The following is a 127,001-nucleotide window of genomic DNA, read 5'->3' as shown; positions in this document are numbered from 1 at the left end:
TCGTCCTCAAATTTTCACTGCACATCTTAATAAGAACATATCTTCTAATGTTCTTATGTTGCTTCCCTAACTTATTCTTTCTTGTCATCATCAGAAACTTACTTTTCAATCCTTTAGTTTTCCAACTATCTTTTTCGTTTATACATTCATCTTCTGTTGCTTATCATATAAACAATAACCAGTAATACCAATCCATTGTTGTCTTTTCTCTCATTCGATTATGCATTTTTCCTTTGACATTTCTAAAATTCCATATAATGTCACTCATCACGTTGACAGTAACATCCATCTCATCACTCTATATCATAAATCCATCTATTTCTTCATAACTCTCTAATTACCTTATAACCATATCAAACTTGTATTTCGTCATCATTTGACCAAAACACAACTTTAAATCTTCTTCAATTGTGATTAAACATATACTTTAAGGAGTCAAACAATATTTTCACATCACCTTGCACACTTTTCGTGTTTCTATATCGAACTTATCATTTACACTTCCATACAAATCCTCACTTCATTCACTATATCGCATTTACGTAATCAAAATATACAACTATATCCAATACAATTTCATCACAAAATCTTGTTAGTCAACGCTAACTCTTTCATTCTAAAGTACAAATCCTTATCATCTCCACACTCTTTCTTATACACAATACTATCCCTTTGTTTCAAATTCATAACTCTGATTTCATTCATATAATGTTACTTATCCTGTAGACAGTAACATCAATTCTTATCACTCAAAATCAAAGATCAATCAATTGATTTCATTCCTCATTTCTAATTAATTCTCCACAATCCAAACTTTTACTCATTCTTTCATCCTTGTCTGTATTACGATACACATAATCTCTTCATATAACCTTACATACTTTTATTACTTCTAATCAAACTTATAATCTGCACTTCCTTATAACCCTTTATCATATTTAATCATTTAAACACCATCTTTTCATTTCTTTATCCATTTATCCTTTTATTATCAAAATCTTCTTATATACAAATCATATCTTTCCTTCCATGTTCACATACTCTTGTCTTATCACTTATTTTTATCTCTGTGTAACCATCTTCATTGCATCCTCATAACTTTGATATCCCTGTTTCTTCTACCGATCTTTATACTTTATTATCTCTTGTATTTGTATTTTCTTCTTTAAAGCCACTTTTTAAAACATACCAATGCTTATCTCTTTGCCTACATCATATCGGTATGATCAAGATACATAACCACATCCACATCCAGATTCATATCATATTTGATTAACTCCACTTTATCTTTCCTCCAATCTTATAACTCTAGAACCTTTACTCTGACAGCTAGATAATAACTTTTGTTCAATCTAGGGCACAAGCCCTATTATACCAATCATATAAATCCTTTCCAATCTAAATTATCTCAAAATTCGCTTACTCAAATTATCAATTTCACCTCTATTCTCATACATCCTGAAATTTCTTTTGCTCAAACTCAACATTCTGACTTCCTGTGTCCAATAATCTGATCATCGATATACACATTCTCAAACTCTTCTTATCAATCCTCAGCTTTACTCAAATATACAAATTCTTACTTCATTTTCCTTTACTATACCATATTATTATGATCCAAATATGCAACTGTATCCAGATCCATTTCAAATTTGGTTATCATATCCTGACAATATCTTATAATCTTATTATTCCAGTACATTTTTATCACATACTCTAGTTAGCCAACGCTAACTCTTTCCATCTTAACTGCAAACCCTTATCATAAACATACTCTTGTTTATGCGCAATACTATCACTTCGTTTCAAACTCATAAGCTCTGACTTTATACATCTTATACACTTGTCACTGATGCACTTATCCTTGAGTTCTTCTATACGTACTCACCACGTCATTAGATCTTTTTAACATTCTTATGGTGACACCTGTTCACCATATTCTATCTTATCCACATAATAACAAAACTACTCTATATCGTGTTTCCGATTCAAAACAATGAAAACTTTCTATCATTATTCAGATATGATTTCAGCTTTCTGAAATCAACTTTTGATCTTACTAGGCATTTCCTGAGGTGTCCGCTCTTCATCCTGCCTGGCCAGGGCAGGTGAATAGCTATCACAATCAGGAATATCACCTTTCACTTACTTCGAAATTATCACGATCGGATTTCTACTGTATTAAACTATTCTTATTCTATTAGCAAAACAACATACTCCTTACACTATCAGATCAGAAATTTTTCACTCTATGTTGGCATGTACACCTTTTATGACACTTTAGACTTCGGTTTATGCCGAGAATCGGCTAAACCTTAGCTCTGATACCATTAAATGTAACACCCCCAACCCGTATCCGACCCGGATACGAGTCCGAAGTGTCACATTGACTTTTCAAACATTTATTCGTATAAAATAGTGAGTAATTTAAAAACTTTAATAACATTTAACTTATTCAAAACGTTTACAAAATATATCAGAGTTCATACAATTTATATCTTTAGACTACATGCCAACTACACTCTATATACAGTACATATATTTTCTGATCTGACATTTGGTAAGGAGAACTGACCTGTATTGCTCCGCATTACTCTTTACTCTTCTCGAAACCTACGTGTGAAACAATCACACGCTAAGTCTATGACTTAGTGAGGCATAAAAACTTATAATGCACTTTATAACATATATCAATACATGCATGTTATGCTCTATCATGTTATACCAAATTACATGCTTTCTTCGTATCATATAAAATCATATCAGATTAATTACAGTAAATACATACATACACATAACTCATCATTAACAGTTTATCATGTAATCACATACTTTTATGCTTAACATTTTTAATCAAACACTATACACACACAACATCATATCATTTCTATAACATTTATCATACCACTAACATATATTTGTTTATCTCTTGATTAGCCCATGTACATATGTGAGAACTATAGATATGTGAGTTTATGGAGGTTGTGCACTAATGCTGTCACCACATCTCATATAAATGCACCGAAGTGCCACATAGAATTGCACCGTAGTGCCGCGTAGAATTGCACCGTAGTGCCATATAATAATGTCCATAAGGACCACATATCATTCCTTAAGAATCATATACATATACTAGGGATCAAGTATGTGTCTCACCAGACTTCACACATGTTCCAAAGAATACATATATGTCCCGAAGGACCACATATCATTCCTTAAGAATCATATACATATGTCAAGGATCAAGTATGTGTCTCACCAGACTTCACACATGTTCCAAAGAATACATATATGTCCCGAAGGACAACATAGACCCCCGACTCTTGGCATGCCAATTATACCTCTAGCTCTCATGACACATAACATGGGCATTGTCATTTATAACAGTTCACTTCACTTATTCATATCATTTCCTTTCTGTCACGTACCACATGTACGTGTAATCATTGATCTTACAATCACATATTTCTTATAGTCACTTGGCTTATTTCATTTCACATTGGCTTGTCTCATAGCACATATCACACATGCATATAATCATGTAACATATATAATAACCTATATCCATTTCATGTATCCATGCATATATCAAAATCATAAATCAAATAACATTGTATTATTATTACATACTTTGTTCCATAGCCATATATTTACAAACCTTATACTTACCTAATTTACTATATTTCACACATAGTCACATAATCACGTAATTTACTTACGCATAGATCATTTTCATACCTAAATCATATGACACCCAATTCTTACTCATAAAGTTACATGTTATATTCATATAATATATTATCTATAAGTAAATACTTATCTTATGGTTTGGTATCATCATTTATACTCAATTCCCTTCACTAATATATTATTCGCATATTACTCTATAGTCTAATCTTATTTAACTCATCACCTTTCTCATGTAGTCATATAAATCTATTATATTAATTCTTATAATTGATCACTTATACTATTAACATGTATAGTCACTTATCATATAACCTATTTCACATTCCCATGCAATCATATAGACCATTCATATTAATTCCTATACTTATCACAATACATGTATTCACACAATCATTTAACACATATTGTAATATATATCACATATACCCAAATCAAACATATGCCTATGATCATAAATTAATGCATTATAATATAGGAAATAGACTCGTCGCAAGTCTTATTTCCATTAAACATCATAAACTAACTTGTATGCACTCACCTGGCCTCACTAGTCCATTCCAATCTCTTATCTTCCCTTTTTATCGATCTTACTTGTCAATGATTATGGAACTCGTTTAGGCTCTGAATCTACATAATTATACATTTTAAGACAATTATTAGATACCTACACCTTGTAATTTGATACTAGCAACTTAAACGAACTTATTAAACCAATATTTACAATTTTCCTTTAGGGGGAATCGGTTCCCTCCTGTGGGGGTATCGGTTCCCCCATGACATTCTGGAAATTTTATTCGCTTGAAGGGGTATCGATTCCCCTTGAATGGGTACCGATTCCCCTAGCCCCAGAATTACATTTTCAGCACGAAAAATACTTCATTTCAACTTAAACACTTCCTATTTCAACCTCTTTTATATACTAAATTCAAACACACATACTTAAACCCATTTGTACTCATTTATCCCATCTTAATTCTCAAAAACCTTTCCTCTTATGAAATTCAATAATCATACTCAAATTTTAACATGTTCTAAATTCCTTTATATCACTCCAAATCTCTTAATTTAACTATTGACAAGTCAAATTTAACTTTAAATTCTACTTATCAATTCTTTTCCAAAAATTTCATATAAAAACTCCAAATCTTTAATCTCCCTTAACCCCTCCATTCTTTGATTTTACCGTAACCCAAGCTTTCCTTAAGTTTATCCATCAACTAAAGATCAAAACCAAACTTAAAATTCAAATAATAATCAACTAATAAAACTCTCACCTTTGCCTTGCTCTCCCACGTATGAAGAAGAAGAAAGGAGAAGAGAACTCTGGATGTTTCTCATTCCCACGTTTATATCACCTTTAAAAGAAAGATAAAAATATTTCTGGTCAAATGACCATTTAACCCTTAATTTTCTTTAATAATTACTAAATAACCTTCATCATATATTTCCAATAATCATTAAATTATTTCATTCTTATACGTTAATCACCAAATTCTGAAACTTTTCAATTTAGTCACTAACCCGTTATTGCGGATGTTACAACTCTCCCCTCCTTATAAGAAAATTCGTCCTCAAATTTTCACTGCACATCTTAATAAGAACATATCTTCTAATGTTCTTATGTTGCTTCCCTAACTTATTCTTTCTTGTCATCATCAGAAACTTACTTTTCAATCCTTTAGTTTTCCAACTATCTTTTTCGTTTATACATTCATCTTCTGTTGCTTATCATATAAACAATAACCAGTAATACCAATCCATTGTTGTCTTTTATCTCATTCGATTATGCATTTTTCCTTTGACATTTCTAAAATTCCATATAATGTCACTCATCACATTGACAGTAACATCCATCTCATCACTCTATATCATAAATCCATCTATTTCTTCATAACTCTCTAATTACCTTATAACCATACCAAACTTGTATTTCGTCATCATTTGACCAAAACACAACTTTAAATCTTCTTCAATTGTGATTAAACATATACTTTAAGGAGTCAAACAATATTTTCACATCACCTTGCACACTTTTCGTGTTTCTATATCGAACTTATCATTTACACTTCCATACAAATCCTCACTTCATTCACTATATCGCATTTACGTAATCAAATTATACAACTATATCCAATACAATTTCATCACAAAATCTTGTTAGTCAACGCTAACTCTTTCATTCTAAAGTACAAATCCTTATCATCTCCACACTCTTTCTTATACACAATACTATCCCTTTGTTTCAAATTCATAACTCTGATTTCATTCATATAATGTTACTTATCCTGTAGACAGTAACATCAATTCTTATCACTCAAAATCAAAGATCAATCAATTGATTTCTTTCCTCATTTTCTAATTAATTCTCCACAATCCAAACTTTTACTCATTCTTTCATCATTGTCTATATTACGATACACATAATCTCTTCATATAACCTTACATACTTTTATTACTTCTAATCAAACTTATAATCTGCACTTCCTTATAACCCTTTATCATATTTAATCATTTAAACACCATCTTTTCATTTCTTTATCCATTTATCCTTTTATTATCAAAATCTTCTTATATACAAATCATATCTTTCCTTCTATGTTCACATACTCTTGTCTTATCACTTATTTTTATCTCTGTGTAACCATCTTCATTGCATCCTCATAACTTTGATATCCCTGTTTCTTCTACCGATCTTTATACTTTATTATCTCTTGTATTTGTATTTTCTTCTTTAAAGCCACTTTTTAAAACATACCAACGCTTAGCTCTTTGCCTACATCATATCGGTATGATCAAGATACATAACCACATCCAGATTCATATCATATTTGATTAACTCCACTTTATCTTTCCTCCAATCTTATAACTCTAGTACCTTTACTCTGACAGCTAGTTAATAACTTTTGTTCAATCTAGGGCACAAGCCCTATTATACCAATCATATAAATCCTTTCCAATCTAAATTATCTCAAAATTCGCTTACTCAACTTATCAATTTCACCTCTATTCTCATACATCCTGAAATTTCTTTTGCTCAAACTCAACATTCTGACTTCCTGTGTCCTATAATCTGATCATCGATATCACATTCTCAAACTCTTCTTATCAATCCTCAGCTTTACTCAAATATACAAATTCTTACTTCATTTTCCTTTACTATACCATATTACTATGATCCAAATATGCAACTGTATCCAGATCCATTTCAAATTTGGTTATCATATCCTGACAATATCTTATAATCTTATAATTCCAGTACATTTTTATCACATACTCTAGTTAGCCAACGCTAACTCTTTCCATCTTAACTGCAAACCCTTATCATAAACATACTCTTGTTTATGCGCAATACTATCACTTCGTTTCAAACTCATAAGCTCTGACTTTATACATCTTATACACTTGTCACTGATGCACTTATCCTTGAGTTCTTCTATACGTACTCACCACGTCATTAGATCTTTTTAACATTCTTATGGTGACACCTGTTCACCATATTCTATCTTATCCACATAATAACAAAACTACTCTATATCATGTTTCCGATTCAAAACAATGAAAACTTTCTATCATTATTCAGATATGATTTCAGCTTTCTGAAATCAACTTTTGATCTTACTAGGCATTTCCTGAGGTGTCCGCTCTTCATCCTGCCTGGCCAGGGCAGGTGAATAGCTATCATAATCAGGAATATCACCTTTCACTTACTTCGAAATTATCACGATCGGATTTCTACTGTATTAAACTATTCTTATTCTATTAGCAAAACAACATACTCCTTACACTATCAGATCAGAAATTTTTCACTCTATGTTGGCATGTACACCTTTTATGATACTTTAGACTTCGGTTTATGCCGAGAATCGGCTAAACCTTAGCTCTGATACCATTAAATGTAACACCCCCAACCCGTATCCGACCCGGATACGAGTCTGAAGTGTCACATTGACTTTTCAAACATTTATTCGTATAAAATAGTGAGTAATTTAAAAACTTTAATAACATTTAACTTATTCAAAACGTTTACAAAATATATCAGAGTTCATACAATTTATATCTTTAGACTACATGCCAACTACACTCTATATACAGTACATATATTTTCTGATCTGACATTTGGTAAGGAGAACTGACCTGTCTTGCTCGCATTACTCTTTACTCTTCTCGAAACCTACGTGTGAAACAATCACACGCTAAGTCTATGACTTAGTGAGGCATAAAAACTTATAATGCACTTTATAACATATATCAATACATGCATGTTCTGTTCTATCATGTTATACCAAATTACATGCTTTCTTAGTATCATATAAAATCATATCAGATTAATTACAGTAAAACATACATACACATAACTCATCATTAACAGTTTATCATGTAATCACATACTTTTATGCTTAACCTTTTCAATCAAACACTATACACACACAACATCATATCATTTCTATAACATTTATCATACCACTAACATATATTTGTTTATATCTCTTGATTAGCCCATGTACATATGTGAGAACTATAGATATGTGAGTTTATGGAGGTTATGCACTAATGCTGTCACCACATCTCATATAAATGCACCGAAGTGCCACATAGAATTGCACCGTAGTGCCGCGTAGAATTGCACCGTAGTGCCATATAATAATGTCCATAAGGACCACATATCATTCCTTAAGAATCATATACATATATTAGGGATCAAGTATGTGTCTCACCAGACTTCACACATGTTCCAAAGAATACATATATGTCCCGAAGGACCACATATCATTCCTTAAGAATCATATACATATGTCAAGGATCAAGTATGTGTCTCACCAGACTTCACACATGTTCCAAAGAATACATATATGTCCCGAAAGACAACATAGACCCTCGACTCTTGGCATGCCAATTATACCCCTAGCTCTCATGACACATAACATGGGCATTGTCATTTATAACAGTTCACTTCACTTATTCATATCATTTCCTTTCTGTCACGTACCACATGTACGTGTAATCATTGATCTTACAATCACATATTTCATATAGTCACTTGGCTTATTTCATTTCACATTGGCATGTCTCATAGCACATATCACACATGCATATAATCATGTAACATATATAATAACCTATATCCATTTCATGTATCCATGCACATATCAAAATCATAAATCAAATAACATTGTATTATTATTACATACTTTGTTCCATAGCCATATATTTACATACCTTATACGTACCTAATTTACTCTATTTCACACACAGTCACATAATCACGTAATTTACTTACGCATAGATCATTTTCATACCTAAATCATATAACACCCAATTCTTCCTCATAAAGTTACACGTTATATTCATATAATATCATATTATCCTCATAAAGTTACACGTTATATTCATATATTCATATAATATCACATTCCCATGCAATCATATAGACCATTCATATTAATTCCTATACTTATCACAATACATGTATTCACACAATCATTTAACACATATTGTAATATATATCACATATACCCAAATCAAACATATGCCTATGATCATAAATTAATGCATTATAATATAGGAAATAGACTCGTCGCAAGTCTTATTTCCATTAAACATCATAAACTAACTTGTATGCACTCACCTGGCCTCACTAGTCCATTCCAATCTCTTATCTTCCCTTTTTATCGATCTTACTTGTCAATGATTATGGAACTCGTTTAGGCTCTGAATCTACATAATTATACATTTTAAGACAATTATTAGATACCTACACCTTGTAATTTGATACTAGCAACTTAAACGAACTTATTAAACCAATATTTACAATTTTCCTTTAGGGGGAATCGGTTCCCTCCTGTGGGGGTATCGGTTCCCCCATGACATTCTGGAAATTTATTCGCTTGAAGGGGTATCGGTTCCCCTTGAATGGGTACCGATTCCCCTAGCCCAGAATTACATTTTCAGCACGAAAAATACTTCATTTCAACTTAAACACTTCCTATTTCAACCTCTTTTATATACTAAATTCAAACACACATAATTAAACCCATTTGTACTCATTTATCCCATCTTAATTCTCAAAAACCTTTCATCTTATGAAATTCAATAATCATACTCAAATTTCAACATGTTCTAAATTCCTTTATATCACTCCAAATCTCTTAATTTAACTATTGACAAGTCAAATTAACTTCAAATTCTACTTATCAATTCTTTTCCAAATTTCATATAAAAACTCCAAATCTTTAATCTCCCTTAACCCCTCCATTCTTTGATTTTACCGTAACCCAAGCTTTCCTTAAGTTTATCCATCAACTAAAGATCAAAACCAAACTTAAAATTCAAATAATAATCAACTAATAAAACTCTCACATTTGCCTTGCTCTCCCACGTATGAAGAAGAAGAAAGGAGAAGAGAACTCTAGATGTTTCTCATTTCCCACGTTTATATCACCTTTAAAAGAAAGATAAAAATCTTTCTGGTCAAATGACCATTTAACCCTTAATTTCCTTTAATAATTACTAAATAACCTTCATCATATATTTCTAATAATCATTAAATTATTTCATTCTTATACGTTAATCACCAAATTCTGAAACTTTTCAATTTAGTCACTAACCCAGTATTGCGGATGTTACACACATAGTATTGGAAACACTATTGGGAATGGTATTTAAGGCTTGGCTTTCCCATTTCCTTGTTGAGTGATAGAGAACAAGGGGAACTCTCGCGCGCCGCCGCCGTCCGTCTCGTCTCGGGTCGGGTCGGGTCGTGGTCGTGGTCGTGGTCGTGGTCGTGGTCGTGGTCGTGGTCGTGGTTATGGTAATACGTGTCTTCGACACGTCCGCGCGAATACTATATTTTTAGAGAAAATTCTTAAGAAACAAATGCAATACCACCATTCGTTGCGATTTTGGACTATCACAACGAATTTGGAATAAATCGCAACGCGAACTTCGACTATCGCAACGAATTTGGAATAAATCGTAATGCAAACTTGGACTATCGCAATACGAATATGTAAATCGCAATGCGATAGTCGAATTTGGAATAAATTGCAACGCGAACTTCGACTATCGCAATGCGAACTTGGACTATCGCAATGCGAACTTCGACTATCGCATTGCGATTTACATATTCGCATTGCGATAGTCCAAGTTCGCATTGCGATAGTCGAAGTTCGCGTTGCGAATCTGGAAATGATTTGCGATACCGAAGATCGCGTTGCGATTATCGATCGCATTGCGATTTAGTTGGTCATTTTGGCAAATCCAAAAAAGTTGGTTAAAATCGTATTATAAGACATTTTTTGTCACTGAGGTTATTTTCTCTTAAAATAATTATTGAAACATATCAAAACTTTACAATTAATCAATAACACCTAAATCTAATCACTTACTAGCTTTTCAAATACATCATATTGTTTACAACCATTTCATGATATTTATATCATAATATTCAGTATTTCAATAATTATTTAGTGATTAATCATTAATCCTCATTAATTGATTATTGTTCATGAATTTAATGGTCTGTATAGCTAGCATTTACTTTATAATCTTAATTTCTTGTATGAAAGAAATCATTGGATTTTATTTATTTTCTTAAATAAAAATCTAACTCTATCATGAAATTATGTTTGTTGGTTGCCAAATGCCTTGAACTTACCTAATATTTACTATAATTGCCAAGAATGGCAGTTCCATATCTGAATGAGAAACCTACCTAATACATAATTGGACATTTAAGTTTGGTAATGAGAAGGTTTATTTAGTAATTATAAAAATGTAATTAATCACATACCCTTCAAAAGGTATCATATTCAAATCGCTTAATATAAAAATAAGTGTCCGAGCTATGTCCAGATCAAACCCTTGTTGACCTTTCGTCATAATATGCCACTGTTTGTTGGGGAGAAGCATTCAAAGGTTCGTCATATACCATCACTGTTTTTCGTTAATTTCAACGTCCACAAGCCACACCGCCACCACCATTAAAACCACCGTGCAATTCCGATCAAAACACAAACGTTTGACGATGACAATGATGGTCGGATATGGCCGTCGACCGTTTGAGTTAGAAAATTGAAATTCATAGTTAGAGTTTACATTTTTTTTAATTATCAATGTATAAAATATTTTTTTTAATAAATTAAGAACCAGTTTCCAGGTTATATCGTACTCGATTTTTACTTGTACGAAATACGAATGGACACGATTGGCAGGTTTCTGGGCTTGCATGAAAGCCCATAAAAAAGAATCTGATTTGGGGTTTGGGCTTATATTCCTTTCTCTTTTCCCTTGTTGAAGCTCCGAATCCACTCTCTCTCAGCTCTGAATCGTTTACCGTAATTACCATCAGCAATGGCGACATCTATCGCAGCTCGCTTCTCCAGAAAAGCCGCGGCCTCGGCCTTCTCTGGCTGCCGTAATGTCATCGCTTCCCGTAGTTTCGCCACGGAGGCGGCCAAAACGATATCGCCATCGTCGGATCGAGTGAAGTGGGACTACAGGGGTCAAAGAAAGATCATCCCTCTTGGCCAGTGGGTCCCTAAGGTAGCTGTCGATGCTTATGTTGCTCCCAACGTTGTCTTGGCCGGTCAAGTAACCGTCTACGACGGAGCCTCCGTGTGGAATGGCTGCGTCCTGCGTGGCGATCTCAACAAGATCACCGTTGGGTTCTGTTCTAATGTCCGGGAACGCTGCGTCATTCACGCAACCTTGGTCCTCGCCGACCGGTAATCCATTCAATTCTTATACTTGTAGATTTTTGAAACATTTGGTGAAAGAAATTTTAGGGTTTAGGGCTTCTTGGGCTTGTTTATGATCAAATTTAGCTTGAATTAGATTGGATTTTAGTGTTAATTTAAAATTGCAACGAGATCAAGAAGTTAAGGATATAATTAATTGAGATTTGTACATTATATTTTAATATATTCAATGAAGCTGAAAATGAGAGAATTGGTAGGCGGAATATCGGTGTTATAGCTGCTAGAATTAGGAGTGGTTACCGCTCGATGAAACACCAAGTATAATATGAAAAAGAAGGGTAAAAGAAATGTGATCTATAATGCTGCTTTCGTAGTTGCTAAGAATGTATATCAAGGCGTAAAAGTTTCTTTTCTTTTCAGAGAGACAAAAAAGTGATTGCAACAGTGATCACTCTTAGCCATAAACATGGTTCTTGGTCCATGTTCTTCATAGTGCAGCGTGAGGCCTATAGTAGCTACTGTGGGTTTTAGTTGTTTCGTAGCTTAGGATCATCTAAGGTTATCTTATTTATATAAAAGCAAGGACACCCTCACTCTTTTGATTCAATTTGGGATCCCCTTTCAGAAATATGGAGTTTTAAATAATTGATTATGAATCTGTCTGAAAACATAGTTATGTACAGGGTAATGCTCCTGCCTCCTGGAATTACTGCCCGAACAGCAGAAATGTAGTTTTTCAGATCCCCAACATGGTCTAATGGCTTTCATAAATGTACAGAACTATCACATTTAAAGGGATACTCTCAGTGCTCTTTCTCTTTTGCACTGATATGATTGTGTGATTTGCTTGGATATAGTTATATGGTGCATGGGTGCAAAGACAGGTAAAATTATTTTAAAGAATGGATAATTTTTGCAAGCCAATCTCTAACATAACAACAATCTTGTCTTCTGGATTTTCATTTTATCTCTTGTTGCGGATAGAGGTCATTTAATTGGTGAGAAAAGGCCTTGTGTGACCCTAACAGATTCCCGGAAACCTTAGAAATCCCTAACTTGCAGTAGCAATCAATGATCTAAGCAAAGAACATTTCTCAGAGTTCCTTCCGTACTTAACAACATATTTAGAAGTTGAGAAGTTAAAGAAGTCTCTTGGAATAAACATTTGATGATTCCCTTTCATTTTATTTTCCCGTAATACGGCTTCCCCGAGTTTTCCTTGGAAGGCAATCAGGCTTGTAAACGAACCGAACGCACACGAACGGAGGTATGTTCATGTTCGTCATTTAATAAATAAATGAACATAAACGAACACGAACATAAACGAACAAAATTTTATTGTTCATGTTCGTTTATTAAGGAATATAACTTGTTCTGTTCGTTCATTTAATAATAACGAACATAAACGCGCACGAACATAAACGCGCACGAACATAAACGAGCACGAAGATAAATGAACACGAACATAAACGAACATAAACGTTAGAGACCCTACCTAGGGGTGTAAACAAGCCGAGTCAAGCTCGAGTATTGCTGAGCTCGAACTCGAAAACTTTCAAAGTCAGCTCGACTCGACTTGAAAACTCGCGAGCTTAAAATTATCAGCTCGACTTGAACTCGAAATATAATATTGAAACTCGACTCGAACTCAAAAATGCTCGAACTAAAAAAAAATTAAGAGCTCGATTAAAACTCGAGACTCGAGCTCGATTCAAGCTCGATTCAAGCTCGACATTGCCCAGGCGCAAAGATGCTTAAACCTATTCTCCCCTATCTTTTATATAAGTTACCAACCTCGAGCTGCTTGTTTGCTACTGATGTGGGATTGCATAACGTTCCTCCACTTTCTTTCTTCCTATCTCCTTCAACAACAGTCGAGAGAACACAGATTGTGTTTCATGTGATTGCCGACCTTAATCCTTAGGATCAAACAAACATGTCCTTGCTTCGTGTTATGTAGAAGTTAAAAATTGGGAGATGAGAGAAGTAGGTTGGCTAAACTTCCATATCCGGATGGTGCACAAAATTTGTTTGATGAAACGGTTAAAGAACTTCTCAACCTATGGAATAAGGCCTTACCATTATTGGGTTCTTGAGTTCAAAGTAAGCTGACTTGAGTTGCTGGTTGATCACTATTTATTTGTAAATTTGAATACTCCATTTTAAATGAAATAAAAGAAGATTATTTGACTAAAGAAACGATGCTTAATACTTAACATCCCTTCCGGAATCCATCACCTTTGGAATTGGTTTCGAAAGCAACCGGTTTCTGGGACTCTTTACTCATCGTAACCAGTTGGTGGCTCAGTCACAGGGTTCCGACGCAGTGGATGTTGACGGTGCTGGGTATGCAGCTTATGTATCGTTCAAAAGAATTAAACCATGTTAATATTGTTGGGTGTAACATCCTTAATACCTGGTTAGTGACCAAATTGTAATATTTCAGAATTGGTGATTAAAGTGGAATAGTTGAAAAGTTCAGTTAATTATTTGAAAATATTACCTTGAAGATGCTAGTAATTATAAAGGTATTAAAGGGCAAAAGGGTCATTGACCAAGAGATGATAAAATAATGATATATATATATGGATAAGCATGAGAGATTTTTCCAGAAATCTTCTCTCTTTTTCTTCTTCATCTTCTTCTTCCTCCCGTGAAAGCTCCAAGGCAAAGGTAAGATTCCTTTAGTTGATTATTTGTTAATTTTAAGAGTGGGTTTTGATCCTTAGGTATATTTAAGTTTATGGAAGCTTAAGTTGTCCTAAAATCAAAAGATGAAGAAGTTATTAAAGATAAAAAAATGAGTTTTTAAAGGAAATGTTAGAAAAGAGTTAATAAGTGAATTCTGAGAAGGAATTTAACTTGTTATCAATAAAAATAAGAGATTTATGAAGTTAGAAAGGATTTAACAAAGTTGAAAATTTAGTAAGATTCTTAATTTTAAGAATCATGATGAGATATAGAAGATAAATATGGTTTATATGGATATAAGTTGGTTTAAGTAATGGTAGTTGAGTTTAAGGACATGATAGAGGCTTAAATAGAAGAATTGAAGGAAGAGTTGAATAATTTCGTGCTTAAAATGAATTTCTAGGTTGTGTGCATCGATGCATATTCAATGTGCATCGATGCACTCTCAAATAAACAAACATCGAATGTATTTATGCACCGAGCACAAGTAGTGCATCGATGCATCGTTAGGGAATGCATCGATACACTGTGCAGTGCATCGATGCATACCTTCATTAAAAGATGAAATTGACTTTTCTCTTAGCCGAAGGAGTGATAGTTTCGAATATATCAATTAGTATACTGATAAGTATAAATGTATAATTATGTAGATATGAATGAAAGCTGTTCCGGAACAAACTAAGGATTAGGATTGATTCGAAGCAAACGAGGCCAGTTGAGTGCATACAAGTTAGTTATGATGTTTAATGGAAATAAGACTTGCGACGAGACTATTTCCTATTATAATGTATGAATTTATGATCATATGTATGTTTGATTTGAGTATATATATAAATTACAGTAGGTGTAAATGATTTGTGTGAATACATGTAGTGTGATCAGTTATAGGATCTAATATGAATGATCTATATGATTGCATGGGAAGTGAAATAAGTTATATGATGGATGATCATACATGTTACAGGGTATATGTGATTAATTATGAGAATCAATATAATATATTTATGACTACATGAGATGGGTGATGAGTTAAATAAGACCAGACTATAGAGTAATATGAGAATATTTAAGAGAATAATATATAAATCAGAAGATAATAAATTAAGAGACTTTATGAAAATGGTATATATATAAATTAGGGGACATGAACATAACGATGATACGAACCTATAGGATAAACACTATAGGAAAAAGTGATATGCTTAAAAGAAAACTATGATATAGAAGTTATAAAATGAAGAACTATAAAACCTTATGAGAAGGTTACAGGAGCTATATAGAACTAAATTAAATGGATAGAATAATTCATAATTAAATAACGTGAGATAAGTGATAAGGGTTATATGTTATTGTACATGTTAGTATAATAAATCATATAAGCTGATACAAAGGGAAAATGAGATAAAGATAAATAGCTTTTACCTATAGGATTGATATAAGATTATATACCGGTGTGATAACATGTACAAGGGAACTAAGCTCTATGATATGGATTCATGTGAGTATAAGTAACATGATTGCATAAATATATATATATATATATATATATATAATATATATATATTTATATGATTTGGTATATGCCATTTGATTCTTGGGTATACATGTAGATAATATGTGGATATAAGTTATGCAAAAGTGATCTATGTGACTAGATGTATATGAAATCTAAGTGATATGACTTATAGGTATTTCTATTATAATGTTACATGATATGTATGTTAAATGAATTATGTGATGGTATAATAAATGATATGAATTATATAGGCGAAAACATGTATATGTTATGAGATAAGACATATGACTATGAGTTATGTGATACGTGATATGTGAAAGTGAATTACATGTTTATGTGAATATTTGAAATGAAATAAATGATAATGCCCATGTTATGTGTCATGAGAGTTAGGGGTATAGTTGGCATGCTAAGAGTCGAGGGTCTACGCGGTCTTTCGGGACATATGTATATTTTTTGGAACATTTATGAGGTCTTTGAGACACATACTTGGTCCTTGGTATATGTATATGATTCTTAAGGAATTTCTATGTGGTTCTTATGGACATTATATGGCACTACGGTGCATTTCTACGCGGCACTTCGGTGCATTTATACGAGCTGTGGTGACAACATTAATGCACAACCTCTATAGACTTACATATCTATAGTTCTCACAAGTGTACCATGGGCTAATCAAAGAGATAACATGAATACAATATATATATATAATGTATGTGCTTTTGGTTACAGGAATTATGATTTATGGGTGTTTCTTGGTGAAATGATATATGTGTGATATAGGGATGGCAACTCAACCCGAATTCGACGGGTTCCGACCCGACCCGACCCGATCGGGTCGGATTTTTTTTAAAAAAATTCGGGTTCGGGTTGGGTCGGGTCGGGTTTTTTTTAAATGTACTGTTCGGGTCGGGTCGGGTCGGGTTTAGGGTGAAAAAAATCCGACCCGACCCGAAAATATATAATTTTATCCTATATTTAGAGATAATTACAATAATGTCCCTCCATATATAATTTTTTTCAATTAAGTCATTGTTTCATTGAATAAATTTTTTTTATTATTTCGGGTCGGGTCGGGTTTCTAAGTCATATTCGGGTCGGGTCGGGTCGGGTGAAACCTTAATTTCGTCGGGTCGGGTCGGGTCACGGGTGAAAAACCCTTTCTTCTCGGGTCGGGTCGGGTGGCCCAAAAACCCGACCCGACCCGACCCATTGCCATCCCTAGTGTGATATGATATACATATATGATAAGTACAAGATCATGTGATAAATAATTGGATGATAATGATAGAAATAGTTAAATAATATATATGATAATGCTAAGAAAGTAGATGATGATATATGTACATGAGTGTATTTGTTATATAAAAAGGTGTGTGATTTTGTATGAAATTGTTATATGATTTTGTATGATAAGTTAGTATTAAATGTTCATGTGGTTTGTTATATGGAATGTTTTATGATTTCTATTATATGTTTTATTTGTCTCACTAAGTCATCGACTTAGCGTTTTATTGTTTCACACGTTGGTTCGAAAAATATAGAGAGCATGGGGAGCAAGACAGGTCAATATCTCCTTTACAAAGTTCAAATCAAAATATATGTATTTGACATGTAAATAAAAATTTGAATTCGATATACTCGAATTGCTTTTTGTAAAATCATATGATACTAATTTATGTAAATTAGTCAATTGTATTTAGTAAAAGTTTTAAAAAGTATTCACTATTTTGTTCAAGTAAAGGTTTTGAAAAGTCAATGTGACATCTCGGACTCGTAGTCGGGTCAGGTACGGGTTGTGGTGTTACATTGGGTTTTCCTAATAAAATTGAGTTAATTATGGAGGTGGTCATCAAAATATCAGATTAATTAATATTTTTAAGATACTTACAAATTGGTCATCAAAATTGATTTAAGAAGATTGGGTTAAACATAAATGAATGAACATAAACGAACATAACTGAACGAATATAAATGAACATAACTGATCGAACATAACCGAACGTTTACGAACGTAAATGAACGAACGAGATTTATGTTCATGTTCGTTCATTTAATTAAACGAACACAAAATCTTGTTCATGTTCGTTCATTTAATAAATAAACGTACATAAATAAACTTCCCGTCGCACGGTTCATGAACGGTTCGTTGAACGTTCAGTTCATTTACAGGCCTAAAGGCAATAAGCAGCCAAACAAGAATCTTTTCTGTTGTTTATCCATGCATTCCATCATTAAAAAAGACCACTGTAGCTGCGTGTGTCCAGTGAAATGGAAATAGTTTGCAAGTGAATTAATATCTTTTTTCTGTGTTTACCACTTTAATTGTTTACTTCACTGTGGTTTGCCCCTTGTGATGACTATGATGGCATTTATAAAGTTTCCAGTATCTTTCACATTATTATTATTCAAGTGGTGTCAATTCCAGGGTATTATTGACAGAAAAAACACATTTTTTTGGATTTTTGGGTGATTTTGACAGAAAAAAAAAAACATATTCAAGTAACAAATAGGCATAGACTAGCAAAATACATGAATTATTCTTTGTTTTGTTATATTATATCATAATCAATTTACATTTCTTCATTTCATTGGTTTGTTGGATATTGCTTTGTAAAGCTTATTATCATTTTCGAATGACATTATCATCATTACTTTCAACAACTCTGTTAGATTCCATTGTACCAGAAATTCATTTTGATTTTGGAAATTTAAATCCAGGCAAGGTGTGGTAAATTCTAAGTATTTTGTATTTTATCAAATCATATGAACACAAATGAATAATTTTCCAACTTTTTCTTTATCAAATAAAACTGGTATTTTATTAAAATGAAGTTCTTGAACCAATACCTGATACTGATATCAAATTTTAACAACCAATTAAGTTGTGGCATGTGACACTTCATAATATTAATATTTTAATTAATGGATCTTATATCAACAATTAATTGACTGTTAATATAAGTATCATTTTGAGAACATTTCTATAAATCCAATATTAATTTGAGACAATATTTACGTACCATTTTTTAAAAAAAAACATCAATTTCAAACAGTCAATTGCAGAATAAACCAATATTAAACATATTATGATATTCTAGGATTTGGTGCATTATGAAAGAATGAAAAAAACACATATTTCAGCTTGGACTGTCATAGATCGAGGCCCAATTTTACAAATAAACTAATCTTGAATCGAGTTAATGGCCGAAACCCACAAACAAGCAATCAATTTTCTCCGCTCGCGCTGACTCAAACATAGAGAGAATCAAAGCTTGGCCGCCCGTTCATTCTTCTTAATATTACGCTTTCAAAAGCTTCAAACTTGCTTTGTTTTCCAAGCTTGATTCTGGGTTCTAGGGTTTGTATTACTCTACTTATTCTGAGTTTTGTGTGTTTTTTTTCCTTGGCATTCAAATTTTAAAGGTTGATATGAACGGGGAGGAGTTGACAGAGCAGGAGACTGCTCTTTATGATCGACAAATTAGGGTTTGGGGTGCTGATGCTCAAAGAAGGTAATTTTATTCTATTTTATTTTATTTTATTATTAATTTTCGATCATATGAGTATTTTTGTTTGTTTTAGATTGAGCAAATCTCATATACTAGTTTATGGAATGAAAGGGACTGTTGCTGAGGTACGGTGTCTTCACCTTTTTTAGAATATGAGTTCTATTCACTTTAGTAAGGTTTCAAATGCTAAATTAGCTCAATGAAGCTCATTTATCTAGCCAAATTAAACTCCAAATTTGATTAGTTATACTTGTTTTCATGTCCAATTTGGGGTATTCCGTACTATTTAAAAGAATAACTCGATTAGGCTCTCGAGCTGCTTGAGTCAAGCAGCAGGTTACTTGAATTCGGCTTACTTAAGGTGCTCAAGCACGATAATGAACAAGCTGAATCAAAGTTCTGTTTCAAGGCTATCTCGAGTTGCACGTGAACTCAAGTGTCTCATTCACAGCCTAATTGTCACAAATATAGGTCTTTTGTTATTGCATTATTTTGTGTTTTCTATTTAATAATTAATATATGTTTAAACTTGTGGGTGTGGGTAGTTTTGCAAGAACATTGTACTGGCAGGAGTTGGTAGTGTGACATTGATGGATGACCATGCAGTTACCGACTCAGCTTTGTCCGCAAATTTTTTGATACTGCCTGATGAAAATCTGTCCCATGGGAAAACTCTTGCTGAGGCCTGTTGTGATTCTTTGAAAGAATTCAACCCCATGGTTCATGTTTCTGTAGAAAAAGGTTAGGTTTTTTCCCCTTTTTTCTTGGCCATCTGCTTTGTGGTTTTGTTTATCTTATGGTTCATAAACTTTGTGCATTTTGGTTAGCCGTAGAGTGACATCTCCTTCTTTTGTGGGGCTTGCAGGTGACATATCAACATTCGGTGTTGAATTCTTCGAAAAGTTCGATGCTGTGGTCATAAGTTGCTGCTCTCTTGCAAAAAAAGTATTAGCTAATATAATTCCCGATGCATCTTAGTGCCTGTAGATGATATGTCTTTGATATGTGCCAAGCTTATTTTGGTGCCTAACTGACACCTTCAATTGCAGAAATTGATCAATCAGAAGTGCCGGAAGTTACCCAAGCGTATATCATTTTATACCGTGGACTGTAGAGGCTCTTGCGGTGAAATATTTGTTGATTTAAAGAACTATAAATATTCAAAGGTGATAAATATCACTCATTTAACTAGTGCTAATTCTTTACTAACCATTGCACATCAATTTGCATTCTGCATCTTGTACAGCATACACGAACTCGTTGTAGAAACTGAAAGGACAGAGAATAGTTCTGGATTCATGAATTAGAAATGCAATTGTTGGTGCTAATCTTGTGGATTTCTGTGGGAATTTCTATTGAACTTGGTTTTTGTCATGAATTGTTTCTTGTGCTTCTCATATATTTTCTGCTTGTTAGTTGGTTTAACACTAAATTGTGCCATATGATTTGTATGATGAGCATTTAATACGGTTAAGTACCCTATTTTTTCTGACCGAATGTGTAAGCTTGTATTCTTGCTTTTATTTCTTTTGACAGAAAAAGCTCGAGGAAACCATTGAATGCCAACTAGAATACCCGAGCTTTGAGGTATGTGATAGACTTGTTCTAAACAATGATTAGAACCATAGAACATAATGTGCAATGCTGTCCTCAATGTCGTGAACTTAGCATGTAATAATATGCCATCTTAAATGTGTGCATTTCATTAATATATTCTGTTAAGTACAATCCGTTCTACTGCAGGATGCCATTGCAGCCCCTTGGAAAGCACTTCCGAAGAGAGTGTCAAAGCTTTACTTTGGTATGAGAGGTATGCTAAATATAATTTTTTGCTTTCTGGGCAAGAAATAGGGGAAAACAAATCAAAATCAAGTAGTATTCGGATCGGATGAGTAGTTTACTACGATGATTGCAGGCAAACCTAGGTTTCCCTTTCACTCATGCTTGCTTGCCTCTTGATGAACCATTTTAACGTGCCTATAGTCATACAATGGATCACATAGTTGCCTCTCTTCTTACAGTGATAGAGCAATTCGAAGATATTGAAGGTCGTAATGCAGGACAAACATCAATCGCTGATCTTCCTGGTGTTCTGAAGCTCAGAAAGGAACTTTGTGAAACAAATGTATGGTACCGGGCATTTTGTCATCATCATTATCTAGCAGCGTGGCATATATTCATACTTGCATTATAAAAATTTATTGCAGTCAGTGAACGAGTCTCAGGTACCCGATGCACTCCTAGAAAGACTGCTAATAGGTACAAGTGAGTTCCCTCCAGTTTGTGCCGTCATTGGAGGAATCCTTGGACAGGTTTGATTTTTGCCCTTTTTATTCTCCCTCTATCAATCAAAAGACCGAAACTATCAATTACGACTCTAACTGTATTAACTCTATGCAATTGACCTTTCAATGATGTAGGAGGTGATCAAAGCAATATCAGGCAAAGGGGATCCTCTCAAGAATTTCTTCTTCTTCGATGCCATGGATGGGAAAGGCTTGATTGAGGACATATCAAAGCCTCGACACAGCTAGCCGAGCCACTTCGATCGGAGTGGGTACACAAATTGTAACTTAATCTTGTAACTTTTCAGCCTCCACCCGCCAACATTCATCAACTGATATTGTTTCCTAAAACTGAAACTCCGGAAAACTCGAAACTTTTGACCTTACTTAATGGACTTTGGACGAAGGTTAAGGCTTTAGGGCGTCTAATCTATAATTATATTGCCGAAATTTGCTTATGTTGCTTCGACACTCGTATCTTGGACATATGGATATGATCTTTTAAGATTCTATTTAACGACAATATTAGCATATACTTGTATTTTACATATAATGAAATTATATGTAAAAATCAGTGGAAATACCGTAGCTAAAGACAGAAAAAGAGGATTAACCGAAATCTCACTATTTGCTAAAGAAAACTTAAAAGAATTAGTTTCACTATTTACTAAAGAAAACTTAAAAGAGAATTAGTTCTCTCCTAGCATGTTGTGTTTAGAATGGATAACACAACAGACATTGAAGCCATAAAGTTATTACAAAAAATGACTGACATGGAAATTGAGGACCACCCAAACAATATAATTGAAGGAATAAATTGCTCGTGAGACAACTGGAAATCACCATTATTGTCACTGCTATCTTTACACTTGGACAAATTGAGACCATTAATTTGGATAACATGCAAGAAGAATAAAAATTATCAGAGCCTTAAAGTGAAGGAAAACAGTAATAAATAAAAGTACAAAACGTGCCACCACAAGGATTTTTTTTCTTTTTATCAAAAAAAAGTATTGACATATATCAAGAAGATTGTTTATCTCCTTTATTATTAAAAAAATATTTTTAGGATAAATCGATCTCTGTATATGTTAGACCTCAATAACAATTCTTAAGATTCAGTTGTTTTTTGAAATAAAGTTTTTGAAAGTATAATAAGAGATTTTTCAAAAATTTTCTTTTGATTAATGATATGATTTTTTCCATATCCCATTAATCAAATTATATATTTTTGTTTCTAAACCAGGATTATAAAAACCTTTTTTTATTTTTGACTGTTGTGGTTTCTACATTGTTTCAACCTTTTTTTTATAATTTCAGCATAGCTTTCTTGATATACTGAATTTGGATCTTATGATTACTGTAGTTGGCTTACTGAAAGAGTCATCGAAAATTGTTGTACAACTCCTTTTGGATAGGAAATATAATATCCTTGGTTAGGATAATATATTAGAGGAGGATGTACTAACACAAATCTTTGGTTAGGATTTTGTTGTCTCAAAATCCCTTTATTGGGTGGGTTTTTTTAAATGGTTGTTCATTCTCCTACTATTTCTAGAAGTCTTTTTCTTCTATCCATTAGACATGCTAAGAAAATCAACAATAACATTGTTAATGCCTTTATATAAAACTTCAAAATTAAATGTACATAATTCATTATAACATCTGATTTTTCTTGGTATTTTCTCCATTTTTTATTGGTGAGAAATTATTTAACTGTTTGGTTGTAAGTTTTTATTAATAATTACTCATGTGCTAAATAAATAAGAAATTTTTGTATACTTTTTTATGGCTAACAATTCTTTTTAAAAAATTACATAATTAATTTCATTCGATTTAAATTTATTTGATACATATCCACATATTAATTATTGATTATCCATTGCTTTGGCTTTTAAAACACATCCCAATGTTTTTATGAGGCATCTGTTTCTAATATTAATTCATCACCTTGTTTAGGTAGATAAATTTTTGGAACATCTATTATTTCATATTTTAATTTTCTAACTATTTCCAAATCTTGATTAGTCTAGGAAAAGGGTACATCATTTTTTTAATTTATCGTATAACGTACCTATTTTTTAAGATAATTATGGAAAGAAGTTTCTTCCATAATTAACTATTCCTAAAAATTGTTGAAGTTGTTTTTTATCTTCAATATTCTTAGGAAGTTCTTTTATTTTAATTATAATATAAATGTAACACCTTTGACCCGTATACGTCTCGATATATGAGACAAAGATGTCATATCAACTCATAAACTCTTACTGAATTGAAATTTAAATAAAAATTTGTTTCATTTTAAAACACTTTTATTTTAATTTTAAAATCGATTTTATGATTATCTCAACTTATAAATAATTTATTTGTTGTAGGAAAATAAATTCATTTGTTGATCATTAATTTTAGCAAACCATGTCTTTTCGTGAAATCTTTTTAAAACATAATATAATATGTTCTTTTTATGCATAAATACTAATAAAACTAAACTAATTAAATAAATTAAAATAGTTATCGCTACTATTAAGACTATTTAAAATAACTACGATAATTAGAACTACTGCATAATTACATGCCACTAAAAGTCAAAAGTAACATCATATATGTCTTACTGATACTGATGATATGTATGTCTTTCCAAAAAGATGCTTCGATGGCTCCTTATTGCTCGTACTTATCTTTATTAGAAAATACGCATGAAAATCATCAAAAATATTGTTGAGTTAATCGATCGACAGAATCGGCCAAGAGGGGGGTGAATTGGCAATTAAAATTTTGGTGGAAGCTTTTGCAGAAAATTGAAAGTAATTGCACAACGATTTAGAGTGGTTCGACTTTCTCAATCAAAGTCTACGTCCACTACCTTAGCTATCCGCACTAAGGATTTTTCAACAAATTCACTAATTTTTTCTTTCTTTTGAGGCCAAAGAGATAACCTTACAACTCCTTCAAGAATATACCCCAATTCTTGAGAACACTCTTTCTCAAAGAGAAGATTACAAATTTGCAAACTTACAAGGAAATCCTCACAAGGTAGATTGTTTGCACAATTCTAGAACAAAGAAAAGAACACTAAAAAATGAATACAATTGAGTATAGTGTTCTTGAAAGCGAAATGAATATTGAATGAAAAATAGGCTTGAAATGCTCAAACTTGAGGTTTGATGCTTTCTCTTTGATTCTCTCTTGATTCTTGTTGATTGTTGTTTCTTGTTATTGAACAATAGCTTCTAAGCTTGTTTAAATACACCTTCAAATGATTCTGAACGTTGGGGATGCTTAGTGGAGTCAATAGAGCCGTTTAAGTGTGAAAACAATTAATTAAAACAGTTGGGAGCGTCAGTGCATCGATGCATACCCATGGTGCATCAGTGCATCAGTGTAAAATTCAAATATTTTGACCGTTGGACCCTTAGTGCATCGGTGCACTAAGAGTGCATTGATGCATCAAGTGCATTCGATGTTTCAAAATAGCTAGAGTGCATCGATGCATCAAATGCATTCGATGTTTTCATAAAATCCTCAGTGCATCGATGAATGGTATGTGCATCGATGCATGAAATGCATTCGATGTTCAATTTAATTCATGGTGCATCGATGCATGGATTGGTGCATTTGTGCATCACTTTGAAAAATTGATTTTAGGCTTAATTTTGGTTCAAAATACTTTGTGAAAATTGTTTCAAAAATATATTTACATAATTTTTACACTTTTAGTAAGGTTTGAAATTGATATTGAAAGACTTGGAGTAATAATTTGATATTCGATTAATTAAATCGAATACACTTAGAAAATCATTTGTAAAATCTTAAAATTCATTTAAACTTAATTTGTTATATCGAAACACAAAAATGTTTTCAACAATCTCCCCCTTTTTGATATAACAAAACATTTGTGTTATTTTAAGATTTTCTAAAAATTTGAAATCAATTTTGAAAAATTACTCCCCTTACTATAACACTTCTCCCTTTTAACACTTAATATTTCTCCCCCCTTTTTGTTAAATCAAAAAGACATTAAAATGTTTTAAACAAGGTTTTGAAAAGCATAGCCACTTGATTATATATATATATATATATATAGCTTAAGCTGCTAAGATCACAATCAAAAGAGAGATTAGCCATTAGTTTCATAATCAATATTCATAAACAAATGTGAAATGGCATAATTGGTCATAATGTAACTAGTATGTAAATGATGAAAAATAAATTAATAAACATTAAGCTCATAATAAAAATTCAAACCAAATATATATATATATATATATATATTAAGTTCAAAAAAATCCATAAAACAACAAATAAGTTCAAAATATCCAACAACCATCAAATTTAAACATCCAGAAACATCAAAATCAATTCAAGTTTGAAAAACCAAAAAACCAAGGAAACAAATTCACTCCATCGGAGGATCGGGAGAAGGAGGATAATGATCTCGAACTTCAAGAGTGAGAGCGTCCATACGTTCACGTATCTCCCGCTGAAACTTAGTAATCTGAGACTCCATAGAGGCAAACCTCAGATCAAACGACTCCAAGAAGTATCGAAAATATGGTGGCATCTGATCTACTTGTCATGCCGATTCCGGTGCAGGCTCATCATCTGGAACGTGATCGTCGATATCTTTCATAAGTTGTTGAAACTCAGGATCATCATCAACAGCCGGTTCTGGAGGAGGAGGAGGAGCACGAGAAGAGCTAGGAGCAGCTCGTGAAGAACTAGCTCTCGGAGTTTGCTTATCGGGTCGAAATACCCAAAGACCGGTTTCCTCGTCTTGTTTCCAATTTGCTTTCTTCAAGGAAGTAAGATTAATTTGATTTTGGAGTGGGATAGGATTGTCGAGAGAGACGTCCAGACCGAGTTTGATAAAGAGGTTACTCAGAAGACATCCATAAATGAATGTTTCGACATGTTTTGAAGGAACAATGTTTATGATGTCCACTAGTTGACTAAAAATAATGTGGAGCAGATTTATTTTGATCTTATTTTTAATATAGTGCATCCACCATAAATTCCTAGCATGAAGACTGGAGTACCTACCTCCGGATGGTCTAAACCACCAAGAGATCATCAAATGAAGAAAACGATCGTGATGAGATCGTAGAGTACTAACACTAGAATTTGGAACATAGGGATATTCCACATTTTCATTCTCATTATATGACCCATCATCATCTAACCTAAAATGGAAAGTTATAGTCTCGGGGTCAATATTAATATATTGGCCTAAAAGATAGGATCTAATGGTTATAGTCCCACATTGAGTTTCGTTTTGAATACATACCGCATTGGAATAGAAAATGCGGACTAACTGTTGATAAACGATAGGTTTGAGCTGAAACATTTTATCAAACTTCCAAGCTTTAAGAATCGAAAGGTATTCAAAGTCAATATCTATTATAGCTTGAAGAGAAGGAATACGCTCTTCCCGGATTCTATAAGATTGAAAAGAATTTATGTACCTAGAGTACAATTCGTCTCTACGACACTCAGGCATGTTAAAACAAGACCCTAATAGAGATATAGGTAGAGGAGGAACGAGATTAGGAGGTTGGTTTGAACAAGAACGACTCGATGAAGTCCTAGGGCGTTTGGGATTTAACATGTTTTAAAGATTTGGAAAATGAATGTAACCTGCAATTTGAAACACATGTATGCACAATAATCAATCCCAAAACTCAATTGAGTCCTTAATAATTCAAGGTTCTCTAAACCGAATCCTAATGGGCAAGGTTTTGAAAACTATTTGAAAACAATTTTTGTAAAAGTCATAATATGTATAGTTTTTATGAAAACAACATAATTAAATCAAAAACATCAAATTTAAAAATTAAATTCAAATTTTTGATTTTTTTATTTCGAAAATTCAAAAATTTCTTTGAAAATTTGTGAGTTTTTGATGAAATTGGTTGTAAAATTTAGTTTGTAATCATCAAACAATCAATTCCCGATAAAATGTTCATCCTAGACTAATTAAAACTAGTCCTAAGATTAGAATATGATAAAATAGAGGTTTTGAGAAAAATACCTTGAAAATTTTGGATTTGAGAGGAATGAGATGTTGTGTTGCACGATTTAATGATAGTAGCAGGATATAGAGATGAAAAGCTCGAAGATTCCGATAATATTTCGTTGATTTTGAGCAAAAGGAGATTTTTGAATGAGAGAGGGACGAATGGCGGGGTGTTTTGAGGTTTAGACATTTAAAAGAATGAGAAAATAGGGTTTTAATACCTAATACCTGACGGATGCATCGATGCATGGCCTTGTGCATCGATGCACATTCAAGGCGTGCATCGGTGCACCTTCATGGTGTAAGCACAAAAATGTCAAAAAGTAGTTTTAAACACTCAAAATGCTAAAATAATTGGCTCTGGTGGTATTGGCAACTCATATATTGAAAATTAATCATGTTCAATCAATCAAATTAATCCTTAAACTATATTTGAACATAAAATTAATTTTCACCAAAGAACATAAACTCCCCCTAACTAATAACAAGAATGCAATCAAAATTATTATTATAAGCATTTTTCATTTATACTTAAAAATGATAAAATTATTTTAAACACTAAGTGAAGATAGGTCAGTTAAACCTAATTCTCTCGTAAGTGTCCAAAATCTTTCTTTGTCTAAAGGTTTTGTAAAGATATCCGCTAATTGGTGCAAAGTATCAACAAATTCTAGAACTACATCTTCCTTAGCGACATGATCTCTAATGAAGTGATGTCTAATTTCAATATGCTCAGTTCTAGAGTGTTGGATGGGATTTTTAGTGAGACAAATAACACTAGTATTGTCACACTTGATAGGAGTGGTACCTACTTCAATTCCATAATCAAAAAGTTGTTGTTTCATCCATAAAACTTGTGCACAACAACTACCGGCTGAAATGTATTCCGCTTCAATGGTAGATAATGCAACACAATTTTGTTTCTTTGAAAACCAAGAAATCAACATATTTCCAAGGAATTGGCAAGTACCGGAGGTGCTTTTCCTATCTAATTTGCATCCTCCATAATTCGCATCAGAGAAGGCATGCAAGCTAAAGCTAGAGTCTCTAGGATACCAAAGTCCTAAACTAGGAGTGTCCTTAAGGTATCTAAAGATCCTCTTAACAACTAGTAAATGTGATTCCTTAGGGCATGATTGAAATATAGCACATAAGCAAACACTAAACATAATGTCCGGTCTACTTGCAGTTAGATAAAGCAAAGAACCAATCATTGACCTATATAATTTAACATCCACACATTTACCTCCTTCATCTATGTCAAGCTTTGTTGATGAGCTCATTGGAGTGTAATGCGATTTCCCATTTTCTAGTCCAAACTTCTTGAGCATGTCTTTGACGTACTTAGCTTGATTGATGAAGATGTCATCTTTTCTTTGCTTGATTTGGAGTCCCAAGAAAAATAAGAGCTCCCCCATCATTCTCATCTCGAATTCAATTTGCATTAGCTTAGAAAATTCTCGGCAAAGAACATCATTAGTAGAACCAAATATTATATCATCAACATAAATTTGAACTACTAATAAATCTTTACCTTTATTCTTTAAAAACAATGTAGTGTCAACCTTCCCTTTTGAAAAACCTTTTTCAATTTAAAAGTTTGACAATCTTTCATACCAAGCTCTAGGAGCTTGTTTTAAACCATAAAGTTCTTTTGTCAATTTAAGAACATGATTTGGAAATTTTAAATCTTCAAAACTTGGAGGTTGTTCCACATACACTTCTTCCTTTATAAAACCATTTAAAAATGCACTTTTAACATCCATTTGATATAATTTAAATTCATGAAAACATACAAATGCTAATAACATTCTAATTGCTTCCATTCTAGCTACGGGAGCGTATGTTTCATCATAGTCTATGCCTTCTTCTTGAGTATAGCCTTGAGCAACAAGTCTAGCCTTGTTTCTCACTATATTACCACTCTCATCAAGTTTATTCCTAAATACCCATCTAGTACCTACAGTATATTTATTACAAGGCCTTTCAACTAATATACATACTTTACTTCTCTCAAATTGATTTAACTCTTCTTGCATAGCCATAATCCAATGTTCATCTTTTAATGCTTCTTTAATATTCTTAGGCTCTATGCATGAGATAAATACAACATAATTATAAATATTTCTAAGAGAAGATCGAGTTGTTACCCCTTTGGATGGATCACCTATAATCTCACCATCCTTGACATAGTTGTACTCTCTTGGGTAAGATATTTCCCTTTCTTCAATGGTTGGATTCTCGAGAGGATCTTGAGTTTCATCATCTTTAATTTCTTCCTTTGATGATGGTTCTTCAATATCATGTTCAACGTCATTTATATTTATAATACCTACATCATCCTTCAAACAAGAATCCTTCCTCGGAAGGGGATTATCATCGAAAACAACATGTATAGACTCTTCTACAACTAAAGTTCTTTTATTAAATACTCGACAAGCTTTAGAATTTAAGGAATAACCCAGAAAAATTCCCTCATCACTTTTAGTATCAAATTTGCCAAGATTGTCTTTACCGTTGTTTAAAACAAAACATTTACATCCAAAAGGATGAAAATAGCTAATGTTAGGCTTTTTATTTTTGAAAATTTCATATGGAGTTTTCTTTAAGATTTACCTAATCATTACTCGATTAACAACATAACAAGCGGTATTTGTGGCTTCCGTCCAAAAATATTTTGGCAAATTGTTTTCACAAAGCATAGTTCTAGCTATTTCTTCTAAAGTTCGATTTTTTCTCTCAACAAATCTATTTTGTTGAGGGGTTCTAGGTGCTGAAAAAATATGGCTAATACCATTAGAATTACAAAAAGCAGTAAATCCAAGATTTTCAAATTCAGTTCCATGATCACTCCTAACACTAGTTATAGAGTAACCTTTTTCGTTTTGGATTACTTTTGAAAACATGATGAATTTTTCTAATGCTTCATCTTTAGTACTTAAGAATAGAACCCAAGTATATCTAGAATAGTCATCTACCAAGACAAATGCATAATGTTTTCCACCCAAGCTAGAAGTCTTGATTGGCCCAAAAAGATCTAAATGGATCAATTATAATACTCTACTAGTTGATACATCATTAATGGATTTAAAAGAAATTCGCTTTTGTTTTTCTTTAGCACAAGCATCACAGATTTTATCATTATCAACTTTAAGCTTAGGCAACCCTCGAACTAAATTTCCTTGAATTAGCCATTGCAAAAACTCATACTAGCATGTCCTAGTTTCCTATGCCATAACCAACTATCATGCTCATCCTTAGCAACTAGGCATAAATTAATCATATCAATAGAGTCTAAATGCACCATGTATATGTTTCCTATTCTATGATCAACAAGCATAATCCGATTAGATGCAATGTCAATAACTTTACAACCATTAGTTTCAAACATGACATTGAATCCTTTATCACATAATTGATTAATACTTAAGAGATTATGCTTTAATCCATTCACATATAAAACATTTTTAATTTGTATGGAAGAGGTATTACCTATGGTACCTATACCTTCAATGTGACCTTTTGAATTATCACCAAAAGTCACTTCTCCTCCATTTTTGGCGTTAAGATCTATGAACCGGCTTTTATCTCCGATCATGTGTCTTGAGCATCCACTATCAAGGTACCATGAGTTTGAATTTATTTCCCGTGCCTTGTAGCAATGCTCCTTTTCCTACAAACATAGATTAATTTCTAATTTTTGGTACCCAAATTCTTTTGGGTCCATATTCATTAGTTTCTAAAATCTTAGTCCCCTTAGATATCCATTTGTGTAGGATATCTTTATCTTCATTAGTAACGAGTCCTTTAGGAACTCATATACTTCTAACGATTTTTCCATTAGAGGTTCTTCGGGGACCTCTATGATTGTAGTTTTTAAAACTTTTTCTAACAAAGTTGGATTTTGAATTTTCTCCATTTTCAAAACATTTTATTCCAACTTTATCAAAAGAAGCTTTAAGATCATCAATTTTCTTTTGATGATCATCATTGACGTTTGAAAGTAAATTTTGCAAATCCGAATTTTTCTTTTCAAGCTCTTCTAGTTTGATTTGCAAATCTTCATTTTACTTTCAAAATCATTGTTGGTCTTGGATATGAGCTTATTTTCATTTTTTAATTTTGAGACATCATTTTTATATTTTAAAAACAATTTCTCATAATTCGAAGCCAACCCATTATATTCCTCTAATAACTCATCATAAGATAAATAATCTAATTCAGATGAGTTAGAAGTTACCTTAGAATCTTCCCCGAATGCCATCAAGCACAAGTTTGCTACTTCTTGTTCTTCTTCATCAGAACCCTCTTCATCGCTCCATGTAGCCACATGAGCCTTGTGCTTATTCTTTGATTGACCATTTCTTTTCAATTGTGGGCAATCATATTTGACATGCCTCGGCTTTTTGCATTCATAGCAAATGATAGGGTTCTTCTCTTTTGGTTCATTTTTGAGACCTTCATTTTGTTTGAATTTTCTTTCTCGGTAAGGTCTCATCATTTTTCGGAAATGTTTGGCAAACAATGACATTTCCTCGTCATCGTCATCTTCATCTGAATCACTCTCATCTTTTGTGGATTTGAGAGCAACTCCAATGTTTTTCTTCTTCTCCTTCTCCTTTGGTGTCTCATCAATCTTATCGAGGTCCACCTCATCTTCAAGCATCATTTCATGAGTGAGGAGAGAACCAATTAGCTCTTTAAGAGTTAAGGATTTTAGGTTCTTAGCCTCGATGATTGTCGTCTTCTTGGATTGCCACGATTTTGGAAGTGAGTAAACTAACTTCCTCACAAGCTTTTCATTTAGAATGATCTCTCCATATGATTTGAGACCATTGACAATCGTTGAGAATCTATCCGTCATAGCTTTGATATCTTCATTTGGTTTCATCCTGAAATTTTTATAGCTATGTGTTAGAAGACTAATTTTAGATTCTTTTACCTCGTCAGTGCCTTCATAAGTGACTTGTAGTTATCCCATATTTCTTTGGCGGTTGTACAATATGAAACTCTTCCATATTCATCTGGTCCAAGAGCACAAAATATGATATGGATTGCTTTGGAGTTGAGCTGGAACATTCTTGTCTCTCATTCACTCCACAATCTTGGATGAGTGAGAGACTTGATATATTCATCTTCTACAACATTCCATGCTCTCATGTCACTTGCTTGAATGAAATACATCATCTTATTCTTCCAATAGGCATAGTTAGCTCCATTGAAGAAAGGAGGCTTATTGACGGGCATCGAATCGAGACCAGAGTCGACATTTGAAGTAGAGGTCATTGATGACTTGATAATCGATGTAACTCTTCCCGAATCGACTCAAGAGGCAATTAAACCTTCAAATAAGTGAGGCTCTGATACCAATTGTTGAGTTAATCGATTGACGGAATCGGCCAAGAGGGGGTGAATTGGCAATTAAAATTTTGGTGGAAGCTTTTGCAGAAAATTGAAAGTTATTGCACAACGATTTAGAGCGGTTCGACTTTCTCAATCAAATTCTACGTCCACTACCTTAGCTATCCACACTAAGGATTTTCCAATAAATTCACTAAGTTTTTCTTTCTTTTGAGGCCAAAGAGATAACCTTACAACTCCCTCAAGAATATACCCCAATTCTTGATAACACTCTTTCTCAAAGAGAAGATTACAAATTTGCAAACTTACAAGGAAATCCTTACAAGGTAGATTTTTTGCACAATTCTAGAACAAAGAAAATAACACTCAAAAATGAATATAATTGAGTACAAGTAGTGTTCTTGAAAGTAAAATGAATTTTGAATGAAAAATAGGCTTGAAATGCTCAAACTTGAGGTTTGATGCTTTCTCTTTGATTCTCTCTTGATTCTTGTTGATTGTTGTTTCTTTTATTGAACAATGGCTTCTAAGCTTGTTTAAATACACTTTCAAATGATTCTAAACATTAGGGATGCTTAGTGGAGTCAATAGAGCCGTTTAAGTGTGAAAACAATTAATTAAAACAGTTGGGAGCGTCAGTGCATCGATGCATACCCATGGTGCATCGGTGCATCAGTGTAAAATTCAAATATTTTGATCGTTGGACCCTTAGTGCATCGGTGCACTAAGAGTGCATCGATGCTTCAAGTGCATTCGATGTTTCAAAATAGCTAAAGTGCATCGATGCATCAAATGCATTCGATGTTTTCATAAAATCCTTAGTGCATCGATGCATGGTATGTGCATCGATGCATGAAATGCATTCGATGTTCAATTTAATTCATGGTGCATCGATGCATGGATTGGTGCATTTGTGCATCACTTTGAAAAATTGATTTTAGGCTTGATTTTGGTTCAAAATACTTTGTGAAAATTGTTTCAAAAATATATTAAGTATAAAACATAATTTTACACTTGTAGTAAGGTTTGAAATTGATCTTGAAAGACTTGGAGTAATAATTTGATATTCAATTAATTAAATCGAATACACTTAGAAAATTATTTGTAAAATCTTAAAATTCATTTAAACTTAATTTGTTATATCGAAACACAAAAATGTTTTCAACAAATATACTTTAAAAATGATCACTAATATCAAAAACATAAAAATCCTATAACAAATCTTTAAAATCAATAAACTCTTCATAACCCTAATCATCAAATCTCATCACACATTCATCTTCACCATGAAATTTTGGTACTAAATGATAGAGAATTCTCTATCAGTAATACATCTATTATGTTACTTTTGACTTTTAGTGGCATGTAATTATGTCAGTAGTTCTAATTATCGTAGTCATTTTAAATAGTTTGTAATAGTAACAAGAACTACTTTAATTTATTTTACTTAGTTTAGTTTTATCATTATTTATGCATGAAAAGAACATACTATATTATTATGTTTTAAAAAGATTTCATGAAAAGACATGGTTTGGTAAAATTACTGATCAACAAAAGAATTTATTTTCCTACGACAAATAAACTATTTATAAGTTGAGATATTCATAAAATAGATTTTGAAATTAAAATAGAATTGTTTTAAAACAAAACAAATTTTTATGTAAATTTCAGTTCAATAAGTGTTTATGAGTTGATGTGACATTTTTAACTCATATATCGAGACGTATACGAGTCAATGGTGTTACATTCATTTTAAAATTAAAATAAAAGAATTTTCTGATAATATTGAAGTTAAAAACAACTTCAACAATTTTTAGGAATAGTTAATTATGGAAGAAATTCTTTACAAAATTATATTAAAAAATAGGTATATTATACGATATATTAAAAAATGATGTACCCTTTTCCTAACTAAACAAGATTTGGAAATAGTTAGAAAATTAAAATATGAAATAACAGATGTTCAAAAAGTTTATCTACTTAAAAATGTGATAAATTAATATTAGAAACAGATGCCTCGGAAAAACATTGGGGATGTGCTTTAAAAGTCAAAACAATGGGTAATAAAGAATTAATATGTGGATATGCATTGGGTAAATTTAAACCGAATGAAATTAATTATATAGTTTTTAAAAGAATTGTTAGCCATATAAAATGGTATATAAAAATTTCTTATTTGTTTAGCACCTGAGAAATTTGTAATAAAAACTGATAACCAAGCAATTAAACAATTTCTCACCAATAAAAAATTAGAGACATTACCAAGAAGAATTAGATGACATAATGAAGTATGTACATTTAAATTTTGAAGTTTTATATATTAAAGGCACTAACAATGTTATTGCTGATTTTCTTAGCATGCCTGATGGATAGAGGAAAAAATCCTCTAGAAACAATATAAGAATGGACAACCGTTCGAAAAAAACCCAACAAAGGGATTCCGAGACAAAATCCTAACCAAGGATTTGTGCCAGTACAACCTCCGGTAATGTATTATCCTAACCAAGGATATTATATTTCCTATTCAAAAGGAGTTATACAACAATTTTTGATGACACGTTCAGTATGCCAACTGCAGTGGTCACAAGATCCAAATTCAGTATATCAAGAAAGCTATGTTGAAATTATGAAAAAAAGGTAATATCACTGTTGAAACCACAACAGTCAAAACCTAAAAAGAAGAAATACAAACTTTTATAATCTCGTTTTAGAAATAAAAATATATAATTTGATTAATGAGGTATGGTAAAATCATATCACTAATCAAAAGAAAATTTTTGAAAAATCTCTTACTACACTTTGAAAAACTTTAGTTGAAAAAACAACTGAAGGTGAAGAATTATTATTGAGGTCTATCATATACATAGATTGGTTTATACTAAAAATAGGTTTTTTAACAATAGAGGAGATAAACAATCTTTTTGATATATGTCAATTATTTTTTGATAAAGAGAAAATAAATCTTATTTTAGTAAAATTATATAAATTAAGTTTACATAGTAAAGCTTATCATGTTTTACCTGCAGAAATATTTTTAAATATTTATAGAACAAATTTCAATCCATAAGATCAAATTAAAAATACTTTTTCCAAATATTATAATCAAGCCTATTTAACTATGAATATTTAAGAAGAAACCTATCTTGTTATAGAGTTCATGCTTGATCATGATCTATTTGATATAAACAATATTAAATAGAGATTTGTTAGACAACTAGTATTACATAATCTTCTTTACATCTTATAAAAGATTTTTCATCTTTTATTAAATCTCAACTAAGAAATTTAGCAAGAAAAAATAAAAAAGAAGAATATTTTCATATTGCAATAGATAGTCTTATTGGTATATTTTACAGAGAAAATTATGTCAAACATATCAAATTTGGCATGTAAATACGATATCAAATAATTGAAGTCTTCTTAGTGCAATAGGAGAGCATCAAAAGGATTGAAATAATCAATTGATAAATGCATCAATGATCCTGACTATTATTAAATACAAGCAGAAGTTGATTTGAAAGTCATAACTGAATTTATTCTTCATGAAAGTGGAAATAGACTTTGAATTGATGGGAAATAAATATTGGTTGAAGACTTTCCTTTAGAAGAAACCATATCTGATGAAAAGTCTATACCACTATTAAAAAAGATAGCAAATATGGAAATTGAAAGTTATCCCTATTTCATAGTTGAAGAAATCAAAAGGACACCAACGTGGAATAGAGCAATGTTAACACCTCCGTCACCATTTCTGGATGAATATTAAATAATGAATATAGAGAACATACAAGAAGGGTGAACATGACAAAAAGTCAGAAAAGTTTTCAGAACCTAAATAGAATGAAGACTGCAACAATAAATAAAAGTACAAGACGTGGAAGCCACCATAAGGAGAAAAGTACAAGGCATGGAAGCCACCACAAGAAGAAAAAAATAAAATAATCAACACGTGGAAGACAACTAAGGCAGCCTTCAAAATAAATTGAAAGTAGCTTTGTAATGAAGTCTATAAAAGGGGAAGCTTGCAAGCAAGCAAGGCATCACCTTTAGGATCACATTTAGAATAACCTTTTGTATCACCTTTAGAATAACATTTTGTATCACCTTTTCCACTACCACTCTCTTCTCCAACTTAGTTCTCTTAGGTTTTTCTTTGTAATCTTTCGTTATCTTTCTTTTGTATTAACATCCTTGTCTAAAATACTTGTGTAAATGAATATACCTAACTTGTGGATATTTATGCCTAATTCTTTAATTTTTTCTTTAGTAAATAGTGGAATTTTGGTTAATCATCCTTTTGTGTCTTTGGCTACGGTATTTCCACTGATTTTTTTCAATGTGCCTTTGACTCCAAATTTTAAATTTTGATATTTTATATATTTCTTCTTTAGAAATATTATTTTTATTTATTTTTTCTATCATTTCATCAGAGAGATCTTTTTCTTATCCAATTATACTACCTAATTTTATTACTTCTTGTTCATTATTAGGCATTTCTTCTAATTGATTATTATAATTACTACCTAACATAAATATAAACTCATCTTTTGTATTATTCCCCTTGTGTCTATAGGGTGTGTTATCAATATATTAAATTGTAATGCCCCGAAATCTTAGGTTAGAAGTTTTGCTAACCCGAGATAAGCCTTGGATTAAATCTCTAACTTGTAAGAGGTTTTGACCCAAATTAAAGTAGATTGGGCTTGATGTAAGCCCAATAAGGAGTTAAAAAAGGCATTTTTAATCTACAGTCAGAATTAAATGGACCAAGGTAGCAATTATACCTTTTAAAATTTTAAAAGGTCGAAATCTTTAATTACTTGGTGAGATCACGTCTGATACTCCCTCTTTTTCTCAACTCTTCGTTATCTCTTCTTCCTCTCCAAATTTTTATCTTCTTTTTTCTTCTCTTTTAAGTTAAGCAAGTAAAAGGTGATAAATTTGGAACTTGGCAACCCTAGTTCAATAATATCAAGGTAATAAGTGAATTCAACATCTTTAGAGCTTTCTTTTGAACCCTCAACTTCACCATTTCATCATGGGAGCCAAGAACGAGTTTTTGTGGGGTTTAAGAGTTATCAAGATTTCAGTCCGCTTTCAATATCCATAGGTTTAGGAAGTGTACTTATTACCTTCTCAACCATTTCTTTTAGCTAGTAATCTATCCCTTGATGTTTGTCTAGTGAGAGAGATTGGAGAAAAATCCAAAGCTAAAGGGAAGGGGAAACTCACCCTTGGTTGAGCATTGGGTGTTTTCAATAGTTTAGCATCAAAGGTAACTTACTCTTGACTCAACTATACCATATGTAAGTCATTTAGATGAAATGCAGTAGGTTGCATAAGCTTGAAGCATCCTCATGGTAGATTTCATGTTTTAGAGTTATATTATACTCCTTTTTATCTTCATAAAACATTAATAATGTGTGGGGACCTCACTAAGGTCTTTGGGATAGTAGAATATGAGTTTTTGCACCTATTTTATGCTCTCTACAAGTTGAGTTTCGATACTATAGGGATAGTATCGAAACTTGTTCTTTTTCTCGGGTAAAATCGTGAGTCTCTAGGCAAAAGTATCGATACTCTTTCAAAAGTATTGATACTTTGGGTCATAGTTTCGAAACTCCCAGAAAATATCAAAACTATATGATTCAAAATGTTTTAAAGTATCGATACTTATAGAAAATATCAAAACTTTTGCAGGAGTATCGATACTCTTGGGCTAGTATCGATACTTTCAGTCTGTTTTGGACAAAAGGTCAGTTTTTAAGGGAATTAGACTCGAGGTACCCCAACACTTCAGTATATCCTCAAATAAGACTTCAAACGAGAACAATAGTTAATATCATAACAGTAGAAACAAAAATAGCTAGGCTTGTATAAAACTATCCTTGTTTGACGCTCATGAAATAATCAGGACACCCAAGTTCCTTTTAACATAAATACGACATTCAGTGAATCAAAGTCAGTGCCACGGCACTACAGCAGCCGACTGGGCACCAGATGCCCCAAGACTCGATGGATTAAGTCAGTGGGTGTACGTTCCGATGCACAATTTCAGATCTTACCCAGAAGTATCCGATGGTGCTTTGGTAGTGCTAGAGGGGTGCGTGAGCTCCAAGATGCAGAATCCCTCATCTGCACCATGATGCCCGCCACATATTAGCATTTCAGTAGTTGTATACTCAGACCTGTGCCACTTGCCATTTCATTTAGTGAATGCATATAGTATAGTATAGTTTTTAGTGAGGCACTGAGCTCGTAAGCTCAGCGTTCGAAATATGTTTACGTGCACAGGTTCTTAGAGAGCAGGTCGTGGGGAGCTATCGTCATCAGATATTCCAATGCAGTAGATTCAGATTTCCAGAGCTTTTTAAGAGCACTTCTTGAGTCACCTTTAGAGGGGATGTACTGTTATGGATCCGCATTATGTTTTCAGTCGTAACTCTTTTTGAAACTCAGTATTTTGTATGATTTTTGTGGATGTATTTTGGGAGCTTCCCATTAATTGTAAACCCAGTTTATTACTATGTTTTTATATTACATTATGGATGTCTAAATTTCAGATATTTAATAAAAGAAAATTTTTGGGTCACTATTTCGGTTGTTCCGTGTAACATTGAAATCCATGAATCTTCGAGTCTAACTAGACTAGGGTGTTACATAAATAAATTCGGAACATATATTATTTTATAACCATTTTAGACTATTTAAATAAATAAGCATATGTGCTCGACAGCCCTACACAAATGATTAAAGGGTTAAAATTCAAAATGATGATAAACCAAAACGTGGGTAGTTTTTGTCCCGCAATAATCTCATCACTAATCACATTCATTCAAAAAAAACCAACGTCTCTAGACTCTAATCCGTTTATTCGAAGTCCCCACAAAGTGCGCGGAGTAATGATCGAAAGTTAAAAAAGAATAGACCCTACTATGGAAGGACCTTGTGCAGATGTAGAAGAACAAACCGAAGACCAAAAACTTCGACTTCTTTTAAAGAATTTGGAACATGGATGGGACTTCATAAAGAAAAGACCCGAGAAAACAGTTTATAGAACTTCGACGGGCTCATCTAAAATGATCGAAGCCCCCGGATTGCTCGACGGAAACTTCCCTACAAAACTCATGTCTACACCATTCGAGGAAGCTGCATGGAAAGTGAGGACCAATGACTTGGAAGTGGAAGAGATACTCCGAGAGAGAAGATTAGCCATCGAGAGCGGTAGGTTGAAAGGAAGGAGGCTTTTCGAGGACGTCGACAATGAAACCAAAGTGGGTTTCCCATTCAGCGGGTTGGAGATTAGTTTGGTTGAAGAGAGTGAAGTTAGATCGGTTTTCTCTTACGAATCTGATGATAATGAGGATGAAAACTGGCTGCTGAGGAAAGAACATTTGTCCCCTTGGTATCCCCATTGCTCTTCTTCACCATCATCATCTTCTTCTTCTTCTCTGTGTGCTGCCGATACTCTACAGAGAGGATCTGGGACTGAGATAGCAACAATGGCGGAAAGTGGAAGGGCGAGATTGAATGTCATCAAGGTATTTATTGCCATTAGTTTAATTCTGCTCGTTGTTTTCATCATCTCAATGGGGAGCTTTGGTGTATACGAGGACGAAGAGGTGATTCTAACCCCAACATGAAATCACTTTTCTTTAACTTGAGATCATATCGATGAACGTAATTCTGAACTTTTCTTTTCCCATGTTTATTTTTAGTGATTTGTTTGAACATCGATGTTTCTAGTTATATATTACTCATCTGTTTGTGCTTGATTATGAAACGTTTATAATTGATGTAGTTTGCTCGTAATCGAGCATGCATCCTCATTCTACAGTTTTAAGGTCTAATGGCATTTTTGGTCCTCAAGTTTTTTACTTTTATCAAATTGATTAGGTCTAATTTAAATTTCTTGTTCTTGGGTGAACAAGAAATTTCATGTTCTTGGGTGAACAAGATGGGGAAACTAGATTGAAATATTACATGGCGATGCCGAGTTATAAGAATTAAATTAGTTGATTGTAAGCAATAATCAAATTACAAAAAAATAAATTATTAAATATTTAATCAAATAAACCCTGGACCAAAGAATGATGATCTCATGTTATCATTTTTTTTTCTGATAACAATTTAATCTTCTAAATTTTGAATTTAAATATCTAAAAAATCATTATATATATATTTAAAAAATAATATTTCGGTCCTTACCGATACAACTCGACTCTGTCTCTACATATAGACTCTTCCGATAGAACATCTGGAAAGATGCAGGCTTTACTTTTTCTCGAGAAAGTGAAAGAAAATCAGTAGAGCTCGCAACAGGCTCCACGAACGAGAGCTGGATACCAATAATTTAACAAATGCTATCCTTGAAGGCTTGAACGACTTCATGAATGAGGTCGAAAAATCAGTTGTTTTTGAATTACTTGATGTTTGAATTATGGCTTAAGGGTCACAGCTGCCTCTGTAATAGATTAAATTATGTTTGAATTACTTGCAGTCTTTTTTTTTTTGTATTTTTGGAATCTTTGAGGGGGAAGATGGATGAAGGAAAGGAGAGGGGAAGATGGATGAAGGAAAAGAAGGGGATCACCTGGATCAGTTCCATAGAAACGAAGTAATCTCGGCTGTTGCTAACGAGAATTTTTTTAGGTGGAGAATACGATGATTATGAGCACCTTTACAATGATGTTAATGTTGACAAAGAAAATATGGACAAAAAATAAATTAAATGTTAGAGACACGAATTGAAGGGAGTAATCTTTTAGATAACGGGTTGGAATTTTTTATTGGTTCGAATAATTGGTCAGCTGTAATTATTTTCTGAAATAGAGTTTTTACTATTGTACAATTTAAGATACGTGAAGTACAATATGATTCTAATATAATTTTGAGGGAGACACATGGAGTACAATGCATCTCTTTTTTTTTTTTGATTTTAAGGTTTGGGGTCTATATTTAGGGTATAAGATTTAGAGTTTAGGATTTAAGATTCATGTATGATTTAGGGGTTAGGGTTTAACATTTAGGGTTTAAGATTTAGGATTTAAGGTTTGTATTTAATTTTGACTATTATTGCCAAAAAAATTAAAAACAAAATTGGAGCACAATGTGTCTCCCAATTGGAGTCTCATTTGTGTTCCTTGCGATTTATAAGTTACTGAGGCATATGCATTATTCAAACAAATAATTTTGGTTCCCATTATTCTAGCAATTTTTTTCCAATTCATTACTGTAAAAAATTAGTCCAAATTGAAGGTTCAGAACAGTAAATCGAACCTAATCAATTCGTCAATACCACCCAATCGATGGTTCAAAGACCTACTACAATCGATACCCATCTACTTAAAAAATTGAAGGCGACAACATCGACAACTATAGCCGCCCTTATCTTTTACGTTACATCCTACAAAAGTAACAAATTCAAAATCAACACAAGTTAAAACAATAACAAGAGAAAATAGAAAGGTCAAAGGGTGAGCTTGATATTTTCCGACAATCTAGACATCGGTTGAAAGATCCATGCAGTGGAAAGGTTGAAATGGCAACAAGGAGCAACATAATGTGAAGATGACTCCATCGGACGGTTGTATAGACGAAATAAAGTATTTTGTTTTGAGAAAATCGATTGGTTTTCGTTAAACATATGATAATCGACGATGTATTCAAGTAATCGAAGGTTAGATTTCTGAAGAGGAGCACAAGACAGATTTGTTGATGTATTTTGGGTCCTGAACGGTGGTCGGCGACAATGACTGACACAGTGGTCACCGACGATCAAAGGTGGCCGGTGACTGACTGATGAAGCAACCATACCTGAGACTTCAGAGCACATGTGAAAGACTTAGAGAAAGAAATAAATAAAATGAAAAAATATGGGGAGGAAACTTAAAATGGTAATATATATTTGCTTCTAAAATTACGTAGTTTTGGGTAGTAGAAGAAAATGATAAATCACAACTTTAGTCCTTTGATGTGGACACAGTTGGCGTCCATATAAGCAAAAATTAACGGTTCTTTTAGTCAAAAAGTCAACTATATAATTTGATGTAATTAAATAATTTTGAGGGTAAAATTAATGCGAAAATATGATAAAGACGAAATTTATAAATTTAATAGCAACGTGACCTTAAACCTTGAATTATTTAAATTAAGTACAAGTGTAAATGGATATGCTATTGCTGAACCAATACATATTCTATTTTCTACAGAAGTGGAACCAAAAACATGATCACGTGCCATGGCCTTTCTAATAGATTTCACCGTCATATGTTAGGCTGTTCACAGGCAAGATCCACACTTGATCCTCTTTTCATCCTATGATTTACGACCATTATCATCGACAATTAAAGATTCTATTTTTCTGTACGAGTTTTAATTAAGGTCTGTTTGTATCATGTAACACACTTTTTAAAATATATTTTGTATTTTTCAGTATTTTATTAGAGGAAATTGATTGGTTAACGTAAAATATTTTTAAGGAAATTGATTTTCCGTAAGTCATTTTACGAATTTTTCACTTTAAATAATAAATACTTAAAATAATTTTATTTTATGAATTTAATATTAATATAATATTTTAATATCATTTTAATCAAAATATTAATTATTAAAATATTTAAAATATATTTATTAATATTTTTAATAATATAATACTATATTTTTAATAATATAATAATATAAAATATTATATTTTAATAATATATAATAAATTATTAATAAAATTTATATTATTTATTAATTTTACAGAAATAATATTATTAAATTATTAACAATTAATAATATTACTTATGTATTTAATATTAATATAATAATATTTTAATAAAGATATTTAAAATATAATATAATATTATTACTTTAATAAATAAAGAATATAGTTTATAATATTTATATTTCATTAGAATATACTAATATTAAAATTTTTATATATTTAGTAAATTATAAAATAATATTTTAATAATAATAAATAAATTATCTAATATTTTAAAAATAATATTATTATTTATTGTATTTAATATTTATAATAAATAATTTCTAAAATTTCATCAACCAGTGAAAAATAGTTTACACAATATATTTCAAACACCGTAAAATATTTTTTAGAAAGTATAATTCATTTTATGAAAAATATTTTTTTGAAAAAATACTTTCGATAAAACAAACCAACCTAATTTCATGTGGTTCTGTGATTCATCTTTCTCCTTCACGTCTCAAACACCAAAGCTCACTCTTTTGACACTTATTCTAGAGGATATATACATAGTACCATTTACCTCTCTTTAGATAAACATTATGAATTTAGAGTTTAGTCCTGATAATTTCAAAACTGAGTCAAATCAGAGTCATCTCGCATTTCTCGTGACTCAGAGCCACAATGTCAATTCCTTTATAATTCCCTTTGGATTGTGCGCTTACGAGTCAACCATATTCCCCACCCTTTGAATTTTTAGCCTCTTTTTTTTTCATTTACTAGAGTTGGCATAATTTTTAAAATTATATGTTATAAACATGGGATATTTTATTTGTTTTAAAGTACTCCATTTGAGTTTAATTTCGATAGTTTAAATTAAAAAGTAAAGAGTTAATTGCATCACATGTCCTAAAATTATGACCCTCATTTTAAATTCAACCTTAAACTTTTAAATATTCCAATTTCATCCCTAAACTATGACTCTCATTCTAAATTAGTCCTTAAAATTTTGAACATTAGAATTTCAACCCTAAAAAATGACACTCTTTCTAAATTAATCCCCAAACTATGATTACCATAATTTAACCTAAGTATTTTCAAACATATAATAATATAACTTGGCCCAACGATTTTATTAAAAAGGGATGTGATAAGTATACACGTATAGTTTGAGATAAAATTGAAATGTTCAAAAAGTTTGAGGACTAATTTAGAACGGTAATCATAGTTTAGAGATGAAAATAAAATATTTAAAAGTTTAGGGACAAATTTAAAATAAAAAGCATACTTTGAGATAACTAATGGTCGGCTTAAATTATTGCCGGAAGCTAATGGTCGGCTTAAATTGCTTGTGAGTTTAAGTGGATTTTTAAATACTTTCTTACTTATAAACATTAATTTAAATTCGAAACATGATTTATTATGTTAAATGTGTAATATAAATATTATATTATTTTAAAAATAAACGGGACTAATCAAAGCAATACAAAATTATCTACAAAAGGATTTTTTTAGTGAACGCTTTATTTTATTATTTTTATTAATTATTAAATTAGATTTTTATTATTATTGTTTAATATATATATATATATATATTTGTAAAGAAAAGAACTCATCGGTTCTATTAACTTATTCAGATTTATCTAGAGACTTATAATGATGCAATTTAAAATCTCGAATTCTCTATTTTCTTTTTTAAAATTATAAATGATAATAATAATAATAATAATAATAAGGAAAAAATAATTATTGGACCTGCAATCGACGTCATCATTATGCAGTACTTATGGTCGAATTTGATGTTAAATCTAACCAGTTATATAATTGTTATTTTGTCACCTATTTTTAAAAGCTGAGAGCCACAATCAATTTAGCTGTGTTACCAATCTATTTATTATATGTACTTTCCAATCATGGTGAATATACCGTTTATTTGGAGAGGTTTCATTATTATTTAATTATTAAAATAATTATTTAACCATTTATTATCATTTTCACTATGTTTTGATCACTTAATTATTTATTTAAGATTTTATTTGACATTGCATTTTAATTTTATTTCAATCAATTATCTTTTAAAATATTAATGGTGATGATAATATCACATCATCATTGATTTTTTAAAAATATTACATCAACGATTTTGTTAATTTTTTAACGATGAATTATTAAAATGAAATCAAAATATAATATTTGGTATGATTTTGAATAAAAAATATAATAGAAGGATCAAAGCATAACAAAAATAATAATTGTAGTGGCGGATGCAAATGCATTTCATGATCGACTTTAAAATCTAAATTTTCTTATGTTAGTTGTCTATTTCATTAATTATAAAAATTAAATTAATATTTAATCTAAAATTAAAGATTAAACTATTATGCTATTTAAAATTTAATAATCAAGTTAATATTCCTTTTAAAGCTTATGAGTAAATTTAAAACCAATTCCGAACCACCAATTGTATAAACCTCGTCCATGCTCTTAAAACACGTGGCATTTCAGGAAATGCCACGTCATGTTATCACGAGTCGTGTGGTATATTCACACACCATCCATCCTTTTGATGGTGATACGATTAATGATGATAAAATCCACCACCCTCCGTTTAGTTTCACATGGTTTTAATCTTTTCAGAAACCTGAACCCCACCAAAAAAAAGTCTCTTAAACATCAGAGAAACAACAAATAAGCTCTCATCAATGGGGGAGGTAATGATCTTAAAACATTCTCCATTATCTTCCAGTTTTTACTACATGTTTACTTGAATCTTATTTATGTTCTGGGATTTCATTTGTCTAACAGGAAGAAAAGAAACCTGCAGAGGAGAAGAAAATGGAGGAGAAAGATGGTGAAAAGCCAGCAGAGGAAAAGAAAGGTGAAGAGTTGAAAGAAGAAACACCGCAAGAGATTGTTTTGAAGGTTTACATGCATTGCGAAGGGTGTGCTCGGAAAGTTCGTCGGTGTCTCAAGGGCTTTCAAGGTTTTAAACATAAAACTAAACAACTTTTGCTTCAGTTTTGTTTCTTCGATTTGAATTTTGATGACATTAATGCACTTTTTTGGTGATTTGTAGGGGTTGAAGATGTAACGACTGATTGTAAGAGTAACAAAGTGGTGGTAAAAGGAGAGAAAGCTGATCCTTTGAAAGTACTCGAGAGAGTTCAAAGTAAGAGTCACCGGAAAGTTGAGCTTCTTTCACCGGTTCCGAAACCACAGGCGCCGGAGGAGAAAAAATCAGAGGAAAAAGAGAAACCTAAGCCTGAAGAGAAGAAAAAAGAGGTCAGTCTCTCACAAATAAACTTGATAAAAAAGTATATTTCCACATTCCCGAATCTGACGAAGTTTTTTTTCTTTCCTTTTTCCTCGGCGATGAATTTGCAGCCGGTGCCGATCACGGTGGTTCTGAAAGTTAATATGCATTGTGAAGCTTGTGCTCAGGAAATCAAGAAACGCATTCAAAAAATGAAAGGTTGGTCCATTTACAGATTATATGTAGTTAAGAATCGTAATTAATTGAACTTTTAATTTGAGCAAGTGGTATTTTTCAGGCGTTGAATCAGCTGAAGCAGATCTAAAGAGTTTCGAGGTGACGGTGAAGGGAGTTTTCGAACCACCGGAACTGGTGGCGTACGTGTGTAAAAGAACCGGGAAGCAGGCGGCGATAATGAAGCAAGATCCGCCGGAGGCGAGCAAGGACGACGGAGGAAAAGAAAAAGCCGAAGATGGCAAGAAGGAAGAGAAAAAAGATGGAGGAGGAGAGGAGATCAAAGTTAAAAAGGACGGAGCCGATCAAAGCACGGAGGCAAAAGCAGCAGCCGTCGAAGAAGCGCCGGTTGCGACGGAGGAGAACAAAGTGGCGGTGGAAGTGAAGAAGAATGAATATAATTACTACCCGCCAAGGCATGCTACGGAGTTGTATGGATATCCGCCTCAGATGTTCAGTGATGAGAACCCTAATGCTTGCACTCTAATGTAAAAAGATGAAGGATTCAAGGGCATTGTGGGGATAAGAAAATAGAAAAGAACATCGAGTCGTCTTGTTCCTCGGCATGCTCCCCTTCAATTCACTGTGTAATCTCTTGCCTAGTGACTGTACTATTATTGAAAAAACAGACATGTCTTGGTTTTTATGATGTAAACTTCTAAAAATTTGTATTCTATGCAATAATAATGGGTCGTTGGATTTTGTAAATAGGTTTTGGTGATTTGCTTTTTTTAATGTCATAATTATTAATGATATCTAGTGGACCCCATTGGTTGGCAGGAGTAGGCTACTTTTTACGTAAATTATCATGGTAATGAATATAAATCAACATAGCGTTTCATTTAAAAATTATTTATATAAAAATATCATATAATTGTCTAAGTTTTAATTTGAGGAAAAACTAGCGTACTAAAAAGACGTTTTTCCTAAAATATCACTTATATCATATTTTTTTTGTCAGATAATTTTTAGATTATTTTTTTTGATCTAACATCTTTTACAGTAAGTTGTGTCCCTTGTAACGCGTTTTACGTTGATTTGGCGTTACATGGGGTAAGACGCTCTCCCTACAGCGTAATTTACGTTGATTTGACACCACGTAGAGTAAGCTGCGCCCTTGCGGCACGTTTTACCTGTAAATCTGACATGCGTCAGAAAAGCGTCCCCTGCGACGAGTCTTAGGTTTAATTACTCACTTACCCCTACCGTTCACACCCCACCCCTCCCTATAAATACTTCAATTCTCAATCACTTTCATTACACTAAATCATCTCAACTTCTATAAAATACTCTTATATTCTATTTTAACTGTTTAATGTATATTTTATTATATTTAATATTTTTTTAATTTATATAAGTATTTAATTTTTTTTAAATTTTATTTAATTTTTTTTGCAGATATAAAATGGAATGAGGTCTACTTCGCTTGGATGGAAATCATATATCGTGACATTTTGCTAATACGGTAACATTTTTACGTTTTAATATAATTTAAATTATTAGTAATAATTTATTTATTTATTTAATGCATGATTATTAGTTTAAAAATTAATTTTTTAATTATTTAATTTTAGGAGAGAGACCGTGTATTAGATACTTTTATTAGGAACCTTAAGTTAGTGATATCTAGTCGTGTCTTGCCGTATTTAGTAGAGGCTAGATTCGGTCACATAGATAGATATGAGGGTCACTGTAAGATAGAATCAGGTCTTATTGATGCCTTAGTTGAGTGATGGAGGCTGGAGACCCACACATTTCATCTTCCGTACGGAGAGTGCACGATTACACTTGAGCATGTTTCTATGCACCTGAGGCTTCTGGTGGATGGAGATGTGATATCGGGGATGACGCACGGTTCATGGACTGCTTTGTGCCGGGATTATCTAGGAAGTGTCCCGGAAAGTTTTAACAGTGGTCGGATAACGTTAAATTGGTTAGATGCCAATTTTTGGGAGTTGAGCGAGGACGACTCTGATGATGAAGTTAAAATGTATGCACGGGCATGCATACTACAGCTGATAGGAGGGTTACTGATGCCAGACAAATCGCGCAACCAAGTTCACTGTATGTGGTTGCGACATCTTGTCGAATTTCGTCTGGCCGGATCACTCAGTTGGGGCTCGACAGTTTTGGCTTTCTTGTACAGGGAGATGTGTCGAGCCACTGACTACAGAAAAAATGCTATCGGCGGATGTCTCCTACTGCTGCAGTCTTGGGCATGATATCAATTGCCCTTTTTATGTCCCGTTGTCAAGAACCCATTTGTATTTCCGCAATTATTGAGGTAATTATAAAACTGATTTCGTTTATTAATCATTTTATACAGTGTATAATAAATTTTGTTTTCCTTGAATAGGTGGTCTACTGATAGGAAAAATCATCAGGAGCTACCTGATGATTTAGAAAAAAATTATGGTGTTAATCGATCAGAAGACTGTCACACAAATATGCATTTTAATGTTTAAAAATCGATTTTAGATTATAGTTGTATAATTAGATTATTATTTTGATAAAAAATATATATATTTGTTTTAGTTTGAATGGGTATCATATTCTAATGATGATGTGAGGATAGTGATCCCACCTGAGTTGAGGGGCCCATTAAATGTTTGGATAGCGATGGTCCCTTTGATATGTTATGCGATCGTCGAGTGGCACTCCACTGTTCGCGTGCTCCGACAATTTGGTTGTTTTCAACCAATTCCGGAAGCACCTCGCAATATGGACGAGTTGCATAGCACAGATAGACGTGGCAAGACCGATACAGATTGACTAGTGAGGCATCATGAGTGGGTCGTGCTGTGGGAGGATCGACATCAGTGTCTTCCCCGTAGAGAGTCCATTTTTACTGATCTCTTGATGGTTACTGACGGTTATTATGAGTGGTTAGACAGTAACGGGAAACCGTTTCTGCTTTCCGAGGATGCACGAGGGCGGACTTTTCAGCGACGTCGACAGAGACGTTTACTGACACAACACCATCATCCCCCGACTCATGAAAGGAGAGCAGGTGCTTCCGATTCATCCTCAGCTGCACCAGTAGGACCTTCACTGTAGCCACCGTCTACAACGACTTACATACCGCAACCATATATGATGTCGCCACCGCCGTTCCCTTACCCGATACCGCCGTCGCCACCTTCACCTGGTTTTATGACCCTGTCGCTGCCACCGTCATAGAGTTTTATGACCCCTCCTGGAGGATATTATGAGTCTATGTTTGCATATCCGACTTGGGGTTCATTTACCCACATTTTGGCGGGTTCAGTCTCATCACCCATGGTCGCAACACATACACCTCTTGTACAGTTTTCACACTCAGCGATGTCTGGGTTTTATGAGTTTTCCCAGTTTTCACAGGCCAATGGGATAGTCAGTCATACACCTCCAGAGTCCTTATTCTATGGAGGTGTTTCATCGTCATCAGCTCCTCATCAACCTAATGTAGCTGCTCACAACGACGACGACGACGATGTTGATGGTGGTGATGATGATGGCAGCGAGGAGTCACAACCAATGATACAAAGAAATCCTCATCGAGACCGACAACTACCGCCCTGCGGAACACATTCGCGTCGCAGGCATCGATGGATTTTATTTTTTTATTATATTTGTATTTAGTTGTTTATTTGATTTTTTCATTGTAATTTTTTATTATTTATCATTTAATACTTACTTTATTTCATTAATTTGGTTGGATTTATTTTAATTTATTTTGTTAAATTTGTTGGACTTTTTGTTAATATATTTTGGTTAATTTTGTTTATTACCATTTAATATCAGTTATTGTAATTTGTTTATCATTTACCATTTAATACTTATTATATGTTTGTTGTATTTAAAATTATATTCAAATACCAAATTGTTATTAGTTTGATAAAATTTAATAATTATGTTCGATAACTTTCTTCAGTTTGTCACTTATTATCTCTTTTATTATAATCACATATAACGCCAACATCCAATCTCATATTCTGGTATCGTTTTTTTATTCTTCATCAGCGGTTATCGAATGACATTAACTTCAAGTAAATGCAAATTAAAGTACAAGAATTCTTATTTGATAAACAACTACATCAGTTCCTCATCAATTGTTACTTGATGACAGCAGAAGTGGACATGTTTTTCTAGTGTGTCCTGGTTTCTACAATGCCCACATCTTCTGTCTTGTCTAGATCTTTCTCGAATATCCATATCACAATGAATTTGATTGGATTTTGGACGACCACGCTCCCTCAATAAAGTTGGATTTGGTACAATCGGAAGCTAATCTTGAACCTCTGTTGAAAACATTTTGATATTTTGATATAACAAATTAAGTTAAATGAATTTTAAGATTGTGCAATAAAGGTTTTCTAAGTATATTCGATATAATTATTTGAATATCAAAACATTACTCTAAATCTTTCAAAAATCATTTTTAATCCTTACTCAAGTGTAAAATTAAGTTTTAATCTTAAAACAATTTCAAAATAATTTTACAAAGTATTTCGAACCATTTCAAAGCCAAAAATTCCAGATTGCTCAGGGGGAACCGATTCCCCCCTTAATGGTTTGGCTCCGAGAATTCCAGTATGCTCGGAGGGAACCAATTCCCCCCAGGGGTACCGATTCCCCCTGTGTAACGGTCGAAATATTTGAATTTTACACTTAGGGAACCGATTCCCCATAGGGGGTACCGATTCTCCCCACGCTCCAAGCTGTTTTATTAATTGTTTTCACACTAAAACGACTATCTAATCATCCCCAACATTCAGAAGTGATTCAAGGCGTATTTAAGAAAGCTTAGAAGCCATTGATCAAAAACAAGAAATATCAAGCAACTAGAATCAAGAGAGAATCAAAGAGAAAGCATCAAACCTCAAGTTTGAGCATTTCAAGCCTATTTTTCATTCAATATTCATCTTGCTTTCAAGAATACTTATTGTGCTCAATTGTATTCATTTTTGAGTGTTCTTTTCTTTGTTCTAGAATTGTGCAAACAATCTACCTTGTGAGGATTTCCTTGTAAGTTTACAAATTTGTATTCTCTTTGGGAGAGAGTGTTCTCAAGAATTTGGGGTATAATTCTTGAGGGTTTGTAAGGTTACTCTTTGTTCTCAAAAGAAAGACAAATTAGTGATTTTGTGGAAAATCTTTAGTATGGATAGCTAAGGTAGTGGACGTAGACTTTGGTTGAGAAAGTCGAACCACTCTAAATCCCTGTGCAATTTCTTTCAATTTTCTGCAAAAGCTTCCACCAAAATTTTTATTGCCAATTCATCCCCCTCTTGTTCAATTTCGTCAATCGATTAACTCAACAATTGGTATCAGAGCCTAACTCATTTGAAGGTTTAATCGCCTCTTGAGTCGATTCGGGAAGAGTTATATCGATAATCAAAGTCATCAATGGCCTCTACTTCAAACTTCGACTCCGGTCTCGATTCGATGCCCGTCAACAAGCCTCCTTTCTTTAATGGGGCTAATTATGCCTATTGGAAAAATAGGATGATGTACTTCATTCAAGCAAGTGACATGGGAGCATGGAATGTCGTAAAAGAAGGATACTTCAAGCCTCTCACTCATCCAAGATTATGGAGTGAAGGAGAGACAAAAATGTTCCAGCTCAACTCCAAAGCCATCCATATCATATTTTGTGCTCTTGGACCAGATGAATACGGAAGAGTTTCATCTTGTACAACCGCCAAAGAAATATGGGACAAACTTCAAGTCAATCATGAAGGTACCGATGAGGTAAAGAAATCTAAAATTAGTATTCTAACGCATAGCTTTGAAAATTTCAGGATGAAACCAAATGAATATATTAAAGCTATGACGGATAGATTCTTAACGATTTTCAATGGTCTCAAATCATATGGAGAGATCATTTAAAATGAAAAACTTGTGAGGAAGTTAGTCTACTCTCTCCCAAAACCGTGGCAATCAAAGAAGACGGCAATCATCGAGTCTAAGGATCTAACATCCTTAACTCTTGAAGAGCTAATCGGTTCACTCATCACTCATGAAATGATGCTTGAAGATGAGGTGGACCTTGATAAGATTGAAGAGACACCAAAAGAGAAGGAGAAAAAGAAAAACATTGGATTTGCTCTCAAATCCACAAAAAATGAGAGTGATTCGGATGAAGATGACGATGACGAGGAAATGGCATTGTTTGTCAAACGGTTCAGAAAAATGATGAGACCTTACCGAGGAAGAAAATTCAAATGAAATGAAGGCCTCAAAAATGAACCAAAAGAGAAAGACCCGATCATTTGCTATGAATGCAAAAAGTTGGGGCATGTCAAATATGATTGCCCACAATTGAAGAGAAAGGGTCAATCAAAGAATATGCACAAGGCTCATGTGGCTACATGGAGCAATGAAGAAGGTTCTGATGAAGAGGAACAAGAAGTAGCAAACTTGTGCTTAATGACATTCGGGGAAGATTCTAAGGTAACCTCTAACTAATCTGATTTTGATGATTTATCCTATGATGAGCTATTAGAGGAATATAATGGGTTGGCTTCGGATTATGAGAAATTATTTTTAAAATATAAAAATGATGTTTCAAAATTGAAAAATGAAAATAAACTCATATCCAAAACCAACAACGATCTTGAAAGTAAAATCAAAGATTTGCAAATCAAACTAGAAGAGTTTGAAAAGAAAATTTTAGATTTGCAAAATTTACTTTCAAAAGTCAATGATGATCATCAAAAGAAAATTGATGATCTTAAAGCTTCTTTTGATAAAGTTGGAACAAAATGTTTTGAAAGTGGAGAAAATTCAAAATCCAACTTTGTTAGAAAAAGTTTTAAAAACTACAATCATAGAGGTCCCCAAAGAACCTCTAATGGAAAAATCATTAGAAGTATATGGGTTCCTAAGGAGCTCATTACTACTAAAGATAAGGATATCCTACACAAATGGATACCTAAGGGGACTAGGATTTTGGAAACTAATGAATATGGACCCAAAAGAATTTGGGTACCAAAAATTAGAAATTAATATATGTTTGTAGGAAAATGAGCATTGCTACAAGGCACGGGAAACAAATCCAAATTCATGGTACCTTGATAGTGGATGCTCAAGACACATGACCGGAAACAAAAACCGGTTCATTGAGCTTAATGCCAAAAATGGAGGGGAAGTGACTTTTGGTGATGATTCAAAAGGTCACATTGAAGGTATTGGTACTATTGGTAATACCTCTTCCATACAAATTAAGAATGTTTTATATGTGAATGGATTAAAGCATAATCTATTAAGTATTGGTCAATTTTGTGATAAGGGATTCAATATCATGTTTGATATTAATGGTTGTAAAGTCATTGACATTGCATCTAATCGGATTATGCTTGTTGGTCATAGAATATGAAACATATACATGGTGCATTTAGATTCTATTGATATGACTAATTTGTGCCTAGTTGCTAAGGATGAACATGATAGTTGGTTATGGCATAGGAGACTAGGACATGCTAGTATGATTGTTTTGCAACGGCTAATTCAAGGTGATTTAGTTCGAGGGTTACCTAAGCTTAAATTTGATAATGATAAAATCTGTGATGATTGTGCTAAAGGAAAATAAAAGCGAGTTTCTTTTAAATCCATTAATGACGTATCAACTAGTAGAGTATTACAATTGATCCATATAGATTTTTTTGGGCCAACTAGGACTACTAGCTTGGGTGGAAAACAATATGCATTTGTCTTGGTAGATGACTGCTCTAGATATACTTGGGTTCTATTCTTAAGTACTAAAGATGAAGCATTAGAAAAATTCATCACGTTTTCAAAAGTAATCCAAAACGATAAAGGTTACTCTATAACTAGTGTTAGGAGTGATCATGGCACTGAATTTGAAAATCTTGGATTTACTGAGTTTTGTAATTCTAATGGTATTAGTCACAATTTTTCAGCACCTAGAACCCTTCAACAAAATGGAGTTGTTGAGAGGAAAAATAGAACTTTAGAAGAAATGGCTAGAACCATGCTTTGTGAAAATAATTTGTCAAAATATTTTTGGGCGGAAGCCACAAATACCACTTGTTATATTAAAAATCGAGTAATGATTAGGTCAATTTTAAAGAAAACTCCATATGAAATTTTCAAAAATAAAAAGCCTAACAGTAGCTATTTTCATCCTTTTGGATGTAAATGTTTTGTTTTAAACAACGGTAAAGAGAACCTTGGCAAATTTGATGCTAAAAGTGATGAAGGATTTTTTCTGGGTTATTCCTTAAATTCTAAAGCTTATAGAGTATTTAATAAAAGAACTTTAGTTGTAGAAGAGTCTATACATGTTGTTTTTGATGATAATCCCCTTCCGAGGAAGGATTCTTGTGTGAATGATGATGTAGGTGTTATAAATACAAATGACGTTAGACATGACGTTGGAGAACCATCATCAAAGGAAGAAACAAAAAATGAGGAAACTCATGATCCTGTTGAGAATCCAACCATTGAAGAAAGGGAAGTATCTTATCCAAGAGAGTAAAACTATGTCAAGGATGGTGAAATTATAGGTGATCCATCCAAAGGGGTAACAACTCGATCTTCTCTTAGAAATATTTGTAATTATGTTGCATTAATTTCATGCATAAAGCCTAAGAATATTAAAGAAGCATTAAAAGATGAACATTGGATTATGGCTATGTAAGAAGAATTAAATCAATTTGAGAGAAGTAAAGTATGGACATTAGTTGAAAGACCTAGTAATAAATCTACTGTAGGTACTATATGGGTATTTAGGAATAAGCTTGATGAGAGTGGTAATATAGTGAGAAACAAGGCTAGACTTGTTGCTCAATGGTATACTCAAGAAGAGGGCCTAGACTATGATGAAACATACGCTCCCGTAGCTAGGATAGAAGCAATTAGAATGTTATTAGCATTTGCATGTTTTCATTAATTTAAATTATATCAAATGGATGTTAAAAGTGCATTCTTAAAAGGTTTTATAAAAGAAGAAGTGTATGTGGAACAACCTCCAGGTTTTGAAGATTCAAAATTTTCGGATCATGTTCTTAAATTGACAAAAGAACTTTATGGTTTAAAACAAGCTCCAAGAGCTTGGTATGAAAGATTTTCAAATTTTTTAATTGAAAAAGGTTTTTCAAAAGGGAAGGTTGACACTACATTGTTTTTAAAGCATAAAGGTAAAGATTTATTAGTAGTTCAAATTTATGTTGATGATATAATATTTGGTTCTACTAATGATGTTCTTTTCCAAGAATTTTCCAAGCTAATGCAAAGTGAATTCGAAATGAGCATGATGGGGGAGCTCTCATTTTTCTTGGGACTCCAAATCAAGCAAAGAAAAGATGGCATCTTCATCAATCAAGCTAAGTATGTCAAAGATATGCTCAAGAAGTTTGGACTGGAAAATGGCAAACCTCATGACACTCCAATGAGCTCTTCAACAAAGCTTGACTTAGATGAAGGAGGTAAATGTGTATATGTTAAATTATATAGGTCAATGATTGGATCTCTACTTTATCTAACTGCAAGTAGACCGGACATTATGTTTAGTGTTTGCTTATGTGCTAGATTTTAATCATGCCCTAAGGAATCACATTTACTAGCTGTTAAGAGAATCTTTAGATACCTGAAGGACACTCATAGTTTAGGACTTTAGTATCCTAGAGACTCTAGCTTTAGCTTGCATGCTTTTTCTGATGCGGATTATGGAGGATGCAAATTAGATAGGAAAAACACCTCCGGTACTTGCCAATTCCTTGGAAATATGCTGATTTCTTGGTTTTCAAAGAAACAAAATTGTGTTGCATTATCTACCACTGAAGTCGAATACATTTCAGCTGGTAGTTGTTGTGTACAAGTTTTATGAATGAAACAACAACTTTTTGATTATGGAATTGAAGTTGGTATCATTCCTATCAAGTGTGACAATACTAGTTCTATTTGTCTCACTAAAAATCCCATCCAACACTCTAGAAGTAAGCACATTGAAATAAGACATCACTTCATTAGAGACCATGTCACTAAGGAAGATGTAGTTCTAGAATTTGTTGATACTTTGCACCAATTAGCGGATATCTTTACAAAACCTTTAGACAAGGAAAGATTTTGGACACTTAGGAGAGAATTAGGTTTAACCAACCTATCTTCACTTAGTGTTTAAAATAATTTTAGCACTTTTAAGACTAAATGAAAAATGCTAATTTTTAATTGCATTCATTGCTATTAGTTAGGGGGGTTTATGATTCTTGATGAAAAATTAATTTTATGTTCAAAAATCGTTTAAAGAATAACTTGATTATTTGAACATGATTAATTTTCAATATATGAGTTGCCAATACCACTAGAGAAAATTAATTTAGCATTTTATGTGTTTAAAATCAGATTTTAGTATTTTGGTACAGATGGAATCGATACCCCCATGAGGGAACCGATTCCCCCCACAGGGGAATCGATACCCCCTGGGGTTCTGGATTTTAACACGGGCATAACCCTTAAATCCTCAAAACCTTCTCTTTTTCTTCCTTCCGCCGTTTCTCCTCTCTAACCTCTCAAATCTCCATTTTTGCCTCAAATCATTGGTTTTAATCGGAATTCACTTCAAATATCATCTTCTAAACTTGCTATCATCATTAAAATCGTGCAAACAACATCAAAATCCACTCAATCTCATCCTTCAAGGTAAAATTTTCTAAACTCTCTATTTCATCAATTTATGAACATAAAACTAGTTTTAATTAGTTCTAGGTTGAACTTTAGATCGGGCATTGATTGTTTAGTGATTAGAAACTAGATATTACAACTAATTTCATCAAAAACACAAGAATTTTCCAAAATATTTAAAATTTTCGAAATAAAAAAAATTGTATTTCAAATTATTGTGTTTTGATTGAATTATGTTGTTGTTATGAAAACTATACATACATTGTTTTTCAAAATCTTATTTTTCAAATAGTTTTCAAAAACTTTGCCCATTAGAATTGAATTAGAGAACCTTGAAATATTGAGGACTCAATTGAGTTTTGGGATTAATTGAATTGCATACATGTGTTTTCTAAATTGTAGGTTATCCATCCTATTCTGATTTCCTAAACCGTGTCCAATCCTAAACGTGCTAGGTCATCATCTAGTCGCTCACACCGTCAACCAAATCCACCTCCAAATCCTCATCCTATTCCTGAAAATCCAATTCCTAATCCTAATCACATTGATCCTAATTTGACTATCCAAAACTCATGCTTCAATCATCCTGGTCCTAGAAATCATCGTTTTTGGTATTATCAATATTTCGACTCTTACAAAATTAGAGAAGAATATATCCCTTCTCGTCAAGCTATGTTAGATATTAATTTTAAATATCTTCCTCTTTTACAGGAGTGGAAATTTGATAAACCTTTTGATCTTGAACCCATTGTCTACCATCAACTTGTTAGTATTTTCTATTCTTATGCCGTTTGTGTTAAAAACCGAACTGAAACCAAAACCATAGGAATTCGTTCCTACCTCCTATGACAATTCTTATATACTGACTCGGCTTACATAGCCAATGCATTCGGATTAGATAATGATGGTATTTCAAATGAGAAACAAATCTTAGGATCTCGTTATAAAAGAAGGGATAGTGCAAGTGTCTTAGACCTTCATGAATGTTTTCTTCATCTAATGATTTCTTGGTGGTTTCGACCATCCGGAGGTCGTTATTCTACTCTTAGAGCCTTGGATCTTTGGTGGTTACATTATTTTGAAAACGGTATTAAAATAAATCTACCTCAGATCATTTTTGCTAAAATTGTTGAAACCGTAAACCTTGTTCCTAACAAGAAACTCTGTTCATGTCTAGTTTACGGTTGCATTTTGAGTAACCTATTTTCTAAAGCCGAGCTTAGAGTTGGTCTAGATGCCTCCTTTCCTCTAAAGAAACAAATTAATCTTCTTTCCTTAACGAGAGCGGGATGAATAAAGGATAAAGAAACCGATGAATGGATTCGATCGTCTGAACATACTCCGGGAGCTAGTTCTTCACGAGCTCAACCAGAAGCTGACGATGATCCCGAGCTTCAACAATTAGTGCGAGACATCGATGAAGCCGAAGATGAGCCTGAGCAGCCCGAGGAGCAAGCACAACAAACGCATCAAATGCCTTCATATTTTCAATCCTTTATGGAGACATTCGATTTCCGATATGCTACCATGGATCCGCACTTTACTTCTATAGAGTCCCATTTATCCACAATGGGAGCTCAACAATTAGAAATTCTTCGGGAGATGCGTGCAAACAACGAAGCAACCAACGCGCGTATTAATGAACTCACTCACGAAATGGCCGCTATGCGAGCTCGTTTTCCTCCTCCTGATCCGGATGTTTGATTCTATGCTTAGTTTTAAAACTTTAAACTAAAAGATTATTGCTTGAACATTTTGAATATTTTGGAATGTTTGATTTTGAGGATTGTTAGACTTTGGATTTGTTTGGACGTTTGAGCTTATATATTTGGCTTAGTTAAGTTTATTGCATCATTTACATCATTTTAGCAATATGACCAATTTTGCATGTCACATTAATTATGAATATTGATTATGAAACTAATGGCTAACATTTCTCTTGATTGTGATCTTAGCAGCTTAAACTATATTCAATTGGCTAAATGATTTCAAAACCTTGTTTAAATTCTTTACAACTGTTTTTTTAATTTAACAAAAAGGGGGAGAAGTGTTAAATGTTTTAAAAGAGGAGTAAGTGTTAAAGTAAGGGGGAGTAATTTTCAAAAACGTCGGTTTTTTATTTCAAAATCTTAAAATTACTAAAATGTTTTGTTATATCAAAAAGGGGGAGATTGTTGAAAACATTTTGATATTTTGATATAAAAAATTAAGTTAAATGAATTTTAAGATTGTGCAATAAAGGTTTTCTAAGTATATTCGATATAATTATTCGAATATCAAAACATTACTCTAAATCTTTCAAAAATCATTTTTAATCCTTACTCAAGTGTAAAATTAAGTTTTAATCTTAAAACAATTTCAAAATAATTTTACAAAGTATTTCGAACCATTTCAAAGCCAAAAATTCCATATTGCTCAGAGGGAACCGATTCCCCCCTTAATGGTTTGGCTCCGAGAATCCCAGTATGCTCGGAGGGAACCGATTCCCCCCCAGGGGGTACCGATTCCCCCCCTGTGTAACGGTCGAAATATTTGAATTTTACACTTAGGGAACCGATTCCCCATAGGGGGTACCGATTCCCCCCACGCTCTAAGTTGTTTTATTAATTGTTTTCACACTAAAACGGCTATATTATCTTCTCTAATCATCCCCAACGTTCAGAAGTGATTCAAGGTGTATTTAAGCAAGCTTAGAAGCCATTGATCAAAAACAAGAAATATCAAGCAACTAGAATTAAGAGAGAATCAAAGAGAAAGCATCAAACCTCAAGTTTGAGCATTTCAAGCCTATTTTTCATTCAATATTCATCTTGCTTTCAAGAACACTTATTGTGCTCAATTGTATTCATTTTTGAGTGTTCTTTTCTTTGTTCTAGAATTGTGCAAACAATCTACCTTGTGAGGATTTCCTTGTAAGTTTGCAAATTTGTATTGTTCTCTTTGGGAGAGAGTGTTCTCAAGAATTTGGGGTATAATTCTTGAGAGTTTGTAAGGTTACTCTTTGCCCTCAAAAGAAAGACAAATTAGTGAATTTGTGGAAAATCCTTAGTGTGGATAGCTAAGGTAGTGGGCGTAGACTTTGGTTGAGAAAGTCGAACCACTCTAAATCGCTGTACAATTTCTTTCAATTTTCTGTAAAAGCTTCCACCAAAATTTTTATTGCCAATTCACCCCCTCTTGGCCAATTCCGTCAATCGATTAACTCAACAACCTCATCAGGGTCTTTGTCTTGACGTGTTTGTGAGCAAGCTGTTATCACATGAGAGCATGAATAGGGCTATAAATGAGACGAGACAGATCGCAAGCTATTCGAGATCGACTCAATCAAGGCTCGATAAATACTCGAATCGAATGGACTCAACTCGAGTTCTTAACGAGCTGAAACGAGTTACTCGAAAAGCTTGTGAACAGCTCGAAAATATAATATATTAAGATTTTATTTAAAAAAATAAATTAATAATAATATTAATATTTATATATTGATTTTTTTTTACAAAAAATACAATAAGATTTAATGTATTTAAGGTTCATGTTCAAGTTTGAGTTTGAGGCTTTAATCGAGTTAAGTTTAAGAATTTTTTTTCATTTCGAGCCTTTTCGAGCTGCTCACGAGCTTCAGTTCAGGATTTCGAGTTCGAGTCGAGCTTGAAAATTTTAAGCTCGTGAGTTTTCGAGTCGAGTCGACCTCCATTTCAGAGTTTTCGAGTCGAGTCGAGATCAGCAATACTCGAGCTCGACTCGGCTCGTTTATACCCCTAAGCATGAATACTTCAGAGCTTGAAAAAACCCGCAATCGCACGTTTTGTCTCGTAGATTTACTCTTAACGACACAATTTCAATCCCTTGAAGAGGTCGCGACAACTCTGTGACACGAAACATTTCATGTCTTCTAGAGAAGCTTGTTACAGACATTCCATTTGATGCATCAATTTTTTTTGTAGATCTGCAACTAATCTAGGGTGATAGACATGATCGTCTTGCATCCAGGTTTGAGTTTATCCCCCGAGCTTCGCAAAAAACGCCCCAAACGAAAATATGTAGTTTTTACTAAAGCCGCTACAGGTAAGTGGCGTGCACTCTTTAAGGTTGAATTGATTGCCTCAGCCAAGTTGGTCGTCATGTGTCCATATCGATATCCACCATCATATGCCTCCGTCCATATTTCTTTATTGATGAGGCTGATGTAATCGTATCCTTCCTTGTTTTTCTCCCACAAATCTTGAAGCATTGATTCAAACGTTTGAGGAAGTAGTTCGTAACCTGATAAAAAAATGTATAACTTACTAACTTGCTTTCTTTGCAAAACTAAAATGATCGAAAGAAAACAAACTACATCAGTTTCACTTAGACATGCGCACAATTAATTGACGCTCATCATTCTTCTTGTACCTTCTGTGGTAGTTCGCAACAATGTGTCGGAGACAATACCCATGTTGTACAAAGGGTGGTTGCCACATTGGACCCAAAGACTTCATTGCTGCTTTAATCCCAGCTCTGCGATCTAAAATGACACAAATTTTTTCCCTCGTGATAACATGTGCACGTAAGTTTCGGAGGAAAAAAACCCAAGAATCTGTATCTTCTCCTTCAACAAGAGAAAAACAATTGAAAGAATGTTGTGATTGCCATCTTGGACAACTGTCAATTATAAAACTTGCTTGTATTTTCCATACAAGAAAGTCCCGTCGATCTGGACCACAGGCTTGCAATATTTGACAGCATTAACGTATTGTGGGTAAGTCCAAAAAACCCGGTAGAATTGGCATCGATCGTGAAGAACTCGATCATTATGGTATGCATAGGAGGTTTCAAAGTCCACAATTATCCCATGATTCAACCTCTGCATCAGCCTAAACCAGCCTGGAAGTTCGTTATAAGATGTATCACATTCGCCATGAAGTTTGACAATGACATTTTGTTTTACCAACCAAGCTTTTTTATAGGAGACAGTGTACCCATACTGCGATTGTATAACTGAAATCAACACAGCAACAACTATATGAGAGTTTACTTTTACTAGGGGTGTAAACGAGCCGAGTCGAGCTCGAGTATTGCTGAGCTCGACTCGACTCGACTCGAAAACTCTGAAATGGAGCTCGACTCGACTCGAAAACTCGTGAGCTTAAAATTTTTAACTCGAACTCAAAATCTTGAACTGAAGCTCATGAGCAGCTCGAAAAGGCTCGAAATGAAAAAAAAATCTTAAACTTAACAAGATTGAATCCTCAAACTCAAACTCAAACCTGAACCTTAAATACATGAAAACCTTATTGTATTTTTTTAAAAAATCAACACATAAATGTTAATATTATAAATAATTTATTTTTTTTTTAAAATAAAATCTTAATATATTATATTTTCGAGCTACTCACGAGCTTTTCGAGTCGAGTATCAAGTAGCTCATTTCGGCTCGTTAAGAATTCGAGTCGAGATCGAGTTCGAGTCGAGTCCATTCGATCTGAGTATTTATCGAGCATGGACCGAGTCGATCTCGAGTAGCTCGCGATTTGTCTCATCTCATTTACAGCCCTAGCTTTTATCATGGGCATGATGGCTTGACATATCACTTCAGAGTCCAAGTTGGGATGATCTTGGTTGACCTCTCCAGCACAACATGTGAGAGGACCGTTGTATACTGTTAGTTCCCATTTGTTGTTTTTCCTCTTCCTCTTCGATACATGAACCATCTAATTACATCCGTTTTCGCGTCGGGCATAGTAGCATACATATTTTTCTGTCGTGGAGTGGTCGACTCTCGATTGAACATAATTACGTATATTGTAATTTTTATAGCCATCATCGCTTATTCTTTGCTTGAAAACTCCATGCCTAAAGATAACTCACCATTATTTATTGATGAGTAATATCCATAATTACCGAGATGAGGCATATCCGTAAATTCTGGCCCGTATATTGCACCATAATCAGCTTCATACATGTGTGCTGAGGGTCAGTTTGTGCCACATTTAATGGAATTTCATCTACATTATCATCATCATCGGAGTTGAATTGCGGTGATTATGGGTGAATGAATAGTCCAGTCTCAGTACCATCCACACCAGGATCACGAAGCGGTTCTTCTGGTGGAGATAATGGTTCCTCCATGCTCTCCACATTTAGGTCGAAGAACCTACTACTTGCACGTCTTCCCCTTGAACTAGAAGGAATATCGACAATATCGACATTGAAATCGAAAAAGCTCAGAGTGGAATGCCTCCCCCTAGAGCTTGAAGCCATCGTGTCAAATAAAAACTACACAGATTGTTGCGTCGGTGGCATCTCCATATTAAGGTCAAAGAAATTTGCAGATGAATGCCTTCCCTTTGAACTGGACGCAATGTTTCCATACGGATTGTTCGTGGACCCACCTCGGTACATATCGTAAGGAGTTGCGGATGAATGTCTCCCCATTGAAGTTGATGTGACGACACCATGATGCAGATTTCCCATCATGGCGTTAAAATCATTACACATTACTGTAGTCAGGCTGTCAACTTGATCAACTTGTTCAGCCAACCCATAGTGGGAGCTTAATGTCTGACCCGAACAGCATGCACTTGAACAAACTTTGCATACATCTCAATATCGTCGTCTGAATAATTACTTTGAGAATCAGCCATCATTTCAACATCATCATTGTTTGATAGTTCGAACGTTATATAAGTTAATGGCAACAATGATGTTGGAAATTTGTACTGCAACGACGACATTATTCTACTACTTCCAACATGAACCTTCCTCGAAATCTTCGTTATCAGCTCCTCAAGAGTTTTGTTTCTCTTGAATGATATTTTAACACGCTCATTTGATATGAAAACAACGTTGGTTTCATCTTCTTAAATTTCTCCATCATAATAAACAATAGTTGAAAGTCGCGACATTCTTAGAGTTTAAAAGTGCGACAATATTATATCTGTAAAAAAACAATTGAAACAAACCTGATTAAATAAATAATATATGAACGAAAATATAACACAATAATTTTTTTACACATAAACGTAAATAATTTAAATAATATAATTTTATATTATTACCTGCACCGCAAAAATATTTCGACGTATGCTCACGTTTTCCCCTTGATATAGCATAGAAATTAATTGAAAATAATTACTATAATATTTTTCAAATAATCATAATAAACAATAAGTATAATAAAAAAATATTTTAACAAAATTACTTTATAACGAAAGATTGAACGAACTTTTGAATCAAATATAAGAGGATTGTCGGGTGTTATTTACTGGTTGAAAGGATTGTTATATTAATTGTTGAGAGGGAATTATGAGAGAGTTTACAGGGAAAGGGTTATTTATAGCCGAGAGATGATGCTTTAAAGTCGAGAGGTCCAGGTAAATTATGCAAGGCGCAGTCCCTGCATCGCGCCTTGCATTATGCTTGTCTGATAATCGCAGTCTCTGCCCCACACTATAGCCCTACATGGCGTAAGGCGCGCCGTAGGGGCCGCGCTTTAGACACGTGTGTCCATGTCAGCATAAGGCGCGCCCCCTGAAGCGCGCCTTACCCCACGTGGCGCCTGATCAACGTAAAGCGCGGGACAGGTGGCGCGCCTTACTGCAAAGAGTGTTAGATTGGGAAAAATAGTCTAAAGGGTGCCTGACAGGAAATTAAAGAGGAAAAGGGTGATTTATCGGGAAAATCGCCTACTAAAAATAAAATAAAAAATAGTTTTTTTTAGTGTGTCATTTATCTTTTTTTGTCTTTAATATTTGACGGTGATATCAATTTTAATGTTAGTTATCGATTGTCGGTATTATTTATTATTTTTTATATTGTATATTTATTTTCTTTTTTTTATTCTCAATAAGATTGCATATGTTGTACGTTTTCTTATGTCTTTATGACACTTTTTTTAAAAAAAAATTTGGGCATATTTTTTTATTTCTTGGTCATATTTTTATTTATCTTTTTTCTAAGTGTTGATTTGACATAGTCACAACTAATCAAGATGGAGCTTATATAATATATTGTGCTCTTCCCTGTTTTGGACCCTCGAATTAGATTTGAATACCTGATTTACATTTGTGGATAACTTTTCATGTCGCTCGAGTCTGATTTATAGTTTGTCGGGGTCTTTCAATAGTTTGATCTATTTTTGTAGTTTATTTGTCGATGCGATCATATCTCTTTGTATCTATCTTTGTTCGAGTTTTTTGTTATATTTAATCTTTCATTATATGATCTTTATTTGATCTTAAGTTGATAGTTATGTTTCAATGATTATAAATTTTTTTTCTAATTATGTGTTTAATTTATGATTGTGATTGTAAATCTTTATTGTAATTTGAGATATTTTCTATTTTAAATATAATTAGTTGTTTCTTTCAAAAAAAATTTATATAACATTCGTTTACTATTTGTTGATATATGTTATATCGGTTTGTTTATATTAACGATCAAATTTATTTATTGAATTGTTTATTTGTGTTTATGAATAAGTTCGTTTACTCGATTCATTTATACCCCATGAGTGACTTTTTTTACTTAAATATTATATTTAATAATATTAAGTTATTTTAATCTAATGTAATAACAAAATTAGTCTCTACTATTTGTGCAAATAATTATTTTATCTTTTATTTTTTAAACATTTTATTTAAAATAACTCTAGTATGATAATAATTATTAGTTAATTAAATATCAACATATATTATCGGCATAGTAATTTTACATATATTTAATTGATGACGTAGTATACATTACATCATAATTTTATAACGTGATATGCACTACATTATTATCTTAAACGATAAATTAATATCATCAGTTGTTTACAATTTATCTCTTTTAATTTAAAAAGAAAAAACCAAATCGAAACTACCCAGACAATTATTTGAAGCTTTAGAACAGTAATCTTTTGAGTGGCAGTAAGCATACGACTCTCAGCCAGATGTGAAACCAGAAACCGAAACAAATAGATTGCTTACAGTTTAAATGAGAATCTCAAACTCACGTAAGATCCTTGGCTTTTGTCTTTTGTCTTTTGAATTGAATAGATGAGAAAGATAACCTCGTTGCAACGTTAACAAATCAACATGTTTAAATAGAATAAAACGAATTTATTAATATATCAAAAATTATATAAAAATAAATGTTTTAAATATGATAATTTGTTTAATCTCCACTTGTACCTGCAGGCATCGAAAACCCCAAAACATAAACAAATGTGGAATAGCGTGACTCGGATTCTCCAAGTCGAAGAAAGGAGGAAGAAACAAAAGAGACAAAAACCTGCACTCATACATTAGGTTCCATGGTGTTTGTCACCGAAAAAGCGTTTTGATTGGATCGTAGATCAATGATTCATATAATCTATGAACCTGGACGGTGGTTATTCTACTTCCACACGTCCAAGGCAGAATCAGATACTGCTCCTCTTCTTGCCACCTGGTACTCTGTCCCGTCATGGTGTCTTGTCTGTAAAAACCTGTCCCTCTTTCGTCTTATGTTTCAACTAACAACAAACGCAAGTGCTCTCTCGTCGTTACCATCTTTATAACTTCACACGTTCTCTCAGTTCTTTGGAAGCCAACATTCAAAGCATGAGTCGTTTCTGGACTTTCCTCACAAGCCTTCATTCATTAGCCGGGTATGTTTTTTCACTCTTTTCATCATAATTAAATAACCTTTTCTTGATTATTATTTTTTTTTGGCATTTGGTGAATTGAAACAGTCTTTGATGTTTGCAGGCCCTTGGTGATGTTGCTGTATCCATTGTAAGAAAAAAGATGGAATATTTTTTGTTGGTTTTTATTGTTTTAAACATTTCTTTAGTTAATTCTTGTTCGTGTGTTAGATATGCATCGGTTATAGCAATAGAGAGTCCAGGAAAGGAAGACGATGAACAATGGCTTGCTTATTGGATCCTATATTCATTTCTGACTTTAACAGAGATGGTGTTTGAATCCGTCTTAGAGTGGTAACAGCTTAACAAAATCTGTTAATATTATAATCTTTATTTATATTAATTGGTTAATGGAGTATTATGTTTTCATTAATGGAAACTGTAGGATACCTATTTGGTACTCGGCGAAGCTATTGTTCATAGCATGGCTGGTTTTGCCGCAGTTCAAGGGAGCCACTTTCATATACGAAAGGCTTGTGAGGGAACAGATTGTTAAATATGGGATTTTGAGAGGCCGTCATCCTGATGGGAAGGGCAAGAAGAAAGTATGCTAACAGAATCTGATTGTGCATTCGACAGATTCTATATTTGTATCAGACATTTATTCGGAATTTGTTTATATGGATTTGCAGGGGGAACAAGAGGCTTCCTGAGGAAAAAAGGATGGATCTTGCGTTCCTTTGCTTGCTTCCTACTTCAAGCTCTGATACTGGTTGTATAACATGGTTAGCTTCTGCACAAGTTTCTGGGTTTTAGATCTTTGAGTACGTGTTGTAGTCATTAGCAATGGAATGATTATGAAAAAGAAGAAGAAGCTGTGATTATGTTTGCAGTAATCCAATGTTCAAGTCTCAAAAGTAGCGGCATCTATACGCCATATGTAAGTACATTAATTTTAATGTCCTTCAAAATTTAACACCCTCGAAGAAACAAAACACCAATAATTTTATCGTGGCTTAAGAACAAATTTTATATAATAGATCTAATTTATCATTTCGATTATATAATTTTTTATATCAATTTAGCCATCGAAGTTGTTTACAATGTTGATCTTAACCCTCGAAGTCTGTTTTAACTAACAAAATCATTAGTTTTTTGTGTTTAGCAATCAATTTTTAAATTAGTTAATATTATTGATGTGGATGATTTCTATTAAAAAATAAAATATTTAAATATTACTAAATACAACGATTAAATTTTTTTCAAAATTTTAATATAATCCTAAATATCACTAAAATAAATAATAAAATTTTAAAAATTTGTTTTAATTGTTGAGTTTAATAAATATTTTAACATAATTCTTAATCTATAGATGTGGAAGACTTATAGTTTTGTTATTTAAAAAGATCAATGAACTTCGAGAGCTGGGATGATCACGTAAATAATTTCGAGAGTTAAATTAATGTATAAATTCATAAAGACGAAAATGATATATAAAATTTATTACAGGAGCAAAAGTACCCAATTCATTTTTTCAACTTCAAAATCAGTTTAAATAGATAAAGTTTGCGACTTTAATATTTGCTCTGTTCTTATTTTACAACAATTAACAAAGAAAGATGATTGTAGACATTGATTTTAGTAGGCAAACCAGGGCTTACATCCATTCAAAATAAAACCAAACCAGTCCTAAATCTATACCCAACACCCAAACTGGGTGTAAAGGGATACAACTGTAATATTAACGATATCGATGAAATTAATAATTAAGAGATCATTATTATTTTTTGTTCTGATTTTGAATATCGTATATGTGAAATATAAAAAATACATTTTCTTTTATCTTTAAGTTTATTTAATAGCTACGTTGGATTGATAAGCTCCCTGTATTAACATTGGCGGTTTGGGGCTAATTGATAAGTGAAGAAATCGACATTGTTGGCCGGAAATGAAACAATCTTTAATCTCTACTTGCCGCACGTCCAAGGCAGTATCCGATACTGCTGCTTCTCCTCTTGCCGCCTGGTACGCTATCCCCACATGGTCGTGTATGAAGTTCTGTCCCCTTTTTGCCATATAGATTTCAACCAACAACAAACACACCTTTCTGAAAGCCAAGAGTCTAAGCATGCGTCTTTTCTGGACCTTGCTCACAACCCTTCATTCACTAGCTGGGTATATATTTTTTTTCACTCTTTTCATCGTAATTAAATACCCTTCTCTTCATATTTTGCATTTGAACTGAAACTGCCTTATTATGTTTGCAGGCCTGTAGTGATGTTGCTATATCCATTGTAAGAATAAAAATGGTCTTTTTTGGGTGGTTTTTTTTTTTAATCATTTTGAACGTTTCTTTAGTAAAGTTCGACTTTTTTTTTTTTTGCTTGTGTATTTGATATTCATCGATTATGGAAATAGAGAGTCCAAACAGGGAAGACGATGAACAATGGCTTGCTTATTGGATCCTATATTCATTGCTGACTATAACAGAGATGGTGTTTGAGTGGTAACAGCTTAACAAAATTTGTTAATATCATATATTTATGTATATTAATTGGTTAATATTATATAAATGGGAATTGTAGGATACCTATTTGGTACAGGGTGAAGCTAGTGTTCATGGCATGGCTGGTTTTACAACAGTTCAGGGGAGCCTCTTTCATATACGAAAGGATCTCGAGGGAACAGATGATTAAATATGGGATTCTGAGACGCCATTCTCCTGATGGAAAGGGCTAATAGAGATTTGTGCAGCTCATCGTCCCAAAAAAATGTATGCTAATAAAATCTGGCATTCGAATATTCGATATTTGTATCTAACATTTATTCAGAATTTGTAGCTAATTGGTTTAAATATATTTTTTGATCGAGTAGATAGATATTATACTTTTAAGGTGAATGTCGGAATCCGAATTTACACAAGGTGTGACACCATGAACATCCTTGACTATTAGATCAATTAGTGTGATTTAAATATTTTATTTTTAGCTTCTACCAAAACGTTGAAACAATGAAGCTTTATCATGCAAAAGTTACAAATGGTTTTATTTAATTGCCCTTAATTCCTACTAACAACAGCAAAGTGAAGATATATAATTGCATTTATAGGGGTTTTAAGTAAAATAAACAAAAGCATCAACTGAAAAATCCTAAACTCTGATGTTATTGGCATCCGTTGCATCACTAAATTGACCTAAAACACGTTAACTTATGTTGCCGGTTTGTGATTGTACAGAACTGGGTTCCAACAATTTAGCCGTACCGGTATTATGCGTCGTTCGTAAGATATTAATCCGCTCGCCGAGGATATGCTCTTTGAATTCATCGATTGCGGCGTATTCCTTCTCCATTAGCAGCTCCGCATCCTCGCAATGCTTGACTTTAGACTGCAACTTCTTTAACTAAATTCAAGGCCAAATATTAGGCACGGGTTATGGCAACATTCAGTGAACGATGAAAGTGAAACAGATAACTTCAACCCACTTGTGCTTCAATTACGGTTGCGACTAAATGTTCAATCTCCCTCTCTTCCTGCAAAGCTAATAATTTGGCACGAGCAGCAGCTGCTCCGAGACCTGTTGCAACTGCCGCTCTAATTCGCAACGGTAAAGGTACATCACTATTTTTCAGATGTATCTCTTGAGATTCTGCAAGAGTGTATTTTCTCAGAAATTCTAATTATGACTAGGAATGAAGGGCAGGGGCTCCAATATAAGTATGCGATGTCTATGTGCTCAATGCTAAGTGACAACCCATATAAAAAACCAATATATCATTAACAAATAACTGGCAAGAAGCATTATGAACAACATCTACTTTTGATCCCATAAGCTGGCAAAAAAAAAAAAAAAAGCGATGTTGCAGTATTGTATCCAAAAGTATATATACCTGATGGACTAGACCTCTCCTGGATCTCTGATTCTCCGATAGCATCAGCTCTAAAACATAGAAGAGAATGAACACGTCAAAACGCCATAATGATGCAAAAGCTGACAGTAAATTTAGATACAAATGGAAAGAAAATAAGAATGAAAATATTTACACAACCTTAAAGTAGGAGATAGCGACCCGTTAGTTAAATCAATCTGATCACCATAAAATATTTCCCTCGGACATGACATTTCATCAGAAAGCATTGCAACTGCAGCTTCAGCTGCAGCAGCAGTGATTTGAGGGTCAACCATGGTAGAGATGCGAGCAACCTGTAGGAAACACAATCAATTATGTATAATCAAAATCTTCAAAGAATGCTTGTATTTATACATGCAACAAACTGAATATAAAGTCGGATAAAATGAAGACATCATGTATTAGTAAAATAGCCTGGTACAAAATTTTGAAGGATAAAACGTGGAGTAAAACTCTTACCTGCTTCATGAGAGAACTATCAGCATCTGAAATGGAAGCAGTGCGTTTTTTCTTCGATGGAGGTTCTTGATTCTCAGAATCCCCATTCTTTTCATTCTCAATTGTGCCATCATAACCTTGATCCTCGTTTATAATATTCTCTTGATGCTCGGATGAAGTGAGACAAACTGGTTTCATGCCAATCATGTTCATACTCGTACTGCTGGAATAGCCCCCTCCTTTGGCGGAATCAATCAAAGACTCACCAAAAGGCAGCTCAATGAGCTTTGTAATACAATCAAGTTTAGACTTGGTTTGAACGTTCTGAGCAACAAGATCCCAGTCGTCCCAGTGTTTCATGACAGAATCCAAGAGAAGAAGAGTTTCCTCTTCCGTCCAGACAACACCATTGGTCGCACTCTTCTCACTGCAATCTTTCAACTCGAAATCATCCATAGATTTACCCTCCCCATAATTTCCACTTTTGAAGCATTTAACGCAGACTACAAAATTAACCTGCAGATGCAATACATATATCACTCGACTCCAACACAAAAAATCAAGCTGACTACAAGGCTTCAACTTTGAGCAGGTAATTACAAACAACAAACATAGAGATAATATATATACACACATTGCCACACAGCTAAACTAGATAGGGTGTTGCAAATCAAACATGAATTCGGTAAGAAATGTAGCTAATAAAGCTTAGAAAAGAGACCAAGTTTAGAACAAGAAACATATGGTTACAAAATTACACATACAAAACCACTTTACTAGGAGAACTCGAACCCTCGTATCAAATGCTAAGCATAAATTGCCCATAAGCAAACCATTGTTCTTTGGGATAGTTCAGTGATAAAAACAATTTCAAACAAAAATTTAAGGCAAAATACCTTTCAAATTTTTATTAGAAAAAAAAGAATTACCTTTTTATATTCATAATACCCAGAATCACAATTATCTCCACAATTAGCACAATGCAACCTCTTCAAATCACCAAAAACATCAGAATACGAGGCCAAGTGAGGCAGCTGGACTCCACTCTCTTCAACCCCATCACCACTCTTCTTCCCCTTAACAACAGGCGCCAAAAGTGGCCGCAAGGAATTGGGAGTGGCGACGACCCGGACTCCGTTTGGAGCCCCGTCTTCGACCCGAACCCTATCATCGCTATCGGAACCTTGGCGGGGAGGAGGAGGAGCGACGAAGTTGATCAGACCCCAGGTTTCCAAGAAACGGAAAACCTTGTGGAGCAAAGTGACGTCGCCGATGAGGGATTTGCGGACTTCGGTAAAGGTGAGGCGGCGAGAAGGGTCTTCCCGGTATTTGTTGATGATGAAATCCCTGTACTCTTTGTACACTTTGGGGGTTCTCGAGATCGAGCTTCCTTCGAAGAATTCTTTCAATGCTTGCCTCTCTGTTTCGTGAATATCGTTCCAAGCAAACCAACCTATACGAAGAAGAAAGAGAAGAAAGAAAATGAGATTGATTTGTTAGGGTTTTGGGGGAAGGGGAATTAACGAATTGATTAAATAATTAGCTAGGGACTTACTGGAGTAGCTTGGTATGGTGTAGAGATCGAGCTCTGGTTCTTCCGGTCTAGTTGAATCCGGGTTCGGGTCATGTCGAGGCTTGTTCTCCATTCCCGGATCCTTGGTGAGTTTTGGAATTCGGATTTTGCTCTCTTATTATTGGCATCAATGTGGAGTAAGAATGGGCTTTTCTACTTCAACAGCAGCATACACTAATTTAAGTAACCGACCAATCAAAATGTAACATTGATCGTACTTGCATCTTGAGTTATTCATGTAATCATCAGGATCGTACTTGATAAATATTGAAATTGAATAGATTCAAATCGAACAAGATCTCAACTCGAATTCTTAATGAGTCGAAACTAACCACTTAATATTTGACTCGAAAAACTCGTAGGCAGCTTGAAAATATAATATATTAAGAATTTATTTTTTAAAAAAAAACTATTAATAATATTAAAATTTATATGTTGATTTTTTTAATACAATAAGGTTTTCATGTATTTAAGGTTTATGTTCGAGTTTAAGTTTGAAGGTTCAATTAAGTTAAGTTTAAGATTGTTTTCTTTTCATTTCGAGCTTTTACGAGCTTCAGTTCATGATTTCGAGTTCGATTCGAGCTTGAAAATTTTAAACTCGAGAGTTTTCGAGTCGATTCGAGCTCAACTCGACCCGTTTACACTGCCTACTTGCATTTACTTCTCATGTTTTTTCCTTATGAATTTATTTGAGGAAATGATCGAAATAATGTCTTTTAAAAAAATATTTACCAAATTAATCACCTCTGATACTATTTTCCAGACTATGCCAAAATGAACAGTACTTTAGAGTACTCCAACAAGACTGCATGGAGTCTTTACTTAAGTCTTAAAGACTCCAAAATTACTATAGTTTTTAGCTTTGGCAAAATTGAAAATATATGGATTATTGTGCATCTTCCGCTTGAAAAATTAAAATCACACGGTATTCCTGACGTCCTCTCTTTTACACTGTTGCAATTAGTCTAGATTATAAAATAATATGACGAGAGTCTTATATGGGGAATTTTCCCCCACTGCTATACATGAGTAAGAAAGCCAATTTATTTGTCCTTTTTCATTTTTAAGGATTTTTTCACATTAATTATTTTTTTATAAAAAAATTAATATTAACACCAAATGAATAACAACAACAATAACAATAATAATAGCTCGCATTAGGGAATTAATCATCGAAATAAAAAATGTGAAAGAAGTACAAATCAAATTATCTCAATGGTTAAATGAATGATTGTTATCCTTAGAGGTAACGAGTTTAAGCACCATGGACTGCAATAATATGATTGAACATTCATTGTTAAATGATTTAGAATATTTAAAATATGTAGGCAAAAGGATAACTTTTACCCTTGTAGTAAACTCAATTTATCATTTTCGCTCATATCGTATTTTCGCATCAATTTAACCCTCAAAATTGCTCAATTATATCATTCCATACCTCACCCCCTAACTTAAAACCATAAATTATAAACCCTAAAATCCATAACCTCTAAATCATAAACTATAAACTTTAAATCCTAACTTGAGGTTTATAATTTAGGGTTTAAGTTAATGGTACGGTATAGAATGATGCAATTAAATAACTTTGATGACTAAGTTAGTACGAAAATGATAAATTGAGTCTACTACAAGGACAAATATAACCTTTAAACCAAATAAATATTATTTTATAATCACGTTAATTTAATAAAAAATATGTGAGGAAATAAATAATAAATATATCATAAAAATAAGATCTAAATTACATTAAATAGAATGCGCGTAAAATAGCAAAATAATAACTAGCCCCTCTAAAAAAAAAGGCGTAAACATTCATCAAATTTGGGTCAAGGTATAAATCCTCGTGTCTCAAAATAATGTCATTTTTCACTTCCATGAAAATTCATTTTTATTCATTTTCTTTCTTCCTTTCATTTTTTTCTCTCATTTTTTTCTATTTACTTATAATCTGATCAGTTATTGACAAGTGTCGTAACTGTCAAATGAAATATTCTTATATCTAAAAATGAATGAATATTAAAGTAGTAAAGAGAAGTATCCTCGATCCGCAGGGATTTTGGAGTTTTCATTTCTGAATTGTTTTGATATGTATTTAACGGGGAAAAAAGGAAAAGAGGTTTTAAAAACAAAGAATGAAAATCTAAAAATGATCAAAGTAAAACAAAAGTAAATATATGAAAAGAAATCAATAAGATGAAAATAGCCTCAAGCTTTGTTTTGTCTTAATTCCAATCGATCATCGAAAGAGATTTTACTTCGGGATACATGCCGATTAGAGTCTACAAGGCTCAACCCTAACAACTTAGTTTTCTCTCCGCTAAATCGATATTCTCAAGTCTATCTCCAGAATTCAATCATTGCTTGACTAACCACGACTATCGCAGCAGTTAGCACCAATATAACTTTAAGCACTAGGAAATCCTGACTAGGATTATGGTGTCCTAATGAGAATTGAATATGATCTTAATTCACCTTAGCGAACCACCGCTTAGTTTGTTTATAGGAAGTCGAATTACGACAATTCGATTCTTCCTCCCAACAATAAATTAGAACAATATTCAAACTAACGTCGACTTTTTGAAATAAAAGTGTCGAGATTTTTAAAGGAAAGGTCGGTGACCAATCAAAGTTTTCAGAAAATCAAAAAAGTTATTCAAAGATATTAATTTATTTTCAATTCTCACGAAAGGAATTGAATCGTCGCTAACCCTTTGGCTAATTAAAACTTAGCTAAGCATGATTGAAATCATAATTAATATTTTTGAAAAGAAAATAAAAACTTAAAGTAAAAATAAAAGTTGAAAGAAAATAAATCAAAATCTGAGAAAATTTTTATAAATCAAAAGAAAAAGTAAGTACATCTTCAAGTTTACCCAAGGGGTAATTCAAAAGATAGAACACATATTCAAAAATAAAAATATCTTAAAAATAATTCAAAAGATAAATCCCAAAGTATTTTCAAATTCAAACTTAAGTTTATAAGATAACTCTGCTCGTCTATCTTCCAGAGGATGCTGACTAGATTTCTAGAAAATATTGTTGATTAGATCGTTAAATTATACTACATCAGAGTACGTCGTGTCTCTGGTCGTGTTTATGTCTCCAACCACGATTCTAAAATAAAAAAAATACAAAATATACCCATTTTGTTGTTGGTTCTGGAAATCAAATGTCTACACAAAAACAAGCAAAATAGAACCCAATCAGTAGTACAAAACCAACAACAAGGAATAATTATCAACAAAATAAAGCTAAATTTGAACACTCATCAATTATCAAAGTGTCCAACGGTCAATGAGTCTTAAAACCTTTAGGACATTCCTTTTCTATTCTTGAAACACTATTGTGATATTTGTTCCATCATAAAATACATTAAAATTTATGAATATGATATAGAAATAAGTGTTTTTACCAACAATAAAAAATAATCAAAATATTATAATATTATATGTCAGACATTGTTTCCTTAAATTTCACCGATCTAGCACAATTTCTAACAGGGGAACCAAAGATACTATTACCAGAGAAAATATTGACATGACATCACGTGGGAAAACGCATTTTAAGGGGCACACCTTTTAGGGTTATCTTACCACATCATATCCTTAAAAGCATATTTAAAAAATCTATTTTAAAAAAATAAAAAATAAAACTATATGGACCAATAATGTAATTTAATACATATTAGTTCTATGAGCTGAAAATTCTAATGATATTAGTTTATATAGGCATATTAGAGTGTTTAGGTTATGTTTCTTGACAAAAAGTGATAAAAGCTAAAATGAGTATTCCTTAATTTTTTTATATTATCTTTATACCTAATGATTCTACTTATATACTAATGTTAAATTTCATTAGGTTAATATTTATTATTAAGGTTTATTAATTAAGATTATATATTTTTATATGTTAATATATTTAAATACTTATTTTTTAATTATGAGTTCAAAAAATTTATGTAACACAAATTAAAAATATTTCATTTACATATAAATGTATTATTTCTTGAATAGGATTAATTAGATATATGATTTAAGTTGAATATGATATAAAAATATGAAAAAATTATATTGGTTAGTGCCATAAACATGTATGATGTGGGGTTTAAATAGAAATTAGACCTCACGAATGTGAACACCATTTTCTTATTTTAAATAAAATCGATGCCCCCACGTGAATAACATCATTCCACTCATCCACTTACAAACAAACCCCACTCAAACTTTACCTAAACCATCACCAAAGTCAGTAAATCCAACAAATCTCACCTAACCCATCAACATCTTACCAAAACATAAGAAAAAAAAGAAAGGGACAAGGGGATTCGGTGAGGATGGCAACCATAAAGAAGGAGGAAGGGGGATCCATCAAGAAGGGGGGAAGGCATTCGAACAACAAAAAGAAAACATATTGAAATAGGGGAAACCATTTTTGAGGGTACTCGAACAGAAGGGTTATTCGAACAAAGGGGGTCTCGAGAGGGAAATTAGAAGAAGGAGATGGAGAGTTTTGTAATGGGCATGAAATCCAACTGAAAAGCAATGTAAGAACAATTTTTATCAACAATTAAAAACAGAACTGAAATTGTTTCAAGCTAATAGGTATTCTAGATTTTTTTTTCATTCTCAGTTTATTTATTCAATTCTAAGAATGCAACAAGAAAATATAATTTAATTTATAATTTTCGTTCTTAGTTTCTTATACGAATGTTACGTTTTAAAAAAAATACATATATATAAATATAAGTTAGGATTGTAGAATACCTTGCTGTCATTCGGGGTGGAGATTTGAACAGTTGGGAGTTGCTCTAAATAGGGGTTTTGATTATGATTGCTTAGCCTTAATCGGGGGGTTTTAAATCTGAGTTGGGGTTTGTTCTCGAGAGGCTTAGATTGAAGAGGAGTGTAGACGGCGTTGATGTGGTGGCCGGAGCATGGGAATATAGGCGATTAGCGACGTTGAGATAAGCCCTTGTGGCTCTCGGTAAAACCAGAAGAAGAGGAAATGAGAGAATGGAAGAGTAGAGTGACGTTGGGGTTTATGTTTGGTAGAGATGGATTGTTAGGATAAAAATTAATTTAAGGTTTTAATTAATATGGATGAAACAACGTCGTTTAAACAGGTCCAGGACATTTCATTTTTACGCGAATGGGTTTATTTCCTAGGTAGTCTAGCTTATTTTTAATTTAATTCATTATAGTCCCCAAATTGCATGTTTTTGGAACCTTTTAATTTTATCCCCATATTATACCCATTTTAACTTGGTCACTCAAATAAAATATTTGAAATTGTAATTCTACCCTTACATTTCATAGGTTTCCCATTTTAGTCAAGGGTTATATTATTTTTAATTCCATTATGTTTAATATTTGGAATGTAATTTTGCTTGATTTTTATTTTAATACTATGTATTTTGTGTTTATGTTTTGGTCACATACGTTTGTCATTTATTTTTTGGGTAAATTATTATTATGTTTGTCAGTTCTTATTTAATATTTTTTAGTCCTGGTATGTGTCTTAATATATTTTGGTCTAATATGTGTTCTATGTTTTTTAGACGTATGTCTAATAATTTAATAATTATTAATGTTTCGATTTCTAAACTTGTTTAACTTTTATTTTAATCCTTTAATTATTGTTTGCAAAATAAATGTTTTATTTGTTTAGTTCATTTCAATGTTATTATTCTAATTCAAAAGTTTTATTAAAATATAATGTTTATTTATTTCCTAGTTGCATATTATTAAATGTCTATTATTATGTTATTCGATATTTATGTATATTCATGATTCAGTCTTTTAAATGTTTGTTATTTTATTTTAGTCATTTAAGTTTCTATTTTTGCTATTTTGATTCTTAAAGTTTTTTTTTTCTACATTCTGGTCTTTATAAGCTTAAATACTTAATTTTGCTCATGTGTATTTTGGTTTGTAATATTTATTTGTTTTCATTTCGATATTTTGAATTTCCTACTTTAAGTTATTAATTTGAAGCAATTAATTAATATTCAATAAATGGATCATATTTTAATTTGATATTTAATTCAGGATTTCCATCATTAAGATAACGTATCAGTGACACAGTACCAATTTTGGGCGCTGTGGGGGTGTTAATCATTCCACACGCGTAATCGACTCCCGAACCCGTTTTAATCAAATCTTTGGTAAACGCAAACCAGCTTTTGTCTTAAAAACGATTTTTTTTAAAGTTGTTTTTTAAAAAAACGTTTTTTAGGTATTCGACCTGGCTAACCCAAAAGTTGATGGCGACTCTTTTTAATTTTATCCAATTTAATTCAAAATCAGCAATTTTCTAAAATAAAAAGTCGTAACTATTTTTAAAACAATTAAACGATTGTCTCGCCGGAAAACGGTTATGACAGCTTGACGACTCTGCTGGGGATTTTTTAGAGAGTCAGTCTGTAAGTCGCTTACTCATTGTTGTTGTGGTGAAAATTATGAGTTCAAGTCTTTAGTTAACTTATGATTCATTTATTGAAGTGTTTTAATTGCTTCATTTTTTTGTTATACTAACTTTTTGATTTTTGATTTCAGATCTGTTTGTCGAGAGGTTTCGTTTTTCTTTCAAGTCAAAGTATTGAATGTTCCTCCTCACACACATCACGGGCATTTGCATACCATAAGCTCACTTACGAGCTTTGTCCCTTTTAAGTTGAGATGAAAGCTTAGCCCACGTGAGATAATTTATTTCTCCGCACGGGTTTTAGCAAGTAATCTTTGGGGTTCATATACCTTATGTCTACGTGAGATAAATTGTTTCTCCGTATGGACATAAGGGAATTTATCCTCTCGAATTGAACTCGATCCGTACGAGCCTGTAATGGGCTAGGATTAAGGGTTTGGTAGCCCAAGGGGGAACCATCATTAAGGATAATTCGAGTACCTTTTTTCACGTTAGAGCCAAAACCATGCATATAGTGAACCGTAGAACGGTCACCCTAGGTATAGACATACCGAACCTCTGACTGTCAGTAGGTACCCAAATTAAGTGTACACAAAGGAGGAGTATTTATGAACCTTTTTTATTTTTTGTTGAATAATAGCATGTGAACTAGATACCATGCGGTTAGGATCATTTCATTGAAAATAATTATTTTGGGTAGAAAGCATGTTTGGGTAGGATCACTATCTAATAAAAGCATGATCTGGTAGATATCATGATTGGGTAGGTGTTATATTTATCTTTAAAAAGCATCTTTTAATTTTATTTGATTATTTCGCCCATACTAATTTATTTCTTTTGTGTATGCCATTTTTTCGTCCTTTGCATTACATCGCTTTTACATCTATATTTGCATTTTTGCATTCTGCATGATCATTATGAATAAAATAAAGGTGTTGATTAAACCAAGTAATCATCAGATTAGAAGAGCGATCATTGAAATGGAAAAGAGTTTTCATAACAAGGAAGAACTCAATCTAGAAGTTCAAGTTTTGTCTGAAGAAACACAAAGGGCGAAAGGAGACAATTTGTCTGGGAATTACGTATCACAGATAATCACAAATGTAAATGTCAATCTCAAGCAAGAATGATCTACAAGAGCTGATAGAGATTTTGGGATATTTAGAGAATAGTTACCAAGGAGAAATTTCACAAGAAATATGGTGTCATGGTTTATCTCCTTTGCGTAAAGATATGTTGTTTAAAGCTCTAGTCTGATGTCGAAATTCCACATACAAATGCTTCACTTTCAAAAGAAAAGATTTGACACCAATAATAGAAGAGTAATGCTCTATTTAACTTCGAAAGCTTCCAGGCGGATAGAATTCATTCCAGACTTCTGAAAATCTAATCCTTTAAAAGCAAGCTTGTAAAGATTACAAGTAGAGTTGAAGATTAGATAGAAGAGAACATCCAATAAAAATGTGTATCTTTCCGTGACATTATCTCAAGAAGGTTTCTTTTACAAGGGTATAAATCTTACAACGACTATCTTGACATAAACCTTCTGATCCTTAAATAATTGTTGCAAATTAGAGGGAAGTCGATTCAGAGGCTGCGCTTAAATGCTCATCGTCTGGATTCAGAATCATTTCTGGAAAGAGGAGAAAGTTATTGGGATCAAGGCTGAGATCATGGAGCTAAATAAAAGGGTCGAACCGTATTTGTAGAATTGATATTTCTTGTAAAGATGAAAGTTCTTTTGGAAGAATGAAACTCTTTCTAAGAATGATTACTTTTAGAAATCGATACCTTTTGCATTTTCATTTTGCACTACATTCATTCAAGCATTTTGCATAATCACTCATAAACATGTAATTAATCTGTGGAGGATTCGATGAAGTGGTCTTAACCACGTGATACCACATAGAAGCAAGAAACTGAAATCAATACAGTGGGAGCTCGTTCAGCTGGTTGTAAGACTAAGCCTTTAAGGATGATCTGAGCCAATAGTCCTCATTTTCTGAGGGGCATGATGCTAATGCAGTATAAAGTTACCGCATAGGAAGCTCATGACATTCCTCCGAGAACTGTGAGGCACTAAAGCGTAAGATCCAGAACTTGATTGATTCAGGGGCATGGACAATTAAAGAAAATGGGGGCATTGCATCTACCATTATCAATGAGAGCACTGTTTTGTTTGAACACATTTTTGTTATGTCTTTCATATTTGTTTAATCTTTTAAACAATTGAACTTATGCTACCTTCTAAGGTTGAATAATTGAGCAAATTTTAATCTTTAGTTCTTCGAATATAGAATAAATTAAAGATTCTTTTAATTCTTCAAGAATTATAGATTTTTGACATATGACAAGATTATACCTTTCTTATCCTAAAAAAAATCCCTCGATTTTTTACCCAGAATAATTTACAGAGATACAAAGAGCCATACCAATACCTTTGAGTCAATAAAGTCACATCATCATCTTTTTAGACGTAAAACCAATATTTTTCTACCAATAAAATAGGCAGACATTGAGTACAAAGTGTTCACTTGAGCATGAACCTTCCTACTAGAAGACACAACTTCATCACGCATCAATTTTCTGAAGTTGAGCCTAAACAAGTGAGACATGCTGGGAGCAAGAAGCAGAAAAGGAGAATTACTTCGAAATAATTCTATCATGCATTAATTACATTGTTTTCATGTGAATAAAATTAATCCTGAAAATCTATCCCCCTGGGGATACCTCTTTTCAAGGACTTCTTTGTATGAGATGATGAACGACTTTGTTTCATTTATCCATATATGTATATATATATATATATATATATATATATATATATATATATATATATATATATATATATATATTCGTTGTTGTCCCCTTTTGAGCCTATAGTATTTTTTTTCTTTTGATTCAACCCTAACCAAGGATCACCCTCTACATTGGGGGGCAAGGTGAAAAAATCTGCTCATATGAGTGAAGACATCAATCCAGAGGAGATACCAAAATGTGAACTAAATGCCAAGTTCAAAGATCAAGTCAAAGCAATCCTAGAATTATCAACCCCTAGAACACAAAAAGAAGTACGAAGATTTCTGGGGAGGTTAAATTATATTGTCAGATTCATCTATCAAGTTAACTGAAAAGTGTGATCCAGTCTTCCGATTATTGAGAAAGAAAAACCCCAGGAGAATGGGATGATAGTTGCCAAGAATGTTTTGATAAAATTAAGAGTTACTTGATTAATGCTCCTGTTTTGATGCCACCAATCCCAAACAAACCATTGATCTTATACTTGACTGTCTTTGAGAAGTCAATGGGATATGTACTGGCACAACATTACGAAATTGGAAGAACAGAACGAGCTATTTACTATCTCATTAAGAAATTCATTGATTGTGAGAGTCGATATCCCTCAATTGAAAAATTGTGTTGCACTTTGGTATGGACTACTAAGAGAGTGAGATAGTATTTGTTGTATCACACAACCTGGTTAATATCAAGACTAGATCCATTAAAATATTTGATGGAATCAACAGCTTTAACCGGAAGAATGGCAAGATGGCAAATGTTATCCGAATTTGACATAGTCTATCAGAAAGCAGTAAAAGGAGGTGATATTGTTGATTTTCTGGCAAGCAGAGCATTAGAAGACTATGAGTAGTCAAATTTGATTTTCCAAATGAGTACTTAATGAGTATATTTGCAGCGGAAGAAGATGCTCCGAATAATGAGGCCTGAAAAATGAACTTTGATGGTGCCTCAAATTTTGTTGGACATGGAATTAGGGCAATATTAGTTTCATCAGAAGGAGATCATTATCCTTTTACTAGTAGACTCACATTTGAATGCATGAACAACATGACAGAATATGAAGCATGTATCTTGTGTATTCAAGCAGCAATTGAGCGCAAAATTAAAAGATTAGAAGTATTTGGTGATTTTGCTCTAGTTATTTATCAACTTCGAGAGGAATGGTTGACTCGAGACTCCAAATTGATATAATATAAGAACTTGGTGATGAATTTATCAAAGAGTTTGAAGAAATTTCTTTCAATTATCTTCCCCGTGAAGAAAATCAAATGGCGGATGCTCTGGTTACGTTGGCAGCCATGTTTAAGGATGATGATCAATCTCAAATTATGTCTATTCGAATGTCTATAAGAGAAATGTCAGCTCATTGTTGCAACATTAAGGAAGAGGAGGAAGACAGTTTCCCTTGGTATTATGATATTCTTCAGTATGTGAAGTATTGAGCTTATCCAGTTGAAGTAACTGAGAATGAAAAACAAACTTTGAGAAGATTGGCAATGGTGTATGTTCTCGATGGAGATATTTTGTAAAAAAACAAAAAAAAAAAAAAAAGCAAAAAAACAAAAAGCAAAAAGCAAAAAAAAAATAAAAAGAAAAAAAGAAGAAGAAGCAAAGATCAGATGTTTTTGAGATGTGTGGATAGAATTGAAGCCAAGAAAATACTTGAAGAAGTCCATGAAGGAGTTTGTGGAACACATGCAAACAAATTCACAATGGTTAGGTAAATCACGAGGTTGGGATATTACTGGTCCACTATAGAAGGAGATTGCATTATATTTTCTCTAAGATGTCATAAATGTCATATATATGATTACCAAATACATGTTCCTCCTTCACCATTCCATGAATTCACCTTAGCCATTTTCAATGTGGGGCATCGATGTCATTTGAGCAATTTCACCAAAGGCTTCAAATGGACATCGTTTTATCTTAGTGGCCATCGACTACTTCACCAAATTGGTTGAAGCTGCCTCTTATGCTAATGTCACAAAAAGAGCAGTTTGCAGATTCTAAAAAAAATCATTTGCAGATATGGAATACCAGAAAGGATCATTACAGATAATGCGTTGAATCTGAAAAATGATTTAAGTTTGCACAAAGTTGAAGATCAAACATCACAACTCGACTCCTTATCGTCCGAAAATGAATGGGGCAGTAGAGGCGGCAAATAAAAATATCAAGAAGATCATCACAAAAACAACTGAAACATATAGAGATTGGCATGAGAAATTACCTTTTGCATTGCTTGCTTATCGCACCTCTATTTGCACATCTATTGGGGCAACACCATTTTTTGGTATATGGGATGGAAGAAGTTTTACCTGTTGAAGTAAAAATTCATTCTTTGAGAGTATTGATGGAATTGAAACTTGATGAGGCTGATTGGGTACAGAGTAGAATTGAACAGTTGAATTCGATTGAAGAGAAAAAACTTTCGTGGGAAGTGTATGTCAAACTATGGGATTCCCTAGAATTAAATGGTGCATCAAACTTTAAACCATGAGATTGATCAAGAACAATCATTCCAGAACCACTTCGCACGAAGATCATGGAGCATCCAAAGAACATCAAGAGAGACACATATGAGCAGATTCAAATTGAGCAATACATGATTAAAGACATCAGAATGAATTGATCATTGGTTCAATTCCCTTAAACACTTGTTTGAGCCTATTTATACTTTTCTTTCATAACCATGAACCATGGCCTATGTTACGTGCCTTAAAAAGTCCCTTCTAATCATACATGGATTTTCTAAAAGAGATTATCTTCAGATTTCATCCCAACCATTAGGATTAATCTTTACTTGCAAAAGGTTTTCTAAAATCTTTAATGCATGATAGGAAAAATAACAAATGGGGGTTCAAGACGTAAATTTTGAATGACGTTTTGAAAACAAAGGAAGATTCGAGTTGAAAACCTGAAAAGACGGCTCGAATATAAAAATGGTGCAGCTGAGGTGATCGCATAAATTCCTTAATAAGGCATTGCACAATCCGAGTGTGACCATGAGAGCTGGGAGTCGGAGAACACTTCCAGTAGAGGAGCATACAAACTACCTCATCAAATCAGTGAGCATCAAAGAAACAAGAAGGCCAAACCATTGACCAAAAATAACAACCTGAGACATTTTACCCTTTCCTTACCTAACAATTTCCCAAAGATAGCTTTGATCTTGACACTTATCAAAAAGCTATAATTTATTGAAGGATTAACAATGTAATTAATTCTTTGATATCCAATGAACTCTTGTTTTATGATTTGTCACAATTATAAAACTTAGAGAGAGGCAATATTTTCAAAGCTTTTGATTAAACATTTTTCAAAACTCTTCTAATTGATATTTTCAAAACTTTTGAAAATAAAAGAAGAAGAAAAACACTTTTCAAACAAGACAATCTCTCTAGAGTGGATCTTGGTATTTGACATGTGACTCTCAGACCCAGAAGCTTAAAATCAGAAATTGGGACAAAGAATTTGAATGTTAGGGAGTTAGGAAAGCAGATGTTTGCAAAGAAATATGATGGTACACCTTGGTGTGAGAGAAGAATGAAGAAGAACATATCAAAAATAGAACCAAGATTGCATGAGTACCTTTCCACTGCTATTAATCAAGAAGAACATGCATTATACATACATGAATTTGCATCTTTGCATCAAACATCCATAATCAGGATAGTTGCATTCGGATACATTTTACAGAACTTTCAGGAAAAAATGAGAGAAAGAAAACAAGACATCCTCTGCAAGAGAGAACAATCATCTTCAGATTCAACATTTCCAGACAAATTTTGTCTTGCTTGAGACAGTCTCATTTAATACGGAAGATTTTATCTCACTCAAGATTGTTTTTCCTTGAAACAGAAGATTTTATCTCACTCAAGATTGTTTTTCCTTGAAACAGAAGATTTTATCTCACTCAAGATTGTTTTTCCTTGAAACAGAAAATTTTATCTCACTCAAGATTGTTTTTCCTTGAAACATAAGATTTTATCTCTCTCAAGATTGTTTTTCCTTGAAACAGAAGATTTTATCTCGCTCATGAAAATTTGGGTAAAGTATTGATGAATTTCGAGTGAAAATAGCCTATTCTGGGCAGGTGCATCGGTACACTATGAATAGGTACCGATGCACTAAGACCAAATTTTGAAGAACCGTTACATAGTTCATCGATACATTCAGGGGTGAATCGATACCTGTGCATCGATACACCCTGGTGGGCATCGATGCATGAAAATTTTGAACCTAACTTAGGTACCGAAGCACCCTTAGTGCATCGATACCCCCTAAAGGAAAAAGTGAATATTGGTCCATTAAATTTGTTTAAGTTATTAATATCAAATTACAAGGTGTAGGTATATGATAATTACCTTACAATTTTTCCTTTGAAACAAAATTTATCTCACTTGAGATGGTTTTTCTTAAAACCCTTGAGACGGTTTTCCTTTGAAACAAAATTTATCTCATTTGAGATGGTTTTTTTTAAAACCCTTGAGACAATTTTCCTTCGAAGCAAAATTTATCTCACTTGAGAGAGCTTCTCTTAAAACAAGTTTCTTATTAATTTTCATCAAGTGTTAAATATCTGACAGGAATTCAAAGAGTCAACAAAGATTTCGTTTCATGACTTTAGCAAAGAATCAATCCATATTTTTCAAAATTGAAAGAAATGGATCTAAAAAATTCGAGAACTTTTGGGTCAATTCCTTCGGGTACTTCAAACACAATTATTACTGACACATGATAATATTTTGCAAGTCTGAAAATTTTCAAAGAGAAGATAAACAGATTGACATTCCAGTACAGAGTTCATAATGAGAATAACTCGTCTAACGATGAAGAAGAAGTTCATAATGAGAAGAGCTTGTTCGACCTATCACTCGATTCACGGTATTTTGAATCAGTGATACCTCGCTTGAGGTATTGATATTTCCAATTGAGAGTTCATAATGAGAAGAACTCGTCTGACAGAGAGAGAAGAAGTTCATAATGAGAAGAGCTTGTTTGACATATCACTCGATTCACGACATTTTGAATCAGTGACACCTCGCTTGAGGGATTGACATTTCCAATTGAGATTTCATAATGAGAAGAACTCATCCGACAGAGGGAGAATAAGTTCATAATGAGAAGAGCTTGATCGACCTATCACTCGATTCACGGCATTTTGAATCAGTGACGCCTCGCTTGAGGGATTGACATTTCTAATGGAGAGTTCATAATGAGAAGAATTCATCCAATAAGGGAGAAGAAGTTCATAATGAGAAGAACTTGTTCAACCTCAGATCAACATTTCCAGAAGAACTCGTGACCTGAAGAGAAGAAATTGAGTAAAAAATGGATCTTTTTTATCTTTGCTTCATTCCCGTTTCACAGCAATGAGCAAAAAGGGGCAGCTGTGAGCACCATTTTCTTATTTTTTTAAATAAAATTGATGCCTCCACGTGAATAACACCATTCCACTCACCCACTTACAAACAAACCCCACTCAAACTTTACCTAAACCATCACCAAAGTCAGTAAATCCAACAAATCTCACCTAACCCATCAACATCTTACCAAAACATAAGAAAAAAGAAAGAAAGGGACAAGGGGATTCGGTGAGGATGGTAACCATAAAGAAGGAGGAAGGGGGATCCATCAAGAAGGGGGGAAGGCATTCGAACAGCAAAAAGAAAACATATTGAAACAAGGGAAACCATTTTTGAGGGTACTCGAACAGAAGGGCTATTCGAACAAAGGGGGTCTTGAGAGGGAAAGTAGAAGAAGGAGATGGAGAGTTTTGTAATGGGTATGAAATCCAACTGAAAAGAAATGTAAGAACAATTTTTATCAGCAATTAAAAACAGAACTGAAATTGTTTCAAGCTAATAGGTATTCTAGATTTTTTTTTCATTCTCAGTTTATTTATTTAATTCTAGGAATGCAATAAGAAAATAGAATTTAATTTATAATTTTCGTTCTTAGTTTCTTATATGAATGTTACGTTTTAAAAAAAATACATATATATAAATATAAGTTAGGATTGTAGAATACCTTGCTGCCGTTCGGGGTGGAGATTTGAACGGTTGAGAGTTGCTCCAAATAGGGGTTTTGATTATGATTGCTTAGCCTGAATCAGGGGTTTTAAATTTGAGTTGGGGTTTGTTCTCGAGAGGCTTAGATTGAAGAGGAGTGTAGACGGCGTTGCTGTGGTGAAACAGAAGATTTTATCTCGCTCAAGATTGTTTTTCCTTGAAACAGAAAATTTTATCTCGCTCAAGATTGTTTTTCCTTGAAACAGAAGATTTTATCTCGCTCAAGATAGTTTCCCTCGAAATAAAAGATTTTATCTCGCTTGAGATAGTTTCCCTCGAAATAAAAGATTTTATCTCGCTTGAGATAGTTTCCCTTGAAACAAATTTTGTCTCACTTGAGACATTTTCCCTTGGAACAAATTTTGTCTCCCTTGAAATAGTTTCTCTTGAAAATTTTGAGAATATTTCCCTTGAAACGAATTTTGTCTCCCTTGAGACAGTTTCTTTTGAAACAGAGTTTTGTCTCCCTTAAGATGGTTTTTCTTAAAACCAAATTTGTCTCACTTGAGATGGTTTTTCTTAAAAACCCTTGAGACAGGTTTCCTTTGAAACAAGTTTTTGAGACAGTTTATAGGCGATCGACGATGTTGAGATAAGCCATTGTGGCTCTCGGTAAAACCAGAAGTAGAGGAAAGGAGAGAATGGAAGAGTAGAGTGACGATGGGGTTTATGTTTGGTAGAGATGGATTGTTAGGATAAAAATTAATTTAAGGTTTTAATTAATATGGATGAAACGGCGTCGTTTAAACAGGTCCAGGACATTTCATTTTTACGCGAATGGGTTTATTTCCTAGGTAGTCTAGCTTATTTTTAATTTAATTCATTATAGTCCCCAAATTGCATGTTTTTAGAACCTTTTAATTTTATCCCCATATTATACCCGTATTTTAACTTGGTCACTAAAATAAAATATTTTGAAATTGTAATTCTACCCTTACATTTCATAGGTTTCCCATTTTAGTCAAGGGTTATATTATTTTTAATTCCATTATGTTTAATATTTGGAATGTAATTTTGCTTGATTTTTATTTTAATACTATGTATTTTGTGTTTATGTTTTGGTCCCATACGTTTGTCATTTATTTTTTGGGTAAATTATTATTATGTTTGTCAGTTCTTATTTAATATGTTTTAGTTCTGGTATGTGTCTTAATATATTTTGGTCTAATATATGTTCTATGTTTTTTAGACGTATGTCTAATAATTTAATAATTATTAATGTTTCGATTTCTAAACTTGTTTAACTTTTATTTTAATCCTTTAATTATTGTTTGCAAAATAAATGTTTTATTTGTTTAGTTCATTTCAATGTTATTATTCTAATTCAAAAGTTTTATTAAAATATAATGTTTATTTATTTCCTAGTTGCATATTATTAAATGTCTATTATTATGTTATTCGATATTTATGTATATTTATGATTCAGTCTTTTAAATGTTTGTTATTTTATTTTAGTCATTTAAGTTTCTATTTTTGCTATTTTGATTCTTAAAGTTTTTTTTCTACATTCTGGTCTTTATAAGCTTAAATACTTATTTTTGCTCATGTGTATTTTGGTTTGTAATATTTATTTGTTTTCATTTTGATATTTTGAATTTCCTACTTTAAGTTATTAATTTGAAGTAATTAATTAATATTCAATAAATGAATCATATTTTAATTTGATATTTAATTCAGGATTTTCATCATTACGATAACGTATAAGTTACACGGTACCAATTTTGAGCGCTGTGGGGGTGCTAATCCTTCCCCACGCGTAATTGTCGCAACCGTCTTTTGGTTGGGCCCCGGAATTGGGCTTCGACTTGAAAAATGTGGATTGGAGTCACCACCGATCATTTATTTAAAACAAATGTGTTGATCATATACCCTATTTCTTACCTGATCTGCGTCTTTCCAAAGATGTGTCGGGTTCGAGAGTCGGTTACGGTCAATGAAGGATTAACACCCATGAACCGCCCTTTCGGTACTACGTAATTTCCAGTTGTCTTTGATTAAGAAAATTGCAAGTTAAATTAAAAGGTAAAATTTGATCCGAATTACTTACCCTTAATGAGTTTACGGAAATACCCTTAAAAATAAGATGTTAAAAGAAAATAATAATAATAAAAGAAAGTAACAAAACTAAAGAGTAAACCAAGGAAATATATGAAACCAATAATAATAAACATAAACTAATTGGATGAAACAAAAAAAAAATGAAATTGAATAAAATAAAATAAATGAAGATAAAATATATATACAAAAATAATAAAAAAGGTAAAGTGTTTTTTTAAAAAAGAAAAATAATAATAAGAGCAAAGAAACTAAAAATATAATGAAAATAAATAAATAGTATAAATAAAATAATTAAAAATATATATATATATAAAAATATAAAAATGTATGTATAATATAATAAAATACTAAATAGTAATAATAATAAATAAATGAAAAATAAATATACATATAATATTAACTAAAAAAATAGTAATCATAGAAATATAAAATAAAATGAAGTAAGAATATATATATATAACGTTAGGAAAATATAATAAAAAAATAGTAAATAAGTAAACATAGATAAAAAAAATAATAATAATATATATATATATATATATAATAGGAAAATAATATAATATAACGCAAAAAATGAAAAAGAAGAGAATTATATTAAATAAATAAAATATAATTAAATATATATATATATATATATAAATAATAAGGGTTAAATTAAAACAAAAAATGAATTAAGGGTCGAAATTAAAAGCCAATTGAAGAAAAAATGAATATGCGTGTATTTAAAATCAGCGGGACCGAAATGAGCATTAACCCACTGTAGAGGCAAAACACACGGATCCACACGACCCGTTTATAAAAATCCGAATAGTTTTTCAAAAAAACACAAGCCTCGGGGGCTAGATCTACAAAAATAGATCTCGAAAACGCCCCCGTTCATTGGCCAAAAACACTTCTCTTGATTTTCTTTCGAATCAAAACACAGCAAGGGTAAGGAAAAATAACATGCGAAAGTATGAACTTTACCTTTCAAAATATAAATGCTTCAAAAAATGGCTACGAGTTGCTTGTAATTTTTTGCTTGGTATTTCATATATCTCTTCCGAATGTGTTACAATAGTGAGTTACAATGACTATTTATAATGCTTGTGGATCCTATCTTTAGGAGTTTAAATAATAGTAGAACTCTATCCTATTTTTAGGAGTTTGAATCCTAGCAAAATTCTATCATATTTTTAGGAGTTTGAATCCTAGTATGACGAAAAGGTGTGTTGACAGCTTCCCCTCTTTGCCCATAGTAGTATAACGGGGATAGGGCAAAGATTAAAAGACACACTTTTCATTCAGTGGAGTTGAAAATTAACTCTGATGTTTCAATAACTCCCTGTCGAATTGAGTTACGGATGACTCCTCCATCGTGAAGTCGAGTTCATCTTGAAATGATATGAAATTGAAGCCGTAATTCGGAATTTGAATCAACACGTGGCTTCCCGTTGCCCTTCGGTCTTCTTCTCGGTTTAAAGACCTTGGATCGGAATCGAAATCAAAAATCTTCATTGACAGATAGCTTTTTCTTGACTTAAGCTATGCTACTTGAAAATGGTTGCTTGACACTCAGGCACGGCTAACCCAGGTCTTCTTCTCGACTTGAAAACCTCGAATGCAACCAGAAAGTAGTGTGATTGATGTGTCATCGAGCTGAATGGAATCGAACTCGATAATTTTGATGGCAGATAACCCTTCTAGCCTTGAGTTATGCTGTAAATGATGTGCCTTGGAGCTGAGCGTAGTCGAACTCGAAGGTCTTTGTTGACAAATAATCCTTCTTTGAGTTGGATATCCCTCGTCGTGAAGTTGAAATCCAATGTAAATATGGATGATGCTTGTGTGCACGATTCCCTTCGTTGTGAAGTTGAAACCGCGGGTGGCCTCTTCGTCGTGAAGTTGAGCATGGAATTGGATATCCTTCGTCGTGAAGTTGAAATCCAAGTAAGTACCATTATTCTGAGTCCAATATCCTCCGTCGTGAAGTTGAAATTGGCTCTGGAATCGGGAAATTGTTTGTTGACAACCAGCCGTCCCTTCGTTGTGAAGTTGAACTTGTGTTGTCTCGAGTCCAATATCCTTTGTTGTGAAGTTGAAATTGGCTCCAAATTTGGGAAATTTTTTGTTGACAACCAGCGGTCCCTTCATCGTGAAGTTGAACTTGCGTTGTCTCGAGTCCAATATCATTCGCTGTGAAGTTGAAATTGGCTCTGAAATTGGGAAGTTGTTTGTTGACAACCAGCGATCCCTTCGTCGTGAAGTTGAACTTGCGTTGTCTGGAGTCCAATATCCTTCGTTGTGAAGTTGACATTGGCTCTAAAATTGAGAAGTTGTTTGTTCACAACCAGCGGTCCCTTCGTCGTGAAGTTGAACTTGCGTTGTCTAGAGTCCAATATCCTTCGCTGTGAAGTTGAAATTGGCTCCGAAATTGGGAAATTGTTTGTTGACAACCAGCGGTCCCTTCGTCGTGAAGTTGAACTTGCGTTGTCTGGAGTCTAATATCTTTCGCTGTGAAGTTGAAATTGGCTCCGAAATTAGGAAATTGTTTGTTGATAATCAGCGGTCCCTTCATTGTGAAGTTGAACTTGCGTTGTCTCGAGTCCAATGTCCTTCGCTGTGAAGTTGAAATTGGCTCTGAAATTGGGAAGTTGTTTGTTGACAACCAGCGGTCCCTTCGTCATAAAGTTGAACTTGCGTTGTCTGGAGTCCAATATCTTTCGTTGTGAAGTTGAAATTGGCTCTGAAATTGAGAAGTTGTTTGTTAACAACCAGCGGTCCCTTCGTCGTGAAGTTGAACTTGCGTTGTCTGGAGTCCAATATCCTTCGCTGTGAAGTTGAAATTGGCTCTGAAATTGGGAAGTTATTTATTGACAACCAGCGATCCCTTCATCATGAAGTTGAACTTGCGTTGTATTGAGTCCAATATCCTTCGCTGTGAAGTTGAAATTGGCTCTGAAATTGGGAAATTGTTTATTGACAACCAGCGGTGCCTTCGTCGTGAAGTTGAACTTGCGTTGTCTGGAGTCCAATATCCTTCGTTGTGAAGTTGAAATTGGCACTGAAATTGAGAAGTTGTTTGTTGACAACCAGCGGTCCCTTCGTCGTGAAGTTGAACTTGTGTTGTCTGGAGTCCAATATCCTTTGCTGTGAAGTTGAAATTGGCTCTGAATTTGGGAAGTTGTTTGTTGACAACCAGCCGTCCCTTCGTTGTGAAGTTGAACTTGTGTTTTCTCGAGTGGCACAATATCCTCCGTCGTGGAGTTGAAATAGCGGATGGCCACTTCGTTGTGAAGTTGAGCCTTGACTTGAATATCCTTCGTCGTGAAGTTGAAATCCAAGTATTGTATGTTGCGGGTGGACACAATTCCCTTCGCAGTGAAGTTGAAACCGTGGAGACCCCTTTACTGTGAAGTTTGACTTCGAGCTAGATATCCTTCGTCGTGAAGTTGAAATCCACTCTCGAGCAAATTGTGTTATTTTGAGAGAAACTTTCAATCTGTCGAGTTGGTCGAAGTGTAGCTTCTTGTTGCTGAGTTAAGCAACCAACATGAATCTTTAAAGGTGTTTTTGAATCGAGTATCCTTCGTCTTGAAGTTGAAACTTGACTCTAAAAGCTGCAAAAATTTATGTATGTGGAAAATGATAAATATGATGCTCTAAAATGTATGCATAAGATGCATGTAACATGAATTGGTTATATTTTATCTCCTGAAAAAGGTCTGATAATTTGCATTAGGATGTTGAATCCCCAAATGATGCCCCAATATTTGATATTTAATCTCCAAAGATGCCCCAAATGTTCCTCATTTCTTGCTTCAGCATTGATTCTGAGCATGAGTTTTGTGTCTAAGAGTCACATGTCATTTACCAATATCCACTCTAGAGAGACTGTCTTGTTTGAAAAAAAATGTTTTTCTTTCTCTTTTATTTTCAAAGTTTTGAAAATATCAATAAAGAGTTTCGAAAAATGTTTAATCAAAAGTTTTGAAAATATTATCTCTTTCACGGTTTTACAATTGAGACGAATCATAAAACTAGAATTCATTGGATATCAAATGTTTAATTACAATATTAATCCTTCAATAAATTATAGCTATTTGACAAGTGCCAAGATCAAAGCTATCTTTGGGAAATGGTTAAGTAAGGAAAAGATAAAAAGGTCTCAGGTTATTGTGTTTGGTCAAAGGTTTGGCATTTGATGCTCAAAGGTTTGATGGGGTGATTGCACGCTCCTCTACTGGAAGTGTTCTTCGACTCCCAGCTTTCATAGTCACATTTGAATTGTGCGATGCCTTATCAAGGAATTTGTGTGATCGCCTCAGTTGCACAATTTTTATATTCGAGCCGCCTTTTCAGGTTTTCAACTCGAATCCTCCTTTTGTTTCAAGACGTTATTCAGGATTTACGTCTTAAACCCCCTTTGTTATTTTTCTCTACCATGCATTAATTACATTGTTTTTTACAAAAAAAGATTAATCCTGATGGGCGGGATGAAATCTGAAGATATTCTCTTATGTTTAGAAATCCATGTATGATTAGAATGGACTTTTAAGGCACGTAATGTAGGCCAGGGTTCATGGTTATGAAAGAAAAGGATAAATAGGCCCAAACAAGTGTTTCAGGGTGTTGAACCAATGATCAATTCATTCTGAAGCTTTCAATCTTGCTCAAAATGTTTCTCTCTCTTGATGCTCTATGATCTTCGAGTGAAGTGATTCAGTGATTCGGGAATGATTGTTCTTGATCAATCTCATAGTTTGAAGCTTGATGTACTATTTGTCTTTAGGGAATCTTTGCATGTGCTTTTTTGTCCCTTTTTCTTTTTGATTTTTGTTCTTTCTTTTTTTTCTTTTTTTTTCTTCTTTTTTGCTTCTTTTCTTTTTTATTTTTTGCCCTTTTTGTTCTAATTGAATCTTCGCACTTGGCATTTGGTTCACCTTTTGGTATCTCATCTGAATCAATGTCTTCGCTCATATGAGCATATTTCTTCCACCTTGCCCCCAGTGTGGAGGGTGATCCTTGGTTAGGGTTAAATAAGAAGAAAAATACTACAAGCTCAAAAGGGGACACAAGGGATACATTTTTTTCTCCTGTTGTGAAGGGATAAAGAAAGAAAGTCGTTCATCATTTCATACATGTAAATCTTCACAGAAGAGGTATCCCCAGGGGGATAGATTTTCAAGATTAATTCTATTCACATGAAAACAGTGTAATTAATGTATGATAGAATTATTTCGAATGAATTCTTCTTCTTTTTTCCTAGATGTCTCAATGTTCAGGCTCCCCGCGAGATGCCCCAAGTTGGTTCTTTAGAAAAATGCTCATGTTAAAATGAACAACTCAATGCCTTGGGTTTTAATGGTAAGAAAGGTTATTTTTGAGTCTAAAAAAGAGAGTGGTGTATTCTTATTGACTTAAAGAAAGGTATGAGTGTATCAAAAAGATAAAGGCAATGTTCAAGAATTTCAAAAGGAGGTAATGTCAAAATTTCGTCTTTTGGTAATGACCACGAGTTGTTTTGGGCAAAGAATCAAGGTATTTTATTCTGGGGTTTGAGACAGGGTAAGAAAGGTCTAATCTTTCCATATATCAAAAATCTATAATTCTTGAAGAATTAAAAGAATCATTAATTCATTTAATATTCGAAGAACTAAAGATTAAAATTTGTTCAATTGCTCCACCTTAGAAAGCAGCATGAATTCAATCATTTAAAAGATTAAGCAAACATGAAAGATCAAAGACGCGTTCAAACAAAACAATCCTCTAAGTGCAAATGGTATATGCCATGCCCCCTTCTTCGGCAAGCGCCTTACAGTTTTCAGAGGAATGTTTGGGGCTTCTTATGTGGTAACAGCTAACGCTTCAACATCGTAGCTCTTAGGATATGGGGATTTTTTTCTTAGATCATCCTGGCAGGCTTTGTCCTACAATCAGCTGATCAGGCTCTCACTGTATTGTTTTTAGTTTTTTCTTTTGATGTTACAATCTTGCTTCCATGTGGTGTCATGTGGTTAAAACCACTTCATCGAATCCTCCATGAAGAAATTTCATGTTTATGAAAATTCTTAAAAATGAAATGTAGATGCACAACGCAAAAAGAAAAAAATGCATGAAATGTTCGAAGCATTGATCCAGAAAAATGTCCATTATTATAAATAATCCTTATTTTGAAAAAAATGTTTTATCTTGTAAGAGACATAAAAACAATCAAAGGTACATTCGGACTAAATTCTCTAGACCCCGAACAGCTTCCAGCAGGTTGACAAGTCTTCTGTTTTCATCTGTCACTGGTTGTATACCTTGTCAAACCACTCCAGCTTCCCTTGTCAGGCCATATAGATGGCGAGCTGTCTTCTGTACTTGATCCAGGAAGTCTCGGATGACTGCGTCTCTGGCCTCCACCCTTTGTTGTGCTTGCTCCCAACGGAAACGCCACTGTAAACCCCCGTCGAAGGGCATTATCTGAAGCTCGCTCGCTTGCTTTTTGAATCCATCTACAATAGGTTCTAACTCAGCTATTGTTTTACCATCTCTCTCATGTTGTTTCTCCAGATCAGCCATTTGGATTCTCAGGCATTGGTTTTGATGCTGACTGTCTGCTAAGTGCCTCTGGGATGTCTTCATCTGTTCCTTCCAAGTTATCTCATCAGGCCCCTCGAATTTTCTTTTCAGGCTATGGGCTTCATCTTTCCAATACTCAGAGGACACTTTCAACTTGGAGTTATCCTTGACAGCATCTTGATACCCTATTCTCAGATCTTTGAGCTCAAAACGGACTCTTTTTTGCTCTATTTCAGTTTATCTGCTCAATCTTTCTGAGAGTCGGCATCTAGCTTCCACTGATAGCGCTCGGCTTCAAGTTCTCTGACCTTCTGCTTTAACTCATTTTTCACAGCTTCAAACTCCGCCTTAGCTATCTCAAGTTCAGAAGGGACATGCTTGAGATGCTCCTCCATGGTCCGTTTGTCCTCACAGTCTGGCACCGGGATGTTATCATTCTTTATCAATCTTCGCCATTCCACATAATCCGGAGTGAGCATATCTCTAGCAGCCACAATATCTATACGGGATACTTTCTTCCATGATTCGACTATCTCTTTGATCTTTTTCTTATAACTGTCACCGTGATACACAAACTCTAATGTAGATAATATGTATGTTGCTGGGACAAACTGACGTGCCCCATACTGTCTAAGTATCAACAACAGAGCATACCCAACTGCACCCCAAAGTCCAAGTAAGGTCATAGTATCAGAATCCCCAAATCAGAAAAGAACGTCACTGAGGAACAACCAGGGGGCTCTCCAAGTAATATCCCGGTCCTGAAGATGTGTGAAGACCTTCATCCATTTTTCCTTAGAAGCACCTTCTAGCTATTTCATGGTGATGAACTCTCTCAAAGGTGAATACGTAGTGCTAAATCGGCGGTAGGTAACCCCATTAGTCTTCCAGAAGTGCCTGTGAATCCAGACTTGAAGGAGCTGAAAACATCCAATGAATCTACCTCCGCCAGCTCTTCGGCAATGGTTGAGAGACCGAAAGGTCTCGGCTAAGATGGCTGGTGATGGGATGACTCGTTTCAGAAGTTGCTCAATCAGTTCTACCACGGCTGCGTCAATGCATCCTAAAATCTTCGAAAAAATGATCAAGCCATACAGACCTAGTGAAAAAAGGTTTATAGACTTCCATTCATCAAGGTGGTCATTCATTAGTTTCCTTATGTGGATCCACTCAATTCCTTTCCCGTTACCTTTGTTTCGGAGTCGGTCAGTCACCCACTTTTCATCAACCCCTGCAATCTTGGCCAGTCTGTTCTTGAAAGGCTGACTCTTGATGTGTTTGATGTAGGCTCGCTCCAGTTTAATGCTTTCACAGTGCAATAGTGTAGTATACTCCTCGATGGTAGGTACCATGTCCTCTTGGTTAAAAGTGAAGCGATTGTATCCCATGTTCCAGAATTGAACCAAGGCTCTGATTAAGGGCTCACCGATCTTAACATGAAGCAAAAGTGCAATGTCACCATACCGCTAAGTGAACTACTGTTTTCGATCATTCTTCCAACTGTCCCAGATGTCTCGAAGTTCTTGCACATTGTTCTATTTTAGGCTGATAGAGGCTTAGCTAACAAGCTCTGACACATAACTTCCTTGAAGACTGTCTCCATTTTCTTTCTGAGTCTTATCGGACCATAGTCGTACCTCGGGGTTTTTAATCTCCTGTATTACAACACCTTTGTCCACTAATGCAGATTATTTATGGTTAACGAACACGTTTTTTGGTGGATCAATACCTCTTTTGAATGATGCAGATGATGGAAATAAAATAAAAGAGAGGAAAAAAATGAAAAGAGTTATTAAGGTAAAGATAATAATCAAAGCAATCATGAAAATAAAAGTTCTACCCCACATGCTTATTATTCCTACCCGGACATGATCTCTATCCCACAAGTTGATTTTGAACAAGTCCTAACCGCATAAATTTCTAGTTCACATGTTTTGAACAGAAAGTAAAGCAGAAAATAATTTCGGCATCCTAGGGTTTAAAATGAGGTTTTGGGGTGGGCCCTAACTCCTTGTAGTCTTCGAGTTTAGGTTCTAAAAAAAGGTACTTGAGTTCTCCTTGCCGGCGCCCCTTTGGACTTGCCAGACCCTTAGTCCTAAACCCATCACAGGCTTGTGTGGACTAAGTTAAACTCTAGAGGACACATTCCCTTATGCCCACACGGTGAATAAATTCACACGAAGACATAAGGTATATGAATCCCGAAGGCTACTTGCTAGGCTCGTACGGTTAATAAATTCACACGAAGGCGTCGTTTTTACCCCTACTTAAAATAGGGTTTGGAGCTCGGGTATAGAGCCTTAGATGAAAAAAAACTTTGAAGGCTGAAATCATGAGAAAACGATTAGTCCAACTATTTACTCGAAAATATAATCAAAAGTAAGTAAAAAGAATCGAAATATTACCTTAAAATTTAAACTTACCCTTTTCGTTAAAAAGACAACTGGAAATTACATTAACCTGACTCACTTACATGTGTCCCCAGCGGAGTCGCCAAGCTGTCGCAACCGTCTTTCGGTTGGGCCCCGGAATTGGGCTTTGACTTGAAAAATGTGGATTGGAGTCGCCACCGATCATTTATTTAAAACAAATGGGTTGATCGGATACCCTATTTCTTACCTGATCTGCGTCTTTCCAAAGATGTGTCGGGTTCGGGAGTCGGTTACGGTCAAGGAAGAATTAGCACCCTTGAACCGCCCTTTCGGTACTACGTAATTTCTAATTGTCTTTGATTAAGAAAATTGCATGTTAAATTAAAAGGTAAAATTTGATCCGAATTACTTACCCTTAATGAGTTTACGGAAATACCCTTAAAAATAAGATGTTAAAAGAAAATAATAATAATAAAAGAAAGTAACAAAACTAAAGAGTAAACCAAGGAAATAAATGAAACCAATAATAATAAACATAAAATAATTGGATAACAAAAAAATAAAATGAAATTGAATAAAATAAAATAAATGAAGATAAAATATATATACAAATAGAATAAAAAAGGTAAAGTGTTTTTTTAAAAAAGAAAAATAATAATAAGAGCAAAGAAACTAAAAATATAATGAAAATAAATATATATTATAAATAAAATAATAAACAATATATATATATATATATATATATATAATATAAAAATGTATGTATAATATAATAAAATACTAAATAGTAGTAATAATAATAAATAAATGAAAAATAAATATACATATAATATTAAATAAAAAAATAGTAATCATAGAAATATAAAATAAAATGAAGTAAGAATATATATATATATATAACATTAGGAAAATATAATAAAAATATAGTAAAAATATAAACATAAATAAAAAAATAATAATATAATATATATATATATATATATAATAGGAAAATAATATAATATAATGCAAAAAAAAAGAAGAGAATTATAATAAATAAATAAAATATAATTAAATATATATATATATACATATAAATAATAAGGGTTAAATTAAAACAAAAAATGAATTAGGGGTCGAAATTAAAAGCCAATTGAAGAAAAAATGAATCTGCGTGTATTTAAAATCAGGGGGACCGAAATGGGCATTAACCCACTATAGAGGCAAAACACACGGATCCACACGATCCGTTTATAAAAATCCGAATAGTTTTTCAAAAAAACACAAGCCTCGGGGGCTAGATCTACAAAAATAGATCTCGAAAACGCCCCCGTTCATTGGCCAAAAATACTTCTCTCGATTTTCTTTCGAATCAAAACACAGCAAGGGTAAGGAAAAATAACATGCGAAAGTATGAACTTTACATTTCAAAATATAAATGCTTCGAAAAATGGCTACGAGTTGCTTGTAACTTTTTTCTTGGTATTTCTTATATCTCTTCTGAGTGTGTTACAATAGTGAGTTACAATGACTATTTATAATTCTTGTGGATCCTATCTTTAGGAGTTTAAATAATAGTAGAACTCTATCCTATTTTTAGGAGTTTAAATCCTAGCAAAATTCTATCCTATTTTTAGGAGTTTGAATCCTAGTAGGACGAAAAGGTGTGTTGACAGCTTCCCCTCTTTGCCCATAGTCGTGTAACGGGGATAGGGCAAAGATTAAAAGACACACTTTTCGTTCAGTGGAGTTGAAAATTGACTCTGATGTTTCAATAACTCCCTGTCGAATTGAGTTACGGATGACTCCTACATCGTGAAGTCGAGTTCATCTTGAAATGATATGAAATTGAAGCCGTAGTTCGGAATTTGAATCAGCAGGTGGCTTCCCGTTGCCCTTCGGTCTTCTTCTCGGTTTAAAGACCTTGGATCGGAATCGAACTCAAAAATCTTCATTGACATATAGATTTTTCTTGACTTAAACTATGCTGCTTGAAAATTATTGCTTGTCACTAAGGCACGGCTAACCCAGGTCCTCTTCTCGACTTGAAAACCTCGACTGCAACCGAAAAGTAGTGTGATTGATGTGTCATCGAGCTGAATGGAATCGAACTCGATAATTTTGATGGCAGATATCCCTTCTAGCCTTGAGTTATGCTATAACTGATGTGCCTTGGAGCTGAGCGTAGTCGAACTCGAAGGTCTTTGTTGACAGTTAATCCTTCTTTGAGTTGGACATCCCTCGTCGTGAAGTTAAAATCCAATGTAAAGATGGATGATGCTTGTGTGCACGATTCCCTTCTTCGTGAAGTTGAAACCGCGGGTGGCCCCTTCGTCGTGAAGTTGAGCCTGGAATTGGATATCCTTCGTCGTGAAATTGAAATCCAAGTAAGTAGCATTGTTCCGAGTTCGATATCCTCCGTCGTGAAGTTGAAATTGGCTCTGGAATCGGGAAATTATTTGTTGACAACCAGCCGTCCCTTCGTTGTGAAGTTGAACTTGTGTTGTCTCGAGTTTAATATCCTTTGTTGTGAAGTTGATATTGGCTCCGAAATTGGGAAATTATTTGTTGACAACCAGCGGTCCCTTCGTCGTGAAGTTGAACTTGCGTTGTCTCGAGTCTAATATTCTTCGATGTGAAGTTGAAATTGGCTCTGAAATTGGGAAGGTATTTGTTGACAACCAGCGGTCCCTTCGTTGTGAAGTTGAACTTGCGTTGTCTAGAGTCCAATAGCCTTCGTTGTGAAGTTGACATTGGCTCTGAAATTGAGAAGTTGTTTGTTGACAACCAGCGGTCCCTTCATCGTGAAGTTGAACTTGCATTGTCTGCAGTCCAATATCCTTCGCTGTGAAGTTGAAATTGGCTCCGAAATTGGGAAATTGTTTGTTGACAACCAGCGGTCCCTTCGTAGTGAAGTTGAACTTGCATTGTCTGGAGTCCAATATCTTTCGATGTGAAGTTGAAATTGGCTCCGAAATTGGGAAATTGTTTGTTGACAACCAGCGGTCCCTTCGTCGTGAAGTTGAACTTGCGTTGTCTCGAGTCCAATATCCTTCGCTGTGAAGTTGAAATTGGCTCTGAAATTGGGAAGTTGTTTGTTGACAACCAGCGGTCCCTTCGTCGTGAAGTTGAACTTGCGTTGTCTGGAGTCCAATATCCTTCGTTGTGAAGTTGAAATTGGCTCTGAAATTGAGAAGTTGTTTGTTGACAACCAGCGGTCGCTTCGTCGTGAAGTTGAATTTGCGTTGTTTGGAGTCCAATATCCTTCGATGTGAAGTTGAAATTGGCTTTGAAATTGGGAAGTTGTTTATTGACAACCAGCGGTCCCTTCGTCATGAAGTTGAACTTGCGTTGTCTTGAGTCCAATATCCTTCGCTGTGAAGTTGAAATTGGCTCTGAAATTGGGAAATTATTTATTGACAACCAGCGGTCCCTTCGTCGTGAAGTTGAACTTGCGTTGTCTGGAGTCCAATATCCTTCGTTGTGAAGTTGAAATTGGCTATGAAATTGAGAAGTTGTTTGTTGACAACCAGCGGTCCCTTCTTCGTGAAGTTGAACTTGTGTTGTTTTGAGTCCAATATCCTTCGCTGTGAAGTTGAAATTGGCTCTGAATTTGGGAAATTATTTGTTGACAACCAGTCGTCCCTTCGTTGTGAAGTTGAACTTGTGTTGTCTCGAGTGGCACGATATCCTCCGTCGTGGAGTTGAAATAGCGGATGGCCACTTCGTTGTGAAGTTGAGCCTTGACTTGAATATCCTTCGTCGTGAAGTTGAAATCCAAGTATTGTATGTTGCGGGTGGACACAATTCCCTTCGCCGTGAAGTTGAAACCGTGGAGACCCCTTTATTGTGAAGTTTAACTTTGAGCTAGATATCCTTCGTCGTGAAGTTGAAATCCACTCTCGAGCAAATTGTGTTGTTTCGAGAGAAACTTTCAATCTGTCGAGTTGGTCGAAGTGTAGCTTCTTGCTGCTGAGTTAAGCAACCAACATGAATCTTTAAAGGTATTTTTTAATCGAGTATCCTTCGTCTTGAAGTTGAAACTTGACTCTAAAAGCTACAAAAAATTATGTATGTGGAAAATGATAAATATGATGCTCTAAAATGTATGCATAAGATGCATGTAACATGAATTGGTTATATTTTATCTCCTGAAAAAGGTCTGATAATTTGCATTAGGATGTTGAATCCCCAAATGATGCCCCAATATTTGATGTTAAATCTCCAAAGATGCCCCAAATGTTCTTCATTTCTTGCTTCAGCATTGATTCTGAGCATGAGTTTTGTGTCTAAGAGTCACATGTCATTTACCAAGATCCACTCTAGAGAGACTGTCTTGTTTGAAAAAAATGTTTTTCTTTCTCTTTTATTTTCAAAGTTCTGAAAATATCAATAAAGAGTTTCGAAAAATGTTTAATCAAAAGTTTTGAAAATATTGTCTCTTTCACGGTTTTACAATTGAGACGAATCATAAAACTAGAATTCATTGGTTATCAAATGATTAATTACAATGTTAATCCTTCAATAAATTATAGCTATTTGACACGTGCCAAGATCAAAGCTATCTTTGGGAAATGGTTAAGTAAGGAAAAGATAAAAAGGTCTCAGGTTATTGTGTTTGGTCAAAGGTTTGGCATTTGATGCTCAAAGGTTTGATGGGGTGATTGCACGCTCCTCTACTGGAAGTGTCTCCGACTCCCAGCTTTCATAGTCACATTTGGATTGTACGATGCCTTATCAAGGAATTTGTGTGATCGCCTCAGTTGCACAATTTTTATAGTTAAGCCGCCTTTTCAGGTTTTCAACTCGAATTCTCCCTCGGTTTCAAGACGTTATTCAGGATTTACGTCTTGAACCCCCCTTTGTTATTTTTCTCTACCATGCATTAATTACATTGTTTTTTATAAACAAAGATTAATCCTGATGGGCGAGATGAAATCTGAAGATATTCTCTTATGTTTAGAAATCCATGTATGATTAGAATGGACTTTTAAGGCACGTAATGTAGGACAGGGTTCATGGTTATGAAAGAAAAGGATAAATAGGCTCAAACAAGTGTTTCAGGGTGTTGAACCAAGGATCAATTCATTATGATGCCTTCAATCTTGCTCAAAATGTTTCTCTCTCTTGATGCTCTATGATCTTCGAGTGAAGTGATTCAATGATTCGGGAATGATTGTGCTTGATCAATCTCATAGTTTGAAGCTTGATGTACTATTTGTCTTTAGGAAATCTTTGCATGTGTTTTTTGTCCCTTTTTCTTTTTGATTTTTGTTCTTTCTTTTTTTTATTCTTTTTTGCTTCTTTTCTTTTTTGTTTTTTGCCCTTTTTGTTCTGATTAAATCTTCGCACTTGGCATTTGGTTCACCTTTTGGTATCTAATCTGAATCAATGTCTTCGCTCATGTGAGCATATTTCTTCCACCTTGCCCCCAGTGTGGAGGGTGATCCTTGGTTAGGGTTGAATCAGAAGAAAAATACTACAGGCTCAAAAGGGGACACAAGGGATATATTTTTTCTCCTATTGTGAAGGGATAAAGAAAGAAAGTCGTTCATCATTTCATACATGTAAATCTTCACAGAAGAGGTATCCCCAGGGGGATAGATTTTCAAGATTAATTCTATTCACATGAAAACAGTGTAATTAATGTATGATAGAATTATTTCAAATGAATTCTTCTTCTTTTTTTCCAGATGTCTCAATGTTCAGGCTCCGCGCGAGATGCCCCAAGTTGGTTCTTTAGAAGAATGCTCATGTTAAAATGAACAACTCAATGCCTTGGGTTTTACTGGTAAGAAGGTTATTTTTGAGTATAAAAAAGAGAGTGGTGTATTCTTATTGACTCAAAGAAAGGTATGAGTGTATCAAAAAGATAAAGGTAATGTTCAATAATTTCAAAAGGAGGTAATGTCAAAATTTCGTCTTTTTGTAATGACCACGAGTTGTTTTGGGCAAAGAATCAAGGTATTTTATTATGGGATTTGAGACAGGGTAAGAAAGGTCTAATCTTTCAATATGTCAAAAATCTATAATTCTTGAAGAATTAAAAGAATCATTAATTCATTTAATATTCGAAGAACTAAAGATTAAAATTTGTTCAATTGCTCCACCTTAGAAAGCAGCATGAATTCAATCATTTAAAAGATTAAGCAAACATGAAAGATCAAAGACGTGTTCAAACAAAACAATCCTCTAAGTGCAAATGGTATATGCCATGCCCCCTTCTTCGGCAAGCGCCTTACAGTTTTCAAAGGAATGTTTGGGGCTTTTTATGTGGTAACAGCTAACAGCTTCAACATCGTAGCTCTTAGGATATGGGGATTTTTTTCTTAGATCATCCTGGCAGGCTTTGTCCTACAATCAGCTGATCAGGCTCTCACTGTATTATTTTCAGTTTTTTCTTTTGATGTTACAATCTTGTTTCCATGTGGTGTCATGTAGTTAAAACCACTTCATCGAATCCTCCATGAAGAAATTTCATGTTTATGAAAATGCTTAAAAATGAAATGTAGATGCACAACACAAAATGAAAAAAAAATGCATGAAATGTTCAAAGCATTGATCCAGAAAAATGTCCATTATTATAAATAATCCTTATTTTGAAAAAAAATGTTTTATCTTGTAAGAGACATAAAAACAATCAAAGGTATATTCGGACTAAATCCTCTAGACCCCGAACAGCTTCCAGCAGGTTAACAAGTCTTCTGTTTTCATCTGTCACTGGTTGTATACCTTGTCGAACCACTCCAGCTTCCCTTGTCAGGCCATGTAGATGGCGAGTTGCCTTCTTTACTTGATCCAGGAAGTCTCGGATGACTGCGTCTCTGGCCTTCACCCTTTGTTGTGCTTGCTCCCAACGGAAACGCCACTACAAACCCCCGTCAAAGGGCATTATCTGAAGCTCGCTCGCTTGCTTTTTGAATCCATCTACAATAGGTTCTAACTCAGCTATTGTTTTACCATATCTCTCACGTTGTTTCTCCAGATCAGCCATTTGGATTCTCAGGCGTTGGTTTTGATGCTGACTGTCAGCTAAGTGCCTCTGGGCAGTCTTCATCTGTTCCTTCCATGTTCTCTCATCAGGCCCCTCGAATTTTCTTTTCATGCTATGGGCTTCATCTTTCCAATACTCAGAGGACACTTTCAACTTGGAGTTATCCTTGACATCATCTTGATACCCCTTTCTCAGATCTTTGAGCTCAAAACAGACTCTTTTCTGCTCTCTTTCTGGTTTATCTGCTCGATCTTTCTGAGAGTCGGCATCTAGCTTCCACTGATAGCGCTCGGCTTCAAGTTCTCTGACCTTCTGCTTTAACTCATTTTTCACAGCTTCAAACTCCGCCTTAGCTATCTCAAGTTCAGAAGGGACATGCTTGAGATGCTCCTCCATGGTCCGTGTGTCCTCACAGTCTGGCACCGGGATGTTATCATTCTTTATCAATCTTCGCCATTCCACATAATCCGGAGTGAGCATATCTCTAGCAGCCACAACATCTATCCGGGATACTTTCTTCCATGACTCGACTATCTCTTTGATCTTCTTCTTATAACTGTCATCGTGATACACAAACTCTGATGTAGATAATCCGTATGTTGTTGGGACAAATTGACGTGCCCCATACTGTCTAAGTGTCAACAACGGAGCATACCCAACTGCACCCCAAAGTCTAAGTAAGGTCATAGTGTCAGAATCCCTAAATCAAAAAAGAACGTCACTGAGGAACAACCAGGGGGCTCTCCAAGTAATATCCCGGTCCTGAAGATATGTGAAGACCTTCATCCATTTTTCCTTCGAAGCACCTTAAAGCCATTTCATGGTGATGAACTCTCTCAAAGGTGAATACGTAGTGCTAAATCGGCGGTAGGCAACCCCATTAGTCTTCTAAAAGTGCCTGTGAATCCAGACTTGAAGGAGCTGAACACATCCAATGAATCTACCTCCGCCAGCTCTTCGGTAATGGTTGAGAGACTGAAAGGTCTCGGCTAAGATGGTTGGTGCTGGGTTGACTCGTTTCGGAAGTTGCTCAATCAGTTCCACCACGGCTGCGTCAATGCATCCCAAAATCTTCGAAAAAATGATCAAGCCATACAGACCTAGTGCAAAAAAGGTTTATAGTCTTCCATTCATCAGGGTGGTCATTCATTAGTTTCCTTATGTGGATCCACTCAATTCCTTTCCCGTTACCTTTGTTTCGGAGTCGGTCAGTCACCCACTTTTCATCAACCCCTGCAATCTTGGCCAGTCTGTTCTTGAAAGGCTGACTCTTGATGTGTTTGATGTAGGCTCGCTCCAGTTTAATGCTTTCACAGTGCAATAGTGTAGTATACTCCTCGATGGTAGGTACCATGTCCTCTTGGTTAAAAGTGAAGCAACTGTAGTGTTCCAGAATTGAACCAAGGCTCTGATTAAGGGCTCACCGATCTTAACATGAAGCAAAAGTGCAATGTCACCATACCGCTGACTGAACTTCTGTTTTTGATCATTCTTCCAACTGTCCCAGATGTCTCGAAGTTCTTGCACATTGTTCTATTTTAGGCTGATAGAGGCTTAGCTAACAAGCTCTGACACATAACTTCCTTGAAGACTGTCTCCCTTTTCTTTCTGAGTCTTCTCGGACCATAGTCGTACCTCGGGGTTTTTAATCTCTTGTATTACAACACCTTTGTCCATTAATGCAGATTATTTATGGTTAACGAACACGTTTTTTGGTGGATCAACACCTCTTTTGAATGATGCAGATGATGGAAATAAAATAAAAGAGAGGAAAAAAATGAAAAGAGTTAGTAAGGTAAAGATAATAATCAAAGCAATCATGAAAATAAAAGTTCTACCCCACATGCTTATTATTCCTACCCGGACATGATCTCTATCCCACAAGTTGATTTTGAACAAGTCCTAACCGCATAAATTTCTAGTTCACATGTTTTGAACAGAAAGTAAAGCAGAAAATAATTTCGGCATCCTAGGGTTTAAAACGAGGTTTTGGGGTGTGCCCTAACTCCTTGTAGTCTCCGAGTTTAGGTTCTAAAAAAAGGTACTTGAGTTCTCCTTGCCGGTGCCCCTTTGGGCTTGCCAGACCCTTAGTCCTAAACCCATCACAGGCTTGTGTGGACTAAGTTAAACTCGAGAGGACACATTCCCTTATGCCCGCACGGTGAATAAATTCACATGAAGACATAAGGTATATGAATCCCGAAGGCTACTTGCTAGGCCCGTACGGTGAATAAATTCACACGAAGGCGTCGCTTTTACCCCCACTTAAAATAGGGTTTGGAGCTCGGGTATATAGCCTTAGATGAAAAAAAAACTTTGAAGGCTGAAATCATGAGAAAACGATTAGTCCAACTATTTACTCAAAAATATAATCAAAAGTAAGTAAAAAGGATCGAAATATTACCTTAAAATTTAAACTTACCCTTTTCGTTAAAAAGACAACTGGACATTACCTTAGCCTGACTCACTTACATGTGTCCCCAGCGGAGTCGCCAAGATGTCGCAACCGTCTTTCGGTTGGGCCCCGTAATTGGGCTTCGACTTGAAAAATGTGGATTGGAGTCGCCACCGATCATTTATTTAAAACAAATGGGTTGATCGGATACCCTATTTCTTACCTGATCTGCGTCTTTCCAAAGATGTATCGGGTTCGGGAGTCGGTTACGGTCAAGGAAGGATTAGCACCCTTGAACCGCCCTTTCGGTACTACGTAATTTCCAGTTGTCTTTGATTAAGAAAATTGCAAGTTAAATTAAAAGGTAAAATTTGATCCGAATTACTTACCCTTAATGAGTTTACGGAAATACCCTTAAAAAATAAGATGTTAAAAGAAAATAATAATAATAAAAGAAAGTTACAAAACTAAAGAGTAAACCAAGGAAATAAATGAAACCAATAATAATAAACATAAAATAATTGGATGAAACAAAAAAAAATAAAATGAAATTGAATAAAATAAAATAAATGAAGATAAAATATATATACAAAAAGAATAAAAAAGGTAAAGTATTTTTTAAAAAAAGAAAAATAATAATAAGAGCAAAGAAACTAAAAATATAATGAAAATAAATAAATATTATAAATAAAATAATAAACAATATATATATATATATATAATATAAAATGTATGTATAATATAATAAAATACTAAATAGTGATAATAATAATAAATAAATGAAAAATAAATATACATATAATATTAACTAAAAAAATAGTAATCATAGAAATATAAAATAAAATGAATTAAGAATATATATATATAACGTTAGGAAAATATAATAAAAAATAGTAAACAAGTAAACATAGATAAAAATAATAATAATATAATATATATATATATATATATATATATATATATATATATAATAGGAAAATAATATAATATAACGCAAAATAAATGAAAAAGAAGAGAATTATAATAAATAAATAAAATATAATTAATATATATATATATATATATATATATAAATAATAAGGGTTAAATTAAAATAAAAAATGAATTAGGGGTCGAAATTAAAAGTCAATTGAAGAAAAAATGAATCTGTGTATTTAAAATCAGGGGGACCGAAATGGGCATTAACCCACTGTAGAGGCAAAACACACGGATCCACACGGCCCGTTTATAAAAATCCGAATAGTTTTTCAAAAAAACACAAGCCTCGGGGGCTAGATCTACAAAAATAGATCTCAAAAACGCCCCCCGTTCATTAGCCAAAAACACTTCTCTCGATTTTCTTTCGAATCAAAACACAGCAAAGGTAAGGAAAAATAACATGCGAAAGTATGAACTTTACCTTTCAAATTATAAATGCTTCGAAAAATGGATACGAGTTGCTTGTAATTTTTTGCTTGGTATTTCGTATATCTCTTCCGAATGTGTTACAATAGTGAGTTACAATGAATATTTATAATGCTTGTGGATCCTATCTTTAGGAGTTTAAATAATAGTAGAACTCTATCCTATTTTTAGGAGTTTGAATCCTAGTAAAATTATATCTTATTTTTAGGAGTTTGAATCCTAGTAGGACGAAAAGGTGTGTTGACAGTAATCGTCTCTCGAACCCGTTTTAATCAAATCTTTGGTAAACGCAAACCAACTTTTGTCTTAAAAACGATTTTTCTTAAAATTGTTTTTAAAAAAAACGTTTTTAGGTATTCGACCTGCCTAACCCAAAAGTCGATGACGACTCTTTTTAATTTTATCTAATTTAATTCAAAATCAGCAATTTTCTAAAATAAAAAGTCGTAACAATTTTTAAAACAATTAAACAATTGTCCCACCGGAAAACAATTACGACAACGAATAATTAAAAAAATCATAGAACAAAATTTATGCATATAACTGATAACACTATTAGTTGTTACTACTAAAATGATAATATAATTTAGTTTAAAAATGACAGTATAAATATTTTTATAAGTTATATAATCATACAATTAGGATCACGTAACAATCTACTTAATCATATTTAATAAATAATACATTTATATAACAATGAAATATTTTTAATTTGTGTTACTTAAATTTTTTAAACTCATAATTAAAAAAATAAATATTTAAATATATTAACATATCAAAAATATTTAATCTTAATTAATATAAACCTTAATAATAAATATTAATCTAATGTAATCGTAAATATTCGAACCCTTAACTTTAATTAAGGAATCTAATATCTCATCCTACTAGACCAACTTACTATTGATTTACTATAAGATAAAGACATGATTAATTGGATGCGTCTTTTGCTCCATTACATGCTTGAATAAGAGATAGAATCTTATCTCCATATGTATGAAAATAATGTAGTATAATAACTGATTTAAAATAATATTAAAAGATATTTAAAATTAGCATAGTAAAAACAATTGATTTGAAATAAAACTTTGAAAATGCCTTAAATCCATATAGTAAAAATGATTATTTGAAGAAACAATAAAAAATAATTTAAATAAATTTTAAATAAAACTTAAGACTAACGTGAAAGAACATGTGTTATTGTGAAGAGGGTACAAGTTCAATGGCCAAATGCAGAATTGTGTTTTTTTAAGGGTAAAGTATAGTAATAGTCAATGAACTTTTCTAAAACTTTCATTTAAGTCCCCCAACTTTTAAAACTTACAATAAAATCCCCCAACATTTAGTCCGTTTGCAATATGGTCCCCCAACAATTACATCAGGGACCATATTGCAAAAGGACTAAATGTTGAGGGACCATATTGCAAAAGGACTAAATATTAGGGGATTATATTGTAAGTTTTAAAAGTTGAGGGACCTAAATGAAAGCTTTAGAAAAATTCAGTGACCATTACTATATTTTACCCAAAAAATTGTTTTCTCTGTTTTGACATTTATTTTTTTCTTGTTTTCTTTTTTTTTTAATGAAAATTTTAAGTATTTTCAGCCTATTTTTGCTACAATTAAACCCACTATTTTTAAATCTTTTTTATCATTTGATTTAAGTCATCTTACATTTTAACATAATACTCTCATGTTTGGTTCACAAATATTATATTGAGATATAATCTTACGTTATAAACAAGCCAAAATTTTGAAATAATTTATGTTAAGACAACACATGCAAAATGCAAAGAAAATGTAATTGTAAGTGAATCGAGTAAACTTTAATGCAAATTTAGTTAATAAAATACATTAATTAAAAATATATATATAATAAATGCTTGAAAATGAATAAGATTAACTGTGTGCAATTACTATAAATTTCATTTCCCCAAAAAATATATGCTAATCCTAGGATAGCCGAACGCATGCATGTTTGGAATAATATAAAAATTAGGGTAAAGTATAGTAACGGTCATTGAATTTTTCTAAATCTTTCGTTTAGGTCCCTCAATTTTTAAAACTTGCAATATAATCCCCCAACATTTAGTCCGTTTACAATATGATCCCTCAACATTCAGTCCATTTGCAATATGGTCCCCAATGTAACTGTTGGGGGATCATATTGTAAACAGACTAAATGTTAGGGGACTGTATTATAAGTTTTAAAAGTTGAAGGACCTAAATAAAAGCTTTACAAAAGTTCAGTGACCATTTCTATACTTTACCCTTTTTTTAATTGTTTGGCAAAAAAGGTTCGTGAGACCCTCACACTTAAAAAAAATCAATATGACCCTTATATATTTTTTACACCCAATGAGGAACTCAAAATTTAGAAAACATACTGAATGTAGCTTTGGACCAACGATTTTCGTTGTTGATATTTACAGTATTGATGTGACAATCCACGGTGGTCAGTGATGTGGTTAATGAGTGGCATGACTATTTTTTTTGAGTACAAGGGTCAAATTGATTTTTCTGAAAGTTTATGAACTCATTTGATGTTTTAAAAAAAAATAAGAAATTATAATTTAAAATATAAAATTATTCAAAAAAGTAAATATAAAATATCAAAAATATAAATTAAATTACAAAAAATAAAAATATATTATTATATTTTACTTCAAATTTAAGTTGATTTTTATTTATATAAACACAAACTTACCCATCCTATACAAAATTTATTTTATACATTTACCTCTAATTATAATAAACTTAAATATCTTTCTAATTCGATTTCACTAAATTTTTATAAAATTGAACTAAATAAATATTTTAAAATATTATAAAAATAAAATTTGAAAGTTATAAAATTAAAATTTAGTATAAATTATCATAAATTATATAATAAAAAATATTAGAAAAATAGTTATGCAATTAAAAAGAACATTTTAGTGGATATAACATGATAAAAGAAAATAAAAATTAACTAAATATGAAATTCATGTGTTTGAGATTTTTCTATTATCCCTAATATTTTTTTTTTAAAAATTTTCAAGGAATAGAAAATTGGTCTCTATAAAATAAAAATAAAATAAAACTCAAATTAAAATTAAAATTGACATGTAATAACATAAAATTATAATTATATTAATAAATAAAATAAAATTCACATTATAGTTCGTCTTTAATCGAATGAATCATTTAACAATAATGTTTTAAATCACTCTAGTTAATATATATATATATATGTAAAGACGAACATGTTTCCACCTTGATGAATGAAATGTTAGGCATTATTTTCTCCTTATAGGACCCCAATCTTGTGTCAGTAAAAGAGTTTTAATCGATGTTGTAACTTTTTTCAAATATATATATATATATATTTAATTTTTTTAATTTTTTTATATTTAGTTTTTTCTATATTTATATATTTTAAATTGAAATGTCTATCCAGCTTAGTTGGTAGAGCACAAGGTTCTGAACCTTGAGGTCGTGTGATCGAGTCCCACAGAGGGCATTTCATAATTCGGAGGTCTCTTACGGAAGCTGCTCTCAATCTGGTGTTGAGGGTAGCCTACTATCTTACCTCCCCCTTACCCCATACATATGAGAAAAAGGGACAGTCATTTTATATATTTTAAAGTACTTTTTTTTGAAAAAAATCAAATAAGTTATTGAACTTTTTTAAAAAATCAATTTGATCATCGAATTCAACAAAAAATTAATTTAATTAATCTGTCAGATTATCAATTACATCACCAGTTATTAAGAATTATCATATCAACACTGTCAAATATTATGTCGATACTATAACAATTAATACAAAAATTATTAGTTAAAAGATTACATTAAATCCATTTTAAGGGTCATATTAAATGAAAAAAATATATGAGTTCCACGTTACATTGCCTTTTTCCAAATTATTTTAGTAATTTTTTTTTTGAAAAAATTATTTAACCCTTTAAAAAGTAAATTTTGCCTTCATCACAAGCTGCAGATAGAGAGGGAAAGATAGGTGATTACAAGTTTCTTAAGATAAAGGACGTCATTGCTTGCATTAACCAGAACATTAATCTAATTGCCGTCATTGCCGACCTCAGTCCGCCCCAGAAAACCAGAGGCATCGGTAGGTACCGCCATTTATTTACTCTTTTTTTTGTTTGCTCGGCAATATATCGAGATCGGAAGCTTGAGTTCAAATGTGACTGGCTGTGATGACACCGTTTTTTCCTTACTGTTTACAATCCTTCTTTGAAACTTGTAGAGATGCGGAAGATGATTCTTTTTGGGAATGATTCTTCTCTATTTTACTGACGTTCTTGATCGTTTATTGTTGTAATCTTATTTTGATCGGCTAGAATTTATGGTTTCTTTGCAGATTATATCTGTAAGCTGAAAGTAATTGATGAGTCATATGTGTTCGGGATTCCCGTGCATTTATTTGCTCAACAAATCGACGATCTTCCTCTTGCTGTGTCTGTTGGAGACATTATTCACCTTTCGTGTGTCAAGGTATGCTCTGACATCCCAGTCCCAGGTGTTTTTCTACCCCTTAATATTGCTCAGTTCATATTTCAACTTTAATTTTTTTCACTGTACTTTGTTGAAACTCTTAACACTTGCGATATTTAATCTTAATTACCGTATAACTGAATTTGTATAGGTTTTCACGGCAAGTTAGTTGTTTGGGATACTACCAATATGTAATTCCCTACTAATTTCACGTTTAAAATACACCTTTTTTGTCAAGGAAGAATTTCATTGTAATGCAAATCATAGAAAATGGACACATAAGTATCCCAGAAGAAATAAAACCCAAAGGAATACATAGCAAAGTAGTGGTATTATGAACACTTGATTGAAACCAAGTCTTTTCAAACAAAAGTCTCCTCACCTAGGAAGCAACAACAATAAGAACTCAACCACCATGGATACGAGCCATATCGTTGGGTGTCAGCCACCATCTCTCTCTTGAACTGGCGTGTTGAATTCGACATCGACATTCTATCTTGGTAAGCTTGCAAGTCTCAAGGAATGTTACAACTATGAAGTTAAACATCTGTAAAATTGATTCTTATCGAACTTAAGAAACCGAAACACTATGGCTTTGAGAAAAACGAATTATCAATGGCTCTAAGTAAACATCCCTTATGGAAGGGGCCAAGGTAAAACCTAGACCAAAATTGTTATGTTGGAAGACATAGCCCTCTCATGCAGGAAAAGGAGGAGGCTTGGCTTAAGAGGATGCAGTGGAGATGGAGGTGCAGATGGTCTTAATTCTTATTTAACTGCTTAAACTAAATTTTACAGCTTTATGCACTTCCCAAATCATGTCCTTGGATTCATCAATTTGGTCAAATCAAAGGCCTATCTCATACTCTATGATGAAAGTTTGTTCAACAAAATGGTGTTATATCTTTTATTAATATAGTTTGATATAGGTAATTACCTTCCGCAGATGGAAATGCATGATGGAGTTGTATATGCTGTATTCAACAAAAAGATCTCTTCATTTGCTTTGTATGATGGGAAAGATGGTGAAGAATTCCATCCTTATAAAGTTTCTTTACGATTTCATGCGAGAGAACATGATGAAAAGATAATAGTAGGTCTCAGAAAATGGTTAGCAAGTTCAGAGGTTATTAACGGTATGCTTTTTGTTTGCTAGTGATTATATTTCACCTTTAACTGATGGGTTGAATGCCTTTAAGTATCAATACTTATGATCTCAGTTGACATCAATCTATATTTGAGTGCTCTAACAAATGTGTGTTGTTGGAGTAATATTCTTTTCTGAAGTTGCTTGTATTTTCTACTCCATTCCCGTCTTTCAGTTAGAAAATTCAGAAGCTTCATATTGTTAACTTTCCTTCTAAATTCATTTCTTGTTTAATTTTTTTGGTTGGTGTTTAGTTTAAGGGGTTTTTTCTATTTAAATTTTTTCCATCAACCATTTTTCACTTGTGATCCACTAGACTGAGGTTGATTTCTTCACCCCATCCTTAATTCTCTTGAATCCCTTCACGGTTGCATCTACAGTTAGACGAGCTTGATTTTAGTTCAATTTGTCCTTGAAGGTTTGGAACCTGTCCTAGTTGAAGAGACCCTAGCACCATATGGTAGTTAAATGCATTAGTTATAAACAAGTAGAGAATGCTTGATGAGTCTCCATCCTATTATATTAGGATTAATAGAAGTGGTCAGCCTTCTGCTCTCTCTTTTTGAAGAAAATTTTCAACATTTTAGCTTTTTAAAGTACTGAGATGATGAAAGTGTCCGGACATCATAGATTGACAGCTTATGATAGTGGTGTTCAACACCGAGCCTTCTTCTCTTGGAACTTCTATGGTCAACTGTGTTGATCATATAAGTCCAAGTATTTGGAACTGGCCTGATAATAATGTCAGTTCCCAAGTTTACCCTTTCTAATACTTCTAAGAGTTTTGACACACACACACACATATCTATGATAAAACAATACATTGGGATTTTGGTCCCATGCTTATATAGATTAAAAGTCATTCCCATCACCCAATATAAAGCATCACTTTTTTTTTTAATAATTTTAATTTTTTTTTCTTTTATGTTTGTGCTTGGTAGAGCAGGGCTTCTTATTATTGAGGGAGATCAACCAAGTGGGTGTGGGTGTTGTTAATTTAGCTTGTAAGGTATTAAACCATCTCTCTGATTTCCCCCTGCTATATTTTCGTGCATGGCATTGTTCAAATATGTCCAATTTAATCATATGTTGATGCTGCCTTTCGATTATTTAAGGCGTGCTGATCCATCTTCATATTTAATGTTTGGCCCTGCTAAGGTAATTCATATATGCAAAACTACTAATGATGAGTGGATGGTCTTTCTTTGGGATGGAACTGATGCTCCACCTATCAGTATTAATAAAAGGTCAGTTGGTATCCTTTAATCTCTCCTTTGTAGCTCTGTTTATTTGAAACTGTAACTGTAAAGCAAACACAGGGTTTGGGGGACTTTGCATTCCTACATTTTGCACAGCACCATTGACACATGACAAATTGACAATATATAAGTTCTGTTATATCAATAAGCATTTGGGTAGGCCTCAATGCCATTTACTTATTGTGTGAATCAGTTGCAATTGATTTCTGTGATCTTGGTAAATTGTATGCTATTACATGCTGAAAGAATAAAATGTACAAGTAAAGATGATAAGGACGCTACTGATAAGTTCAGTGTTCTATATCTTTTGGGATCTGCATTTGTTGGCTGAGTTGTTTCTTCTGAAAGGATGTTTTTTCCTTCTCCTTGCTTGGAGCTCATGGGCTTGTTATCTTTTGATTATATGGTTGGGAGGTTCTGCTTTTCCGGTCCGAGTCTTAAGTTACATTTATGGTAAAGAGTGTTATTATCTTGAGATTACACTATATATCTTGCCATGCTAAAAGAGGATTGTGGTTCACAGTTTATTTTTTTAAGCTGTGTTTAGCTTTAATTAATGCAGGCAGTTGGTTGCCTGGCTATATATTTGACAGATTTGTGTAGTTAGAGTTTTTTTAGTTCTTTTATGGCTTATAAGTATTCTCAGTACAAACAATTAAAGCTTAAAATATGGTGTATGTTATTAACACGAAGCCAGTTATTCTAATTCAGTTTGTTATCCTATCCTATCTATGGATTGAGAAGATTAGGTTTCTTGAGATCTATGTATGAGAGATAGAGTTGATTCTTTAGTCTTTAATAGGTTGATTAAGGTAGAAAAGGGTCAGGCATAAGGCTGTCTCACTTGCTGAAAGTGAAGAAGAAATTCTGGAATATTTTGGCAATTGGGACATATTTGATGGATTTAATAGGATAAATTGGTCTGAGCCTTTGTGCAAGATTTATGAGGGATCGTTTGGGGATGTGATTGGGGTCAAAAGTTGCAGGTGTTATTCTAGCTAGCTGAACTGTGCGAGTTTTAATTTCTTTATGATGTTACATTTTGTTCTTACTGAGGGTAACATGTTAAGGTTATTGAAAGCTGATATTTACTTGGAAAGGGAAAAAACAGATCTGTATGTAAAATAATTTGGGGAGATTTAGAAAATGTTGAGAAAGAAAAAGATGGCAAGAGAGAAAAATTTTAGGCATCCATGATTTTATGATATAATTACTTGTAATTTCCTTAATGTTAAACATACCATAATAATAGAATCACATAGATGTCTATGGAAACTTTAAAGGCTAATTTACCTGTTTTCTGGAGATTTGGATTTTAGACTCTTAATAGGAAACTTCCTTAGCAACACATAAATCCAGTAAAAATAGAATAAATAATCGTTTTGAACTCTTATATTCTGGTTGGTCCAGCTGTAGGAAGTGTTATCTGAGTTTAGTTGTTCAAAAACTGCCGAAAGAGAAGCTAAGATAGTGTTAAATACAGAAGTGCTTTAGAATGTAGAAAGATGTTTTACCTTTTTTATGTTTATTTTCATTTATAAAAAAATGTTAAAGGCTGTCAACAGATGAAATAATAGAAAGGGCTGCTTATGAAAGTATGCTTTTTTATAAAAAAATAATTGTTTTATGATACGTATATTATTAAATTATTTGGCATCATTTACAATTTTCTCGATCTGTTCTCCCAAACTCCAAAGAACACTTAATTACTTCCTAAAGTGAGGATAAACTACAATGTAAATCAGGAAGAAGAAAAAAAGGACTGCTGGACTTGTTCGGCTGCATATCATTTCTCATTGACTATTAGGTATTAGAAAATTTGTTCGGTCACATTTTACTTTGAGGTATGACTTATGTTGGCAACTTGAGATGGTTGATTATTCAAAGTAGAAACCACTTTCTTCTATTTTTGTTTCTTAACTCAAAGTAAAGTGGAAGTATAAAATAATAATGAAATAAAAAAATATATATATTAGGTTTTATCTTTTTTAATTTTTTTAATTAAGTTATATTTTTTATTAATTTCTGATTGGGTTCTCTTATTTTATTTGGGTTTGAATAATATGCATTTTAAGTTTGAAGATATGTTTAGACTTAGTTGGATAATATCATTGGGTTTAAATTTTTATATATATAATAGAAAATCAAAATCAATTTCATCAATTAAAACAATTTTGAATTTCAATTCATGAATCGACCTTTAAAATAGAATTTATAAGTAACACAGATCCAAAAATGGAATTGGATGGATTTTATCTGTATCTTTCCTCTACATCGAAGATATCATTTTTAATATACATAATTAACGATCAGAAGGAAATATAACTAATACATTACTTTTCCCTTTAATTCAATAAATATAGCTGAATTAATGTCACATATGCTAGAGAGGAGAATTAGAACCTCATTCAACCATTCTACCTCTTACTTAGAAAATCAGAAAATACGACAGAGCAGTAACAACAATTAAGAGACATTCCACAAGCGAAAGGAAGAATAAATAGAAATTGCTCAACATCTTATCCTTTACTACTGTTAAATACATTGTGTAAAGTGGAAGTATAAAATACCAACAGATCCGTTGTTGCTACATTTGAGAGTCACTTTGGGCGAAGGTTCAACTTTTCGCTAGTCTGGAAGCCTAAATTATCTTGATGAAATGCTATACACCTTAAAAGATCTCTGAACACACAAGTTCCGTTTATAGATTACAGAAGCTCTTTCAAAAGCAGTGGCAAAAACATGGCAAGGGAGACTGCTAAACTGCTTTTGGAGTATGGTAATTTTTAGAACCTTGGTATTGCCACTTATCAAAATTACTATTAAAAGGGCAGGTGAAATTTTCTAAATTTGCTATAGCAAAAAATGCTAACAATTTCTTCAAGTGCTGCACTAATACGCATGTGTATTTAACTTCTCTTACAGCAATGTTTCCATGGCATAAAGTTAGACCTTCTCAATGAGTTACCGTTGTGCTGATATTCTTGGCAAAAGATTTCCTAGCAACCTAGTTTTTTCATCTTTTAGTCAAGTACTTAAAAACTTCAAATAGTCGTTCACATTTATACATAATTAGTGAGGTATTCGGCCCTCATGAGCTAGCTGTTTTCTGGTACTATTATTATTGTTAACTTTTTACTTTTTTGATGTAAAAAGAAGAAAAGAAGGAATTCATTGAAGGGAGAACATGTGCATTCCTCACCTTCTTTGGGGCACAATATCTTGATAAAACTGAGATATGTCTATCAACAGCGTTACATCTTATGATTAAAGTTGACTTCATTTTGGACTTATGCCTAATTTAACAGCTTTTAGCAGTAAAAGCACCATTTTGATGCTTACTATGTCTAGTCCTTGTTTACTTGTAATCTAACAGATTTAATCATTTATTGAGTACGCTCCACAGGCTGGAAGATGAAACTCATAATCCGCTTCCTCTACATTTCGAACCGTTGCGTTCATCAAGAGATGTGCTATCTACATTTCCTACTGCTGGAACCATCTTAAGAATGCGCCTTGATGTGAACTGCATAACAGATATCCTTCAGTTGCTGAAAATTGGTCAATGGGTGAAACTTTTTCGTGTATTATGCAAAGTGCATGAAGGATTATGGTATGGTGTGTTCACATCTGCTTCAAAGATCCAAGATATGCCAAATGATGATATTCTCGTACTTGAGCGCCAGAGGTGATTTTTTGTTGCATGCAGTACCTTGTTAAACAAACAGATTGTATATTCCCTTTTGATTGATATTTTTTTTCAGAAATTTTCAATGTTTCACTTTCTTACCATATCCATACTTGTCAGCAATTATGATCGTCGATCAATACTTAAACTAGATCGGATGCCATATTGGAGCTTTCCATGGGCATAAAAAATCACAGGTTCCATTTTGAGGATTCTAAATCTAACTTTTCGCTGATAGATCCTAATTCAAAATTATTGAAGAGCCACTTAAGAAATAAAGTGATGGCGGTGCATAGAAGCTCGTTATCTACTAAAAGTGAGCCTCTGAGAGAAGAAAATGGCCAGTACAGAAGAGTTTATAGAAGGAGGAGGGAGAGGAAATATTGGCATGGGGAGAATCCAAAGGGAATTAATGTAACAGAGATTGTTTCAGATTCAAAGAAAGTTAATAATCAGGTCTGCACGTCAGTTCATCAGATTTCTATAGCAGTAGAGTTTAATTTTCAAGGCAGAGGAGACAAATTTAGTAGAAGCAGCTGGGGTTAGTAGTTTTGATGGAGAGCCAGAGGGTTGTGTTAAGGTTAGACATATGTTCAATTCCAAATCTAGTTTTTGTAAGAAAAGGGCAAAAAGATCATTGGTAAGAGAAGCTCTAGAACATGTTAACATTTATACAGCATCTTCTTCAGAGTTTTTGGAGCTTTTGGATGAAGCAATAGCTACATGGCAAGTGAGTCAGATTCTGGGGGTTTCTTTTACTGAGGGGAAGGAAGCTTTTCTGGATAAAATCATTAAATTAGAACAGGGCATGAATATGGCCAATTGAGTTGCCATAGTGGGGAAGTCAGTTTTTCAAGCAATATTAATGAAGATAAATTAGCAATAATTTCATGGAATGTAAGGGGCTTGGGAAGAAGAGAAAAACAGAAAGCAGCTCAGAGATTAGTCTATAGCACATATCCTTCCTTTCTTTGGCTACAAGAAACTAAAGCAGAGAAGTTACAAAGATCTTTTCTGAGAAGGAATGGGCTGAATATTTTTCAGGGTGTCATTGAATCTCCAGCTGTTGGTTCTTCAGGGGGTTTTATTAGTTGTTGGGATAAAATGTGTTGATGGAAATCACTGCATTAACAGAAGATTCATTGCTGTTGTAGGGAAATTCAGATTGCATCAATTCAGAAGTGTTCTTATAAATGTTTATGGGCCCTCAATGGAGGAAGAAAAAGAAAGTTTTTTTGAAGAACTTAGGGTGTTCATTTCTGGACAGAATCTGCCGTTTGTGTTGGAGGAGATTTAATGTATACTTGTGAAGATGAGAAGGTGGGTAGAGCTCAGATAGATTCTCAATGAGGATTTTTCTCAATTTATTCAGTCTTTAGGGTTAATTAATCTGCCTTTGAATTGGGGCAGGTTCACTTGGTGTAATAACCAAGATGATCCAACATTTGTTAGATTGGACAGGTTCTTGGTGGATGGTCAATTTTTGGCTACATTTCCTGAGATTATTCACGGTTGAGGAAATGGTCAGACATTCCATTACAGATTGTAAGAAGCCTGGGAGAAAAGGGGAATCTTAGTATTTGAGGAACTCTAAAACACCATCAAAAAATGGGCAGGGAAGAAAAACCAGTTTCCGGGAGCAGCAATCTCAGATTTAGAAAAGAAAATTCAAAAGCTTGAGGAGGATGCCCAGCAATTAAATGTCATTCTGTTTAGGGGATTGCTGATGAATTAGTGTTTGTAGAGCAGATTTATGGAGACTTCATAGAATTGAGGAGTAGATTTGGTTTCAAAATTCTAGGAAGAAGTGGATTAATGATGGGGACCGAAACACAAGATCTTTCATACTTGTGCTTCAGTTAGAAGAAACGAAATGCTTTGAATGCTTTAATATTGATGGAATATTACTCTGATCCAACTGTTATCAAGGCCAAGGTCAAAGATCATTTTTTTCAAAATTTTCAATGATCGGTCTACTTTAGACATTGAGGATATTGATTTGTTTTTTCCTAGAATTTCACTCGAACAGAATATGCTTTGGAGAAGGATTTTTCCGAGGAGGAGGTTGGGGATAGGGCAGGGAAGAAAAACCAGTTTCCGGGAGCAGCAATCTCAGATTTAAAAGAAAATTCAAAAGCTTGAGGAGGATGCCCAGCAATTAAATGTCAGTTTTTTAGGGATTGCTGATGAGATTAGTGTTTGTAGAGCAGATTTATGGAGACTTCATAGAATTGAGGAGTAGATTTGGTTTCAAAATTCTAGGAAGAAGTGGATTAATGATGGGGACCGAAACACAAGATTCTTTCATACTTGTGCTTCAGTTAGAAGAAAACGAAATGCTTTGATGCTTTAATAGTTGATGGAATATTACTCTGATCCAACTGTTATCAAGGCCAAGGTCAAAGATCATTTTTTTCAAAATTTTCAATGATCGGTCTACTTTAGACATTGAGGATATTGATTTGTTTTTTTCCTAGAATTTCACTCGAACAGAATATGCTTTTGGAGAAGGATTTTTCCGAGGAGGAGGTTGGGATACTATAAAGTCTTGCGACAGTAATAAGCTCCGGGGCCAGACGTTTGAATTGGGTTTTTTTAAAAAGTTTTGGTCTGTTCTTAAGGAAACATTATGCAGTTTTTCACAGATTCTTTGTGGGGAAGGATTGGGAACATGTATTAACCATACTTTTATCACCCTAATTCCTAAGGGATCAACATTGGAAGCCTTGATGATTACAGACCTATAAGCCTAGTAGGAGGAGTTTATAAGATATTATCCAGTCTTGCAAGGAGGCTCAGAAGTTTGTATAGGATATTATCAGCCCGACTCAATTTGCTTTTATACCCAGTCGACAAATTTTGGATTGCTCTCTCATTGCTACGAGGGTATTGATTATTGGAGGAAGAAAGGCTAAAAGGTTGTGTTTTAAAGTTGATTTTAAAAGGCATATGATACGTTGACTGGCCATTTGTTCAAGGTGATGGAAAAGATGGGATTCGGTTTCACTTGGATAAGTTGGATTAGGAGATGTGTTTCTACAGCTTCAATTTCTGTTTTAGTCAATGGGATTCCATCCGAGGAGTTTCCAATGGCCAAGGGTCTTGACAGGGATGTTCACTCTCACCTTTATTGTTTAATCTAGTTGGGGAATTACTGAATCTATTAATTCGAAGGGCTGTTTCTGAGGGATTATTTTCTGGTATGACAGTTGGCAAGGAAGAAGGGTCATTTAATCTTACGCACTTGCATGTTTGCAGATGACTTAATTATTTTTTGTGGAGCTTCGAAGACTCAAATTATGAATGTGAAGAGGGTGCTTAGAGTATTGGTTATGTCAGGGCTGCAACTGAACCTTAAGAAAAGCAGATTGTTCGGGATTATATTCCCCAACAGGAGGTTAAGACTTGGGCAGATTCTTGGTGTACAGTGGAAACTTCCCCTCTAATTATCTAGGCCTCTCTAGGTGCTACTAAGATCCTCTGTATTTGGGAACCAGTGGTACAGAATTTTCACTCTAAATTAGCAGGTTGGAAGGCTGCTACTCTTCTTTAGCAGGGAGATTGGTTTTGATCAAATCGGTTCTTTCCTCATGCCTACTATTTTTTATCTTTGTTCAAGATTCTAGCTTCTATCCTTAAGTCTCTAAATTCAATTATGTCTAATTTTTTATGGTAGGGGGAATGGTAATAAGAGATACACTGGGTTAAATGGGATGATATTTGCGATCAAAGAATGAGGGAGGTTTTGGGAGTTCGGAATCTGATTTGTATGAACGGGCACTGCTAGGGAAATTGTCTTGAGGTTTGCAAATGAGAGAAGTTCTGTTTGGAGGAATTTTATTTGTAGCAAATACAACATTGATTCTTCTAAATTACTGTTTGTAGCAAGATTTCTACTCAATCTTCCTGTTATGGAGATCAGTGGTTATAACCATTACAAACAAGACTCCTTTGGTTCTAAGTTTCGTAGTTTGTGCATTTTCACGTTGGAAATGGTAAGCATGTTCGATTTTGGCAAGACAGCTGGGCTGCTGATTTTCCGTTTCAGATTATGTTTCCTAGACTGTTTTCGCTTTCTACTAATAATACGGTAAACTTTGTGAGTTTGGGAATTTCTTTCTTCGGGTGGATTGGGATGTTCAAGTTCGAAGAAATTTAAATGATTGGGAGCTTGAACAATGGTGTAATTTGGTGAGCATCATTTCTTCTTTTTCTCTATCTCTTGATTCTAGTGATGGTTTGATTTGGAAAGGTAGTAGGGACGGTGTTTATACAGTCGGTTCTTGTGTTGAGAGGTGTGGATCAGGTTCAGAAGATGTTCATTTCTGGAATAAAATTGTTTGGAGAGGATTTGTTCCCCCTAGAGTTGAAACATTAGTGTGGCATCATTTGGGATGGTGTTTATACGGTAAACTTTGTGAGTTTGGGGAATTTCTTTCTTCGGGTTGGATTTGGGATGTTCAAGTTCGAAGAAATTTAAATGATTGGGAGCTTGAAAAATGGTGTAATTTGGTGAGCATCATTTCTTCTTTTTCTCTATCTCTTGATTCTAGTGATGGTTTGATTTGGAAGGTAGTGGGGACGGTGTTTATACAGTCGGTTCTTGTGTTGAGAGGTGTGGATCAGGTTCAGAAGATGTTCATTTTTGGAATAAAATTGTTTGGAGAGGATTTGTTCCCCCTAGAGTTGAAATATTAGTGTGGCAAATTGTGCTTCAAAAAATTGTTGTTAAAACCGAATTGGTTAAAAGAGGTGTTCAAGGTATTGAGGATGAGTTATGCCCTCTTTGTAGAATGGTTGAAGAAACTTCATCGCATCTATTCTTTTCTTGTTCAGTTACGTGGTCTTTGTGGAACAAATTTCTAAATTTTTGGAGGTTTAGTTCTGTGTTTCCTGCAGAAGCAAAAAGTTTTCTTCTAGCTTGGGATGAGTTGAAATCCAATTCTGCAATATGGACTTTCATTCCTGGGGTTGTTATTTGGTCAATCTGGAAAATCATAAATTTTATTGTTTTTGAAGGGGGAAAGCTTGATCAGTCTGAATTATTTTTCTTAACAAGAGTTAGGCTGGCCTCTTGGTTTCTAGCAAAGAATAAGGATGTTTCTATTACTAAGGACTCTTTAATTTCTGATCCTTCTATAGGAGATTCCTATTCGTCCTACAATTTCTTGAAGTCTTCTATAATCCCTTGGTTACCTCCCCCTATGGGTTTCGTCAAGGTAAATGTGGATGCAACCACTAGGGCCTCAAATCTTATCAAAAAAATAATAATGCGCCATTTGTTACA

General features: G+C 33.5%; 6 protein-coding genes across 7 annotated transcripts; 5 read left to right on the top strand and 1 right to left on the bottom strand.

Annotated features, from left to right (window-relative positions):
* The first annotated feature begins 11,991 nt into the window (after positions 1-11,991).
* LOC120127630 (gamma carbonic anhydrase-like 1, mitochondrial) lies at positions 11,992-12,432 on the top strand. Its single transcript, XM_039145489.1, has one exon. The coding sequence runs from the start codon at positions 12,040-12,042 to the stop codon at positions 12,415-12,417; it is 378 nt and encodes a 125-aa protein (XP_039001420.1). The 5' UTR covers positions 11,992-12,039; the 3' UTR covers positions 12,418-12,432.
* Positions 12,433-19,835: 7,403 nt separating this feature from the next.
* Positions 19,836-22,932, top strand: LOC120127596 (SUMO-activating enzyme subunit 1B-1-like). Of its 2 annotated transcripts, none has more exons than XM_039145455.1 (10): positions 19,836-20,108; positions 20,179-20,230; positions 20,651-20,846; positions 20,971-21,050; positions 21,155-21,271; positions 21,642-21,692; positions 21,849-21,915; positions 22,127-22,230; positions 22,331-22,417; positions 22,526-22,932. In XM_039145455.1, the coding sequence occupies exons 1-10, from the start codon at positions 20,026-20,028 to the stop codon at positions 22,637-22,639; spliced, it is 951 nt and encodes a 316-aa protein (XP_039001386.1). In that variant the 5' UTR covers positions 19,836-20,025; the 3' UTR covers positions 22,640-22,932. The 2 variants fall into 2 exon arrangements, with proteins under 2 accessions (XP_039001386.1, XP_039001385.1); XM_039145454.1 differs by having other exon boundaries at positions 22,313-22,417.
* Positions 22,933-47,141: 24,209 nt separating this feature from the next.
* LOC120127587 (heavy metal-associated isoprenylated plant protein 7-like) lies at positions 47,142-48,467 on the top strand. The gene is made up of 5 exons (XM_039145443.1): positions 47,142-47,165; positions 47,260-47,437; positions 47,531-47,736; positions 47,839-47,926; positions 48,006-48,467. Exons 1-5 carry the CDS (start codon positions 47,157-47,159, stop codon positions 48,431-48,433), a joined length of 909 nt encoding a protein of 302 aa, XP_039001374.1. The 5' UTR covers positions 47,142-47,156; the 3' UTR covers positions 48,434-48,467.
* A 19,568-nt stretch (positions 48,468-68,035) lies between these two features.
* LOC120127590 (HVA22-like protein e) lies at positions 68,036-69,115 on the top strand. The gene is made up of 5 exons (XM_039145445.1): positions 68,036-68,174; positions 68,275-68,301; positions 68,382-68,504; positions 68,596-68,755; positions 68,843-69,115. The coding sequence occupies exons 1-5, from the start codon at positions 68,128-68,130 to the stop codon at positions 68,861-68,863; spliced, it is 378 nt and encodes a 125-aa protein (XP_039001376.1). The 5' UTR covers positions 68,036-68,127; the 3' UTR covers positions 68,864-69,115.
* Positions 69,116-70,095: 980 nt separating this feature from the next.
* On the top strand, positions 70,096-70,889 carry LOC120127591 (HVA22-like protein e). The gene is made up of 4 exons (XM_039145446.1): positions 70,096-70,325; positions 70,418-70,444; positions 70,546-70,656; positions 70,736-70,889. The coding sequence occupies exons 1-4, from the start codon at positions 70,279-70,281 to the stop codon at positions 70,887-70,889; spliced, it is 339 nt and encodes a 112-aa protein (XP_039001377.1). The 5' UTR covers positions 70,096-70,278.
* A 263-nt stretch (positions 70,890-71,152) lies between these two features.
* On the bottom strand, positions 71,153-115,248 carry LOC120127554 (SWI/SNF complex subunit SWI3A-like). The gene is made up of 8 exons (XM_039145423.1): positions 115,191-115,248; positions 74,053-74,184; positions 73,427-73,950; positions 72,519-73,013; positions 72,198-72,352; positions 72,039-72,088; positions 71,634-71,797; positions 71,153-71,551 (listed from the first exon to the last, which is right to left on the bottom strand). Exons 1-8 carry the CDS (start codon positions 115,246-115,248, stop codon positions 71,354-71,356), a joined length of 1,776 nt encoding a protein of 591 aa, XP_039001354.1. The 3' UTR covers positions 71,153-71,353.
* Positions 115,249-127,001: the final 11,753 nt, after the last annotated feature.

The sequence above is a fragment of the Hibiscus syriacus genome, unplaced genomic scaffold (genome assembly GCF_006381635.1).
Source record: "Hibiscus syriacus cultivar Baekdansim isolate YM2019G1 unplaced genomic scaffold, ASM638163v2 tig00110469_pilon, whole genome shotgun sequence".
Lineage (NCBI taxonomy): Eukaryota > Viridiplantae > Streptophyta > Magnoliopsida > Malvales > Malvaceae > Hibiscus > Hibiscus syriacus.
The sequence above is the reverse complement of the archived record's forward strand: the minus strand, read 5'-3'. Positions and strand labels throughout refer to the sequence as shown.

What these genes read in the sequence shown, in the direction of transcription:
- LOC120127630 (XM_039145489.1), top strand. Translation starts at nt 12,040, where the DNA reads ATGGCGACATCTATCGCAGCTCGCTTCTCCAGAAAAGCCGCGGCCTCG.
- LOC120127596 (XM_039145454.1), top strand. Translation starts at nt 20,026, where the DNA reads ATGAACGGGGAGGAGTTGACAGAGCAGGAGACTGCTCTTTATGATCGA. An exon ending in GGTGCTGATGCTCAAAGAAG is followed by an intron (nt 20,109 to 20,178) that starts GTAATTTTATTC and finishes TGTTTGTTTTAG; the next exon opens with ATTGAGCAAATCTCATATAC. An exon ending in TAGAATACCCGAGCTTTGAG is followed by an intron (nt 21,693 to 21,848) that starts GTATGTGATAGA and finishes GTTCTACTGCAG; the next exon opens with GATGCCATTGCAGCCCCTTG.
- LOC120127587 (XM_039145443.1), top strand. An exon ending in GTGTCTCAAGGGCTTTCAAG is followed by an intron (nt 47,438 to 47,530) that starts GTTTTAAACATA and finishes GGTGATTTGTAG; the next exon opens with GGGTTGAAGATGTAACGACT. An exon ending in ACGCATTCAAAAAATGAAAG is followed by an intron (nt 47,927 to 48,005) that starts GTTGGTCCATTT and finishes GGTATTTTTCAG; the next exon opens with GCGTTGAATCAGCTGAAGCA.
- LOC120127590 (XM_039145445.1), top strand. Translation starts at nt 68,128, where the DNA reads ATGAGTCGTTTCTGGACTTTCCTCACAAGCCTTCATTCATTAGCCGG. An exon ending in AGCCTTCATTCATTAGCCGG is followed by an intron (nt 68,175 to 68,274) that starts GTATGTTTTTTC and finishes TGATGTTTGCAG; the next exon opens with GCCCTTGGTGATGTTGCTGT. An exon ending in ATGGGAAGGGCAAGAAGAAA is followed by an intron (nt 68,756 to 68,842) that starts GTATGCTAACAG and finishes ATGGATTTGCAG; the next exon opens with GGGGAACAAGAGGCTTCCTG.
- LOC120127591 (XM_039145446.1), top strand. Translation starts at nt 70,279, where the DNA reads ATGCGTCTTTTCTGGACCTTGCTCACAACCCTTCATTCACTAGCTGG. An exon ending in GTGATGTTGCTATATCCATT is followed by an intron (nt 70,445 to 70,545) that starts GTAAGAATAAAA and finishes CTTGTGTATTTG; the next exon opens with ATATTCATCGATTATGGAAA. An exon ending in ACAGAGATGGTGTTTGAGTG is followed by an intron (nt 70,657 to 70,735) that starts GTAACAGCTTAA and finishes TGGGAATTGTAG; the next exon opens with GATACCTATTTGGTACAGGG.
- LOC120127554 (XM_039145423.1), bottom strand. Translation starts at nt 115,248, where the DNA reads ATGGCGGTACCTACCGATGCCTCTGGTTTTCTGGGGCGGACTGAGGTC. An exon ending in TCGCTATCTCCTACTTTAAG is followed by an intron (nt 72,089 to 72,197) that starts GTTGTGTAAATA and finishes TCTATGTTTTAG; the next exon opens with AGCTGATGCTATCGGAGAAT. An exon ending in CAACCGTAATTGAAGCACAA is followed by an intron (nt 71,552 to 71,633) that starts GTGGGTTGAAGT and finishes CCTTGAATTTAG; the next exon opens with TTAAAGAAGTTGCAGTCTAA.